Source organism: Rousettus aegyptiacus, unplaced genomic scaffold, assembly GCF_014176215.1.
Source record: "Rousettus aegyptiacus isolate mRouAeg1 unplaced genomic scaffold, mRouAeg1.p scaffold_m13_p_2, whole genome shotgun sequence".
In the NCBI taxonomy this organism is placed as follows: Eukaryota; Metazoa; Chordata; class Mammalia; order Chiroptera; family Pteropodidae; genus Rousettus; species Rousettus aegyptiacus.
In genome coordinates this window covers 157,920,815-158,056,856 of record NW_023416295.1, presented here as the reverse complement: position 1 = coordinate 158,056,856, position 136,042 = coordinate 157,920,815, and the positions used below count along the sequence as shown (strand labels likewise).

Genomic DNA, 136,042 nt, shown 5'->3' with positions numbered 1-136,042 from the left:
ACTCTATCATGAACTAATCCTTGACAGTATAGTGGTATTGATCAGAATCTCACTTGTTTTTCTCCTGCATAGACTTTCAGCTCACTCAGATCTGAAATGCTAAACACAGTTCTTGGAGAATACGCACTTTGAATAGTGCTATTCTTTGGTTCTATTTTTGCAGCCCTTCGGAGATAAATTTGGAATTTCGGTTTAAATGTTGCATACTGTGGCACTATGGAATAGAGGGTAAAACTTAGGAGGCAGCCTGGTTTCATCGTATGGAGGTGGTGTTGGGCAGTTTCTTTACCCACTCAGGCCTCTGTTTTTCAGCTGTAAGTAGATTTAAAAACAGTATTATCCACAGGGTTGTTAGGATTAAATAATTAATGCGAAAGAGGTTAGGACTGTGCTTGGTCATGTAAGGGCCCAGTAGATGTTCACTATTATTTTAAGGCCTGTGTAAATGTTGGAGAATGTTGGCAAAATACAGTAATTTTTTTTTTAATGCAGTGTGTGCCAAACAGTTGGAATCATTTACCCCAAAGTTAGGTGGGCTTTCCTCTTAGTTCCACCATCACTTACTTGATGTATATTTAGCCTTTGTACAGACTTTGAGTTCCACCTATGTGCCAGGCTACTTCACTTTGTTATAATGGAAATCGTACCACAAAGACTGCGATTAAGTGGCTATAGCTCCATTTTAGAGATGAGAAATAGGCTCAGCAGGTAACTTGCGCAGGGACACGCAGCTGGGCTTCAACTTAAAAAACTCTGCTATTTCTGCTGCTTGAAGCTAACTTTCAAAAGCTTAGTATATACTTTAGAAGTCTGACTTTTATTTTAGCTGTTAGTGAAGGGAAACAAAACATTACTGTAATCTCTATATAGTTGTGTTTAAAGTTCGTTTTTCTCGCGTTAAATAGTAATCTTACCGTATGTGGGTCCTAGAGCAAATTAAGTCTGAAACATCGCTGGAGGCAAAAATGACAAAACTGGAGCTGTCCTACTTTAGGCACATAATGAAAGGCAGGGTTTTTGGAAAAGACAATAATGCTGGGGAAAATAGAAGGCAGCAGGAAAAGAGAAACACCAAATATGAAATGGATTAACTCCCTAAAAGAAACACTAGGCATGAGTCAACAGTTGTTCAGCTGGGCTGTTGAGGAGAAAACAGTGTGGACATCACTTATTCGTAGGGTCAGGTTTACTCCATACTAAATTAGTTCTAGCAGCTGTCAGGCTATGTTATTTATAGTTGGGGAAATGCTGAAAACAAAAATATTTAAAATACTGCACTTGGTACCATCAATATTTGGTTAAGTTCCTGAACTTCTCTCTCCAGGCCTTAGTTTTGCATTAGTCAAAGGATTGAAATAGATTATCTTAAGGGCATTTTCAGCTTTAATATGCTATTAATTTATTAATAATATAAATATATTATTTAACATAGTCTTTGATATTTTAAATTTATAATGAAGAAATGAAGATCGAAATAAAGAATATCTCTTACATTGTAATTATGCTTTCAATTATGAAATTAATTATAATTTATTAATAATAAACATTAATTATAATCATCTCCCAAATAAAAGACAGAATAGTTATTCAATTTAGGTAACAATAAGTTTCTTGTAGATTTAAACTTTGAGTTTTCCATTTATGTTGAGAATACTATCCAGTAAAATTATTTTAAAACCATACACTGTAAAATGAGGTTTTTCAGTGATATGGTTAATACTTTTATCTTGATTCTCAAAGTACAGTAGAACAATTATAAATATAGTAAATTAAGGGAAACTAAAACTGGTCTGTTTCTGTCTGATTATAGATAACAGGTTAGATTATATTATTGACAGTGAAAAAGAAAATTTATCAGCAGAAAATATTTTTATTCATTATATAATTAATTTAGCCATAATTACTTAGACTCAATAAAAGTTTTCTTCTCCCTGTAGGTGCAATATTCTGTTTGGGGAAAAGTCTAGATCTATATAACAATATGTAAAAAGTCTAGATCTATAAGACAATAATATGTAAGCCAGCAACACCATTATGGCTGCCATTTATTGAGCGCTTATGTACTAATACTTTATGTAAATTATCTCATTTAATCCTCATAGCAATTCTGTGAAGTAGGTATTATGAACTAGAATTGCTAAGTAACTTGCTCAAAGTTCCATAAGAAATAAGCCAGGATCTGTCTTTTCCCAGACTTTGCTCCTTAGCTCTTCTATTACAAACTGAAAGAACCTCAGGGAAAACAAATGAAGCAACTGAATTTAATCCCACACATAGTTCATAGCCTCAGTAAGACAGTGAAATTCTTATACTGAAGACTGAGTGTGAATTATTTTGAAATATGTCACTGTCAACTTAATTACCCATACACACAACCTTCTGTATAGCATCAGATTCATGTTAGTTTCTGAATCAGGTTTTGGTGAGTGGTCAAAGTTAAGATCATTCATAGCAGAATGTCTGCTATGCTTTATTTCATTCTCTACCTATAAGCAGACAGAAGGCCCATGGAAAGCTTCTGGGAATTAAAGTTAGAGGAAGACTTTCTTAGCTTCTTATAAACCTACTCCCTCTTTTGAATGGTAGTCGTTCATAGGCTTGCTTAAATAGACATTTCCCACAGTCCCCTGCTGATTCTGAATGAACAGATTCTCAGCCCCCTGCTGACTGGTGAATATATTGCTTATCCTCAATTCTACTCTTTACTGACAGCCTTCATAATAACTTGCATAGAAAACAAATGACATGATAGACTCTGACAACTCATTAAGCAAGAATACAGTAGATTCTTGCCGAATATCCCTACTGATTTAATGTGAACTCACAGCAGTTTTTGTCATGATAAAAGAAAGGATGATATTAAGAATTATTGCCTTAAAAAAGTTGTGATTCATATATACAATGGAATATTACTCAACCATTAAAAAATATGAAATACTGCCATTTGCAATGACCTAGAGGTTATTATACTGAGTGAAATAAGTCAGAGAAAGATAAATACCATATGATTTCACTTATATGCAGAATCTAAGGAACAAAAAAAAAAAAAAAACGAACTAATCAAAAACAGACTCACAAATACAGAGGACAATCTGGTGACAACCAAAGGGGTGGGGGGTGGGGGAGTTGGGAGAAGAGGGTGAAGGGTTAAAGAAGTACAAATTAGTAGTTGATAGATGGTCATGGGTTTGGGGAGCATGGCATAGGGGATGCAGTCAGCAGTAATGTGATGGCTAGGTGGAGACCCAGAGGAGAGAAAGCGCAATCAGGGGGATCATTTTATAAACTATATAAATGTCTAACCAATGTACTGTATACTTGAAACTAATAATAAAACAACATTTAAAAAAAAGAATTATTTCCTTGTCAAAAGTAGCATAATGTCTCTCTGAATTGTTTTTAAAGAGGATTTAATGAAGAAGTCACCATATAGATTATAACATATTGCCTTTGCACAGGCTGTTCCCTCTGCATGGAAGGCCTGTCTCTGCCTTTCCGCCTACCTTTCCAGATGGTACATTCAGTGAGAGCCCTTCCCAGACTCCCATGGCATCACTCCTTCCTCTGGGCTCTGAAAATATCTTTTTTCTACCTCTGTTTTACCAGTTTACATGTTGGAGTGTAATCTGTATAATTATTCGTCTGTCTTTACTCAACTAGAAGCTTCTTGGACACAGGGACCATAGCATGATTATGCATCTTTGCATCCCCTGCACCCAGAACAGTGCCTACCACCCAGAGTAGGTGCTCGGTTACTGATTGTTAAATGACTGCCCTACCATAGTATTAGATTTTTCTTGTTGGGGTCCAGACTTACTTAGAGTATGGTGATTTCGATCCTAGAAACTATTAGCATGGCCCAGATCTGCTAATTCCTTGATGTGTAGCCTTTCAAGTTTTCCCATTTTATAAAATGGGGATTGTAATGATACCTGCCTCATGGAAAGTAAGTTTCTGCAAATGTTTTCAGTTTTATTCATAGCTATAGATCTGTTCAGGTTTTCCAATGTTTATTCTTGAGTCGATTAATGTAATTTATATATTTTTCTAAGAATCATTCATATCTTGTTTTAATTTATTTTCACAAACTAGTAATAAGTATTCTATTTGTAAATTTCCTCTATACATCTGGCTATATTCCATTCCTAATCTGTGTATGTATGTGTGTCTGTTTATGGACACTCACTCTCCTATCTTTTCCTCTTTCTAGAGAGAAATATGTTAACATGTTAATAGTGGCTCTCTCTTCTGGGTGATAACATTATGCATTTTTTTAATATTTTTCTGTTTTTTTCCAAATGTTCAGAAATTAATGTATATATTACTTAACATATTCACAAAAAAATGCTTAAAGAAAAATCCCTTCCAATTTCTTTATTTCCAAGAGAGGAAGCTGAGGCCCGGAGCATTACATATGGGGATAATGGCCTTAGATTGGAATGAGGACCCCTGTACTGGCTCAGCCCTTTTTGCTGAGAGCCATGAAACCACAATGCTTTCTCAAGTTCTCATCTGATGAAAGGAAACTGAGCTGCTAAACCATCTCATTTCTTCTTGTTCTCATATAAAGGTGAAGACTGTTAGAGTTGGGTAAAAGATCACTAAGAATTCATCATTGGGGCCTAACTCATCTTCTGTGGTAAACTGATTTTTTTTTTTTGGTAACTCAGCATATAATTGATGATGAAAGATAATTACTATAGTGATAATGCATAACTTAGTTAATATGTGAGGGTAATAAATCTGGCAATGAGTGAAACATTTGAATGTGTAATTGGAAAGTAAATGCTCTGTATTTGTTGTTTTAAAGTTTCCTGTGACTCTATAGTAGGATTTTTAAAGGAAAATGATTTTTTAAAAAACTGGGAGAAGGCTTCTTGTGGTTTTCCAACTTACGGCAAATTAGAAAGATAAGATATACAGTCCAATTTGATTCAACAAATAATTTTGGATTACTTACTTTGAATCTTATACTAGATCACCATTATAAATGCTTTAATGACCTTGTTAAGGACAACTTTCAAAGAGACTTTCTACAATTAGATTTTAACTATTAGATAACTAGTTTAGTGTACTGTAAATCACTCAAGGGCAGGCAAAGCATCTTAATTCATCTTTAAACTCTAAGTGATATGACTGGTGCTCACCACATAATAAATACAATAATTGTATCCTTTTCTACTAACGTATAAGCTTTATACAAGCAAAACCTTTTCCATATTTCATTGTTCTAAGGTTGTTAACAAACTTTAGAACACTGTAGTGCTCAGTGGAGGTGTTTAACAGATTTTTAAATTAATAATGATGATAGCAGATTACATTTATTAATGTGCCAAACACTGTGCTATCCCTTAAATTAATTATTACATTTAATCCCCACAGTAACTGTATAAGACACTGTTAACATCTCTATTTTACTGAGGTTTGGAGAGATTCGGTATCTTATTTGAAGTCATGTAGCTTAAATGTGCTTTGGCCAGAATTTGACCCAGGTCTGTCTTAATTCCAGAGTTGAATCTCTTTACTCCTTTCATCACCAAGCTCAATAAATATTTGGTCATTAAGTGAATGAGTGGATTTTCATTGAAATTGGTATTTATTTCATCACTTTTCTTAAAAAAGAGGATTTCTGATTTTACAAACACCTCTATGAGAAGGAACGACTACAGGTGCCTATGAGGTTTGATTCTGTGTCAAAGATGCACCATTGTTTTATGTACCAGTTATAATTGCAGATATCACTTATGTATCAATTTGTGTGTCAATTGTACTTGCAGACCACACTAAGTCTTAGTAATACCCCAATTTTAGAGACATTAAAATATGTGCTTCAGAATAGGTAATATATGTAGTATGTGCATACATGTTTTCTATATTACAACATGAGTTTCTTTTTCTTTAAGTTCTGAGGCAATACAATTTAGTGGTTAAGCACACAGACTTTGAAGCCAGTCTGCCTGGTTTCACAAACCAGTCTGCTTCTTATTTGCTTGTAGCTCTGGGAAAATTACTGAATTTCTCTGATTTTAGATACTTTATTTACTAAATGGAGAGAACAGTAATATTTTCCTCCGGGTCACTCATTAGACCTAGATAGGCATTTTTAGTTTGATTTCTAAAGCCTTTTGCAAAAGATAGATCTGATTCTTTGCTTAAAATATCTACCAACTTTCAGAAAAACTCAGCCTGTATTTTATTTTCAAAGACTATCTTTTAGTTTGAAGACTTTTGTCTTCAGGGGGTCTCCAGTCCTATATCCCCTAAGAACAGCCATCTTATCAGGTTATTGACACTGACTGACTCATAGTAAGAGCATGACCTTACTGAGACCCTTTTACATGCATCCATTTCCCATTATAAGCCAGTTAATTTTGCACAAAGAAAATGTCCAATCAAGCCATAAATATAGCCTTTACTTCTCATTCCAGCCATCTAGACAAGTGCTTGTTTCACAATCTCTTTGCAATTGGAAGATATATGTTCATTAATATTTTCTTGATTTCTTGCTCTTCTTCCACCTCGTTAGTCTTTGCACAAATAAGCCTCTTAGCTCTATTTAGGTAGCAAGTGAACTAAATTCATTTTTGTCAGATCAAGCCCATGGGTCCGGTGAATCTATTTGGAATGCGTTAAGCTGTTTGTTACTAATGTGAGCTAATGAATATTTGGAGGTTAAAAAAAAAAAAAAGATGTCTTTTGTTTTAAGATTAGGAAATGTTTTCTGAAAGTACATTTAGAAACTATTAAGATGTGCATTTTTTGGTTTGATTTTGTTGTATGCAATTCTGATGGCTAAGAAAGAATAAAGATGTTAACAAAGGCTAACTTTAAACAGATGTAAGAATGACCATCTTCTTTTTGTATTCTTCTACATTTAAAGCATTTCCCCCAGAAAAAAGAAGCCTAACTTTCTCTATGAAAAGGTCAGGAACTACTTACTTAAAACATTATTTTACCTTAGTACAGTTGTCCTCAACCCTGGTTATTCATTAAAGCATCTGAGAACTTTATTTTAAATGCCATACAGAAGCCAAATACAGAGATTCAAATTTAATTGGCCTGAGGTGGGACCTGGACATTATTGTTTAAAAGTGTCCCCCAGTGATTCTAATTTGCAGCCAGGCGTTAAATTAATGAGATAATGTGCTGTCTTATCTGAATGCCTCTCCATTCTCTTAGTAAGCACCTTGAGAACCTTATGGGACATTTGATTAGTATTTGTTGTTTGAATGAGGGTAATAAGATGTGATCTGTGATCTGCACTTTGCAAAGCAATGATGTAATTGTGATCGATCTGAAACTCAGTGGTTTATTTTCCGTATTTCAGTGCCACAGATTTACTACCAACCTGAAGATAAATTTCAATGCCTATCTTTGCCACAGCAGCAAGAAATTTTACATAATAGAACGTGTTCCAAGACGCTGGTCAGTCTGTTCAAAGAATAGGTGATTGGCCATATGCCACGAGGATCTGCTGCCCTCTGGAGGGTATTGTGCTATTACAGGCGAAAACAGCATTTCCCTTCCTATATTCTAAAGCACATGAGAAGTTATGAACCAAACAAACAAAAACAAACAAAACAAAAAAGTTTCATGGTCAAATCAAATCATTTGGAAAATGTTACACTATCTCTGTGTAGGAAAGTCACAATGCAAATTAGTAAAATAAAGACTGAGAAGTTCTATAATAAATCTGTTTCCCAAACTAATTACACCATTTTCTCCCCAAACTAAGTCCTGTTAATACTTGGGAAACTAATATGAAACAATATTTTGTGTTGAAAATATCCAAATAACATTTTGGATATGGAGAAAATAAAGGAGAAAAATAATGAAAGATCATCAATAAGCTAGGAAAAGGGAAAGATTTATAAAGTTAGATGCATTAAAATGAAAAGATCCCACATCCGTGCAGTGACATTTTGACTGGAGACATACAACTGGATGTGGCAGTGTGATGTGCCATGCAATAATATTTGTGTTTATCTTCCTTCTTAGTTTTTATCCTAATAAAACATTTGAGATGTTTGTACTGTTGCATAACAAATGGAAATATGACTTATGCTTTATAACATATTAACTTTATGTGCTGTCAAATGTACCAAGAATCATATTAGACAAAAAAGGAAGGATAGTGAGAGGCTAGGCATAATGAGTATCTACCTGGAAGTTCAGTTAGTACAGGTGTAGAGCCCTTGTATGCAATTTACTCCTGTGTTTTCCTCAGGCTAGGAAGATAGCAACTGTAGTAGAAATAAAATATTTTCAGTCAAGAGTCTTTTGTGTCATTCTTTTGTGACACTAATTTTGTGATCCCTGCCAATTAAATATAATTCTCATGTGTAAAAGGAAGACATACAGAGCAGTTGTAACTGTTCAATGAGATACTATATGTGAAAATGCTTCACACAGCCTCTGACATATAGTAGGTTCTCAACAAATGTAAGTTCAATGTAAAGATGATTGCTGAGCACAGAGATAAGGCCAAGCTAAAGAGTCACAGGGTCAACATGAGAGGAAGCTAAAATTGGAAGTAAGAACTGGAGATACCAACAATCCTGTCCCCATATGCCAGGGACTGTCCTAGTTTTAGCACTTAAAAGTCCTACGTTGGGGAAACTCCTCAGTCCTTGGCAAACTGGGATAGTTAGTCACTCTAACTCAGAACCCAGAATACCCCAAGAAGAAACTAGTGGTGAGAACACAGACACAGAATCTGAGAACATTAGGAAGAATGGTCCTGAGATGGACCAATACTTCTCAGGCAGATGGCACCAGTCTCAGAGTGTGAGTCAGGGTAAGCCCACAGGTGGAGGTCAGTAGACATACTTGACTCAGCTGAGGGAAACTCAAGGTGCTACACATGTAGAGCTATACAATAGAAATTTTACAACTAATTTCTTGAGTGACTTAGTGATAAGACTAAAGTAAACAATGGGGAAGGGATGGTTTCTTCAATAAATAATGCCAGGACAATTATTAACCACAGGAAAAAAGAAAACATTCCACGCCTCACACATTACACGAAAATTAGCAACATAGAAAACTAAATATGGAAATCAAACCTTTAAAAATTTTAGAAGGAAATAAAGAAGAAAAGCTTAATGAAGGATTTCTTAAATAAGCTATAAAAAGGAAAAGATTAATAAAGTTGATTGCATTAAAATGAAAAAGAAAGACCCCACGATCATGGTGAAGAGCCAGGCTATAAACTGAGGAACAATATTTGCAATGTATCAAACCTACAAAGTACTTGTATCAAAAATATGTAAAAAAAAAATTAAGGAAAATGTCATCAATCCAATAGACACATGAAAGAAACAAGCAATTCACAGAAGAAACTTGAGCAGTAAAAATATTTTTTAAGAAGCTCAGTTGTACCGATCACAAAAATCCAAATGATATAACATTTTACACCAAGCAGATTGTCAGAAATTTAAAAGCCTGGCAATACCAAATGTCGATGAGCATGTGAAGCAACAGAAATTCTCTCACACTGCTGGCAAAGTTGTAAATTGGTACAATCACTTTGGACAGCAAATTCTCATTATAGATGTTTTAAAGATACATACTTGAGCACTATTTTCTAGGCGTATAGCCTCTAGAAACACTCGAACATGTGCACAAGGGGTCATGTGCTACAGTGTTCACCGTATACTGTTTATAAGAGCAAGAAACTGGGGAAAAAAAACAAATGTCCATCAGCTGTAAGATAAATAAATTGTGGCATAATCCAGTGAATGGATTACTGTCACATTGCAGTTAAAATAAATGATGAGTTAATGACTAATATGAATAAACCTGAAAAGCATAATATTGAACTAGAAAAAGCAATTTTCAGAAGGATTTATACAGTATAGTCTCATCTATATCAAGTATAAAAATTCAATGTTATGAATTTTATGGGTATGCAAATAGGTAAAATATAAAAACACTCGCAGAGATAATAAACCAGATTATGGTTACTTCTGAGGAGAAAAAGATGAAAACAAAATCAGGAAAGAGTCCACAAGGCATCAAATGTGTCTATTATGTTTCACTTTTAAATTATCTAAAGAAAATATAGCAAAATGTTAAGATTTGCAAAAATTGGGTGACAGATAAATGAGCGTTATTTTGTTCTCTGTACTTCTATGCTCTGAGCATTTTATTTTCTAAAGAAAGTAAAAACCGTGCTAGTTACATTTAAATTCAGATTATTTCAAAATTACTCTAAAATACTAAAATATAATGAAGCAAAACTATGACCTTAAGAGTTGGTCAAGCCAAGTTTAACATTATTTCAAAGAATAAATAAGCTACCTAGTGTCCTAACACATATTTCACTGTCACTTAACTAACACTAGATGTCACTTTACTTCATGCATTTAGTTTAATTTGAGCGTTTTCTAGTTAAAATTAGATGGACTTGAGTATGTTTTATAAGTTTTTCCTTCAGTTGATATAAAAGATGAGGAAAATGAGAGTGCTCTTTGCTATATATCCATCCAAGAAGGCATGGAACACGTCTATTGTGGCTTTGCTCAGTAGAGACTATGGTAATGCCATGAGAATGGTAGCTAATGGTACCCAAATGGGTACCATTTGGGTACCATTCTGCAACTAGGCCATAGTAAAGTAAACCAAGCATATTTTAGAGTCCTGATTTGGTGCAGTGACTGTGGATAGACCTAGCCAGTTATGGCTCACACTGTGAAATTACGTGTGAAAAACAGAAACTGTTGTAAGAGAATCTTGGGTTCTAAATATTTGTCCAGCAAAAATGTTCACGACTCTTTCAAACAAATACAAAAGAACATATGGCCTTTATCAGAGGTATAAAGAACTCCATGCAGCTGTTTTATTGGGGCAATTAAAAAAAATTCAGTTCTGCTTCCTTAAAGCAAAGAGCCTAACTACTGATCCTTTTTTTTTTTTTTTTTTTGGCAATTGACAATGTCCCTAGGATCTTTTCTTAAACAAAATGATCAGTATACACATTTTAACTATATGAAGAAAAACATATTTTCACAACTAAATATTTACCCACTTATCCAATAAAATATAAATTTTTAGTTATTGACTTAACTATTTCTCTTTGGCCTTAAAATGTAGAAACATCTGACTTCTCATTATAAAAAGCTATTATCATAAGTGCTTAATTGAATGACCAACTTTTTCCTTGGAGGAAATCATCGTATTTGAATAATGGTAGACTTAAGCAATAGACTTGTATTTCTAGTTCTATAGCTAAAATCTTGCAGTAATATTTGATCATTCTGTCAATTTATGGTTCTGTGATAAAATAGTTTATTTTTATATGCTAATAGCATATTCTGAATTTAAGTGGTTATTTTACCTTAGGGTTAATGTTTTTTAAATTATTAGCCTTTTTTTTAGTGTGTAGAATTGCTCAGCTTGCGGAGAATTTTGGTGAGGATTGCTGGGAGTTAGCATTAGACCTAGGTGTTCCTGAAAGTTGGCTTCACCCCTTATGCTGTTCCTTGGAAAAATAGACTTTCTCGCTCAAGTTATACCTTCTTTTTATTGTGTTCTAAGCACATTTCAAGGTCTTTCAGTCTTTTCTCTTTCTTAGTAATGCAATAGAAGTAATTGGGGGCACATGGGAATCCAACATAGTATAATTTTGGAAAAATAGAAACTATGTTAAACCTCTAATTAAATCCCACCTGCACCCCTCACCCTCAAAGGATGTTAAGTGTCATGAGAGCAGGAACCTGCCTGTTTTATAACCCATGGAATCCCTTGTGCCCAAAACAATGCCTGGCACATAGAAGGAAACTCGGTCAATATTGGCTGCATGAATGAGTGAGCAAATCCAATATTTAGGATTATGTGAATCTGGCTTTGGGATAAGAAGCCTATTTCAATTCTTGCAGTCTCTACTCTGCAAGTAGTGTCATGATTTTGAAAGATTATCAAGAAAAAATTTTAATTATAAACATTCTCCAAATTCACGAACAAGTTCTCTCTCTAATCCTTGGTCTTTAGTATTTAATATACTTTAATATTTTATAGTATCCTGAGACACTAGGTTGTTTAAAGACCTTCACATGTGTATAGATCAACTACATTTATTTTTACATAGACAAATCTAAATTTGTCAAATTAGATTCACTTTATATTAAGAGAACTTTTTAAATCCCATGGACAGCATTGATTTTAGTATTAAACGAGTACTAGGTAACTACACTTAGTGATTGTTTTAACTCACTCAAATTTTTAGAGTTTTACAGTGTTCTTTGCTTGAAATCTGAATTTTTATGAGGCAAATCTACATCACAAATAATGCTGACATGTAAGAAAAATTTCAGGAACTTATCAACCTTATATTTAATCATTTGAGCTGGCCAACAGTAGAAGGGCCATCCGCCCTGGGAAAGGGTGAACACCTGGTCAGAGCATGGACTTAGCGGCCAGACTGTGTGTGAGAGGATCCTGGGTCAGCCACTCATCAGCTCTATGTCCTGAGATATATATTTATCCTCTCCTTGCCTCACTTCTTCGTATGTGAAGTGGGGAGGATGATAATACCTCTGTCACAGACTTCTTATGAGACCTCTCAGTTAATATCTGTAAAGTCTTTAGAAGAGTATCTGGAGCATAAGAAGTGTTTGCTAGACAAACAAGCAAGAAACGTACACTAGCAGATGTTAAATGGCTATCATCCAAAGATATTAAAAAAGATTTTTATTCTTTCAGAAAGATGACCTCTAAGCTCCCTTACAGTGCTAAATTCTATTATTCTACTCACCTCTGTGTACCCTATTCCTATAGACACATCAATTCAACGTATCCCAAACATTTCTTATTCAGTTTAAACCTTCACTCAAGGGCTTTGGAGAATGTCTCCCCTAGCCCTCTTTAGGTTATCCAAATCTTATCACCATCTCTATCCAGATTTCTTCCCCTCCTCCTCTTTCTCTTCCTCCTTCTTCTTGGCATCCCAGTCTCTATTGTGTTTTATTGCTTTATATTATTCTCTCATTGTTTTATGTGTAATTATTGTATTCCAGATCAGATTGTAAGTCTCTTAAGAACACTCCTATGCTTCGCTCATGTCTCCCAGCACATACGTAAACACTTATTGAATGAATAATTGGTAGGAGGGAAGTGGATTATATATTCAATGTTTAGATTATTAATGAGCAGTTCGTATTTCTAAAAAAGTTTTGGTTCGTAACTACTCCCCCTCACTTTTTTTTGTCTGATCTACTGTTGGTAAAATATTTCTAGATTAGCTGGTTCCCCTTCATTCCTTCTCTTCTGAAATGTGTGGTAAAGTAAAAATGCCTAGAGCAATAATTTGTGGATAAAAAACAGCTGCACATGAAAAATAAGTGATGTGGTTTTAAAATTACTCTGAGGTAGAAATTAAAATGCCTTTTCAACCTACGCTCTAAAAAGAGTATTAAAGCTAATTCTTTATAAATCATGAAATGGAAATAGAGGAAGATACAAATTTTTAAATAGTCATTTGATTTTAAGTAAGTAGAATTTTGAAATTTTATATAGTATTCAAAAATATTCATTTTGCTGAGAAGACAGCTTTAGTTAAATAAAGTCTTATCTATACCCTTAGTAATGTGAGTATAATGTTTTTCATAAATATAAATAAGAAAGGTGATGCCTTTGAGTTCTTTATACATTAATTTGAATGCCTTTGTAGTTTTAATTCTTTTATTCTGTTATGCTTCTGACATTTTTCAAGGACCCAAATGGTATAAACGTTTATTCATCATGTTTCCCAAGGGGAGTTTATCACAGCTGTGCTGACCTGATGCCACCTACGTGGTGTACAAGTATGTAAATGATGCCAGACATTGGAACAAGATTGGAAGATTCCCAAAATAGTATTCTAACAACATGACACAGACAATATTTGATTGATTGAATTTTTAAATCTGGATCTACATAGACTCATTCCTTCTAAACTTATAAAAACTTTTATTCACTTGTTTCTTCATCTGAAATTCTTAGCTCTAAAAGGTATGCTTTTTAAGAGAATTCTAATTCCCTGGTTTTCTTTACATAGAGAATGTCAGAGTAATATTTAAAAACCAATATTTTCCTTTAGAAGGAGATTAAGCAGGAAATAGAAAAGGTTTTAGTCATTATTTTTTAACTTATGGTATTTCTTAGCTAATTCACACAGGAAGCCAAAAAATTAAGCAGCATTAAAGCATTAAAATGTAATGAGTCACTGACATATTTCTCTACTTGATTTGAGCCTGTTCTTAATTTCAATACTTCATAAACAGTAGTTAAGCATAAAGATGAAAAATACGTACATGACTTTTTTTAATCTTTGAGCCCCAAGATTTATGATGTTTAGCAGTGTCTGTATAAAAGATAAAATATTCTAAGTATTTATCATATTTATTATATTCTAACTATTTGCTTTGCCAGGGAATTTGCTGTAATATCATATAAACATTGTAGTTTAAACCTATGCATGGGTTTTGGGAAAAGCAACAGGCTCAGATGACAAAAGTCAACTAAGTATCTGAGGATTAAAATAGAATTGAAGCAATAAATACAATATACTAAAATTAGGAAGATAGTTATAAAGGCTTGAATTTCAACCACATATTAAATATATCTCAGGCATTTAGAGTAGGGAAATTTGAATGTTTCCTTATGAATTTTGCTGATAAAAATTTAAAATTAATTGGCAAAATACATTTTTCAATTATATAGAAAAGGTATCAAAGAAATAATAACTCACATAAGTGCATACTATGTACAAGACACTATTCCTAGGACTTTACAGGTAATGACTGTCCCAATTTACAGATGAGAAAACTGAGGCATAGAGTCTAGATAATTCGCTCTAAGTCACAGTGCTAGTGAGTAAAAGATCTAGGATTTGAAACTAGAGTTAGAATGCCAGGGTCTGGGCTCTTAACCATTTCATCATTCTGCCCTTGCAACTTGATCAATAAATAATCTTTTAACTCATTTTTTCCTAAAATATGAATGTCTGGTTAAAATAGTAAGTTATGGTATATTGTATTTCACTGCAAGAGGAAATAACCAAATAGTTGTATAGAGTTTTTGAAAACAGTACATGCTAGAAACCATATTCTTGAGCTACAGAAACTGAAGACACATAGTGCTGTTGAAATTTTCTTTAAGCTAATTAGAAAAAAGAATTCCACTCCACATAATAACGAAAAAATAAATAAGTTACTTTATTAAATGTATGTGCTAAGCATTATTCGAAGTACTTTAACTCATTTAATCCTATCGAAACCTACAAGATACATTAAGTTATTATTATTCCCACTTTATGAATGAGGTTAATTGGGAGGTAACATGCTCACTGTGTCCTCTCTTACCTTTATTCTTTATTCCTGGATATTTACGGATCTCTGATACTTTGTTTGTTTGTTTTATATGGGTGGGAAATTTAGAAACTTTTAGGTGGCTTTTTCTGGCAGAAAGGTTAGAATCTTTGATTCAGTTGCTGCCTAACAATAGAATAGTGGGGAAAAAACTTTGAGGCATTTTGCTTTCTTCCTGCCATATAACTACTTCACAACCTAGTTTAGTGGAATGGTAATGGCCAGGAGCTCTGGAGTCCAATTTCTTAAATCCTGAGTCCGTCTATTCTCAGGTGATCTGGGGCAAGTTATTTAACCTCCAAAGACAGTGCTCTTGAATGGATTGTAGGGAAACATCCCTGGCTTGTGAAAGGAAATGAAAGAGGCAGAAGGTTATAATAAAGGTATCTAAAAATGTTTCTTTTTCAACATTTTCCATTACCCATTTGATGTTTTCTATTTGTTTCATGGTAAAATCTGTTCAATTTCTGTCAGCTTTGTCTTAGTCATGAGAGAACTTTCTAGAATGAATGCGCTTGTAAGAGAACTGACCTCCCAGGCCCACCCATGCTGTTATAATGAGATCACTTTTTGCAGCACTTGTTTTCAGTCTGTTTGCCATCTTTCCCGATGTGTCACCAATGCTGCCTGTGAACCACACCCTCGGACACAGCTCAGAAACAGATTTTCTTTAACCACATGTGACGTGGATGAATTGGGATATTTTAACTAGGTCACTTCGCTATCTAATTGATCATTCTCCCTCTATTGTCAATAAATATTTATTGAGAGCTTATTCTGTGTCCAGCACTGGTGATATGGAGATGAATAAATCACAGTTCCTGTCCCTGGCCACCTCATAGTAGCTGTCCCTGGCCACCTCATAGTAGCTACACGTCTAATATGCTTATACACAGCCAGTGCAGACTGCTTTTGCTTTTTCACTGTTTTGCTTCTTGACTATTCATAACGTTTTCTTATAACCTGTGATTTCTATTTTCGCCTTCTGTTTAGCCCTTATGCTACCATCATTATTTGCAAATATATCAGACCATTTCAACTTTATCCTTTTCTATCAAGGCTGTGATTGATTTTCACTCCTCTTTGGCTCCTTCCAGTGCTTTTTTTCTGATGGTGCGAGAGAGTTGCATGTGCTTACTTTGCACCTAGAACATATCATTTCCTTTGTGGTACTACCCCTGTGAGGTCATACTGAGTGAGTGACTGAGCAAAATATTTCCACAAATGTATGTGCATTAAATTTGTGGATTAAATGAATAAATGTATATTTAAAAGTCCTAGATGTGAAGCTACAAAGATGAGTTGGCTATATAGTCTTTGTCCTCTTTAGTCTATAACGAAAGATCTGCCTTTCTAAAGAGAACCTTATGGTTCCAATCATATAAAATATACTTTGACCTTGCTTGGACATGAGATGAGAGTCGAAAAAGTTATAATTGAAAATCTGGTGTCACTATACATTTGGCATTCATCATTAACACTGACTTCTTAGTGAGAAAGTGCAGCTATGCTATATAATCCGCTTTCCCACTCTTCTTTTTTAAAGAATATTTTTATTGCAGAAACTAAGCAACAATGTGGCTTAAATTTGGAACTAAGCCAAACAACTAGGATTCATTATTATCATTACCACCTTACCATTATCATTATCTCATCACAAATATTATTATTACGACTAATGAAATTTGTAACTATATTAGTTTTATGTTGATTCTTTCCCCCAGGAATTCCTCCCCACTCTTCCTATTTTTTTAACCTCATTCTAATGTGTTTATATAAACAAAAGTGACAATTTACTTAATTACATAATACCAAAGTAAAAAACACTGAATCAATACTAATTTGGGGTGGAAGAAAGAGATTACCCTACTAAAGCTATATTATAGTAACATATCTCTCAGATATAATATTTTCCTGCTTGCCGTCAAAGAGTGGTTTTGAAACACATCTAGGTTTATTTTTGGAGTCAGACATTTGCAGATTATCACTGCTTGCTTGAGAGAGACCGTAAAGTCCTAATGGGACCGAAAAGTGAAATACATAGGCAAGCAAATTGAACACTGCACAATTCCAGGGCATGGCATTCACAGAGACAGTGCTATGAATGGAGCTTCTGATTTGTGTAACGAAGCAATCCGCATGTTTGGAAGTACTGGAAATATTGTAGAAAAAAAATAAAGGACCCTTCATTGAAATGTTAGGTAGACCCATAGTCATCTTATTGTCTTTGAAAGTAATTTCATTTTTTAATTCAGTTTTTTTTCTGGAAGCCATGAGTATTAAAAAGTAATCTGAATGAAAAAAGAAAGACAAATTTTCAGTAGGAAATTGATTTCACAATCAGTATTCAATTTCACAAAAATACACCATTGAAAATCAGAAAAGTGAATTTAAAATATGGACTTAGAAAGTGTATCAAGAGTAATTAAACTAGCAGGAAACATAAAGATATGAGATATGATTAAAGACAGGATATGACCCTTGCGATAGCTCACATTGACTAGCTTGAATTCTATCTGTACAAAACACTTAGTGTTGGGTAAAAAAAAAAATTTAAAGTCTTCTTGAATACAGTGCTTACTTTATAAGGTAATAAGGGAAATCACCAGTCTTTCATTATTGTGACTATTCAAAATGTACTAAATGTTCTAGCCAGTACAATTAGCAAAGAAAAACAAATACGAGTTATAAGGATTAGAAAAGAAGAAACTGTATGTACATACATATGATATGGTTGTTTATACAGAAAAATCCAAAAGACTATATATTATTAAAATTAAGAATTTAGTAAGGTTGCTAGATATAAGATCAATGTACGAAAAAACCAATCACATTCCAATATACCAACAACGAAGATTTAAAAAATATTATTTTGCAAAGAAATCATTTATAAAAATAACAAACTAGTGTCTAGGAATAAGTCTAATAAAAGGCTGGCAAGATTTTTATAAAGAAAATTATAAAACACTATTGAAATGTCTTAAAGAGGATCTAAATACATGTGGAGTTATACCATATGCATTAAAATGTACACTCAATTCCCCGAAGATGTAAACACTCCTAAAATCAGCGATAAATGTAACATGATTCCAATTCACCCAACCCAACAGATGTGTGTAGTGGAATAGAATTGAGTTGCTGGTTTTTGAGGTAAATTTGGAGCTTTGGGGGGACCTAATATAATTAATGGTACTCTTGATTTAAAAATATCCGTGTAAAATCTGTTATCAAAAGGATGAATGCTCGGATATATCCTGCAAATAGAAAAACTATCTTATTTACCAAGAACTGGAATATTTATGTCAACATTAGGAAATTAAGAATGGGATTTCTTGGCAAAGGAATTGCTGTCTTGGTTGCAGTATGGCATTTTTTTATCTATGACTCAGAAGGGAAGTCTGGAATATCTGCCCAATGCCTAAGATACAGACTCTAGATTTCCATATCTAGAGAAGAGAATGTTTTAGCCAGTGCACCCTGCCACACATGAGAGCACCCAAAGCATCCAGGGATATCTGAATGACTATACCTCACCCAAAGGCCACTTGTTAAACGATAACAGACACGCCACCTGTTCCTTTAGAGGCCAATAAATGATCTTTGAACAGGGTTGGAGTTAAAAAGTAAACCTATGCTTCACGTTTTTGCATTGTTGTAACTAAAATACAACAACTGGCGCGATATAAGTATGCAGTCAATGTTTGCTTCTAAGATTGGGTCAGTGTTTACCTTTTAAAGGAAGAACACATTTGTTAAAAAAGGATTTCCAAATAGTCTGATTGCTTTTGAAGCAGCTCTTAAAACTATAACACCATGTAATCAGCCAAACTTTCTGTACTACAGTTACCTTTACAAGTCTGTAACTGTGAGGTTATGGTATTTTACAGCAAAAGCAGGGTCAGTTGAAAACACAAGATTATAAATACTCTTCTGAAGAGTATCATAACATTGCTTTTTATTAAAAATTATGAATTCTCAAGAAGACAAAGCTAAAATCTTTGGTCAATAAACTCTTTTTTTTAGGTGTGAAAGCATCACTTAGAATATGGAAAAATCTCAGGCCATTGATGTGATCGGTGTTTCCTTTCAACATTTTCTTCTGTGTTTCTGGCTCACCCTCTCACCCAGCTTTTCCTCTCATACATCTTTCCATTGTTAGAAAGAGGGACTAGAAGAAAACCAGAAACTTCATAAAGAGCATGCATGGAAATCTGTTTCCTACAATATAAGCTTTAAGGGTAATTAAGTTTTTTATTTACTTTCCTCTTCTGTTGGCTTGTTCACTAGTTGCTAAAAGTGAATGTAATTTTAAAAGAGTGAAAAAAGTAAATGTATAGATGGCTTGCATGATCAATTAATTCAATCAAGTTGACATTTATAGAATATTCTATCCAACAACGGCAGAACACACATCCTTCTAAAAATCACATGAAATATAAACTAAGATAGACCATATTCTGGGCCATTAAATACACCTTAACAAACTTAAAAGAATAGCAATCATACAAAGTATATTCTCAGACCACGATGAATTAAACTACAAATAAATAACAGAAGGATAGTTGAAAACCTCCAAATATCTAGAAATTAAATAACATACTTCTGAGTAACCCGTGGGCCAAAGAAGAAGTCGCAAGAGAAATTTTAGAATATTTTGAATTAAAGAAAAATAAAAGAATAAAATAAAAATTTATGGGACACAGTAAAATAACTTGCTGAGAGAGAAATTTATAGTGTTAAATGCATATGTTAGAAAAGAACAAAGGTCTAAAAACAATAACCTAAGCTTCCACTTTAGGAAACTAGTGAAAAGAAACTGATTTACAGGCATAGAAAAAAGGTTCAATTTTACATACAATCCAGTAAAAGAAATGTAAATAGAAAATAATCACTTTTCACATACCAAAATAGGAACTTTGTATTTCTGAGGTATAATATCCAGTGCCGGTATGAGTAAAGTGAAATAGATACCATCTATCAGTGGTAGTAGAAGAAATTTGGCAATATAGCCTTAAATCTACCTTTCCTTTGACCTGGTTTCGATTTTAATGGTTATAAAGAACTAATTACAAATTAAGAAAATATTTAATTCACATAGAGAGATATGAAAGTGTTGTTTTTAAAGAAAAATTCTGAAAATGGCCAAAGTGTCCAGATAAGTTTGGCATTAAGTAGAACAGTTACTGGCCATAAAAATTGCTATTTGAAGAGAATTTCTAATAACTTAATAATAGTAAGTGAAAAAAGTATGGAACAAAACTTGTATAGGTAGAAATAAAACCAGAAAGAAATATACCAAAAGGAAAAATGATTTCTTGGGATGATAAGTTTGCATTTCTTGTGGCTTTTTTGTATTTCCCAAAGATCTATGAGGATATAATGGTTTTGCTCATGGCTTCGGAGAACAGTGGCTTGGGGTACAGTCTCAGCTCTGCCTAGTGAGTCTCTGTTCTCATTCGTCAAGATGAGGATGATGATCGAAATTTCTCCCTAGGGTAACTGTGAGGACTGAAGGTGATAATGCATGTAGAGCATTTAGCACAGGGCCCGCCATAGATTAAGTCCTCAATAAACTCCAGTTATTTTTATGGTTATAACAGGCAGAAAAAGTCTTATCAAGAGTAAGCACATTAGGACAGTTTCATTTAGATTTACAAAGGGGTGTTTTTATTTCTGTATAGGACTCTATTTATCCCTTTGGATTATATGCATATTCAAGATTTTTTTTTTACTGATGGCAGAATATTTTCAGTCTATAAAGGGACAAATATCCTTTTGTATCCTCCTCCCACCCCCCAAAAAAGGAGGAGGGGCATATATAGGAAGCTATAGTATATTTTACTCTCTCGAAGTATTTAAAAGTACTACATTCAGAACCACACCACTGAGGCTAAGAAAAGAATTCAAAGCTACTAGCTCTAGCTACTTATTACCCCGAGTCTGTAGGTTTTGATTTTTTTCAGAGTAAGAGATAGTAATCTATATCTCTGCTTTTGCCTGTTGAGTGGGTGGAAAGACAGAGAATATGATAGTTACACAGAGCAAACTTCCTTTAGGGTCATTCGTAGACGGAGAAATCTGCTGCTGCTTCAGAATTCTCTTCAATATAAATTTTAGTATTGCTTTAAAGTGTTAATATAGTTCTATATGCTTTCATTACCGAAAAAGTTCTGTCCATAATAGGAATATTATGTATTCTAACAATAATTAATAATTTTTAAAGGTCTCTTCTCTGTTTGCAATAAAGCTTGCATTCATTCAAACTTTCCTGAAAGAAGGAGGAAAGTGGCAAAATGATGTTCTATAATTATGTTCAAGAGACTAATCGCATGTATAAAAAGTGCTTAGACTTCACTAGAGCAATACATTTTTTCAAATTAATTTATTTTATTAATTTTGGCTTTAAGGTTTTTGTTCTTTAAGTTTTATAAGGAATATTTCTGTGAATAAAGAGCATTTATAAGTAGAGAAGGGTTAAGGTAGAGCACATTGGAGGTGTTATTTTGAATTTTGCAGAAAAATAAATGAACTTATTTTTATTGTAACCTTTTGTGGCATGGCCTTCCAATTTCTTCTACCACTCACTTACAGGTTTTCAAAATGTATTAATACTCTGAAGCTGTTAACCTTGAGCTCTGAGGATGGCGTTATGGTTCGACATTGCTTAATGAAGTTCTGATGCTCCTGGTAACTGAATCTCTTCTATAATAAGGTCCCTTATACTGAATTTAGGGTTAAAGCAAACCATGTCATAGATTTGCCCTCTAAATTGTGTTGTAATCTTTTGAAATTTGGAATAAAAATGTCCAGAAAAGTGCTTGTGTTTGAAATTGTGGCACAATTTTAGGATTAGAAAGTATCCAGTGAAATTAAGACCTAGTGGTAAAATCAAATAGAAGCATATCTGGCTTAATTAGCAGCTCAGATACATTGTCCTATATTTTTTTATCTTGAAATCCCACTTAATAGACAAAGGTTTTTCTTTTTTTTAATCAAATTAGAAATTTGATTTAGAAGATTATGGGCTTTTAAATTTTGGTTTTCTAATTTTTCGACAATAGGTTCTTTGATTTTAAGCTAAAGAAAGAGGAAAATTTAGTAGAACTTTTGTGCTCTCAGTGGATGACATAAGAGTACTGGACACAGAGAAGGCTCAGTCACAACTCAGTCACTTAACCTAACTCAATGGAGCTCGGTTTTCTCATGTCCAAAAAAGAAGTTGGCCTAAATAACTTCCAAAGTCTTCTTCTATGCATGATAAAAATGTTTTATCATCACAATTACTAATTAGGTAAAGTTATAATATTGACAGCAAATGTTCTTAAAATAGTTCATTTCTCTTGGACGTATCATTTCTGCTTATTGTTTCAACTGTATCTTTATGTAAGTGATTCTTAAACCTGTGTCTGGATACTTGACTGCTCTGCTAAACTCTAACGCCAGGCTAACTGTCTGCTGGACAGGGCTGGCCTGCCATTCTCTCTAAATCAACCTGTTTAAAATGCAGTCGGCCATCTCCGATCGTCCCACCTCCCAAACCAACTAAATTTCTGGATTCTCCTATTCCTGAAAAAAGAAACTATCATTTTTTTCAGCTAACTAGGTTCAGAGCCATGAGCTCCTTCTTGACTGCTTCCCATCTTCTGTCAATTCTCATGATTGACAGAACTTGGTAGTCCTGTCGATTCCTTGTTTTTTGATTTTTCTTTCAATTCCTCTCTCTCTTTCCGTTTTCCTATCAGCACCTTGGTTTAGACCCATATTTTTTTTTATAGAGTAGCTCTTAACCCTCCTTCTAGGTCCTCTCTTTTCGAATCCATTTTATGCCATTTCTAGATAACGATGGCTGTAATCATGTAATTTTCTGACACAAATCAGCCAGACTGGCCAAAGCCTTTAACTGTTTGGCACTAATATACTTTTTCTTTCCAATCTCCCCCTGACTCTTATGAATTTCCTCTCCTAATAGATTCTACTCACTCTGCCAGAGGCACTTTGTATATTCACACCTGAGTGCTATGTGACAGTTACCAGCAAAGCTCGTCCACGCTGGCCACCACATTCATCCACACCAATCCACTGTTAAGGTCAAGGTAAGTCCACATCCTCCATGTAGCTCTTCTAGCTTCCTGAGCCCATAGTGTCGCACTTTGCTGCATGTAGCCTATAATGTATCACTTTTCGGGTACTGCTTTTTCATAGTCTGCCTTAAGTTGTTATATTTTCAAAATAAAAATGTAATAAAAATTACACGGTATTGCTGAAAGTTTAGAAAACAGAGAAATAATCATCTTTAGTATTTTTATATAGTCAATGCCTTTTTTATATGTCTATTTCCTATCATTATAATTAAAATATAAATATAATTTTGCTTCCTATTTTTCCCCCACTCAGTATATAAGAAAAAAAATTATCATTGACAATAATGAAGTAATCTTTGGGAAGATAGAGGGGAACTAACCCTGTTAGAAGAGAGAGTAAGAAAGAAACTTGTCATAGTGTTACTGTCTGAACTAAATTTCTGAGGACCTGCGAGAACTAGCTAGAAAGAGAAGAGAAGAGGAGGCCAAGGGCGAGTGTGTGCAGAAGCAAGAGCACGAAGCACTGTTGTCCATCTCAGAGACTGCCGATAGTTCACTGCAGTCTAGGGAGCACATGGGAGGAACTGGTACATCATAGAATTTGGGTGCCAAGGCAAACAGAATGTCTTCCATGTGTCAATGATGGGAAGCTGCAGCATATGTTAACAGGTGCTTGGGCCAAGTACATTGGTGAAATTGCTGACTCTTGATGACGTATATAGCTAGTTGTCTACCTGACATTTTAACCTCCTTTTCTTTCTAATATAAGCCTGATTTTGTTAAAGGTGGCAATGTGCCCAGTCAAAATAATCACCTCCGCAGACTTCTTCATGGTCTGGAGAGGACCATAATCCAGTTCTGGAAAATTAGATACGAGTATGTGGGCGAGGTTGCTGGGAAAGCCTTTTAAGACAGCTGGCATATATCCTCTTTCCTTTCCTTCTTTTTCCACTTCTCTTGCCTAGAATGGGGACACCAGTCCCGGGGGTGGAGCAGGCAGGCATCTTGTGACCATGAGGAAGAAAACCACACAAGTCATGATGACTTCACTCAGCAGCTGCACTTGTCTTGGACAGTCTACCTCCTGGCTTCTTGTCATGTGAAAACAAAAATCAGTCTTGATTTGGTTAAGTTACTGAGTTGGGTGAACCCAACCTAATTGCAGCTGAATGCAATCGTATCTAATATAATATTATGTCCATTTCTTAGATATTTGCAATGAACTCAGCATATTAAAAATTCTGAGAAATCCTGTTTAACTTTATTTAACCTAATGCTAAAGTTATTTGACCACAGAACCCCTTTTCCTCAAAATACTTAGTATATCTCATTAAACACAAGCATTTTGCAGTTTAGAAAATGTTACCCTTTTTGTATTGAACCAATAGATGGATAGTTGTGTCATTCTACGGGAGAGAGGATACAGGAGGGGTAACATGTTAGGGGAGAAAGATAATGAGCTTAGTTTTGAATTTGAGGCATCTAAATACAGCTGTCCATTGACCATTGGATATGCAGCTCTGACGTTCATGAGTGAGATTTGGAGGTAAGCAAGGTAGGTGGTGGTTAAACCCATGGCTCCATGGGTTAAATTGTAATTGTTAAGGTAGAATACATTTTGGAGTGTTTTTACCAATAAGAACAGTGGCAGAATCCTTCCTTTAACTGCCTTGTTACACTACCTCCCTCAAAAGAGGAAATGGGTAGACTACTCCACTCAAAGTCAGATATGCCTCAAATCCTGACTTGCTGCATTTACTTAGCTGTGTGAGCTTGGCTCAGATCTTTAACTTCTCTGATCTTCAGTTTCCACATCAAGGAGTTGACAGCCTAGCCTTAAATAGTTGTGAGAATTTTACTCAACATTGTGCCCAGTAAATTATAGCTGTTCCATCAGTGCCAGTTCCCCTCTCCCTCTAGCTAGGGAAGATTTGTTGCTTCTTCCTTTCATCTCCCAGGTAGTGCCTTTTATAGATGTACAGCAGCATTTAAAATTAAGCCAGGACAACGATTTAGCTTCTGACTATTAAATATCTATGTACAACTGAAGCTGAAATTCCAGGGAAGACAAATACTATATGATTTTACTTACATGCGGAATCTAAAAAATAAAACAAATGAACAAACAAAACAAAACAGAAATAGACTCAGACATAGAGAAAAAATTGATGGATGCCAAAGGGGAGGAGTTGGGAGGATGGTAAAAATAGTTAAAGCAGATTAAGATGTACAAATTTTCACTTAAAAAAATAAATTTTGGTCTGTGGCCATGCCACCCTGAATGTGCCTAATCTCATCTGATCTCGGAAGCTAAGCAGGGTCGGGCCTGGTTAGTACTTGGATAGGAGACCACCTAGGAAGACCAGGTGCTGTAGGCATTAATAAAAAAAATTAAAAATTAAAAATAATAAGAAAGAAAGAAAGGTGGCTAAGAATGCATCAATGTAATAAAACCAATTTTAAAAAAATAAATCATAGGGATATACTATACAAGATAGGGAATATAGTCAATAATAAAATAATAACTTCATATGATAGCAGATGGGTATATAAATATCAAATCACTATTTTGTACACCTTAAACTAATATTGTATGTTATCTCTAATTTAAAAATAAATAAAAATGTTAAAAGGTAAAATAGAAATGGAAAGAATCACACATATACAAAATGATCCCCCAGCAGACCAAAACAGATTTTATGTACATGATGGATTTGTATTTCACTATTTTATATATTTAATAAAACTTAAAGTGCTTCATGTGTGTCTCGCTCTTTTCTACCACTTTATAAATATTAACTCATTTAATATTCATAATAACCTTGTTAATTGGGTACCATTATTATTCCTATATGGCAGATAAGGAAATAACTGCACCAAGAGGCTAAATAACTTTCCCACAGTCACACAGCTAGTAGCTGGCAGAGACAGGATTCAAACCTGGGGAGTCAGACCTCATAGTCCATGATCCTAACCTCAACACCACTATATAAAAGACATCGATAAATAAAACCAATCATTCATATTGTTTACTGTTCTTCTGTCCTTATGAGGCCTTTAGTAATTGTTCCTTTATCTATTTTCCTACATTTAAGAAAAGTGGTCATTTGATTCCAAGCATCTTTTCATCAATGTCAGAAATAGCAATATACATACAAAGTTTTAACAAAGAGCTGTACCGAAGAGAAAGTGTTTAAAATTTGCGTCAATACATTGCCACCTCGAATAGCTATCTCTGTAAAAACAACAAAATTGTTTCTTGTTTATTTAAACTTCCTGGGTTCCATATAATTAATTTAAACATGAGAGAGCATGTGTAGTTTTTTGTTTTTTTTTTTTAAAGGAAAGTACTGCTTACCTTCTTGGAAGAGCACATGTATTTTTCAATAGCTTTCACTCCCTTCCTAGGAATGAGCAGCTGTAGCCAGGAAGCACATGAAATGAGAAACAGTGCCAGTGGCAGAAGGCTTAGATTAAAGCTTAAGGAAATTCCCAAGATGATGTTTTTAAAGGGCATTTAACGGACATAGACCAGGTAGAAAACTAAATATAGGGTTATTTCAAAGGAAACAATTCTCCATTTCTTTCTCTCCCAATAGTTTTCTAGTTCGAAGAGAGATAAGATAGTATTTGTAGAAAATTGATAAATAAGCAATGATTTTTCAAAAATAAATAAATAAATAAATCTAGAAACCTGTGTTCTATCTCCAGTGTGTAGTTATTGAATGATTTAAGTTTGGCACTTACATCTTTCACATCACTTTCTTTCTCTTTAAGTGAGCTCTATTCCTGTTCCTTCCCACACATTGATGCTTTGAGGATAAATGAGATATTATTTATAGTTCCATGGAGGAAAGATTCTAGGTATATTAAAAAAAATTGCTATCAAAGTTCTTCCTTTCCTTGGAAATATATAGTAAACAATGCGTATACAGTGTTGTTGAAGAGTCAAAATTTCCATAGAAGTTTTTTTTTTTTTCAGAAAATACTTAGTCCCATTCAGAACTAATAATTTTTTAAATTTTAATCACTTTTTGAATTTTACAATTTGACTTTGTTGATTTTTGTCCTGTAAATTTAATATTTATTGAATGCTTACTACCTGCAATGTGTTTTAATGGAACTCTTTCCTTTTGGTTGAACAAAATATATTTTACTTTTCATTAATGACTCTTTAAGACATTAATATATGAAAAGGGGATTTTAGTTTGCTTCAAACATTCTATCAGCCAACATCACAAAGCTGCTAATACATTTTTAGGCTATGGAAAACTAATCGTAGGCCTAAGTTAAGGGAATACTAGTTCTGTTTTATTCCACACCAATCCAGACAAACCTGGAGTTGAGTTCTAGACACACAGTAAGAAAGCAACATTGACAAACTGTAGTGTATCTGAAAAGGAGTGGTTAAGATGGTGAAAGGTTTGGAAATCATGCCATGTAGGTGATTAAACAAACACTTGGAGAAGAGAATGGTTAAGAGAAGCAATAAAACATGACTTCAAATCTTTGCATACCTATAGCATTATACATGGTAACCAAGACATGGAAACATCACAAGTGTCTTCCAATGGATGACTGGATAAAGCAGATGCGGTATATATATATATATATATATATATATATATATATATATATATATACACACAATGGAATACTATTCAGCCATGCGAAATAATGAAATACTGTCATTTGTGACACGTGGATGGATCTTGAAAGTATCATGCTAAATGAAATAAGTCAGACAGAAAAAAAACAAGAATCATATGATCTCACTCATATGTGGAATCTAAACCAGAAAGCAACAAATGAGAAAACAAAACAAACAAACACATAAACACAGAAAATAGAAGGTTGGTTACCAGAGGGGAAGAGGGTAGGAGAGGATGAAGAGGGCTAGGGGGTCAAATATATGGTGACGGAAGGAGACTAGACTTCTGGGTGGTGAGTATACAATGCAATATATAGATTACATATAGAATTATACACTTGAAACTTATCTAATGTTATTAACCAACGTCACCCTGATAAATTTAACTTTTAAAAATCTTTGAAAGAAAGAAATTGGACCTATTCTGTTTAGTTGCAGATGACTAAACTGCAAACATAGGTAGAATTTTAAGAAGAGGAATGTCACAATTGAAAAAAAAAAAAAAAAGGGCACCAAAAATGACAAGGGCTGCTTTTGAGGCTTTCATTTACTGAGATTTCTAGAACAGAAACTAGATGACCATTGAACAGAGATTTTGTGGAAAAGGCTCCTGACAGGGTGAGAAGTTGGGCTCAAGGATCCCTAATGTCCCTTCTGATGGTGAATATCCTATGACCCATTAGGAACTTCACTTATCATAGTAAGTTATAATAGAGTGACAGCTTTATAGCCTTTTGGTGCTTTGCCTCTGCACTAAAAGGCCTCGGCCTGCTGTGAGTTTTTGTCCTTATAGCTATTTTTTATAGTTCTCTCATCTTTCTTATTATCAGGTTGCCTCAACTCATTCCTTGTTTCAAAGATATCCCACTCCATTCTAATTTGCTAATTATAATGTGCTGTGGCCCAAGGAGACAGCTTAACCAAACTTATTAACATTTCATGAATTATTTAAGTGAAGACCTAAAGAGCTCTCCCATGAATAAGGTTTTTGGTACATCAACTTTTTTTCCATCTATTTTAGTTCTTAAAGGCCCTTTTAGTTTTCTTCCAAGTTCTCAGGAGTATTCTAGATTTAATTTGTCAATTATGTCCTTCTAGAAGCTTGGTTTTGAAATTCCACAGGTTTGTTAAGCTTCCTACTAATTCATAAAGTTAAAAAAATAATTATAAACCCATTACTGAAATTTTCAAAAACAATCATAGGCAATGACATATGCACCACTGAGCAAGATCTTCCTTATATAGGTAAACTTTTCCTGGACAGATTCTTCAAAATGAAAATAGAATTCATAACTAAAGTAGAATTAAGTTAAATTAGAATTTAGAACTAAATTAGACTATATAACTAAATGAAATCGATTAGAAACTGATTAGAATCTAATTACTTTTCTCTCCTGAGGTGCTTCATACATAAAGTATTGGTAGGAAGGTACAGATTTGTTTAGAATATGGGGAATCATTCTAATTTCACTTTTTTTTTTTTTTGTAATCCCTGTTCTTAGTACATAGCAATAGTTTTAACATAACTCGGTCAAAAAGGTAAAAATTTACTGTATACCTCGTAGGTGTTCTCAGTTAAGAATTACGAATAGTCTAAGTACTATGTAGTACACCTGAAACTAATATAATATTGTATGCCAACTATAACTGAAAAATAAAAATAACTTTTAAAAAATCATAAACCAGTCTAGTCAAGCCAAACATAAATTTAAAAGTTTTTAAAAATTGGGGGTGGGGAGAGGAATAATAGAGAACATAAGAAAACTATAATAACATTTTATATAAACTAAGTATAAAAGACTGCTTTACCATTAAGGAAATGATTTCCTATCATTTGTTTGGTAAAAAGAATAATCTAGAGAGGTGTTTCAGTGACTCCATTGGGAGCATATCTATAAGATATGAAGAAAGACCTAACATTGCCAACATTTGAAAACTCAAAGGTTTTATTTTCTAGAGTGTTATACAAATTTCTGTCCCCTATCATTTGCCACTTCCCAGTGTTGATTAGAAGAATAATTTTAATGTCTCTTAAATGGATGATGCTGACCTCACCCTAGTTCCTCCTGGAGATACAAACTTCCTATTTAACCCCAGATGAGTCATGATGAATAATATCTACATGTGCCCCAAAGCTTTGAATTGTCCTCATCGCTAACACACACAACTGAATGATACCTGTAAAGTAGTTAATTTTTTGGAAAATATTCAAAGGCACAAAGTGAACACTGCAATACAAAATTGCTTGCTACTTAATTTTGCCAATTTACCTGGATATGTACATAGAACTATTTTTTCATGGAGCTTGCAAAAGTCCCGGGCTCAGGTGCTATTTAATCTCCCTCCATAAACAGCAGCCTTGAGCACTTCGATCCACAATTCGTTGCTGGTGGTTGCTATTAAACTATTCCCCATAACTATTTCACAACAACATCGTTTCACAGCACAGCGCAACTCTGTAGAGTGAGAGTGCTTGGAGGGGCCGAGGACGTGCTCTTTGTCATGGCCCTCCCTGTCTTTAGACAACGATGTTCTTAAACTGCCCACTAGCTAATCCTGTGACCCTTTTCTTTTAGCACCTTGAGTTTGAAGTAGGGAATACCTTTTACATCACAATGGATAAAGTTAAGTATTGATCAAGTTTTGATAAAGTATCGGATAAAGTTAAGTATTGATTGTTTAGCCGATATATCCTCCCGCAGCCCCCCAAAGGCGGCAGAGAAGCAGCGAGCGCCACTTAGCAATCAGTGCACTCTCGGATACCCGTGACCCCGGGCTGGGTTGGTGGGGGGTTCCTTTCCCGGGTCGCGAGACTCCTGGAGTAAGGGTGGCGGGGGTGCTGAGAGACGGAGGGCTATTTTGCTGGGAGATGCGAGAAGTAGGCGCTGGCCTGTTTCGCGGTTTTTTAAGCCCCTTGGCATGCCCTGACCTGATCAAGAGGGAGTCAACTGCTCTCTGGAATGTTCCGGGAGAAGGTGGGAGACTGCTTCCCCGAGGAGGCCTGTGGGTGCTGGAGGGCACCAGGGGGGTCACGCTGGGAGATGCAGGGCAAGCGCCGGGAGGGCGGCGAGGGAAGCTGGGGGCCGAGGTGACGGTCGCGCGCGGGGCGTGCTGCGGGCGGCAGCCGCTGGCAGTGGGGCAGCGGGGGCGGCGGGCGGGTGAGGGGATCCCTCCCAGGGCGGCGGTGGCGATCCGGCGGCGCGGGCTGCACCGCCCGGACTGTCAAGCGAGCGCGGGGGGCGGGCGGGAGGAAGGGGTGGAGGTGCGAGGGGAGGAGGGCTGGCACCGGAGCGCCGCGGTGTCGGTGCAATAAAAATGCATCCCATGGAACTGCCCATGGAGAAGGACGGGACCGAGACGCGGCAGCCAGAGGAGGTGGAAAAAGCCGAGGAGGACGCCCAGGAGGCGGCGGCGGCGGCAGCGGCCGGGAAGTGAAAGGTCTCGCAAAGTTCAGCAGCTGCTGCGGGCGCCGAGCCCCAGGCTAGCGGCGCAGGAGCCCGCCGGAGCGCTCTCGCGGGCAGCGCGGCCAGGCCGGCTATGGTCCTGGGGCTCCCGCCGCCCCCGCGGTGCCCGGGCCCCTCCAGGCCGGTGCGCGAGGGTCACCCCACCGCCCCGCGCGACCCCTGCCCGCGGCTCCCGGCCGCTGGCGCCCACTGACTGTGCCTGGCGCCCCAGGAGGAGAAGAAATAAAGAGCCCGGGTTCCTACCAAGGACTGTTGGCGCTTCAGCCCACAGCCGAGAGGGCTCGGCTCCCTCCCGCACCCGCCCGGCCCGGGTCCTCCCGGCTCCTCCCGGCCATGGGGAGCTGCGCGCGGCTGCTGCTGTTCTGGGGCTGCTCCGCGGTGGCCGCAGGTGGGTGGTGACTCGGCCTGGCCCCCACCCGCCTTCCCTCTCTCCTTCTGCTCTCCGGCTAGGGACTCGGGGGTGCAGGGGGTTGCGGGCTGGGAGCGCCGAGCTCAGCTCGGGAGGATGAAATGAGTGGCCATGTTCCGCCTCCTTTCCCTGGTCTCCTCAATTTAAAATGCTATTGATTTTTTTTTTTTTTTTTTTTGCAACTGCGATACATATGCCCTTGGATAACCTGATATCCTGGGTGCGCCCTGCCGGAGATACCGCGACCTTGGTTTCTTGCTCGGTTTGGGCTAGTATAAAACTGCCTTTCCACTTTGTGAGGGAACAAAGGACCAAGCTCGCCATCCCCCGGCACTTCATGGCCTGAGGAATGATGGGGAGGGGTGGCCCAGCGACCCTGGGCGCGCGTGGGCCAGGGCCGGTCTCTCGTTGAGCGCGATTGCCGTCGTCCTCGACCTCATGTTGGGGACTAGGGAGCCAGGTAGGGACACCTGGGGGCGGAGTGATGCCCTCTCATCGGGGCAGTGGCCGGAACGCAGTGAGACCGGGGGCTGAGACGGTAGGTGGTGAACAACCTGGGTCGCACAGAGCTGGCTGGCCGCCCCTGGGGAATTGGTACCCTGGCCGAGGCTCCGCGGGAGGTCGGAGGCGGGTCTGTGCCCTGTCTCGGTAACTGGGCTACCGACCGAGGCGTCGTCGGCTGCGCTCTCGCTCCCGCTTTCATCTCGGTTTTCTTGGGCTGCCCTTGGCCACTCGCTCCTAGCTCGCCTTTTCTAAATTCGGGGGCGCCTTCTACTCCTCTCCCGCACTCTCGAGGGTCACCTGGTTTCAGCTGGCTGTAAAGCACCTCAGTTTGTGAGGGGGAAAGAGAGGGACCCTCCGGCCATCCGGTCTCTCGAACCTCTCGCTTGCTTCAGAAAGGGGAGTGTGAGCTGGGGAGACAGACTCGTGGATAGAGAGCATCGCTTCTTCCTTCCCTTCGGCTTCTTCCACTCTGTCCCCAGAGACGCTGGCATGCGGCAAAAGCCAGGCTTTAGAGTCTGCATCCCAAACCAATCAGACTCAGAAGCATCCTCGCCACACTTGGCGATCGCTTCTTTAAGAATCTCCAAGTGTTTTGCCCACCCTTTATATTTATCTGGCTCCAAGCTTTTCTGGACGTCTTATTAGTTTAGGGGCATTTGAAATTATTCAGAACTTTCCCCAGTGAGCTGTTAAAGGTCTAAGATTTTACTTTAGTTCTTCCTACTTAATGCATCCCTGTGTGGACTTATGCATGCTCCCCCAATCATAAAGTGAACTTTACTAAACCTTTCCCTTTTCGAACCATGTTGTGGCAAAAACATGCAAGCAATCAAGAGGTTGTAAATAAATATCACAAGCCAAATGTTTCAAGTCAAAAATACTTGTACGGGCAGTATATGATTTTCCCTGAAATACTTTACAGGTGAGTCATAGCACATTGTGTGTTTGGGTGATCCTGGCCACAAGCAATTGTTGCGCCAACTAATCAGAACAGTGGAAAATAGAGTCCAGGCATAATGCACACTTGAATGTGACATTTAAAACATATGCCTAAGGAATCCCTTTCTTTTGGTTGCAAAGGCTGTGTGGAGCTGATGATCAGCAGTGTATGAAATGTCTCTGTTTTAGTCTAAGCTGTCATTTGGCTTCTCCAACAGTACAATGATCACAGTTCATAGGTGCTCCCTCTCAAGAAGCAGAAACATTCAATTATGTAGAATTTGGGGTTTGACTTCCTTTTCTTTCCCTATCTGTTTTAACTTCTAAAATAGATGATTTTGCTTCAGGTATCCAAGAAACCCAAATTAAAGGATTGTATTATATAGCCAGGATGTTAATAAGTGGATAATGTTTATCATTTTAAGTAATTTTGAAACATTAAGGTCTGTTGGCTGGACCTTTGTTTGGCTGGAAGCACATGTTTCTTTAAGAGGTGTGTTAGTTCACAGATTATGTTTAAAGGTGCTATTAGCGGCAACCAGACTGTAAACATTCTCTTGTTAAGCAAACAGGTAGCTACTATATAACCTGTCATAGGTAGAAGCACTCAAGAGGCAAAGAGCATATCAAATAAGCTTTTCTGCCATTTGGCAATTTAAAGGATTTTTTTCTTAGTTACATTTACTTAATATTAAAAATAGATGTTGTACATCTCAGCTCCCACGGTCTCTAGCTTTTCCTCCCTAAACGAGATCCCATCGAACATTTATTGAATACCTCATATTGCTTTTCTTAGGGAATGTGTCCCTTCATATTTTGCTTTAAAATATAGTAAATTCTACATTTCCTTCTTAATATATTCTTATAAATATGTTACATAAAGCTAATGACTCAAAATATATTTGAAAGATTAAGTTGGGTGATCTCAAAAACATTGTGCTTTGGTATTATGACATCCAAAAAAAATGTATATTTCAAATTTAGAAAGCAAAGCACTAGAAAAGGTTTAGGCCCATTATCTTAACTCCGATGTTACCATTTTCCTTCCTCTTGCCCTTTGCTGGAAGTGATTTCATTTTCTTTCATGTGAATTTTCATCTAAACATGAAATGTGTGCACACACATGTGAACATGAAATGTGTGCACACACATGTGAACACTCACGCTAGCATACACACACGCAGTGTAAGTGCAGAATATTATTCAGCTCAAATTTGGTAGAATTTTCTCTTTACTGAAAGTCTCAAGCCCTTTTGGGGATAAGTCGATGTTGAAGGTGGACTAGGTGGACAGAAGAGATTACCAGATAGGTACGTCTTGAATAACATATGCTCTCCCTTCCCTAGGACTGAGTGGAGTAGCTGGAGCGAGTTCCCGCTGTGAAAAAGCCTGTAACCCTCAGATGGGAAATTTGGCTTTAGGGAGAAAACTCTGGGCAGACACCACCTGTGGTCAGAACACCACTGAACTGTACTGCTTCTACAGTGAAAACACCGATCTGACTTGTCGGCAGCCCAAATGTGATAAATGCAATGCTGCCCAGCCTCACCTGGCTCACCTGCCAGCTGCCATGGCAGACTCGTCCTTCAGGTTTCCTCGCACATGGTGGCAGTCTGCTGAGGATGTACACAGAGAAAAGATCCAGTTAGATCTGGAAGCTGAATTCTACTTCACTCATCTAATTATGGTGTTCAAGTCCCCCAGGCCAGCAGCCATGGTGCTGGACCGGTCCCAGGACTTTGGGAAGACATGGAAGCCTTACAAGTACTTTGCAACTAACTGCTCAGCTACTTTTGGCCTCGAAGATGATGTTATCAAGAAGGGAGCTATTTGCACATCTAGATACTCCAATCCTTTCCCATGCACTGGAGGAGAGGTAAGGGCTCACGTTTAACTCTACACTGTAAGTAAGGTAGAAAAATGTTACCAGCCCGCATTTTTTTTTTAAAGCATGAAGGTATACTTGTAGCAACATGAATGAAATTAGAATTTTTCATGAGCTTTATTTGTCATAAATTATTTCTCGCCCTTAGACATGGACATGGAGTCATTTTCAAGCAGGTTGCCCACTGGCTAGTTTTAAATTGGACTTCTAAGATTTTCATTTTTTCAACATCCATCACTTTATCTTAGAGGTTTGAAAGGCTAATGATTTCATTAGTTAGTGGGACTACTTACTGTGCTTCTGAAGGGGCAAGAGTTACTGAGACAGCCTGTTCCCGGAGCCCATGCTGATATCTTCCTGAAACTGTTAACATAAATAGGAAGTAAATAAAAATAAAGCCAAGGGAGAAAACAATATGTCAGAAGGGTACTTTGTATAACGGTGGCATTTTATTGTTAAGATTGCAAGAATGCAGAGCAAACAAATGAAGGTACTTTCTTTTAAGATTAAAAAGTTTTGTTTTGTTTTGTTTTGTTTGTACTCATAGACACATCAACCAGTTTAGTTAGGGTCTTGAATCTATCCCGGGCCCAAGACCATCTCAATTTTATTATGCAAAACAGCCTCCTTAGCTCCTTAGTTCATTTTCTGTGTGGAATTGTTTTATATTTCCCCTCCTCTAAGGTAGATACAGGTCTTTTAAACTTATATGGATGTACCTAGATGTACTTTCAGATATATGAAAACATTCAGAGAAAATTGGGTGAAAGCAGATTACGAGAATAAAATACTTTAAAAATGTAGATCAAGAAATAATGATTCAGAGAAAGAGAAGACACGTCATAAACACACAGACTAAATAAATGATTCTCAACTAGCAGTGATTTTGCTTCCATCCCCCCTCCCAGAGGTGATTGGGCAATGCCTGGAGGCAGTTTTGTTGGGGGGAGGGAGACTACTGGCATCTGGCAAGTGGGAGCTAAGGATGCTGCTGATCTCTCTCACAGTGCATAAGACAGCACCCCTCCCTTCCCCAGCAAAGAATTATTAGCCCAAAATGTCAACAGCACTAAGGTTCTGAATGCTAAGACTAGTTATTAGGCTCGTAGCTAATGCATGTGGCATCGCGGCTACAGAGACTAAGATAAGCACTCTTCTAGCATTCATTCATAATACAAATTTTATGTTACTGTTTATAGACTTTTCAGATGATAGTGTTTAGTAAACACTTACTGAGCCCCTACTACATGTCAGGCACCGTACTCAGTGCCACTAATTCTGCCTTTGGTTTGGTGGGGAAGGGTGCTGGCTAGGGGCCTGATAAAAGGTTGGTTTGGGAATTTCTTCCCTCTACTACTATAGCTGTATGTGGACTTCTGCCATATGATCCAGCTACTTCTTCTGTGTGCACTCTGCCGACCAGGAACAGTGCTGCTGGCACCAGAACCAAAGGATGTGGCACAGACAGCCCACAGACTGTTTTCCATTCTTCTAAGTGGTCCCTACAGTTGGCCGAATACTGTAAACCTGTACGCACCCTGTCACGGTGGACATTTTAAAGATATCAGGACAGGAAAGAGACAGATAGGTTAGACTCATTGTTTTCTTATGTGGAGAACACTTTGTGTTGCAAACAAATGAATGGCTCGAACTCTCAAATTGCTTTGGAATCGATCCACAGGCTCATATCAGCTCCCTACATCTCAGTGCTACTGGGCCATGTGTATCTATGAAGCAGCAAAAATAAAGTTTCAGTAACCAGATGGCAGGCATGATTGCTTAGCAAATACCACGTTGAATGTGTTACAATGGCCCGGCAATTGCTTAAAGATAACTAAGGTAAGAGTTAGTTAACCTATGGTGGAAGCGAAAACATGTCTTCTTTAAACCCAAACGACTTACTGTCATCAACGCTTACATCAAATTTCAAGCAGATAGAGACTAAAATTTGTTAGATAGTTATTGCAATGTAAAGTCACCCTTTCTATCCAGTTTCGAAAATTTTCATTGCAGTTGTTATTTCAGCAGACTGATATTTCAATGGCAAGAAAAACATCAAGTGCCACCTAGTTCCCTCCAGAGCAGTATTTGCGATTGTACATTAAACCACTGTGGAATTTCTTCCCTTTAGAGGACAAGTTTAGGAATGAATCTTTCCCTCCTGAGTTAGAGAGTAGAAGAAAGTCTTCTGCAAAGGTAAAGATGAGAGCAAGCCTCCCTGGAAATGATTATTACCTACCTCTCCAATGTTGCTTTGGAACACAAATTAATTCTGAGTTATGAATTAATTTTGCAGTACGCCTCTATATCATCAATCTTCATCTTTGGAAACTAAGCGATCATAAAAATAAGCCAATTAATATCAAATAAGCAGTCAGTCTCAAATTTCATTTATTGCTTATTCGTAATATTATAGACCTGTATTTTCTTCCATTCTGTATAAGACTTCTTAGGGCTTCATTAGGTAGTATCCTACTACTCAGGCTAATATACATATATCCCAGACTTAATTTGTTTCCATCATTCATTCTAACATACTTCTTTGGCCTTTTAAGGCTTTAGAGAGCCTGAAGCTTCATGTCAAGGGAATCAGATACCTACAACTTCAGAGTTGAAGGCACCAGTCATCTGAAAGAGAACTTTAAAAAGACAGGCCTAGAACTCCACCCAGAAGAACACTTTTTAAATCGAAGTCAGCTGCATAGAAACTTCCTAAAGTGGCCAGCAGTTCCAAAGAAAGGGATAGGGTGTCCTATAATGTGAAAGCAGGAGAGTAGATTGAGGCTCAGAGGTAAAAGTGATTTGCCTAAAAACATACCATTAGTTATGTGACAGAGCTAGGACTAACTCACTGATCTTCTGACCTTAAGTCTAGTACTTGTTCCATAAAACTACGTTCTCTCTCTGTTATCGACCCCCGAGAACTGCCAGCAGAGAGAGGGGTGCATCTCTCTCTCAGCTCACTCTCACAACCATTTTCGTTTGGCTATAACATGAAGGTAAAAAAGAGTTTGCCAAACAGCTTTCTCCTGAGCAGGAACGTCCTCTGAGATGTCAGTGTTGTTCTTGGAATAAAAGATTCCATGGCCAAACCAGGTTGGGAAACACTGACTGGGTGTAACGAAATTAAACATTTATAAATATACATAAGTAGTCTCAATATGTGTCCTGTTTCTCCAAGTGGGAAATATAGGATTCGACATTCTCAAATTTATTTGTCCATGGAACCCTCTTTTTGTAGAAGTCTGGATGCTATCTCTCAGAACTCCAGAGACCCCCAGAACACAACTTCAGAAATGCTGGGGTGGAGGTGTGAAGTGTTCCCAAAATCCTAGTAAAAGCACACTTGGGGGTGATATTGTTTAAGGCATGCAAAGTTTCAGATATACAAGATGAGTAAGTTCTGGAGATCTAATGTACAGCAGTGTGACTGTTGTGAACAGGATACTAGAATTTGCTAAGAGGGTACGTCTTAGGGTTCTCATCACACACACGTAAAAAGTGGCAGCCATGCGAGGCGATGGGTATGTTAATTAGCTTGAAGGTGGTGATTTCACAGTGTATCTGTATGATCAGATGATCAAATTGTACACCTTAAATAAATGCAATTCTTAATTTTCAAATATATCTCCACAATTTTTTTAAAGGTACAGACAGGGCTGGTGCTTGGCACGGTTAGACATCAAGGCTCTCTGTCAACTAGGGACTTTATCTCCTATTTATTTAGAGCAATAGATAATAACCTTAAAACTAAAGATGATAGGTTAATTAGGCTTTTTCAGGATGCAGAGAAGCACCTCAGATCACCTCTGGGTACAGAAAATAGAGGGAAATGGGGGAGATGTAACAAGCCATTTTAGGTCCCACACAGTCAAGCCTCATGGAACTGAAATTTCAATTATTACTATTTAGGAAAAAGCATTGTTTTTAGTGAACCCAAAGCAACTCTAAAATGATGTGGTTAGCATCTCCTTAGAAGTGTACGTGGTTTGCTCCCTGCTCTATTAACTCATTCTTAAAAGAACTCTATTTGGAATTGGATAGCAACCAATCAAACTGCATAGATTTTTTTTCCCCTCCGGGGCATTATGAATATATAACATTCAAAAGGAGGAGCAGTACAGAGAAGCCAAATATTGAGAGAGGCTGGGTCTCAAATGAAGCACTAGGCAAGGAATGTTAAAGCGAGTAAGGATTGCAGTATGATTTGATTTACCTCTGTATCCCCAGTGTTTGGTACATTGCTTGGATCACAGTAGTCAATTAATGAATCTGTATCCGAATGAATGAACAAGTGAATGATATGACAGGCACGGGTAGGGTAGGAGAATATCCTTAAATGACACAGAGGGAGGAATGAATAGAAGGCTTAGGTAGGGTAAAGATTCCGAAATCTTGGTTAACATGGAGAAGCTGAGTTGGTAATAATATGGGATAAGCTGTGGTTGGGGAAAGGCAATTAATGAAGGATCTTAAATAATGTTTATTCATCTATTTATTCATCAAATAATTTTTGAGTTACTATGTGTTGGATCCTGTTCCAGATGCTGGGGATATAGCAGTGAACCAAAGAGATAAAAACTCCTGTCCCCATGAAATTTAGGTTCTAGTGGAGGGAAGGGGGAGATAGAAAACAGATCGATTAAAATATACAGTATGTCAGAGTATAATAGGAAGTACTAAAGAGAAAATAAAACTGGGTAAGGGATGGGGAATGGTGGCAGAGAAGGGCTTGATGTCTTTAAAAGACTGAAGGATTTGTATTTGATGGAATAGACAATGACAAGATTTCTGAGTTTCTGGCATGTTTTCAAGAGTGAGCAAAATCTGTAATTAAGGGTCTCATTCCTTTCAATCTGCAGATATGGAAAATTAAATTGTGTATTTATGACAAACATTGGTTTAAAAAAAAATCCTTCTTGCTAGTGTTTCTTAGAATGAGAGCATTTGAAAAAACAACGTCATTGATGGAAAAGCACATGACTGATGAGTAATCTGAAGCCTAAAGGGATTTAAGTGACTTGTCTACAATTACTCAGCTGAAATCTGTATTTCCTGACTTTTAGCCTAGTGCTATTTCCACTATACTAGGTTAAAACTCCTTTGTGTCATGCCAGGTAGTGTGAAAAATACAAAAACTGTTTGTATTCCTTTCCTTGGCACTCCTTACAATCCACAGGGCAAGAGATTAAATGTGGTCATTTATGGTCTAACTTATCAAATAATATAAGCTACTGCATGATTAATTCCCTCAATATGTTGTACAGATAATATATATACCTTTCAAAATTTGAGTACTTGTTTGTCTCTTTAGGCCATTGGAAGGATTATGTTGCAATATCTCATTGATAAAGTCAATACGGCACAAGTTTGAAGAAAATGGTAAATTACTTAATCAAGTTTTTACAGGTATTTGCATTGATAATGTGCTAAGCGCTACTTAGGATTTTTAAACTTAAAAGATAAAACAAAGCAATACACGAGTAGGACTGCTTTCTAAGCATTATCCTCTGATTAGCTGCTTGTTTCTTTAATCATTGAAATCTGCGTGTGGCTATTTCTGCAGCAGCAACAGTCAGGAGTCATGGTGGCAGCTAGTATCTATTGAAGTATTCCCGTGTGCCAGGCACTCTGTAAAGTGCATGCACTGCATCCCTTATTCTCACAAGAACCCTATTAGTGTGGTACCAGTATTAACCCCATTTTACAGACAAAGAAACTGAGACTTAGTCAAAATAACTTGATGAGAGTCAAATAAGTAATGAGCTAGCTTTCCCTCAGGTCATTGATTCAAATGTCTCAATGAGGCTTTTCCTGTCTAAAAATGTTTAGACAGAGCTGGGATTATTAGTTTGCATTGAAATTTTTTATGTGATTAAGCTTAATATACTCCAAAATTTCACAAAAAAAAAATCACTAAAAAACAAAATCCTAAATTAAACTAAATTTTTGTGGTAATTATGTATTGTATACAAATTACTGTTTAACTGATAATTTATAATATGGTTGCATGAACTTTCCACAAAAAAGTTGATAGTTTTTTTACATTAGACAGGAAAATTTTCAATAACAAGTAAAGATTGTTTGCACTTAATATTATTCAAGATCATTTAAAATGAGCAATGTGGGAATGAATATCACAGTTCTTTTTTGTTTTGGAGGAGAGGAGTACTTTTTATCTAGCTGCTTTAAGTAAGTTTTCTAAGTTACCCAATGTATTAATGTTTTGCTTTGAAGCATATTCTCTGCTACAATTTTGTCAAACTTACTTGAAAATAAAATGTATAGATGTGTTTAGAGTGCTTCGATTATCCACACCATGGGGCTATGCCCTTCTTGTAGGGGTGCGGCTGGAGATTTATAACAACACACTTTTGAAAAATGCCTTTAGTTTAAAAAAAAAAAAACCCACAGAGTGGTTATCAATTAAAATTACTTATCGAAGCGACATAAAAATTAGAACCCAAAGAGTAAATCAATAAGCTTTGATTTATTGATTTCGAAAGTTGCATTTTTCCTTCAAAAATACCTTCTTTTCTAGCTACTTTAAAAAAATCTGTTTACAATCTATTTGTTTTGTATTTGTTCCATTTGATAGTTTAACTTTGCCAATGTTTGGCAAAAATATTCTGGAAATTTTGAGACATCAGATTGTAAATGCCAAGTTAGTAATGAATGATTCACATTGAAAAATTAAGGCTGGACAATGAGGAGCAGGCACCTGGAGGTCAGGCATATCTGGGCATATGAGGCAGCTTCCTCCCAAGGAGTGGAGAACCCCACAGATTAGAATGGGGGATTGAGGATTGGGGGCTCTGGAAGATGAGGAAAATAAATCATGCCAGAGAACATAGAAGTTATTATTTCTGATCAGTAATCAGAAGTGTCTTAACCAAGTAATCAAAAAACTCGGTGAGTATAATCGCTCCACACTCTGCACTCTGTGCCACTCCCATACAACTATAACATCATGTCCCCATCTCTTCTACTCCTACTGGGTTTGCTTCTGGAAGAACTTTGGCCCTTCTGTCATTGTATATGCTTTGTGGCTCCTCGCCCCTCAACCTCGGCACCTAGCACACATTCCTGCAAGGCGTAAATATCTAAAATACATTTGTTGATTTGAATTATATGAAAATAACTATAAAATAATATTATTGCTTAACTACATTGGATGTTATACATCTACTAAGTACCGACCCTTTCGAAGTAGTAATGATTCATTCATTCTTCCTACAAATATTTAAAGTGTCTCTTATGTGCCAGACACTTTTTCAGGAGTTGGGGATACAGAACAAAAAGTCAAAAATTCCTGCCTGTGAGCTTATGTTCTAAATATAAGGTGCTGAGCATGGTAAAATATACAGAATGTTAGTTAGTGATAAGTGTTAAGGGGAAAAAATAATAATAAAGCAAGGAAGGGGGCTAGGAAATGGGGAGAGTTTTTTTAAAAAATGTTTAGACAGAGCTCCCAGGAAAAGCGTCATTGAGACTTTTGAATAATGGCCTGAGGGAAAGCAAATGCATCTTCACCAAGTAATCAGAAAACTGGGCGCATATCATCTCTCCGTCCTCTGCACCGCCATGCACCCTGTGTCACTTCCACGTGAGCGGTACGGGTGGGAATATCTGGGGAAAGAGTAAAGGCCCTGAGGAAGTCTGCCTGGTGCCATCAGGAAAGTGAGGAGGCTGGTGCTGAGCAGAGGGGCTGAGATGCAGTGCAGTAGGGGACATCAGAGGTCAGGGATAATGGGAAGGTGTGGGGAAAAATGTGGGTTCTTGTAAGTAGGTACCCAGGATGACCCAAATTTACACTTAGGTCAGTTAAAGCCTGTTCAGTATTTCAGCACCGCCTTCACTCCCAAAGGGGTCCCGATTTAGACCATAAGTTATTATTATAATGTCATTGATTTTTACTGTGAATGATATTGAAAGCCATTGAGGTTTTAAGCAGAGGGATGATATGATGAATTTATTTTGAATAGGAGTGCTCTGGCTTGTGTGTTAAGAAAAGACCAAAGTCAGAAGGACAGGGACCAGCTAGAATGCTACTGAAATAATTCAGGCTAGATTTAATGGTGCATGGACAGAGCGTAGCAGCGGAAATGGTGAAAAGTAGTTGAGTTCTGGATCTATTTTACGGAATGAACCAAAAGCATTTGCTGAAAGGTTGGATGTAGAGTGTGAGAAAAGAGAGTAGTAAGGATATTGTTAGCCTGAGTGCCTGGAAGAATAGAAGAGCCACTCACTGAGATGGAGAAAACTCTAAGGAGAGCAGATTTAGAAAGCAGCACCAGGAGCTCAGTTTTGGACACATTAAGTATGAGTTGCCTGTGAGACATCCAAGTGGAGATACTGAACAGTGGGATCTGTGTGTTTAGAGTTCAGAGGAGAGATGCGAACTAAATATATAAATTTGAGAGTCATCAGTTCGGAGATGATATTTAAAGCTGTGAAACTGGATGAGATCATCAAAGGAGTGGGTGTGGATAGAAAAGGGGACAGTCCAAGAACTGAGCCCGAGACAGGAACAAACTATTATCAAAAACACTTTTGCAACTGCCAAGGCTTATAGGAAATCCAGTCTCACCATTCTGTAGGTCCAACAATTGTTTAATTAAGCAGCTGCATGAACCAGATTACATTGACTTACCACAGTCAGAACAGTGGGTGCAAATTCTAAAATGATGACTGAGAAGGAAGGCATGAGAGCTGCAGCTTTCGGTTTTCAAAGGATGAACCAAAACAAATAGGGGGGAGGCAAAGTACTGATTGTATAATGAACGAGGTTGGAAAAGAGACAGAGAACGAGACAGAAGGAGAAAGATGTGTTTGAAAATACCATGCTGAAAGAGACATGTTGACTTTAGGGACTTTCAGGTTTGAAGGGCCTTGTATTTATTTCATTTTGACTCATCCATCTTTTTATCCTTTTTAGTTTCAGAATTCCAGCAATAGGAGCATTTTTTTTTTTCCAGAATGCCCCAGTGCCATCACAGTATTGGAAATGAAATTAAAATATGGCACCATACACATTTTTCCTGTTTAGTATGTTGTGAAATTTGATTTGCAGGAGTAGATGGGGAGTATCTACGTAAGGTGTAAGAGCTACACAATTAATCCCATTTAACTAAGTGTTTACATTTTCATAGTTTCAGGAAATCTCTTGGCCATGTTTTAATTAATATTTACTGTATTAATGTTTAATTGTTCTGTTAACGGGAGAAGAGAAAACTAACATTTAAAGATCACAGGAGAACGTGCAGTTACTGTGCTGGGCACTTTGCACGCATCTCACTTTATCTCTAAGGAACGCACGCTTTCCCTGGGTGGTTTGTCTTGTTAAGGAACAAGCAAAAACAAAACACCAACCCTCTCTCTGTCACATTTCTCTTTTCTTCCTAACCTTCCTGCAACTGACAGAGGAGCGGAAATCTTTCCAGGTGGCAGCTATGTTTGCTGATGTTACTTTATAATCACAGTTCCTAAAACAAACAAACAAAAATTATGGAAAATATTCAAATGCTTTCTGCATGACATCATGTTTATATGCGCTAACACCACATCTTTGGGCTGCTACTGAAAAAGCCTTCTTCATTTTAAAATTGAAGAGAAAATGTAATCACTCTTTCGTACTGTAATCCCCATTAAGAATTATTGTTTCAACTTAGTTCAGCCAATCTGACTCTTCTGAGGTCTTTGTTGTTTTCCATAAATTCCTTTTGTAATTGATGTCTACATTTCTCTCATATTCTATGTTCTAATAAAGAACCTCTGTCCCCATTCCACCTTCAAATAAAAAGTGAAGGTCAATGGAGGACACATCAAACCAAGATCTCTTAGAAGAACCAGGCACCTGACTGTCCAGGGATCCTTATCCTTGTTTCCCGTCTCAGTACACACAAAGGAATGCAACACTCACCCTTTTGTAACGATAGCCCTCTCTCTCTGATGATTATCAAAGTTCAGAAGAAAGTAAGCCCACTGGTGGATACTTCCTGTGGGAGGGGTGTAGTGAGGAGGTATTGTTTGCAAAAACGAAAAACAAAAATAAGATGATTGTCAAGTCCTGCTCCCCAACTCTGCAACTCCCTTCCTTTTCATGGGCCCTATCGGTTCCTATTTGTTACTTCTAGCCATTTTTCTTTCTGATTTTCATTCATTTCCTTCAAGCACTTGCCTAGTTAGGTCACATTAGACCACTTCTTTTATCTCTTCTCTGGCCCCAAAATATTTATTTGTCTGCAAAAACGGATATGATAGCCTGCCTCTAGGATTTTTTCCTCTGGAATCTTCTCAACTCCACTGCCCCCTTGTATCTTTGCATCACATCCCAATTCTAGATCAATCTTACTGTTTACCTTCTCGCTCCCACAACCAGACAGCTGAACTCTAATGCGAAAAGTAATAACACACTTGTACTGAGAGATGTGTCTACAAATTTGTTTTCCAGTCTCAAACTTCCCTGGAAATTCTTTTTTCTTCAGTTCTCTTTAATTCCTTCAGTGACTCATTCAAAGAATCTCTCCTCTCCCTAAGGCCTCTCCTTGCATGCATTGCTCGCTCTCAGCTAAAGTGGTTGCCTCATACCTCATTGAGAAAACAAAAACCTGTATAAATGGCTGTCTAGCCCAGAAAGACCCATCAAGGCAAAAAGCTGAGATCCATTCTCAGTTCTTCTCTTTCCTCAGCCAGCTTCAATCACTCACCAAATCCTATCCCATTATGCTGCTGGAGTCTCTCTTGAGTGGGTAAACTTCTCTATTCCTTTAGCTGCTATCCTGGTACAAACCACCATTACTTGTCATTTATAATACATTATTGCACTAGCCTCCTGGATGTTCTCTCTAGTCTGTCCTGCTTGCTCCTCAATCGATTCTCTATGCGACACTCTGAAGGATCTTTTTAAAATCCAAAAAGTCACTTCCCTTCTTAAAACTCCTCCATGACTCCCCAGTTCACTCATAACCATACTCCACATCCTTTAAAGTAGCTTGCTAGGCTCTTTCTGAATGCCACTTGGTCTTCTCTCTCATCATGGCCTCTTACACCGTAGCCTCCAGCTGTAACTGTTGAGCTATGTGTATTACTCCAAGGTGCCATGTTTCTTCTTATTCTCTGAATGACTTCCTTTGCCTCATACTCTTCTGCTTTCTTCCCTCAGTCCTGTCTTTTATTCACACAGCTAAGCTGTCACTCAAATACTTTCTGGATAGATGGTTTGATGGATAGATACTTCCTACTTATTCTTAAGGACTTTGCTTGAACTTCACCTCTTCTCAAAATTCTGGGTCGGACGCACGACTCATGTGTATCACACATGTGCGCCACAGCCCATGTTCGCCTCTGTCATAACATTTACCACGTTTTTTTGTGAGCTCTTTAAGGTATTCCAGACCACACTTTAAGAAATACTACCTTTGCATCTAACATGCTGCCTGGCATATTAAATAACTATTCATCAAAGAGATGAACTCTGAGGCATCATTTGTTAATCTTATTGATAATAGCTGTTTATTGCTTTTTGTGGTTTAAAGTATTTTTTGACAGAGTACCTGGTATGCAGATACACTAAACAGTCTTTTTGAAAGATGACTTGCTAACTGTCTCATAAGTTAGCCATTTAGGATGGCAGGTCTTAAGACAGACAGTTGATTGGTATAATTTCTCAATAAGCAGAATGCCATAGGTTCAGTCCCTTTGCAAATCCAAACCACAGACTCTATTCCTAATCTGCAAAGGCCTGACACAAAGGGTTCCTGTTTAGATGGAAAGGTATAAATCTGTCACCACCTCTTGGAAAATAGTGGAAAGTGCATATAAAGGTTAACTTGGGGATTTTATTTTTCATCAATATCATTGGATAGAGGGCCTCATGCTTCCGCTTCTGCAATGTTTCCAGCTGGGCTTCTTTTCACAATGTGATGTTGGGTGCAAAGGTCGTTATTTCGTGATTCTGGAAAACAATTGTCTTGTGATGCTTCCTCTGGACAAACTCGTGCGGCTATTTGGCTCACGTGGATAAACTGCCAAGCTTGTTACTCTCTCTCGCTAAGTAGGAATTGCTATTTCAAGTAAGCCAAATCTAACTTCACTGCATTTATGGACTTTGGAGGAGAAACTAGCTTTGAAGAAAGAGATTTAAATATTATTATTTTCTTTGACAAAACAAATGATAAAAACTTAAAAAAACGAAAACTTGTAAGCTGTGTCTCTTTCCCGTTACCTGAACTTCATTGCAGTACATTCTTGCCATCGAGTTCACAGTATGATTGGGACTTTTAAATCACTGTCTCTTAAAGAATGAATAATAATTGAAAGGTAGGGCGAGGGGATTCCATGGAAAAGTGCACATGCATAAGGGAAGTCAGCTCTCAGAATGGCTGGAGAGTGCGGCATGGTAGGGAGTGGGGAAAAGAGAGGGATGGGGGAAAGAGTCTCACCCTGGAGGCTCGGGTCAGATTATACAAGGTCTAGTGAGCTAAGTATTTTGGACTTGATCCTGTGGTAGCGGACGGAGATCCATCAACAGTTCTTCTGGGAAGGGATAACGTAATCATAACTGTTTAAGAAAGATAACTCAGGGAGCAGTATGAAAGATTTATGAGCAAAACTTGTGAGATGAAATTTAATAGTGTTAAACATAAATTCCTCTTTTCAAAAATCAGCTGTACTACCACCAGAGAGGTGTGACTTATCGAGCCGTTCATGTGAAAGACCTGAGGGTTTCAGTTGACTATAATTTCAGTGCGAGTAAACAATATATCATGACTGCCAAAAAAGCTAATGCAATCTTAGCCTACATTAATAGAAGAGTAATGTTCCAAACAAAGGAGAGAATAATCCCTCTGTTGTGTTCTCTAGTCAAAGCGCAGCTAGAATATTAGGTTCAGGTTAAGGTATTCCTATTTAGACAAAGCTGAGCAGAAGTGGTGCAATCAATTAGAAACCTCATTATATAATGAACAATTAACTTGGGATATGTTGCCTATGAGAGAGGATTTATGGATGTCCAGGCATTGCTAACATTCTTCAGATGTTTGAAGAGGGATTAAATGGACTCTGATGCTTTCAGAAGGCAAGAGTATGACCAAAGAAAAACTCTCGAAAACTGGATGTATCCAAAAGACCAAATAATAATTGAAGTGTCTTGAGTCCCGTGAAATGTTTTAGCAAAGGCTGAACGATCCCCAGAGAGAGATGTTATGGAGAGGACTCATGTACAGATTTGGAGGTTTGTCTCTGATGTCTTATCTACTCTGAAAACACAGATTATATCACAGAGTGAGTAAATGACTGAAGAAAATCCCTTATACCCCAACTACTCCAATAGCAAAGGTCATGGGTTGGGTACTGGGCAGGCACAAGCCCTCAATTTTGGTGTAAGCTTTTTGGGGAAATATCATTTCTTGCAGGATGAATGGTCCTACTGACCATAGGAAGTAACTTAACTGATAAAGAAAGGGGAAGCAGGGGATAAAGAAATGAGCCTCTACTTTCTGAGTCTCTATTTTATATTAACAGATGATACGTTGTCTATGGTTTTTAATATTACTAGATACAATGTAGTAGCCTAATATTGGAGACGGAGCCCCACGACTAGTCCATCACCAGGTTCGGGGTGGTTCTCGCTCTAAGTTGGTTCCCACCTCCACTGCCATCAGTCCAGTTCAGGCTCCCTCATCTAACACTCGAAACTCGCAAGTAGCTTAAATGGCTCTCTCTTTAATTTAGGTGAATTAGGTCTTCATTTGTGAATTTAATCAATGCGAGAAATAATAAGATAAGGCATATATAAATGGGTTTTATAAATAGTTAAGTACTATATTAATGCTAATTAGTAATAATATAATTTAATTACATTATTAGTGAAGTGAACTTTTGAGTATCCACTATGTGTCTAGCTATCTCAGGCTCTGGGGATACAGTACTAAACAAAAGCAGACATAAAATGCATTCGAAAGCCCAAGCAACTGACTTACAAATAAATTTGCAGAACACAAATCGTTTGTGAGTTTGGGACTTCCTGTGCTGACATTGGTTAGCTGTTAATGTTTCCGAGAGTATCAAAGGTCTACAATTTTGCCCAGTGCTTTTGGACATATAGTCAGAAAAGAACATCAGTCTTGGTCATTTAATAGTTGATAAAATTAATATAAAGAATTATATACTTTTCATTAAAGCAGTAGCCCAGTAATCTTCATAGAGGGGCAAAAATAGACTGGAAGGAGTTAGATTTAGAGAAAAATGAACAAATGAGATATATAAAGGACAATTCATGTCCTTTTGTTCCATATTTAGTTCTACATATCTATTGCGACTCTACAAATTCTTTTTAAACTATACTATGAATGTCAAGTACAAGATAAGGAACTAAGATTTTTAAAGATATTTTTAGATGACAATGTTTTGGTACGACACAAGTATGAGCTTAAAGTAAAATTTCTTATCGAAACTTAAAAAGAATGTATCCACCTACACCTTGTTGGTATTTGAGACTCGGGGAGGAATTTCCAAGTGATTCTAGTAAGAGGTTGCTCTGTAGTGAGCTTTTAGTGAGTGAGCAGTTCCTGCTACTCATCTGAATTCTGTATTTGGACTTGATTTATTCTTTTCCTAAGATTAGATGCTCTTCGTGATTGTGTATGACAGGTTTGTTGTTAAGATTAATGGTCTTTTAAAATAATATGCTTGAAAAAATCTCTCTTGAGGTTCTATTCAAGTTAGTTAGGGAATTATAACATATTTTTAACAATTACCAATTTGTAATACTGTCACCAGAACTCACAAGCACCTGTGTACCAAGAACTTACACCAGGCACACATGGAAATTCATGGCCAGGAGTTCAGTGATATATTATTTCTGCTCCTGTTTGACTCTTCTTTAAAAGCCCGCTTGATCAAGCATTTAGCTACTTCTGGATGGTCCAGGAGGTACTGTGAGTATAACTAGGAGGATATATTATCTATGGAGCTGGCCCCTGGTACTGTCATCCTCAAAGGCCATTTTAATCTGCTGGTCAGTTTTCAGCCAGTCAGCTTCATTGCTTCATTGCACAGGAAGACAGGGGAAACTGATTTCTGTTTTACACATAGCTACCAAATATTTAGACTACTGCCGCCTCTCCCACACCCTACCCCTGTGTTTCCTCAGCCATTCTTGTCAGTTTGCCTGTCAGTTTAGTTGGCATATAACCAGAATATTATTTTCTTATGAACTAGATAATACAATGGCAGATGTTATGGAAATATGCAGATAATATCACAACATTCTATTCAGGTGCAGAAGTAACTCTTTCATCCTCTTGCCCACCTCACAAAATAGTAACATTGGAACTGCAATCTCTCCTCCCTGTTCTACCACGATTAGAGGTGAGTCCTCAAGAGGCTACATAAATGATAATATCACAGAGAACTACTTTTCCCCGCTCATTCCCCTGTCTCTACTCATCAATCTATTTCTTTCCAAACTGCTGTACTGAAAATACTGTAGGTCTTTTAAAATCTGAATATCCCTTACGTTACAGAAGAACCTTAAAATAAAAGACATAAAATGAAATTGAGAAAAGGAATGTTCAGAAATAGAGGTTAGAGTTTGTTTGCTATCTTAGAGGGTAAAATATCTGGAAAATATTGTCATCAGTAGCTTATGCATATAAATTAAAAGAAAAAAAAAAGCAGATGTCATCTGCTATTCAGCCAGAGAGGTAAATGGTCTAGAAACTACGTGAAATGAGACACCGTAGGTATTTTACCTGGAGAATGAAAGCGGATGGCTGCCTTTAAATATTTGAAGGCCTTTTTTTTTTTTTTTGAAAATAAAATAACGAGATACCACCTCACACCTATTAGAATAGCTATTATCAACAGACAAGTAATAACAAGTGTTGGAGAGATTATGGGGGGAAAGGAACCCTCCTACACTGCTGTTGGGAATGTAAATTGGTACAGCCACTATGGAAAACAGTATGGAGGTTCCTCAAAAAACTAAAAACAGAATTACCGTATGACCCAGCAAAACATCTTCTGGGTATCTACCCCCAAAATTTGAAAACATTTATCCATAAACATGTATGCACCACTATGTTTACTGCAGCATGATTCACGGTGGCCAAGGCATGGAAATAACCAAAGTGCCCTTCGATAGATGATGAGATAAAGAACACGTGGTACATATACACAAGGAATATTACTCGGCCATAAGAAAACATGAAATAGTGCCATTTTTGACAATCTTGAGATTATCATTCTAAGTGAAATAAGTCAGACAGAAAACGTTGAGAACCATATGATTTCACTCATATGTGGGATATAAAACCGAAAGCAACTAATGAACAAGACAACTAAACAAACAGAAACTCATAGACACAGACAACGATTTAGTGGTTACCAGAGGGTAAGGGGGGGTGGGAGGAGGGAAGGTAAAGTGGGTCAAATATATGGTGACAGAAGGAGATTTGACTTGGGTGATGAACACACAATGCAATATACAGATGATAGGTTATTGGATTGTACACTTGAAACCTATATAATTTATTAACCAATGTCATCCCAATCAATTTTATTTTTAAAAAACTATAAAAAAATTTTAAAAGAGAGACTTATTTTTTATAGGTCCAAGACTAGTATTAGAAGTTGCAGAGGACAGATCCTAGCTTAACACAGAGAACTTTTTGATAATTAGGACCATCATGAAATAAAACATGCTGCCTGCTGAAGGTGTGGAATCTAGTAGAGAATGGATGGATATCAGCGATTCTCGTGGAACTTCCTGCATTGAGAAATTTGGGTTGAGTGGCATATGTTCTCTTCTGATTTTTGAGCTGTTTTCTAACACTACTTTTGGCAGGGCTTAATTTTCAAGAATTAGGGGACAACCGAAATCTATACATTATTAATTTCCTTATTCCACTGCCTGATACAAAGTATTTCCTCAATAAGTAATGACTGAATTAATAAACAATATAGTAAACAAATGATAATAATTCCTATATTAAAAAGCTTGCTGTCACATAGACCTGGGATTTTGTCTTACTTATTCACAGCCTAGTCATCATTTAGAATAAAAAATGGCACTGATGATAAGAGATACAATTAGAATTAATATTAGCCAAGCTTGCAACCTATCCAAGTTGGAAATGTCTTTTTCTCATTTAATGTATAAGAAAGAAACACTTGTAGAAACTGAAATAAAGTTTAATCTGTTTCTTCTTGGAGAATTTCTATTATGAGCTTTCTTGCTCTGTAAGCCCAATGGCTTAAGCACCCTAAAAAATTTTGTACTTCTAGCTCTCTTTATATAACCTCTACTCTGGAACAGAAGGAAATATAAACTGATTTTATAATATGTACTGTTTTCTGTCTTTGTGATTCCTATAAACTAGTCTACCAACCTTTCAGATTAGCTGATTGTAATTTACTAAATGTAGGTCAAAGTAGCAAAAGTAATATCTATTTTTTACTTTTTAAGCAGGTTACTGGCTTTTATTACTGCAAATCTTTCCTTCTAATTCAGCATTCAGTTCTCTCCCCTAATCATCTCTTGCAACTAATACTTAAATGTCAGACTAGAACTTAATGGGAAGAGGTAAATGAGATTAATCTCTACTGGGATAACTTTTCATGGGGTGATTAGTACCTATCTTCAAGGTCTTCTATAAATGAAGGACAAAGTGGCCCAATGCTACCTAGTACAACAGTCATAGCAAATATTTATCTGTGGTTTAGGGAAAGTTGAGAGGTCTCTTTGAGGTCTATTTGTTTGGTAGCCAGGATCTCTTCACCAGGGAAACAGTGTTTAAAGTTTGTTATTTTTTAAACCTTGATCAGGACATTTTGGTTGCTTCTGATTAAGTCTCCTAAATGAAAAGATGAAAGCACATTCTAATATAGGTTTGCACTATGGAAATCCTCCAATAGGCATATACATGTTCAACAAGAAAGCTAGTAGTCCCCCCTTATCTGCAGGGGATATGTGTTCCAAGACCTCCAGTGGATGCCTGAAACTGTGGGTGGTACCAACCCCACCCCCCCTATTATTTATAAATATGTTTTTTTCCTACACATCCATTCCTGATAAAGTTTAAACTACTCTTGAACTTTAGGGCCATTATTAAGTGAAATAAGGGTTATTTCAACACAAGTACTGTGATAGTGAGATAGTCCATCTGATACCTGGATGGCTACTAAGTGACTAACTGGTGGGGAAAATATACAGCATGGATGATGGACTCCTGGGCAGGACCCATTGGGATGGCATGAGATTTCATCATCTTACTCAGAATGGCGTGCAATTTAAAACTTATTGTTTATTTCTGGAATATTCCACTTAATATTTTCAGACCACAATTGACCATGAATAACTGAAACCAAGGAAAGAGAAACCACAGATAAAAGGGGATTACAGTAACTGCCAACTATGTTTTCTGTGGCATCCAGTCAGGGAAAGTGTTGTATACATATGCATTTTTATAAGGAAGATTAATTAAAGGGATAAACAGAAGCAAATCAAACCATTTTTCAACTTTTAATGTGAAAAATGGCTGAAAAAATTTGCCACAATGGATAGTTTTACTGGCATTTGGTCTTGTTAGTATTTAAACGTTGTTTTACTCTTAAAGAGGGGGATAAAATAAAAGAACTATGTGTTCAGAGAAATGTAGATATAGTTAGGTCAACCGAGAGAATTCTTCTGGATGTTAACAATTGAGTGTTCATAGTTTATCTTTTTCTAATATGACTAGGTTTTGTAAGTCAATTGGAGATGCAAGGGTGGCTCTTTTTAGTGTGCTTCATTTAAAGCAATATCTCTATCGCCCTGCCACAGGAAAAATTCACTTTTACTATATGCACAATTTTACAATCTGCATTAAATAGCTTGATATTATAATTAAGTGACTGAGGCATAGAAGAGTATAAATAGCTTTGTTCTGATTATGTTGAATGATAGCAGGGCCAAAGTGAAATTCTAGGAACTTAATTCAGTTAGTGAAACAGGCACCTAGAGGTGTTGTAATTTCATCTACTTTGGAAAAAAAAAAAGATATCTGAAACACTATAGTTTCTGCTACTTAAATACTGAATATACCTCTAAACACAACAAATTATATGGAAAGCAATTTTATTTGCAAGTTTTATTAACAAGGGAAAAATCTCCAGTAGAATCCTCTATCCTTTTGGGAGGAAGGGGAGATGAGTAGGGAAAGAATAAAAAAGGAATAATTATATTTCATATTCAAACCAATCTTAAAATCAGATAGGTTTTTCTTTTTGTCTCATTTCTGACACTCCATAAGTTACAGCGTGTTAATAGTTATCAATTCGAAATGAGATTTCTGTTTCTGTTTGTGAAGGATTCACTTATAGTAATTACTTTCCCACACTAAAAAACTAGAAAACCAGAAAAAATATGTGATGCAGTTGTTTCAGACATTGGACAACAGACAGCACAAGACCGATCTCTGAGAGAGGGAAAACACTCAGTGAGCCCTGTGATCGCGTAGCTTACTGATGGGGCTCGCCCTTTCCTTTTTCCTTTTTCCTTTTTCCTTTTTCCTTTTTCCTCTTTTCTTTTTCCTTTCCTTTCCTTTCCTTTCCTTTCCTTTCCTTTCCTTTCCTTTCCTTTCCTTTCCTTTCCTTTCCTTTCCTTTCCTTTCCTTCCTTTTGTCTTTTGTAAATAAGATAGGTTTATTTTATTTTTAAATTTATTTTTAATTTATTTTTGGGGGGTAACATTGGTTAACAAAATCCAGTAGGTTTCAGATGTACAATTTAACAGTAAGGCATATATATATTGCATTTTGTGTTTCCCTCACGTAGTTAGATTTCTTTCTGTCACCACATATTTATCCCATCTACCTACCCCTGTACTCTCTGGTAACTGCTAGTCTATTGTCCATGTTCATGAGCCTCCGTTTGTCCTGTTCATTTGTCATTTTTAGGTTTATATTCCACATGTAAGTGATAATATGTGCTTTTCAACATTTTCGGTCCGGCTTAGCATGATTACCTCGAGGTCCATGCATGTTGTCACAAATGGCAGTATTTTATCTCTTCTTATGGCTGAGTAATATTCCATTGTGTATATGTACCACAGCTTCTTTAGCTAGTCATCTATCATAGGACACTTTGGTTGCTTCCATGTCCTGGCCACCATGAATAATGCTGCTATGAACATCTGTGTACAAATATCTTTTGGGATATGGGTTTTCGAGTGTTTAGTGTAAATACCCAGCAGAGAGATTTCTGGATTATATGGTAGATCAATTCTTAGTTTTTTAAGGAAGCTCCATACTGTTTTCCATAGTGGCTGTACCAATTTGCAGTCTCACCAGCAGTGTATGAGGGTTCCTTTTTCTCCGCATCTTCTCCAACACAGCATGGAAAGGAAAACCCAGAGCCCAGTACAGTCATGACTTGAAAAAACAATATGTGGACTCTTGTGTTGGCTTTTTTCCATTTAGCATAATGTTTTCAAGTTTCATTCATGTTATAGCATGTATCAGTATTTCATTCCTTTTCATGGTTGTATAATATTCCATTGTATAGATGTAACGCGTTTTGTTCATTCATCAGTTGACAGATATTGGGTTGTTTCCACTTTGGGGCTACTATGAATAATGCTGCTGTGAACATTAATATACAAGATTTTATGTAGATATATGTTTCCAATTCACTTGGATATATACTGAAGAGTAGAACTGCTGGTCATATGGTAACTCTATATTAAATTTTTTGAGGAACTGACAGACTGTTTTCCATAGCAGTGGCAATGATTTACATTTCCACCAGCAGTGTATGAGGCTTCCAATTTCTCCACTTGTTATGTCTTTTTGATTACAGTCATCCTAGTAGATGTGAAGTGATATCTCCCTATGGTTTTGATTTGTATTTCCCTAATGACTAAAGATGTCAAGCATCTTTCAATGTGCTTATTGGCCATTTGCATACCTTCTTTGGAGAAATGTCCATTCAAACCTTTGCTCATTTTTAAATTGGGTTCTTTTCTTCACATTATGTGGATAAACGTGACATAAAGAGAATAAATTTTGGAATTAGATACATGGGGTTTCTAATTCCTACTCTCAATAATCTTGGATAAATTCCTTAATAACAAGATATATGAAAAATGTCTACCTATAAATGAAGATAATAATACTGGCCTCATCTGTTCGAGGATTAAAAGAGAATATTATGTAAATGTGTGATACAGTCAATCAAGAACAATCATTAGTATTAGTTTCGGGTGTGTAACATAGCAATTAGACATCTGTATAATTTACAAAGGGATCACCTCAATATGTCTAGTACCCCTGTGACACCATACATAGTTATTATATCATCGACTGTATTCCCTATGCTAAACTTTATATCCACGTGATTATTCTGTAATACTTCGTACTACTTAATTCATGCCCCAAACCTCCCCCCATCCTGCAGCCATCAATTTGTTGTCTGTATCTATGAGTTTGTTTTGTTTGCTTATTCATTTTATTTTCTAGATTCCACATATGAGTGAAATCATATGGTATTTATCTTTCTTTGTCTGACTTATTTTATTTAGCATAAAACCCTCTAGGTTTACCTACTTTTTTTTGCAAATGGTAAGATTTCATTCTTTTTATGGTCAAGGAATATTCCATTGTATATATGTACCACATCTTTATCCATTCATCTATAAACAGATACTTAGGTTGCCCCCATATCTTGGCTCTTGTAAATAATTCTGCAAGGAACATAGGAGTGCACATGTCTTTTCAAATTAGTGTTTTGAATTTCTTTGGACAAATACCCAGAATTACTGGGTCTTATGATAGTTCTATTTTTAATCTTTTGAGGAATCTTCATACGATTTTCCATAGTGGCCACACCAGTTTACAATCTCACCAACAGTGCACTTGGGTGCCCTTTTCTCCATGACTTCACCAGCAATTTTTTGTTGATTTATTCATGATAGCCATTCTGACAGATGTGAAGTGATATCTAATTGTGGTTTTAATTTATATTTCTATGATAATTAGTGATGTTTAGCATCTTTTCATATGTCTATTGGCCATCTGTATATCTTCTTTTGAGAAATGTCTATTTGGGTCCTCCCTCCATTATTAAATCATATTGTTTGTTTTTTTGGTATTAAGTTGTATGCGTTTCCTATATATTTTGGATGTTAATCCCCTATCAAATGTATCATTGGCAAATATCTTCTCCCATTCAGTAGGTTATCTTGTTTTTTTTTTTGATAGTTTCCTTCACTGTGCAAAAACTTAGTTCGATGAACAGACACTTCAGCAAAGAAGATGTATGTTGAATAAACAGGAAAAGATGCTAAACACCATTAGTCAACAGAGAAATGCACACTAAAACCACAGTGATATACTATTCACATTCCACTTTCAAGGCTGAAAGTAAGAAGACTGATGATACCAAGTGTTGGTTAGGGTGTATAGCAGCTAAAACTTTCGTCATACATTGCTAGTAGAAATGCAAAATAGTACAATCACCTTTGAAAACAGTCCTGCAGTTCCTTATTAAGTTAAACATGCTCTTACCATACCACCTAGCAATTCCTCTCCTAAGTACACATGAAAAATAACTTATGCTCTCACAATGAATTCTATTTAATGTTCATAGCACTTTAATTCATAATAGCCAAAATCTGTAAACAACCCAAATGCCTATCAGCTGATGAATGAATAAACAAATGGCCAAAATTCTTCAATCACTTCTTTCTTGCTTTTATTTCCTTGTCCTCTATTCTTTCTTGAAACCTTTATAAATTGTCCCTTATTCCATCTAGGCTCTCAAAAGTCTTCTGTGAGTCAGCCAAACCCCCCAATATTTTCTTTTTTTCTTGCTTCCTGAATTGCATTTGTCATTACTATTTACATTTTCTTTCTTTGCATTCTCATTTCTTTTGGCTTCCATGACAATGAATTTTTATTATTTTCTTAAGTTGCTCACTGATCCTCATTTTGTACTATTTCTGGCTCATCTCCTTTCTTCTGCTCTATCAGTGGCTCTTAAAACTTAGCCCTTAGTTTTTAGTTTTTGTCCTGATATTCATTTCTTTGCCTGTCACACATGGCTCTTCTGTCCACCCTGCCCCCACTGCCTACACCATGGTTCAGGCTCTTCTCTTTGCCAGATTTATCCTTCTAAAAAGAAGTTCTGGTCATTTCACTCCCCTGAAGACTTGCCTAACATCTATAAGCAAACAAAGTTACTCGTGATGTAATAGTAAGAACACTGAACTTGGTCTTTAATAACATGAATTTAAATACTAGCTCTGCTGTATACTAGCTAGGTAACTTTGGACAAGTCAATTAATGTCTTCTCCGAGTTTTTGTATTTTAAAAAAGGGAATAATTAATAACATACCACAAGTTTATAGTAAGAATGAAATGAGATAAATAAAATGAAAGTAGTTTATAAAATGTAAATCATTATTAAGCATGAGTATGATCTTTCAACAAATGTGTTTACTCTTATATGTACCAAGCACTGGCTATACACCAGTGGCCAAGCAGACAAGGCCTTTTGAATACATGGGTCTCACAGTCAAGAGAGGAATATAAGCAGTTAATGTAGTTCTACATCTGGAAGAAATAACAGGTGCTTGAAGCAGCACATAGGAAGAACATCTCATCTAGGGAAACAGTGGAGAGGAGTGGTGAAGAATGCTTTCTAAATAAAGTGACATCTAAGCTGACACCTAAAATATAGATTGAGTTGACCAAATCAGGGTGGAGCAGTCAGTGGCAATGGCAAAGAAATGTGAAAAGCAGGGGGAATGATAGCACGAGGCCAGGAAGGGAGAGAGACCATGGAGCTTTCTAGGAAATGAAAGGAGTTCAGTACGACTGGTATATAGAGTTGAGTACAAAGAGAAGGAACAAGAGAGTGAAGGGATGAGCAAGTGATAGCAGAGAGATAATGCGTGCAATTTCCAGCATAGATCAGGTAAACAGAAGGTACTGATGATCTTAGATGAAGTAGAGGATACTCCCAACTGCACCAAGTGTGGTGGTAAGAAACAAAGGTAATCAACACTGGGAAGTTACCTAGGTAGACAGACAATCAACATCTCGCTCCTGGCCACTAGGCTGCATTCCCTGATAGGACTCATTCCCAAAGGTGGGACTGAGTGAAAACCAGACAGGTCCCCAGTAATAAGGCTATTCACCAACCGATTTTATTTATAAACAGCATTAATTTTTCAAGGTATTTCTACATCTGATACCTTTCTTAAAATCTTTACCACATCCCTGTGAGCCATGCAGGAGCAGGTATCATCACTTTTATCAAGGGTATCTTTAGTCACATCCATTAACATAATAAAGGTAACACAGTTAGTCCTAGCCATTATTAGGATGACAAGTGGAACAGGGATAAATCATATGTAGTATTTTCTTTAATCCTACATTTTAAATGTAACTTTAATCCAGGAATAGCTGCCAAATAAGTATAAAGTGGGACATAGTGAAACATTTTTTGGATTGAAGATCAGGAAACTGGATTCTAATGTTAGCTCAGTCAAAAACCTATTGGTTGACCTTTAGCAGGTCATTTTAAGCACTCTGTGCCTCAATTTTTCAAGCTGGACTAGATTATTGATTGCTAAGTACTCTTCTAACACTCAGATTCTATGATTCCAAGTACAGAGAGCAAAGGGAAGCTAGGATTCCTCATGTATTAGGAGATTTTTAAAATTTATTTTCAGCCCCAATCTTAATTTTTATTTTGGTCTTCTGTCTTATTTCTTGTTCTTCATTGCAGTTCTGTCATTTCCCTTCCCCATGAAGATATTTAAGAAGCTGCCTTTTCATCACTTTAAAACTGTAAATATGCCCTTGAAACATGCAAAGAGGCTTTTGTGTACTTACAAATCGAGGTTATTATCGTACAAGTAAGTTACTTGAGTGCACTGCATTCCTCAGCTTGTTTCATTGAGAGCTTTATTAGGTTATATTGTCCTATCTTAGAAGGACTATTGAGTAGATAAGACTCTCCCACTTTAAAAGGTGGGCTATCTGATGAAACAGCGTACCTAATGCTCTAGAGTGTAAGCAAAAGGATTTGGTACTGCCCAAGAGACAGACACACTTTTCTAAGACAAGTAGGTGCTCCACTTAAAGTGGTATAGTCAAGGACAAATGTTCTAAAATTAAACCAACCAGCTGCTCTGCACAGACGCCCACCCATCAATTACGCTATCTTCTCCTTGTCCAGCCTTCTCTCTTTGTTAAACCAGAGCTCCTACTCATTTAAACTCTTTAAAAGCCTGAAACTTCACATGCTTTCCAAAAGGTTACCTAAACAGGAAAGCAGAAAGCCTGTTTCAAGCACATATTAACATTAGGGTACCTGTACTCATTTAAGGAACCTATGCTCTTTAAACTTTTCATATCGAATACCTAAAACTTCAATATAAATGATGCCATAATCTGGCTTCAGAAGTCAATTAACATAAAACTTTCCTTGTTAGTGATGTGGCATTACAAAACTAGAGTGTGTGAATCTCACTAAGTTTTAGGAGCTTAAAAATATGAGAGTTTTCAGTTTGGGGGATAGCTTGATAAACAGTAGAAATGGAGACAAGTATATCAGTTCCTATGTTTAGGTCTTAGGTGTGTCATCAACCTAACAATAAACAGAGCAGCTGTCAATGTGTAACCAGATGCTATTTGTAATTAATTGGTAAACGGACACATTAAACTAATGATGAGTTTATAATACAATTGGAAAATGTTTCTCAATATAGATGTTATTCTAACCAGGCTTAAATAGAGTAGGGAAGAAATGTAGTTATTTTTCTTATATAGAAGTAGTTTTTACTGTGGGGGTGCTTTGTCTTTTTATGAGATCATGTTAGGCAAAAATTCCAGAGATTCCTCTCTAAATGTGTTGTCATTCTTGTAGTTGGTATAAATTTATTACTTAAAATACATTATTCAAAGTTGGCACTCAAAAACTATTTTAATATTGATTAATATTAAGTCCATTCTTTTTCTATAAATTAAAATTTTATTGTTCATGTTGGGTGTGGTATAGATTAGCATACAACTAATATTTTGTAAGCTTATAAAGTATTATGAAGTACTGTATATGTAGTATATTCTCTTATGAATAAAATGCACATTATATAAATAAAATTTTACTATATTTATATTATATCATAAAAATTAAAATAAACCTGTTTACCATGATTCTGTATTGACTCACTCCTTCAATATGTGTTATTGAGAATCTATAAGATACAAGAGTAAATGAGAATTCAAAGATGCATAAAAATATAAGATAAACATAGAAAATGTAAAGTATAAAATTATAATAGGTATCATAAATTATAAAGATAGTTATAGTGAGGGCTTACCTATCTATTAAAAGATGCAAATTAATCAAAAAGAATTATTGAATAAACTTATAAAGTTCAGATGCTTATATTTTAAATTATTTTTCACATTTCTTAGTTTGACATGCCCAATAAGAAAACTCATTTGTTTTTCAAGCTTTTTTATCTACTTAATGTAACCACACTTCTAACTTGATTCTAGAACTTCCATTATGTCATTTCTATGATATTTTTATACAAAAATAAGGGCTTAGTTCAGTTATAGTTTTATAAATTGTTTTTCATAAAAGTGAAGCTGCCTTTGTTTTTTAGACTTCAGCTTTGAGCCAAGATGCAATAAGAAAAACCAGGCTAACCCTACTGCCTGAAACAACTAAAAAACTGCACAAAATATATGGAACAATTATTTTTCAGGTATTAGCTATCAGGCAACAGAAGACAGTGATCCCTGAGAGAATAGAAGCATAGGTGAGCCATACTTCCTAAAGAGAATTTCAAGCCTGGGGTGCAGGGAGTAGAAAGCAAGGAGAAGCCAAATGGATTTCCTGAATTAAGATGCTGAGAATCTCAGAAGGCCAAGGTAGCTGGAGTTTGGTAGGGCAGAGTACCAGTTTGGAGAGAAATGTACTGAGAGAGATTTCCAGAGATCTCCAGATGGTACTCCTCAAGTCTTCAGCTGAATAATGATCAACAGTTGCATGTAAGAAAACTTGAGGCCAGAGAATGAACCACCTTGAAGGAGAGAGGGAGAAAATCTTCAGAGGTCATTTAGGACCAGGAATAGTCAGCCATAGTGGAAAACTTTATAATTCAACTTTGTAATGCATCAATAGCATAATTAGAAATGTACTGCCTCAGTAGGACAGAATTAGCCCTATAATAAAGGATACATTGGTCCTACCTAGAAAAACTTGAAAGCAAGCCTGAAAAGAATGAAACTACTTCTAAGTAACTTAACTGCATCTCAGAATAAAGCTCAAGAATACAATAATATCCAGCACTCAACCAGGTAAAATTCACAATGTCTTGCAGCTAATCAAGCCATACAAAAAGCAGGAAAACACAATCCATAATGAGTAGAAAAATAAACCAATAGAAATGACAAAAATGATAGAATTAGTATTCAAGGACTCAAAAAAGTTATTATAACTATATTTCTTATGTTCAAGAATTTAAAGATTGACCACATTACACAGAACAAGCAAAATATGACAAAAAAATCCAAAATGAACTTGCGTTGTTGAAAAATACAATGTCTGAGATGAAAAATACATTGAATGAAATTAGTAGATTGGACAATACTGAATAGAAGATTTTTGGAGTTCAATACATAGCAATTTTTCCAATATAAAACCGAGGAGGGAGGGAGAGAGAGAGAGAGAGAGAGAGAGAGAGAGAGATCCGTTATGTAAATAAATCAGTGAGCTGTGGAATGACTTCAAGCAATCTGTGTAGTTGGAGTCCATGAAGGAAAGAAATGAGAAGGGAATAAAAACAATTTAAGAAATAATTGCTGAAAATTTTCTAAACTTGATCATAACTATAAATCTACAGATCCAAGAAATACAACAAACTTTTTAAATATAAGAAACAAGAAAACTACCCCCAGGCACATAATAATCAGATTGTTTAACAAGCAGTAATAAAGAGAAAACCTAAAAAGCAGCCAGAGGGGGAGAAAATAACACATTGTGTATAGAAAAACAAATATAAAAATGACATCTCTTTTTCAGAAACAATCCAAGCTAGAAGACAGTGGGGCAGAATCCTGAAAATACTAACAGAAAAAAAATTGTCAACCTAGAATTCTATACCCAAAGAAAATATCTTTTAAAAATGAAGATGACATACTTTTTTCAGTCATAGAAAAAAAAAAGTTAATCAGCTGCAGACCTGCATTACAGGAAAAGAAGTAATTAGGCAGAAAAAAAAAATGATACCAGGTAAATATCTGGACCTATACAAAGGAATAAAGATCATCAAAAAGGGAAAATATGTGCAAAATTGTAAATAACGCTTTTTCTTATTTTAAAAATGTCTTTAAAAGATAATTGGGTTTTCAGTACAAAAATATTAACAACAAATTGTGGAGTTTATAATATATGTAGAAGTCAAATGTATGACAATAGCAATGTAAAGGTTGGGAAGAGAAATTGGGAGTATACTTTTGTTCCTTATACTATTTGTGAAGTGGTAAATATTACTTAAAGATAGAATGTGTTAAGTTAAAGATAAACACTATCAATCCTAAAGCGACCACTATTTTTGTAAAAAAAGAGGTACAACTAATAAACTAAAAAAGGAATTAAAAGGGACTCTAAAATAGTCAATCCAACAGAAGACAGAAAAAGAAGAGCAATAGAGTATTAAACAAAAAGCAAGATGGTAGATTTAAACACAACCATATCAACAATCACATTAAATGTAAAAGGTCTAAATACTCAAATGGAAGGCATAGATTATCAGGTTGCATAAAATCTTTTAAAAGACACAACCATGCTGCCTATAAAAAAAATCCACTTTAAATATAAAGACATAACTAAGTTAAAGGTAAAAGAATGGAAAAAGGTATACCATGCTAACACTAATCAAAAGAAAGCTTCGATAGTGGTTATATTATTATCAGACAACGTAGATTTCAGATCAAAGAATATTACTATAAATAGAGACATTTTATACTGATAAAAGAGAAAATTCATCAAGAGGATATAACAGTCCTAAGTGTTTATGCATCTAATAACAAGATTTCAAAATCCATGAAGCAAAAACTACAAGAAGAAATAGGTAAGCTGATAATTATAGTTGGAGATTTCAGTGCCTTTCTCTGTATAATGGATAGAACAAGTAGAGAAAATCAGTAAGGATAAAGATTTGAATAACATTGTCAAACAAATTGACCTAATTAACATTTATCTAACAGTCTACCAACAACAGTAGAATACACAATCTTTTCAAAGGCGCAGAAGCATTTATCAAGATAGTTCCTATACTGGACCATAAAACTAGTATCGATAAATGTAAAAAGATACAGATTCATTCAAAGTATGTTCTCTACCCACAAAGGAATTAAATTAGAAATCAAAACAGGGAGGTATCTGGGATGTCCCCAAATATTTAAAAACTAAATAATATACTTTTGAATAACCCATGAGTCAAAGAAGAAATCAAAAGGGAGATTAGAAATCATTTTTAACTGAATTGGAAATGAAAGCGCAATGTATCAAAATTTATGGGATGCAACTAAAAAAGTACTTAGGAGGAAAAAGTTCTCAGATCAATGATCTACTATTCCATTTTTACGAAATTAGCAAAAAAAAAAGAAAATTAAACCCAAAGTAAACAGAAATTAAATAATAGAGATAAAAGCAAAAATGAAATTGAAAAACAATAAAGTCCTTGAAGCCAAGAGCTGCTTTTTTGAGAACACAAGGATACCCAGGGTTTAAAACCATTAAAAAACTAGGTTAGAAACCATAGAAAAGACCTAATATTTGTGTGTGTTTGGATGCTTACTCATGCCTGCCTGACTTGTTTTCTTAAGATAATGAAAAGATCTTGTGTGCCACTAAAGAGAAGGAATCAACAAAGCCATTTGAAATCACATATTTTTACATAGGTATTTATACATAGGGGTGTGTGTTCACTACTCATCAAGAGTGCAGAGCGTCTGGTAAGAACATCTTGCTTTCTTTATTCTTCTAAACCCTATTTGACTTCTCCTTTCTTAAAATGCTATTTTGAGAAATAGTTCATTTATTCATTCATTCAACATAATTATGAAGTGCTACAACGTACCAGAGATGGTAGGGCGTTCTCAGGGACACGGCTGTTAATCAGACATACAAGATCCCTACTTTCTTAATCTGTTCACACCATGTTAATACTCTATTGAAATTTTCATTTCAGAGTATAAATAAGTTATTATAAAATGCTATTTTTTTTTTTACTAATTTGGGGGATTATTGAGAATTTTTATAAGTATTCTAGAAAAGAACATACAAGTGATCTTGACCTGTTCATAACTTTTTAAAGATTTCTTTGTTATACTAGGACATAAGACATGGCAGAACCTAAGCCAAGAATCCAGATCTTTAGGCAAAATTTCAGGGATTCCAGGCTTAGAGAAGTGAGGCATGACCAGAGAAATATGAAGTTTCCAAAGATTAGGTAGAAAAGGTCCGTGATTCATTCACAAGATCAAATATATTTTAAAATTATGCATTTTCTTTAATTCATTGATCTCACATTTGGACATGTATCTTCAAGATATTATAAACTTCCACATTTTAGCTACAAAATTGGTTATACTGAGATATAACCAACGACTTCAATGCCTAACAGCAGCCTGGCTAAATAAATTATGTTGTATCCACACAGTGGAATTTAACTTGGTTTTAAAATTATGTAGCAGTGTTTCTCAGACTTCAATGGGCATCAGAATCACCTAGAAGGCTCGTAGAAACAGATTGCTGAGCCCCACCTCCAAAGTTTCTGATTCTGTCATCCCAGTATAGGGCCCACGAATTTGCATTTCTTACAAGTTCCTGGGCAATACTGATGCTGTCATTTTTTATTGAATAGGAAAAATATTCACAAAGTATTGTTAAGTTAAAACAAAGCTGTTTAAATTATATCCTATATGTATGCATATAGAAGTTTACATGAAAAAATATTATCAAGTTGGTATTCCTGGTCATCTTTGGATGGATAGCCTTGGAGATTCTTATTGACGAGTGACAGATTTTTCTTTAACGAGCACAGCATTAATCGGTGAAACATATGTAATCAAATTTCTTAATTTAAATAACAAGACCATGAAGTCCTGGCTAATGTTTAGCACTAACAAGCTGGAAACATCAAAGTGGGTTGAATCTTAGTCCACCTCTGGCTTTTTAACTATGTCTTGTTAAGAGTATATCTTCAAAAGCAATCACAGAAAGAAGAAAATTGATGGGAACAAAAATAGAAGAGGCTGACATTATATGGAGTGTTACTACACTTTTTCTTATTTCATTTCAGTAGTGCCATACAGGCTTCTTCTGGGGATATTTGAAGAAAAACTGGGTGGGAACCAAAGGGCGATGGGCCAGAAGTTTGAAGCATCTTTGTTTCCTGATGCAGGGGAGATCCATTTCCCAGGGTATCAGATTAAGGCGTCTCCTTTCTGGAAAGAAGATTTCATGGCTTAAATTCCCGTTCACTTTTGTGCCTGTGGCATTCTGCTGTCTCCTTTCCAGTATGCAGCCTCAGGGGTCACGATGTCCCTTCCCTGCTGATATCAGCGTGCCAACTGTGGTGTCATGCACACCAAGCACAGAGCTGCCATTCAGTTTCCACAATCTGGGTTCCGGAAGCAAAAGAGCTTCTAGCTTCCTACAAACCTTGACAGATCTTCCCCTAGCCTTGCATCTGAACAGTTCTCAGGGGAAGGCGGGGGAGGGGAAGGGAGGGAGAGGGAACAGGGTAAATGTCAAGGGTGAACAGAGAGAGCACACAGTTGCCACCAATGTTCAGGAAAAGGAAGGGTGGGCAACAACACAGAGAAGGATGCCATAGACTTTTCAGTGGAATATTTATTGGGTTGGCGTTGGTTGCCCTTTTCCATGTCATTGCATTGTGGTGGTTGATAAACTAAGAGATAGTCACATCATTTATCTTATTTAGAGTTAGTGTACTTCACAAATGTCTAACAGAATGCCAGTGTTTGGGGTGTCATATCGAAAACAAATTCCCATGTAAAACTTACAATGGATTCAATGTTTTTAATTTTTTTAATGATTCAAAATATATAATCACGTCCTGATTTTAGCTATTGTTGAAAGAAAAAGACATTGCTTCTATACTGACTTTCAAGTAGGTGACATTATCTGCTGGAAATTTTATTCCATAATATGTTGCCTTTCACCACTTTACATGTGAATAAATGGGGCAGAATATTGTTTGAGTTTAAGATACAACTTCTAAGTTTTGCAAGTTCAAAAATAGTTAGAAATGTAGATACTGGTTAATAATGTAATTATTTATAACTGCTGTTATAATACAAGTTCTTACTTATTACCTACTTGTGCTATAATATGAATTCACTACATGAATCTGTTTTGGACCCTATTAAAGGGAGTTAAGTTATTTGAAATTCTCACCTATTACTTGAATGCCAAGAACAATGTTATAATTAATTAGTTAATTTATCAAAATGTATTGAATACCTGCTCTGTGCCAGGCACTGCCTTGGGATACCTCAGTGACTCCTCTCTAGAAGTTTATATTCCAGACTTGGAAGACAGTAAATCATTGAACAATAACAAATCTAACGTGTCAGGTACTAATAAGCACTAAGAACAAAAACAAGGCAGGGCCATTGCAAGGACTTTGCGTTTTATTGAGAGATTTGGGGTGGGAATGAATTTAAACAAGAGTACAACATGATCGAACTTCTGTTTATAGAGAATTGCTCTGGCTGCTAGATGAATTGGCTGTAGAAGGCCAGGTGCCCACTGAATTATCGCCCCTCCCCCACAGTTATATTTCATTGAGGACAGTTCCGTAGACCTGAAGATGTGATCCTACGCATTGCCACCTTTTAAATACTCTTGGTGTAAGATGGGTTTCTCAAGTGAAATTTTATATCCAAAGTATTCCTTAAAGAAATTTTTTTTCTGGAAAGTTACTTTTGTATATATTCTCTCTGAATGGGGATTTATCTAAAGCCTAGTTTTTTAATAACTTCCTTACTTTCATACTACATTTGATGAAAAACATGGGTTTGAACTGTGCAGGTCCGCTAATATGTAGATTTTTTCGATAAATCCTATAAATGTGTTTTCCTTTCCTTGTGATTTTTTAAAACATTTTCCTTTCTTTCACTTACTTTGTTATAAGAATATAGTACATCACACATACAACATACAAAGTATGTGTTAATTCACTGTTTTATGTTATTGGAATGCTTCTGATCAACAGTAGGCCATTGGTAATTGAGTTTGGGGAATGTCAAAGTTATACTTGGAATTCTTGACTGTGGGGTGGAGGGTGGGGGTGGAGGGTTCAGCACTGCTAACCCCTATATTGTTCACAGGTCAACTGTACTTGATTTTCAAAATATTTCTGTATATGTCAACTATACTTCAATTAAAAAGATAAAACTATTTCTGTTCATGTGTGTGTGTGCGTGTGTGTGTGTGTGAATCGAGCTTTAACCTATCTTTAAAAAGCCAAAAGATACTTAAGAATCTTTCAGGAGAGCTTTGTGTCTTGTATATAAATTAATGAGATTGTTTGAGATTTTGTTTTGTAGGGTTTTTTTAAAATTTGCATAATTAGATGTAACCTAGTGTTAGCCTCCTTATAATAATACCATTTCATGCTATGTTATATTTTGGAATTCCTTTCTTATATTCCTTGGTTTTTACTGGCAGTGAGTTCCTCTTCCACCAACCTCTTCTCCCCCATACTAAGTAACAGGTCTGCTAGAGAATTTCGCACCACCTTGCTCTGGGCTCCCTTTTCTTTCCCCCATATGATGTACTTCACACACATGCCCAAAGTCTATCTCTTCTGAGCCTTCCTCCCTCTGGTTCCTCCCCAGGACGAAAGTTTTAAATTGCCTTTATAGTGTATCTATAATCTACACAATAAAAACAGTTTTATTACTTAATTATACTTTGCATTTAACCAAAAGTGCTATTAACTAGCTTGATCAGCCACTTTCCTCAATATCTTTGGGCTTAAGTGACTTTCGACTGATTTCAGAAATCAAATCTACCCTCAAGGGGTTGTAACTAGCAGTAAGGGTATTCCAAACGCATACTACAAGCTTGGAAGGCAGATACAGAAAAGGAGAACCAAAAATATTCATAGCGACAGGGACCTCAATTAACAACTGATTAGTCTCTGAAAAGGTCACACCTCTTTTAGAAATATAAGTGCCTGTATCTCAGTTTCGCAACCGCTTCCTAACTGGTCTGCATGCTTCTATTTTTCACCCTTTCGAATCCGTTCTCCTCACAAAAGCAAAAGTTATCTTTTTAAAAAATGTAATTCATATCATATCACTTCTCTGCCTACAGGCTTCTAGTGGCTTCCACTAGAAAAACTCTACCATGGCCCTTACAGGGATGCCTTCGGATCTGTCATGCACAAGCTCTGTCCTCCTCCCCAAACGCTGTTCTCCTGTCCCCTGGACTCCAGTCACATTGGCCTTGTTGTTCCTCCTTGAATATGCCAAGTGTGATTCCACTCAAGGCCTTTAACTATGTTGTTTCTTCTGCCCAGAATGCTCTTCCCCAGGATCTTTTTCTTTTTTAATTAAGTTTATTGGGGTGATATTGGTTAATATAATTACCAAATTTTCAGGTATACATTATAATTTGACATCTGTATATTCTACTGTGTGTTTCCCACGCAAAGTCGTTTCCTTCAGCTACCATATATTTGATCCCCTTTACCGACTTCACCCTCTCCCCACCCCCTCTATATTTGACCCCCTTTACCCTGTCTACCTTCTCTCTTCTCCCCCACCCCCTGCCCTGGTAACCAGTAGTCTACAGTCCATGTCCATGAGTCCCTGTTTGTTCTGTTCATTTATTGCTTTTAGGTTTATATCCCACATATAAGTGATATCATGTGGTTTTCAACTTTTTTGCATGGCTGCCTTCACCTCAAGAATCTCTACTGGTTACTCAACTTATGCTTCTGCATCCAAACGGGTAGCACATCCATTCCTTGGAACAATAGGGCAATTCTTCCCCGGGTGTGATCAAGGTCTAAAAACCTCTTGTGATCTTATCACTTACAGATGACAAAAGGTATAAATCAAACCAAGACTATATGGGTAAAGCAACTTGAGAAATGCCCACAGTTCTATACATTCATGGTATTCCTTTTTCTTTACAGGTTATCTTCAGAGCTTTGTCACCACCATACGATGTGGAGAACCCTTACAGTGCCAAAGTACAGGAGCAGCTAAAGATTACTAACCTTCGCGTACAGCTGCTAAAACGACAGTCTTGTCCCTGTCAGAGAAATGATCTGAACATGAAGCCTCAACATTTTACACACTATGCAATCTATGATTTCATCGTCAAGGGCAGCTGCTTCTGTAATGGCCATGCAGATCATTGCGTACCTGTTGATGGTTTCAGACCTGTCAAGGCCCCAGGAGCATTCCATGTGGTATGTAAAACAAGTCCTTGCCAATGAAAAACAAATCATAAGTTACCTTCGGCTTTGGGCACTGGCAGTGTAAGTTCTAACAGAGTTGGTCTATGCTTGCATAGTGCTTCTTGTTTCTTCCTCTGATGATTCAGTCCTCTGATCCCATACCAGTCCTATAAAGTACCTATTAACTTGTTTTTTAATCTTCAATTTTAGAATTATAAATAGTCAAGCATGATAACAAGATTTCTTGGAAAATATCCATGCCAGTTTTTAGTACCATGACCTTCAGATATAAAGTGTAAGATGAGCAGTTGGAGAAGTTGGCGTAATCATATTAGTGGCATTATCACACAGAAGCCAGCTTGACAATAAATGGGGACCATTGTTGAGTAGATTTGAAAGTGGAAAGAATAAGAACCCCAGTTTAATGTCTGGTATCTTTTGCTGCCCAGCCAATGGAATGAATAATAATTCTCCTCTGGGAGGAATGGCCTGAAAATCTCTTACCTGAGGCAGAGTTAAGCTTTCTTTCCTCTACATTTACACACCTCCTCCTACTTTCTTCTAAACTTTTACTTGTCTGCATCTCCCAGGAGATCATGAACTCCCTGAGGACAGAGCCTGTGTCATCTTTGTATCCTCAGGGCCTAGTGTATTACTTGAGCCAGAGCTACTTCCTTGGTAGGTGTTTGAATGATTAGCAACATAGGAATAGGGAGATGATGAAAAATTACTGTCATTTTTGTTCTCACCTCACCTTCTTCCAAAAAACATGCAAAGTGGCACAGACAGCAAGTACCTTGTTGGCATCTGGGATGGGGATTAGGTGAAGAGATGGCAAGCAGAAGGGCACTAAAAGTCTTCGTTTTATATTCTTCTGATACTTCTGATAAAAGCAAAACAAACAAACAAACAAACAAAACCGTAAAAATTTAAAAGGCCTCCTAATATTGTAAAAGGTTGATTTCTCTATTTTTCTTTTTTTTCCCCAGTCCTGATATAGGATAGGGCTTTGAGGGACCATGAGCCAGTTAGCCAGCAGGACATTTAATGTTGACTGGGCTGAGTCACTGGGGTACAGAGCAACAATGGGGTGACTAGGAGAGCAGCCAGAGAGTAACAAAAATAGAAACAATGTTATGAAATCTAGAAGTGAGCTGGAGCTCCCAAGGTGAAGACAATATAGCATCATTCAACAATCACCAACTAGTTTCTAGACACTAATGGGTCTTTGAACTAGTATTGCTTCAATATAAAGGATGGAATAAATTGTAATGTGTAAGTTGATTGAATTTGGGTATAATTCAAGTAGAAAATAACCCAGATATTCTAGAGACACGTCAACCTACTGGTGTGTAGTTTGGGTGAGGTAGAGTGCTAGTATATTTCTACCATAATATTTAAGTGAATTGGTGAAAGGAGAGCCTAGGCTACTGGATGTTTGTATCCCCACAAAATTCATATGTTGAAACCCTAATCCCAGTGTGATGGTATGTGGAGGCGGGGTCTTTGGGAGGTAATTAGTTCATGAGAGTGGAGTCCTCATGACTAGGGTTAGTGTCTTATAAGAAGAGGCCAGCTAGCTAGCTAGCTCTCTTTCTGCCATGTGAGAACACCAGGAAAAGTTGGCAGTCTGCAACCTGGATGAGAGCCTCCCCAGAACCTGACCATGCTGGCACCTGATTTTAGGCTTCCAGCCCCCAGAACCGTAAGATATAAATTTCTATTGTTTACAAGCCACCCAGTTTATACTTTTTGTCATAGCAGCCTATAATGCAAGCCTTGTAGGATCACTTCAGAGTAGAGTCCTGACCAAAGGGATAGACAACTACAAATATAGGCCAGAGCTTTAGAAATTAAAACTGGCTTTCTGACTTAAAAAGAAAATTCTATTCTGCTAAATTCGACAAGTGGTAATTATGTAGTTATCAGAGACTTGCAAAAGCATTCAAATATAACTATTCCATACAGTCTTCTGCCAGCGAGAAAACTGTCAACCACGAGCCCACGGCCCTGTGTCTGTGCCTGTTGGCCCCGGGCTCCATCCTGCCAGCACTCCCTGACCTTGCTGCCCAGCAGGGCTCTGCTGCACTCTGGCTGCATCCTGTCTAGGGTCATTGCCACCTTCCTCCCAGGCCTTGCTTCCTCAGCCTCTGCCACAGCCAGCTCCTGGTGGGCCCATGTGGAAATGGGAGCCCCAGATCCCATCTTAGGAGTCACGGAAGCTTATGAGAGAGACACACCAACAGCAAAAAAGTGATTCTAGGAGATGGTGCCTACTGGAATGATAATGGAAAGCTTTACAGGCTTCCTAGTGTTTCGTGGCAGAGGCCCAGATTGCTGCAAAAAAACAAAAACAAAAAACAAAAAAACTGGATAAAGAGTACCTTCCTATTGCTGAAATGGCTGAATTTTGCAAGGCATCTGAAGAACTGGTCTTAGATGAGAACTGCAAAGTGTTGAAAAGTGGCTAGTATATCACTATGCAGATAATTTTTGGAACTGGAGCCTTAAGGATCAGAGCCAGTTATCCGCAAAGATTTTTAAGTTCAGCTAAGATGTCTTTCTGCCCAAACCATCCTGGGGAAATTACACACTCATCTTCAGGGATGCTGGCATGTGGCTACAGTTATCTATGCTATGAACCCAAGATTTTTGGCTTTGACTTCACAGACACTAAGAAGGGCATTTAAGAAATGCCAGAGCAGAGCATTCTGCACACCTGTGCCCACAGTCTTAAAGGAGTGGACCTTGTCTTGATCAATGGAAGGAAATAGCAACAGCAGTGAGGAAAAAGAATTTCTCTGCATGTTTTGACATAACCTACTGAGATTTTGCCAGTGGTGATGGTAACAAAGATGTCTGGGCTATGTGTCACGTCATCAATCCTATGCCAAGAACATGGGCTTCCATGGTGAGCGTGTGGGAGCCTTCACTGCAGTCTGCAAAGATGTTGAGCCAAAGAGTGGAATCACAGTTGAAGATCTCAATCAGTCCAGGTCATTCCAATCCTCCTCTCAGTGGGACCCACATTACTTCAACTATTCTGACCAGCCTAGATTTTCAAAAACAGTGGTTGCAAGAAGTTAAAGTCACGGCCGACCTCATCGTTAGCATGCAGGCTCAGCGGGTCTTCTCCCACGCTGGCAGTACATCCCTGAACACATTGTCATGTTTCGTTTCACAAGGCTAAAGCCTGAACAGATGGAGCGGCTGACCAAGGACTTCTCCATCCATATGACAAAGGTTGCCTACATCTCTGTGGCAGGGTCACCTTGGTCAACTGGGCTACCTTGTTTATGCTATTCACTGGGACACCAAGTGATTTCTCTGGTGAGAGGGAACAGAGACCACCTTCTTATCTTCAGCCTTTGCTGTTGTGAGATTCACACAGAGGATGAGAGACGGTAGATGGTGGTAGGCAGATCATTTTTTCCATCACAGTGCTTAACACTCAATGACTGAATCTGTTTCTCAGAAAAGAACATATAGGGAAACTGGGCAGAGGCATCCGTAGCTGGTGTCTGGAACTTTTTGGCCCTAAACAAAACTCTTGCCCACCTCTTTATCCCCAGCTTTTCCAAAAGAGTTTACATGTGGAAGAAAATTAATAGTCCCCCCAAATCTGTCAATCACGCCATTGCAATACTGAGGAGCTTTAACTGAGGCACCTTGTGCTGTTGGGGTTGAGGGGTTCCTCTGTGGAACCAGCATGAGAAATAGCCTATATAAGAGGCGAAGACCTAGTTCAAACATTAACAGTTAACCTGTTTGTCCTCTCATGGTTGAGCACTCTTATCAACAAACCACATTATAGAAGTTGTGTTTTATGAAAACTAGCAAATCTGCTTGCTACTGCAGCAGGGAAAATATAAGTTGCTGTTCCCTGTCCTATTTGAAAATAAAAGAAAGAAGATTCTCTTTTTTTAATTAATAATTGCAGTCATTTTAATGTTCCTCTCTTCTCCCTTATCACTGTTTTCCTTAGACATAAAGGTTTATAACTAGCCTAAATTTTCATTCTATTTTACTAGTTGATTGATCATCGACTTCATCTTTAAGAATTTACCTACTTGAAAAATAAAGAATATAATTTACTGTTAATCTCATACCCTCACTTTTCTTGGCAAAGAATAGCAGAGAGTAAGCACCTGCATTTTCTCTAAGCATCCTCTTCAGTGATTGTTTAATTGTTTCTTGTTGTTGTTGCCTCTGCCCAGCTGGACCTCATACTTTTTTTTGTTCAATGCTGTTGTGCAGTCACTTATTTCACATCATGAGTTAGGCAGTGCAGGATAGAACCAAGAAAGAGATTATTCTGGGCATTGTTTTTTAACCTTTGTGTGCTGCCTGCTGGGCTCAGGCTTTACCCTTTGGGAAGATAACCACCATCTGCTTTAATCATGTAGACTTATTGCAGTCTGGTTTCTCAGTTCCAATAAGTTTACTATAGACTCTCTTCTGTAAAAAAGAAAAGAAAAGAAGAAAAGGAAAGGAAAGGGAAGGGAAGGGAAGGGAAGGGAAGGGAAAGGAAGGGAAGGGAAGGGAAGGGAAGGGAAGGGAAGAGAAGGGAAGGGAAGGGAAGGGAAGAAAGAAAAGTAGGGGGAGACTGTCAACCTGTAAAGAGGATAACCAACCAAGTAAAGAAGATTATATAGTAAGTGTTTTTCCATTTCAAAAGGATGTTAGAACGAGCATTCTCCATTCCAGAAGACCCTATAGGATGGAAACCTCATTTCCTTACTTATCTAAGGCTGCTTTGAAATCAGGAGCAATTTCCTTTTAAAATGATGCTAGTTTTGTGGCTTCCTGCTGTCCAGCTTCCATACTGATTTTGACTTCCGCCAGCAGTTGTGGTAGCCTCTACTGCTGTAACTACGGCATATGCCGAAACCAAAGCATGACCAAGTCGGACCTGGAGCTAGAGTTTGGAAGAGGTAAAAAACAGGTTATGTGGCCAAGGCTATGCTGGCTTCTGGGGATTCCGTTCCATGAGAATCCTTGCTGTCTCAATGCTTGCTAAAGTTTGAAAGCTGTTGCTTTACAGATAACTACAACTAATATTGTTGTGAGAATTACTAATTAATTAATAAAGTCTGATTTTATGGGGTAGAATTTTGACGGCTGATGATAGAGAATTAAGGCAGTTAATTGAAATGATACCTTGTCTATTGATTAAGATATGTAAGGTTTTAGGGTTATTCTCTTTCTTTGGGAGAAGGAACTAAAAAAAGGTACAAAGTAGGATACAAGTCAGCTTCAGTTACCTTAAAAAGCTCCTCTTGTAGCTTTTAAAGTAGTACCACTTCTTTCATGTGTCCTCTTCTTCCTAGATCTGTTCCATTCATCCTTCACCATTTAAGTTTTTCCTCGTCTGTTCATTTTACTGGAAGGCAGAACAACATAGTGATTGAGACCCTAATGATGGAGTCAAACAGATTGGATTCGACTCACCACACCATTTACTAAGTAACCTCACTGAACCTCAGTTTCCTAAGAAAATGAGGATAATATCTATCTTATATTCTTGCGAGGTTGAAAATATGATAGCTAATACCTAGGATATGATAGACACTACTTACTGTTTGCTGCTATTATAATATTGTATTATCTCAGCCACCTCCACTACTTCTCCAACAAACTCTTCTTCCTCAGTATCGTCAAAAATAAATCATAGCTTATGTGTAGTTTGACATATTTATAAAGCTAGAGGTTTTGTGGCAAGAAAACTGTACTTTGATTTAAGCCTGCTGAAATCAGAAATTATGTGAAGAGATCTTAAGCTTTTTTTCTTTGCAGCTGGAGAGGACTAATTTAGTTCTTTTTCCTAGCAGCTGGTGACTTTATAGCTATTGGTTGATGGATGGTAATAGGAAGGAACATGGAAAGTTTCATTGTTTTACTAAAATATCATCCATTGGATAAGCAAGGAAACCTTAGAATACCATGAAGAATTATTTACATATCTTCAGTTATACTTGTTAAGGTGTTTTTTTTCCTTTTGTAATCAGAAACTCATTATAAAAAAGTATTGGTATTTTGACCGATGTGTTCAAATCTAAGATTAAACATTGAGACCTGTGGGGTTCGAGGAAAATGTTAGTTAGCTACCCAACTGTATGAAGCAAGTTTTAAAATTATTCATACAGTTTTATTATTAGAGTTTTCCCCATCTAAACCTGAATACATTTATTCACATATTTATGTTTACATATGTCATGTTTTATAAATTCAGGACAGATTTAAGATCGTAGTTTTTATCTTCTTTTTCAAAATTCTTTACCATGCTGTGAATAAGCCAGAATTAATAATTTGAAAGGTCTTGACTCTTCAAGGTATTAAGGAAAAGAACAGAGGGCTTAAAAACAATCAATAAAGTTATTAAATAAGAACATTAAATCAGAGTTTTAAAATATTTTTACATAGTAAAATCTATATTCATGTTTGGAAGTGAACATCTGCAAATTAGTTCTAGATCTTCTCAGCAGAGGAAAAAAATATTGTCATGGATTATAAATACTACTACTAATAGTTACTACCAATTGAATGCTTACTATATAGCAGGCCTCGTGCTGCCCATGGTACAAATGTTATTGAATTTGATCTTCTCAACAACTAAATGATGCATTATTGCCATTTTCTTTCATGGATAAGGAAGTGAGCCTTGGAAATGTTAACTGGTTTCCCAAAAGTGAAGAACGGGTAGAGTCATGGTTTAAATTCGCCTGTCAGACACTGAAGCCCATTCTCTTTTTGCTATCATTGTGCTGTTAAAGATTTGGATCTAACCAGAGTTGACATTATGCCAAGAACAGAGAAAAAGGAGAGGCAAAGGAAAGGAGGGGCGAGAGAGATGAGGATGGACTCAAGGGATCAATGATCATGATGGGCCGTAGAGTCCAAACGGAGCAAGCAGGGAAGTGAGGACACGAGAGAGCTGAGACTATTCTCCTCACTACAGGTTTGCTGTTTTACGTTTTATAAAGCCCTTTCCCATGCATTGTTTCACTTGATTCTTACTAAAACTATGGAAGGTAGATATTTTTATTTCAACTCTTCAGATAAGAGAAATAGATACAGAGAGATTAATTTACTTGCTCGAAGTCACAGTGATAGAGCAATAACTCATTCAGAATCCCTACTGCTGCACCCCATCTCTACCCTCAATAAGGTACCAAAGAAAAAGCTCTTATTAAAAAGACCCTTTTTATAGGGATAGGTAATCTATCCAAGTCATCTATATTTGAATATTGAATTAGAAATTAACATTGATTCTCTCTTCTCTTCCATTCACTAATTAATGAAATGGCTCAAAAAGAAGAGAGAGAGACAGAGAGAGAGAGAGAGAGAGAGAGAGAGAGAGAGAGAGAGAGAAGAAAGAAAGAAAGAAAGAAAGAAAGAAAGAAAGAAAGAAAGAAAGAAAGAAAGAAAGAAAGAAAAAGAAAAAGAAAGAAGAAAGTAAAAGCAATGAATTTGGATAATTACTACAAAGTAAATAATTTAGAAATGTCTATCTTTTAGGGGAACATATCACCTTTGATGGGTATTTTTGGTTATATAAAGAAAAGGGATTTCCGGACTTACAATCCTTTACTTTCACATCTAGCCCTACATAATTTTCACTGTGAATGAAAAGCAGCAGCAATCCCAGTTATTTCGTTTTGTCACATGAGATCCAGAGGAATGGGTAATCCTATCATGAAAGGGAGTGCAATGTTGTATTCCTAATATTAACAAAATATAAAGCCTGCCAACTCGATACTGTTAGTGTGAGACTATTCTCAATCCATTTCAAGGTCTTAACCTTCTTATTTCAATGTTTCTGTGTTAGTAATGGTATAGTTTTGCCAGTAGTTTCTTGGCAATGAGTAACTACAGATATCATAGAAGGTGAACAGAATGTTCTTATACTTCATTTACTACCTTGTGTTTCCTAGTAGAAGGGCAACCCAGTAAAATAAGTTCATGGCTGGAAATTATTCGTGTTTTGACTGCAAAACTTCCAATAAGTCTAGCCTTATTTTCTCTTTCAGCAGTAAGACATGCTCTCTTTTAATAGCAAAGTTTCCCTGAGATTTTGCTTTTTATTGGATGATCAGGAAACCAGAGTACTTCAGAACTGGAGTCATTACAAAATAATTTTTGTACTCATGAATGAATTCCCGGTGGGGTTCCTTTTCAGAGTTCCCCCAGAACATTTAAATGTTTATTTATAGTCCTTTGACTGTACACTGAGAGGCTAAAGGATAAAAACTCCTGACAGCTAAAATGTTGGTATCAGAGCTGACATCTCTGAACGTGAAATAAAAGCCAATAGGAAAGTAAGGTTGAGTCTCCAAATATAATATTTGTACAATCAACTTTTCATGAACATGCTTTGCAGAATGTGAAACACATGTATATTTAGGTCAAAACTGGGGCGTTGTAAAGGTACCAAAATGAGTTTAACAGGACTAAGCTGCTAGTTCTCTAAATTAGGGAAATAAAAAATTAAATTTGACTCTTTTTTTTTTTTTTACTATAAAGTGCTCCTCAGATATCTCATTTTGCAAATTTCCTTATAAATATTTCCTTTTTAGTGTAGCATTTTGGGGTCTACTCTGTGGGTAGTTGGGAGCCTAGAGTCAGAGCTCTGGATCCAGAAAGCCTAGTCTCCCTATTTAACTGCTAATATAATGGGGTGAAAGAGCTAATATAATGGAGTGAGGGAGAAACTTTATGGAAAGAGAAAAGCCTAGGTCATAGATACCTGACTTCTGGTTCACAGCCCCAGGTCTCATATCACTATGGTATTTCAGTTGTGTCTTGCCAATTTTGTAAGAGCTGGAAGTGTACTTCAATTTGTCCTAAAACAATTATATCCAGTAGAAGATAAGTTGTAATTTAAGTTCTTATTCCTCTTACGAAGAGTTTTTAGTGACCAGATACTTAAGGTTAAAATACACACACACACACACACACACACACACACACACACACACACAATTATTCCATTAGACAGAGAAAATTCACAGCCATTTCAAATAGTGAGGAAAATAAGGTCTGTTTATCTTGGCATTCAGAACCTTAATACTATAATTGGAACTACAGTTTGTATTACATCTTAGCAATGTCATTCTAATGGGATAAAATAATACATGTGTGGGAATATAGAAGGACTATAATTTGTTACCTCATCATAAGATTTTTTAGTCATAAGGAATTTTGATATCTTTTTAACTTTTCTCTCTAGCCCTTTCGATAGAAAGAAAAAAACAGAAAATCACGGTTTCAAAAACTACAATGCATTTAGCTTTAAGAGAGCTTACACATTAGAAATGCAAAAAAGCCACTACATTTGTTCTACTACTAAATATTTTATATATAATACAAACGATTATGAAATTTGTTAAGAGTGAACTCTGATCCAGTGAGCTTTGCCTTTTATTTTTGCATCTCTAAGGGCACCACTGACTTGGCTGGCTAGGTCAGCTCTCGGAATTCCTGAAAGGCTGTAGTTTCATGTCTTCCCAGATAAGGCCCTGATAGACATTAAAATTAAAGAGAAGACAGGATCCTAGTAGTTTCATAATCTGAATAGAGGCTTAAGGTGGTAGCTGTAGCCTATTTATCTTCTAATTCTCATTTGTAATTTAATTCAATTCTCAAATGTAATAAAAAGGAAGCTTAACTGTGAGATTAGACTTTGCTGCCTAATTTCACTTACATGCAAAGCAAGAAATTATAGCCTATTTCGTCAAACATTTAGGTCATTAGTGGCCTTGACACAAACCCCTTGACACAATTATTCTTCTGTCCTTCCAGAGTCCCCTGTACTTCTCTTAATTAAAACATTTACCTTACTATATTATAATTATTTGCTTACATATCCAACTTTCCCTATCTGCTAAATTGTCGCATCCTTTAATGGCAAATATTGGGCCATTCACAATGTCTAACATAAAATAGGTTAAAAAAAATCTTGGGTCAATATATAAATGAATTAATCTGGCATTTTAAAAATAAGATTCATTTCAGATAATAATGTTAATAATATTAATAATAATGATTATTCTTGATTATTGTCACATATCTATCAATCTATATATATATATATACACTTTTTTTTAATCCTTAAACAAACACATGGGGCCAGTTTATTATCTTTATTTTATAGGCAGATATTTTCTAAAAGTCTTATTATTAAGGAATTTATCCAAGATTATTGACAGCAGAGATTAGAAACCCCATGTATCTAATTCCAAAATTTACTCTCTTGATGTCACATTTATCCACATAATGCAAAGAAAAGAACCCAGTTAAAAAAAAGATGATATGCAAATGGCCAATAAGCACATGAAAGGATGTTTGACATCCTTAGTCATTAGAGAAATGCAAATCAAAACCACAATGAGATAACCACTTCATATCCACTAGAATGACTATAATCAAAAAGACAGAAGTGTTGATTAGCATGTGGAGAAATTGGAAGCCTCATACATTGCTGGTGGAAATGTAAATCGTTGCTGCTGCTGTGGAACAGTCTGTCAGTTCCTTAAAAAGTTTAATATAGAGTTACCACCATATGACCAGCAATTCTATTTTTCAGTATATACCCAAGTGAATTGAAAACCCATGTCTACACAAAATCTCGTATATTAACGTTCATAGCAGCGTTATTCATAGTAGCCCCCAAATGGAAATAACCTAATGTTCATCAGTTGATGATGAATGAACAAAAAGTGGTATGTCCATACAATGGAATATTATACAACCATAAAAAGGAATGAAGTACTGATGCATGCTACAACATAAATAAACCTTGAAAACATTATGCTAAGTGAAAAAGGCCAAACACAAAAGGCCACATATTATATTATTCGCCATCTATGAAATATTTACAGTAGGGAAATTCATAAAGACAAAATACGTTACTGGTTTCTGGAAGTTGGAATTCAGGGAAGAATAAGAAGTGACTGCTTAACAGGTACAAAGTTTCTTTGGGGGCAAGAAAAATGCTGTAAAATTAGATGGTGGTACTGACTGCACAGTTTTTTTGAATATACTAAAAACCACTGTATTATACATTTTGAAATGGTTGCAATGATGAATTTTATGTTACGTAAATATAACCTCAATAAGAAAAAATCAATAACTGAAAAACAAAACAACAAACATGGCTACTTATATAGGAATTTACAGTATAAACATATTTCAAGCCCCAGTCATTAATCTTTTTTAAAAAGCAATAGCTTTGGATGGAAAAATATTGAAGAAAACTAATTCTTTTAATAGCTGTGGCTGTTGTTTCTGGCCATATACAAATGATCACAGATTTGTTAATGACTCTGCATTCTTATAGAGTTGCCAAACAAGCATAAATTTTTAATAAATCAGTATTTCCACCTTGATCTTTCATATGAGCACACTCAGTAATGAAGACTATGTTTTATAAGGTTCACCTAGAAACAAGCAATTTTTCAATACTAAAAGAAGTGTGTGAATGAATTAATTCAACAACAAAAGACTATGGAAGAAAACATGCCCTAGCAACTGGCTTCTTGTACTACAATCAGGGGCTCATTTATCTTAAACAAGTCAACTTTTGTAACACCCTCTGCACTGTATAGAATACTGAGTGACAGTCAAACAGAGCTGTCAAGAAAAAAGGAAAACAGTGGGAAATGTGAATTAGAATGAATTTAAAAAAAAACACTTTGTAAGAGAATGCAAAATAGTCTGTGACAAGGAATTTTTCTTTAACATAATCAGAAGCTATGTGAGCACATTGAGCAAGTGAATGTCATTAGGGTGAAAAGTACTTAATAATCCCCCACAGCATTTCTAATAGCATTTACCTGGCCTCCAAGTAATTATAAAAACCCATCTAAATCCTAAAAGACATTGAACAAAACCCCACAAAACCTTCCTTCATTCTCAAATCAAATGCTGCTTGACAGATAAGTTGCTTACAAAATAAGTTCTACTAGTTCTTGCCTTCACTCAAGTTTCCCAGGTTCTTGCCCCATAGTTGTTAATAGTTCAACAGCATATTAGAAGTTCTGTATTGTCAATTCCACTTTGGCTACTTTTTCTAAAATTATTTAAATTAAATAGGTATTAAGAAATTGAGATTTCCCCCTCAAAGTGACTTTATCATAAGAAGTTATTTTAGGTGTTTGTGGAAAGGAAAAATTTACTCATGATGACATCACTGTTCTAAGATAGAGCCTCTAATATTTTAAGACTCTCTTGGGAGTTCTGAGCCCTGTTCTGCCACTGATTTGCTTTGTAACTTGAAAAGTTTATGTATAAAAAGACAAGTGCAAATGAAATTATGTAGAGACTTAAGTGAGGCCAAACAAATGAAGAGCAGAGATTGAGTGGGTTGAATGGCTGGCTATTAGTAACTAATAACACAGTAACCAGTTAGCAATTTTATTTGAAAGAAATTTCAAATTACTTAGCTGTATACTGAGACAGTTTTCATATAGTATTACAGGAAACTCAACATCTATCTATGGACAAGAATTGCAGCAGGAATCTAATGATTTTTGTTAATCTTCTGCTCTATATCTTGCAGCTGAAGAAACTGTGGCTTTTAAAGAGGAAAAAAGAAACTAATTTGATATTTTAAGCCAAGGAAGTCTTAGATATATGGAAATAAATGTCTTAAAACCTCTGTGCCTTGCTTTATTGCCATAATAACAAGCACATCTGAAACCCAATTATGCAGGTAACCTAGGATAACTTATAGGATTTAGTCAACTAAATATATTTATTGGATAGACATCATTTTTAAAAGCCCAGCATCAAAAATAATTCTTAAAATCCATTGGAAACAAAGAACAAATGAAAAATAGTCTATGCGATAAAGTAAAGGTAGAAAAAAATCTCGTAAGTTGGTAATAGTATGATCTTATCTAAATGTAATCTTCATAAGCCTCCTGGGCATTACAGTTTTCAGTTCAATGCTATTTGCATTGTTATGGCAGAAATATTTACTACAGTCACCAGAGGAAAGATAAAGTGATTGTGCCTGAAAAGAGGAAGCTAGTAGAATTAAATCTTGTGGAAAGTATAAGACATTCAAAACCCATTGAGTTCCATAAAGTATGGCACTAAAGTTAAAAAAAAAAAAGTTGAAATTCTACTTTTAGAAGTACATCCTCAAGTCGTTTTAATAGAAGAACTTTAGTGGAGGACGAGAAATGGCAGTGATAAAATAAAGGAAGCATTTTTAAAGATTAAAAATCATGATTCACACAGATATAAAATAAACGTGTCAACAATTTTATTTACCTTATTAATGAGGAAAGATTCAAAGGAAAATTCAAAGAACCACACATACGTAGGTAAATAAAGAATGCTGAAATATATTTACAAATTGATGCAAAATATGACAATGTTAAGGGCAACGGTCAATTGCATTCTACCAGACACAAGCAATTTACATTTCTATGGACAAGAATTATTTGTGTTACTATTAGTTTTATACAACTTTAAGAGCTGTAAAACTAGTTCAGTAATAATAAAAGGCAGAGATAACCCAGAAGGGTGTGCTAGACAGACTATTCGGTCATCTTTTTTGGGGAGGAGAGGGACATTCCAAAGTCTTTCACAATTTTTCCTAACAGAGAGAATATTTTTTGTTAATTAGGGAAATATGCAAAGAGAAGATGTTCTGATAATGTGGTTTCCCAAAAGATGCTACATTTGGACTTCTTACATCCATCGTTATTAATAAAAATTGTTTCCTTCCCTGAACTCACAAAAAGAGTCTTGCTTTGTTTTAAAAAATCATTACTATGAATGATAATAGAATCCTACCAAAAATTAAGAATCCAAATGTAAACAAAAAGTGCTCACTAACAAAAAGCATACTGTTGAACCAATAGTAAATTTTAAAACAATGGGAATATTTTAAAACTTTCTTTACTTAGCTTTCTAAGTGAAGTTATTTAATTAACATTGTTAACTCAAAAAGTGATTTTACAATTTATTTGAAAGACCCAAGTGATGCTTTTCTCTGCCCTAGAGCAGTTTCTGCCTTACTTTCTGCTAATGGGTGGGTTTGGGGGCAGGAAGGGGTTAGTTTTTCCTTTCTTTTATTTTGATTTTTGACTAATTATCTAATTTTCACAAAAGGGGCTATGACATATATTGAAAGATAAACCACAAAACTTGATCTCAGTTCTTAGTTCTAGCTGTCCTACTACAAAACAAAGGTCTGCTGAACCACATCTTTATGCAATCTTGGAATTAATGCTCACAATTTGGAGTATGAGAATTTGATATCATTTGAAAATTTTCTATGTGTGTATGAATGTTTCTGAAACTCCTTTTATTCCCGATTTCTTATGGTAAATAGCATGCGCCATAGCACAGATAAACTGTCATTCAGATATGTAAATCAAAGCTTTGGGGCACACAAAATTTTGATGAAAATAAGCCAGCAACCTGAATCTAAAAATGTACCTAAATTATTAGGTTATGCACAGTGTTCTCATCATTCTTCATAACCTAAATTAAAACTGACTGTAAAACCCATCACACTATGCAATATTACTGTCCTTATCAGATCATATCTAATAGGGAGAGTAAATAATATAAAGGAGGTGCTATCTACAAGAAACAAATCTCTAATTAGAGTTTATTTACATTCTTGTTATCACTTCCTTTTGTAAATTTCTTCCCTGGAGTTTCTGATAAGTGGGTTTGTAAATGCTTGCTTGCAGTGGCCCAGACACACCCCTAAGAGGCATCAGAATAATCAGCGCACAGATAGGTTTTGTACTGAACCAGTGAGGATCTAAAAGGATTCTCTATATTCCTATATATGCCCTGAACTTGTTCATGCCAATCGTGGGAAATGGGGGGGGGGGCGGCGGCGTCAATTTTACTGTATTTTCCTATCCCCAAAGTTTCTATGCTTCTGCCAGAGGAACAAGACTAATAATCTACTAAGGAACAGAATACCCATAAATGAAATGGTTCACTTTTATAAACTAGCCTTTGTCTTAAACAGCTTTCCAAGGACAAATTGGTTTGGAATGCACTAATTTTTATTTAGGTAACACCCTGAAGAGACTTGGCCAAAGTGCATCCCTCAAAAATCCCATTCCACATGGTCTTACAATAGTGTAGTTTAGAGTTTTAGGTGGTGACTGGAATCAGATTGTTAGAATTAGCTCCACCACTTATTGGCTTTGTGACCTTAGGCAAATTGCTTAAACTCTTTGAACTTCAATTTTCTCCTTTGTGAAATGGCAGTGTTAATTATACCTACCTTATCTTGTGTAAATCCATTGAGTTATTTTTTATACAATGCCTGGAACTGAGCCCAGTACATACTGCTACCTAATCTTAGCTACTACTACTATTATTGTTATTATTTATCATCATTATCATTATTATTACTCCCATTTCCTTCCATGACTGACCCACATTCCTTGGGCTTACAGTAGATCTCCCAAAGCAAATATGATGACCACCAACATAAAACATATCAACATGCCTTGCCCAAATGTGACCTAATAAACCCATTATAGGAAGCACCCTGGACCAAGCTGAATGTCTTTAAATCCTACTCTACCCCAAATCCTGCTTTGTGACCATTGAAATTATCGCATTCCCACTTCAAATGCATAATTAGCAACCTGCGTTTTTGGAAAGTTTCGAAAATGGAACTAAAATCCATACCTAAGGTTCTCAATAGTCCATGAAATATATATTGGATGAATTAAAAATAGTAACATATATTTGTTGAAAACCTATATTATGATTCAGAGAAATTTAAGCCACTGTTTCTTTTATACAAGGGCTTAGTGGAGAAAGGCAGATAAACACATGATTACCATACAGCGTACTAAAGGTTTCTTGTGAAATTTGCATTGGCTCCATTCATGCTTATTTTCCAGCTCTGTCAGCCAGAGCAAGGTTCTTGGCAACATAGTGAAGTAGGTACAGTTTTTCTTTGGCTCGTTCCCTCTCCCCTTCAGACATTTCTTTTTTCTCCATCAGGAAGTCACTTCCTCTTCTAGGCAACTCTGAGTCCAGTTCTATGGTTAAGAACAGATGGCAATAATATCTGTTGATATATTTGTTCCTGATATGAAATTGAAGGATTTTCCCATTCTGAATGTAAGTGCATTCTTGCAGAGAGCTCCTGGACCTAAAACACCGTCGAGGAGCCAAAGGAATGAATCTCTACAGGAAGAATTTCAGGCAACTGACTAGCTGAGAAGGGAGAAGTCTCAAAGTACTGCCAAATTTTCATTCTTTAATCATAATTGCTTCTGCTCCATATTTATCTTTATTATATTTCCCATGCTTTCTGACAAGAGCTGTTTTCTGTAGTATTCAAGTACAGACCCATGAATAGATTGTAGAGCTTTTCAATTGCTTGCATTCTTGCTATATATGCTATTGGGCAAGGGTTTGGAATACTCAGACTTCAACCTATTTTGCCCCATTCTGACAGTATGTTTCAAGCCCCCTTTTCCATCAAACTCAATTATTATGCTTCATATTCACAATAGAACTCCCTCTTCTTCTGTTAAATTGAAACATGCAAACCTTCACTGGAGAAAAGGAATATTTTATCCATTAATGAAAAGACATGTTTTCCTCACAATGCTTTCTATTCAAAGGTTTGTGCTGTAGTATTGTGCATGTTTTTGTCCCGTATAAGAGGAGCAGGTTCTAACAGGCTAGCCTGTTATTAGAATTTATCTCTTTTCATGCATAAGAAGCTCATTCTTTTAAAAGTTAATCCTTTTCTCTAAAAGGGATATACTATCTCTTTAGAAATTAATCAGCTCTTGCCCTCAAATTTTGTCTTAAATTGCTGCATAGCTTTGTTCCACTTCTAAATCATTTGTCATAGCTAAATGGAGGTCTGTGAATTGCTGCAGCTGCCTTTAAGTGACCATTTTTCTTTGGTTCGTAGAACAGGCACTGTTTGCATCCTCTCTTCACAAACATTTTTTAAAGTTCCAATGACAGAATGAAAGAAGATTCATTTTCCATGGAAATCCAAAGTCGAATGGTAAATAATGAAAATAAAATCACGTATATATAAATAATAATGGCACAGTAGCACAAGGAAATTAATTTATGAAATTCAAGACTTTCTGAATACTTAGCTGTTAAAACTCCACTAACTTTCATTATAATTTTTAGTCAGACATGAATAACAGTTGTTTCTTTCTTGGAAAGCAGTTGGGAAGCAAATTTTATCACATATTCCTAAAAGAATTCAATTAATGTGCCTCTTCCAAAGCATTAACCAGACTGATTTTTTGCTTTGGGAATTCCATTATGGTAAATGTCTGTAATACAACATCACTAGTTGATTAAAAATACCTTTATTTGTGAAGGCAGAAGCTAGAATGATACTTAATCTATGATTTCTTTAGTCACAAACAATGGGGAAAAATGCAGTATAGGAGGAGGAAAACTGTAGGAGAAAAACCAGAGAGAGCAGAACTCAGTTTAGGTATAGTCAGTATTGACAAATGAAAGTCTATCTTCAGAGACTATCAATATTTACTTTTTTCATTTGTGTCAAAAATAGTACCTGGAAGAAAGACAAGATATTCTCCTAGCTCTTTCTTGTTTAATATTTAAATAATCTGGAAATGTTCTGCATTGGTGAAATGGTGATAGGACCCAGACATATTTAAGTCTTCTCTGGCAGCTCAGAGAAAACCTTAAAATAATAGAGCCTTGAGACTAGAAGTTGTCTAAGCCAATCTTCCATCTAATGTTTGAATATTCTACATCTTGGTAAATGATTGTCCAACCCATATACCTGACGTTGCCCAGATTCTCACAACCTCTTGCCATAGCCAATTTCCTCAGCTCCATGACTGCTAACTACTAGAAGTCCTTCTACCCTTCAAAAGGAAAAATTAACAAGCAGTTTTTCTAGGTGAGACTTACATATCTTCCAATGATGGATCCAAAAAATGATAATTTCCTCACTTTGTCCCCCACCTAGATTTCTACATCAGTTACCTCATATATAAAGAAATGGTATTTTCTGTGTCTATTTGGTTCTAATATATATTTGTCACCAAACTGTGCAGCTATTAACGAGTTTCAATAATTCCTTAAATTACTGGCTCAGTTTGTATGAATCCATCCTTGTAAAATAAATGTGCTAAAAATGACTTACAGTTAGGTTAATATTAGTAACAAATAAATAATATCAGATATAGGTAGGAAAATTTTTAACACCAACGGAATAAAGTACTCTTGTTATAATAGAAGAGGTTATGAAACTCATCAAATATCCAAAATGACAAGGTGTACCTTTCAGATAATTAGGAGTTATAAACTTGTTAAAGTAGATTTCTCATTTTTCAGTTAGACAGCCAGACACCACTCTTCTTTGACTAAGCTTTAAGTACATAATCCCATTTTCCTGTTCTTTATCTAGTTCATGTTTGTGTACCAAATAAGAACTATGTTTAACTTGTTACTCTTTCTTTTTTCTGTTTGTTTTTTTTTTCAACGAAGACCTAGTTTTACTTGCACATTTTTTACGAGCATCAAATAGTGGGTGACCTTTCAAGCTTGAACAGTAACAGTTGTATCGCTGAGGAAGGATTTCTTGTTTCAAATGATTTAGGTAATGATTTACAGCTATTTTTGGTAATACTCAAAATGACAGCCCCTTGAATTTTTCTGTGTGCAGAAAAATTTACTGGGCTGGCATCTTTCAGACCCTGGGAGGTTCGTCTCAATTCTCGGCATGTGGGAACAAGGGAATACTCTGAAATCCTTACTCCAGAGGGAATTGACCTATCCACATTATCTCGTGATACATGTGAATGTTTCATGAGGTTTCCCTAAATGTCTGTGGCCTCTTGAGGCCTGAGATTTGTGGGACTGGGCTACCCTGTGAATTGGGTGAAATTACCTATAAACCTTGGGCATTCCAAGACCACGCCTGATAAACTGACCTATAATGATAGTTTAGTTCCTCTAAAGAAAACTACTCTACTTTGCAGCATTTATCTTTATATAGTACTCTATAAATGGTTGTTAAAAAGTAAAAAGGAAGAAAAAAGGTGATAAATAAGAATTAACAACCTTTTAAAATTCTGAACATCATCAGAAGATATATGTGGGTACTGTTGGCTGTTGGAAAGCATAAACCATGGTAAAAAATAAAAAGTATATATATGTATGAATGATAGTAAAGGAGGAAGAAGAAGAAAGAGCATAACAGACAAGATAGGAGTAAGGTAGAAAGAAATTTTTTTAAAGAGAAGAAAAGTATTAAATATACCTTTTGATCATTTCCTTACTCAAAAATCTTCAGTAGGTCTTTGGTAGTTACAGGATAAATCACAGCATCTTTAAACTGATATTTTATGTGTTCCATGATCTAGATAGAACCTACCTCTCTAACACATGTCCTCTTATTTATTGACTATTCCCAGAATATTCCTTTCGGGTTCTTATCTTCTTGTCTTTGCTTCCTAAGGAAAAATCCCATGTATTCTTCAAGACATAGCCCTCAGGGACTAGAGACTTAGAAGTTTTAGACAGAATATATTGACCTTGATCTCTACCTTATTTGCCTTATACTTCTTAACACTTTTTCAAATATCCTCCTCAGATAGTACTCTATACAATCCCCTTAACAGCAGTGACGGATTAGGGATAGTTTATTCTAAGAACTCTGAATATAATTTCATCAAATATTCATATCCTGGTGTTTTGCATATGTTTTATTTTTATAGGGTAAAAAATTTAGACAATTACAAAACTGCTTTCCCTACTACTCTTCATTATGCTACCAAGCTCTGTCAGCTATACAAGTATAACTTCACCTCACTAAACTCTTCAACTTTGGAAGATTTTACTTAATCGGTTTTTCCAAAGACTCCATTTTGTTTGAAATCAGCATCTAGTACAAGCAAACAAAGTTTATACTGGGAACCTTTTTAAAGAAAGTTATCATGCAGAAGTTATTTGATAAAGAGTTTCTATTTTTCTCATGATGATAAGGAATGTTGAATTTAAAATATTTAATAAAAGCAGTAGCACTGGAGCATTTCTATAGAAATACATGAAAAATCAGATATCCAGGAATTAAGATAAAAAGACCTCACTCTTAAAGAGCAGTAGAAATTGAATTTCTGCAGATCTCCAAATTTAAGTGCAAACTTGTCTTTAGAGCTTGCTTGGATGTGTGAATGAACATGTATAGTACACACAACTTTATATATAAAGAGCTCCTAACAAAGATAGTCACAAAGAGAAGCCCAAGAAAATATGTAACTATAACTCAGCTCACACTTACATACTCTAAGACCTAAACCAATAAAATGAATGTATAACAACTGAATTTCTACAAGGAGAATCAACAAAACTTTCTGCATCATCATGGTACTCTAAGAAGCTAATTCGACCCTCTTAAAAAAAAAAAAAAAAAAGCTGCATCCTTACTAATTCCTAAAAGCTAAAAGGACAGCAACAACTAACTTTCATTACGCACAAAAACTTCACCATACACAGAAATGAAATTTAAAAGCAAGATGGACACCAAAATCATCATTTATTAAATTTTCCAGATTATAACTCTTAGGCCTCATGTGGTTTACTCACAAATAGCCTGTAATACCCAAGCCCTATATAATTTTTGCACTTGAATGTGTGTGAGTCTAAGGTCCATAGTCATTATATAACACACTTGGATAATGCATATACTATATCCAGAGTGCCTCCACAAGTGGAACCAAAGACATGTATACTAAGAGAATTAAAAGAGAAAGGGGCTCTTGGGTAAAACAGCACAACTCCTGGAGTGTCAAGCAATAGTACATCAGTATATTAGTGTAACTATTTCCAGATTCATTGAACTCTCGGGACTCATTTTAATTTTGGCCAAAATAGCTTAGATTTTCCCTATCCTCCTAGCACCACATCTTGGTTGGTTTTATTTCCTCTTCCTGGAAACTTTCTTCCCTTCTGTTTGTCAGAAATATTGTGCATCTTCAAGGATGAGCTCAAAACATAACCCTTCTCATAAAGCCCTCCAGAACCACCAACCTATGGTGGTTTCTGTATCTTTTAAATTCCAGCATTATTTTGTTTTCTAGGTATTTATTTATTGTCTAGCTTATCTGTAATCTTTTTCTATGTAAATCTTTTCTTTCAGCTACATTATACGTTTCTTAAAGACAGAAATTATATTTTGTAATGCTCTGTGTACCAAATAATGCCTAACATAGAGACTCTCCCTTGTAGATATTCGTTAAATATTTGTTGACTGGTTGATATAATTTATAACCCTTATGCTGACTTACCTTTTATTTTTCTCAAGTGAAAAAAAACCACCTCGTACATACAAATTTGGGGACCTAGATAATTTGAGAAGTCTGAGCTACTGTTCAAAACTTTATTTGTCTAATCATGACATTATGTATCAATAAATGCATCTTGGTACTAGAATTCATGGCTATGCTTAGTTACTAGGAAGTATTCAAGATGATTCAAAATATTAATTTTTAGAAATTCAGTGAGTTAACAAAAAAAATTAAAATTCTCATAAACTTCAGATCCCAGAGAATTCTACCCAAGGATTCTTCCCTTGAGAAATACTGTTTTAATGAACCCTTAACTACTCCAAACTGTGGAATTAAAAGAAAATTCCCAGTCATTATGAAAAAATAAATTCAAAGCCTTAAACATATATGTATTTTGACTTTAATTTTACTTCCAAAAAACACATTCCAAATAAATAATTAAAGACATATACAAATAGTTAGCTATAAAGATATTGATTATACAATTTAAATATATAAAAAATATTTTAAAGCCTAAATAAAAATAGGTGAACGGGTGTCATATGGCTAAACCCAACCAGTGAGAGGAGATTGTGGGAAGAATGTTCTTTCCTAGCATCGTTTGTTCTCACAGTTCTTACTTATTTTTGTTTGCAGGTCCATGGGAAGTGCATGTGTAAACACAACACAGCAGGCACCCACTGCCAACATTGTGCACCGTTATACAATGACCGCCCCTGGGAGGCAGCTGATGGCAAAACGGGATCTCCTAAAGAGTGCAGAAGTAAGTACCAAGTCCACAAGACTCAAAGCTGTCTTTGTAAACTAAGCTGTGGACTCCTTGTCATCTCTGGAAACATGAAGTAGTGGGTGACAGATGCTGTAACCTACACAAACAGTGCCCATATCTCTGCCCACTATGACCTCAATCATGGGAAACATTTAACTGCTTGCAAATTTGCCAATATGTCTGTTTTGCCAAGAACGCGTTGCCTATTTGCTTGGCCACTTTGCAGGACCTAAGCACCTTCCTTGAAAATTTGACTTCATAAAAATATGGCGAGACACAAGAACAACTGAGGATTGTGGTGTACAATTACTCTCATGGCTGAGATAATAAATCAGAATCATGAAAGTAGCTATGTTGAGCTCATTTCTCAAAACAACCCTATAAAGCAGATGGTGTTAATCCCATTTTAGAGCTCAGGAAACTAAGGCTTAGCGGGGTTAAGTAAATTGCCAAAATTAATAAATAATAGTCAGGACTTGATCCCAAATCCTCAGACTCCAAATTAAATGTTTTATTTTTTCTATAATACCATCGTACCTTTCTTTTTGCTTTACTTAAAATGACAAATTAGATTTGAAATTAATCCAGTTAGTCAAGAAGGAGACTGCATTACCAGGGCTAACTTCAGGTTTGAGGTTTGAGATGATGAAACAGGAAAGTAAAAATATGGGAATATGAACCTTTCTTTTTTTTTTTTCGATTCAAAATGTTCAGAGAAACACACATGCCCATAACAATGTTAACACTCAAAGACTTCAATTTTACCAGGTTTTAAAGGCAGGTACTGTGGGTAAAGTTGTGAGAAGTCTCTTCTCATACATAATTTGAAATCATAACTGATTTCTTTTAGTTTCTAGGAAATGTAAAGGATTTCCTCCAAGCATAAATCTTAAATTATCTTGTATTTTTTAAAGATTATGAATCATCAAATTATCATAACATATCAAGGAAACAATGAAAAACAATAGCACAAACATTTTTAAATACAGTTTACCTCCAGGAAAAAGTCTGGGTTCTTATTCTAAATCACTCATCAAGAGAATCTAAAGAATTTCTCCTAAATTCCTAGAATGCCATTCTGGCCCTTTCCAAAGAAACCATGTGCCTATCTAATACATATAGAACACAGAGATTTGTCACCTGGCCCTATTGACTGATCATCTTAGAAATGCCTTTGAGAAATTATTACATAAGAAACACTGCTGGCTTCTTCTACAAGAAATTTGAGGCTTCTGTAGGAGACGACCTGGTACAAGAGCTGATAAATAGAAAGGTAAGTCAATCTACCTGCCAACTTACTCATTCCTCCCGGGTTCACTGGTGAGCATGAATTCAGGCCTGTATCTGCAATATGAATTGTCATTTTTAGATAATGCCTGACAATCTAGCTTTTTAAAGCAAGGTCATGGGACCCACAGTGATGACAGTGGTTCTTGGGAAGGAGCAGGAATGGACATGATGATATATTACCATTAAAGAGAGAAAAAAAATGATGACCACTCAAATAGGCTTTCCAAAATAAATTTCAACTCTATTTGCTAAGGTAACTGTACTATCGCTGCCTAAGACAAAACTATACTTTGTTGGCTTTTAGGCATATCCCAAAACTTTTTAAATTAAAACTATAATATATCAATTACATCTAAAAAAAAAAATCTAAAAAAAACACTAGAAGAATACAGATACCAAAAAAAAAAAAAAAACTTAAAAAAAAGAGATGGGAGTCTAGAGTTCTCGGTGTATACTTTTAAATTGTTCTGATTCTTGTGTACTGTGAAAATGTGCATTATTCAAAAAAACTAAAAATTTAAAACATTACCGACAACTTACCCTCTTTTTAACAGTTTGAATGTTAGAAAACCTGCCACTTTATTTTCGATTATTTCTTTTCCTTTCATGCTTCTTTTCTTCCAGCCTGCAAGTGCAATGGGCATGCCGATGCCTGTCACTTCGACATTAATGTGTGGGAGGCCTCAGGGAATCGCACTGGTGGTGTCTGCAATGACTGTCAGCACAACACGGAAGGTCCGCATTGCCAGCGATGTAAGCCAGGCTTCTATCGGGACCTCCGGAGACCCTTCTCTGCTCCAGATGCTTGCAAAAGTAAGTAAACTTATGCTTCCTGGGAGAAAGGAGGATTTGTACAAAAGAGGTGAATCTTTCCATCCTCCATTTCCTGGCCCAAGGGAGAGGGGTAGTGAAATTTCAGACGATAAATCTCACACATCAGTCAATTTCTTCACTGACAACAGGCAAGAATTTTCTGCTTGTTAGGTGAAAACAGTGCAATACTAATAAAAGTAATTTCCCTTTCTCACTCTTCATGAAATAAAATTATTTCCCGTAGCACCACATTTTGGAAAACAAGATGACTAATAGAAGAAAGAATGATGAAAAGGGAGATATATTTAAAATTATCTGAAGACTAAATATATCAATAAAACGTAGACAATAAATGGACTCAAACTGATGAAATTGAGAGTGGTTACCTACACTTGGATCATTCTAGCTTTCATCTCTAGAGTGAACTTGAACACCTGTTTTGGTTTCAGTATGAATGCAGTTTGGTTGACACCGCTCTAATATATCCCTGTATCATAAACATAGTTAGAACATAACAATAATTCCCTACTCTCCTTCAAAATACTATTCACATAGAATAGATTATGCTTTTTGGCATAACTTCAAGAAGTTTATTTGGAAAAAGAACAGAATTTTTAAGCATCCGTCCAATTATCTGAAACACGTGACTATGAAGGTTTCATGTAGAGCCTAAATATCCAATGTGGCTAAATAGCTCATCTAATTACATGAGTATTTACATGTCCATCAACTCAGAAATTATTAGAGGACAAAAACCACTCAAGACTGTTAATGGAGATTGATGATCATGCCCTTCCTATCCCTATCAAGTATCCCATGTTCTAGCTCAAAACAGTGACAGGAAAGGAGCAATACAACAGGAAACAATCATTTAAAATCTTGTGTTTTTTAATTTAAAAGAAAAATTCTATTGCTCTTGAAAGATACATATTTTTTTAACAATGGGCAGGAAATAGCTACATTAAAATTTGAATGGGCTTATTTGTTACAAGCTTTCTCTCTTAAATTATGGCACAGCTCACTTTCAACAGTGAGCCCAAAATTTAGATTTGTCATAATATTTCTCAGAGAGTTTTATTTTACTCCTACTCCTGTGTGTACTCAGACTTGAAGTTAGAAACTACTAATAATCAGTCATGTTGCTAATCTCCTCTAGTTAACAAATACATGCACCAAGTAGGGGATTATAAAAATAACTGATGCCAATTTAGTCCTTTTACCATAACTTGTAGGAGGCAGTTGGCTTGGTAGGGAAGATGTATATTTTCTTCTTTCTTTCTACAGACAGCCCCCTGACCCACTGGGTAGACCACCCGAGGAGGAGCTATCTCCATTCACTTTATGACTATTCCAGCATATGTCTGAGACAAAGACGCCTGTGTCCATTCACTTCCCTAGCATGGTTTTCCTTACTGACAGCTTCTGGTCCTTCTCTTTCCTTTTCTGAGCCAGGGGTAGATCCCAACACTTATTAGCACATCTAATTCTTCTTTCTACCTAACTACTCTCTATAATACATTATTTAATTGGCAACATTTTCACTATTTAGTAATATTTTCATATCATTAACTCTCTCCTTGGAAGACATGTCCCTATATCACCTCTAAAGTCATTAATTCTGATAATAAAATTTATGACAAGTAGGTTAATATACTTAACATTTATCAAGTACCCATAGTGAACCAGATTTCGTACTAGGTGCTGATAGAGATGTTGCTATAGCCATAACTTTTCTCCTCATTAGTTCCCACTTTACTTTTATGAGGAAGGTAGTATCAAGTAAACAAGTTGATATTTTAAAAAATTTAAAGTATCCCAGTATGTGGTTCCATCAACAACATGTACAATGTTATTCAAAATAACAATTTTATTATATTTATTCTACTGTGCTCACCAAGGCAGAAAAGTAACCTGTTACTCAGTGTGTGGTCCAGAGACCAATTCCATCATTTGATTAGAAAATGCTGAACTTCTAATCTCACCAAAACCTACTGAATCAAATATGCACTTTAACAAAATTCCCAGGTAATTGTATCATATTAAAGTTTGAACACTTTTCAGCAAGAATTAAGTGCTTTTTACCATTTACTCTAAGGTTAGTTTTTAAAAATTAGCCCAACATTCTACTATTCCCTGAGCATCCCAATTAACTAAGATTTGCATCTCTACCTGTGTGCATACAGACTTAAAATTTTTTAGATTAATTACATAAAGATTTAATGAGAAAAAAATGGAAATCTGGACAAATGTGTTTCTACAGTACAACACTTTCCAAGGTTTGATCCATGGAATACTAATTTCATGGGCTGTTTAATAGGTATTAGGATAAAAGGAAATTTTTCTATGGCCTGAAAATTTAGGAAGTGGTGACTTAATCAAAGGTTTCTTTGCTTCAGGATTTCTCAGAGACTTTCGTACGCTAATGTTCATTATAAGCCTCCTATAGAGCTTTGACGTATGTCTCTCAAATGTAGCCAGAAAATGCTTTTCTTACATAGCATCTTGTGGGATCAGTGTTCTATAGAACACACTGGAAAATGCTGCTATGTGAAGACTTCACTTGGGAGTACATATCCTAAAGGATTCCTTCCGTTTATTTGTTCCTCATTTCCAAGACCTAGAGCCTAAAACTGTATATCAAGGAAATGATAAACATTTTGAAATAAATACAAACATAATGTTAACTAAGCCCAGGCAACCTACAGTCTGTTGGACTGCCAGTGGTGATATACGAAAGCACTTATCTTCTTTCTTTCCTAGTTAATGTCTTCTCAGGAGATGGAATCATTGAACACCTGAAGCAGCAGCCCAGACAGAATTTACTTGAAGTGTATAAATGATAGCTCAGTTTAGCTCAGGAGGCATTTATTGAGTGACTTTTCTGAGCCAGGAACTTCAGTAAGGACTAGTCTGTAAAGATAAAAAGGTCTTCCCTGCAAGATCTTATGCTCTAAGAGAAATGTGCAATAGCAGGTCATTTTAATACATCGTGGTGATGGTAATGATATAATAGTAATCGCTGGCATTTTTTGAGTGCCTACTCTTCTCTGTTCACTGATCAAAGGGCTAATATATATATTAATTCATTTAACTTTCACAAAAGCACTTCCATATAGGTACTATTATCATCGTCACTATAAGAGGCAAGTGTAATGAAAGAGATATGCTGAGTGCCTTAGGGAGAGTGTGGGGGTGGAGTGAAGGAATCTCCTTGATGAGATGCCTCTGATACTTTTTTGGTGCATGTTTTTATTTTTTTCCTCTAAAAGTGCTAAAACAGAAAGTGTGTTTTGATTTTTAATCAATGGTTGCCTTTGTTGCCTTTGAATTCATCTATAAAATGGAATGAATCGATGTTATTCAATCTACTACACATTTAATAGAACATTAATCTGAGCATATTAATTCATTCAATAAATATTGGTGACACTAATCTTGGGACTCTTCCCCATTAGATAGCTAGCTCCTGGCCAAATAAGCCAAAGATTTGTTGACCCCTTTCATGGTCCAAGCTATATTTTCCCTCCCACTTTCCTGATAAGCACTATGCTAAATGCTATGGTACTTATGTGTACACTTAATTGATGGTCACGAATTCATCAAACATGAATAAAAAGGGCCATAAACCAAATCTACTAGCCAACAGATATATTCCTGTGAGCAATTAAATCATCTCTCAGTTCTCACTTCCTCTTTATTTCAAATGTAAACAGAGTCAGCTGTGGGACCCAAACAATCAACTACACATGTCCATTGCCAAGAAATCACTTGAGGTTTCCAAAGATGTTGTTTGTTTTTTTAAGACTACTGGAGATCATTGTAACTGAATTTATTTCTACAGCTCAGAAAAAGAATTATAAAAGGACAGTGTGTTTAAGGTCTGCGAACACGAGGGACAATGTGAAATCTCTCCAGCTGAATCTAGGGTTGAGAGCAGAAATGGAAGCTCGAAGTTGCTAGTCACAAAGGTATAGAAATAATGGAAAATATAATTATCACTGTGTACTGAGATACTTTGAGGAATACTGTCTCTGTTCTAAAAGAAGAGTCTCTTTTAGAGTAACTCATTTGAAATCTCTAAAGTCACTAACGTGTCTTTGGTATCCCGTAACCTAAGTAGATTTTCCTATGGCAGGCATATTATAAATGTAAGAATAACCCTACTATGCAGTGGCATGCTGGCTTTCTAGGGTGAAAACAAAGCTCTGATTTGTGTAGCATTCTGCGGTTTCAATACTTCCACCATGGCCAGCTTCAAGCTACCAGATCATTGTTTTTAATCAGAAAGTCAGTGACTCAGAAAAGACTCTAAACCAAAAGTGCAATGGTTTCTCTTTTTTGAACAGTCTTGCCTCCACCTTCACGACCCCCGTGTCTGATACAAGCACTTCTCCTTTTAGTCAAACCTATATGTGGATTAGAATCAGCTAGGAACACTTACTGAAAATGTGAAATCTCAGAGCCCTGCTCCTGAGCTTCTGAATCAGAATCTCCAACAGGGATGGGGACAGAAATCCGTGTTTTGTTAAAGCACCATTGGTGATCCTGATTCAGCCTGTTGGTCTCCTAGCCAGCACTTAAGAACGACTACGTATGCATTCCCTTTCATCTTCGGATGAAAGATTCTGAGCTAATAATCATCTATAACTTAATCTGCTCTGTGAATTAGCCGTTATCTCTGACAGAAAATCCTAAAGGATTACTAAAACTCTGGCTAGACATGTTTTTCCTGACACGATGATAGATACGAATGCTGGTAAGCATTCATGTCAATTATCTTCTCCCACTTATTAATGTCTAACTTAGAACTTCTGCTTTTCTCCAAAATAGTTCTGGCAGAATTCTATGATGTATGTTTTTCACCTATCAGTTTCAAAATAAATACCTAGCAATTCTATGGGTAGAATGCCCTTTTAGTCATAGTATATAAATTTATTTACTATAAACATCTCATTCTTTGAAGTCAATTATTATAATGTGACTGGACTTTATAATAAAATTAGTTTACTATTACATTGACAATTGACTTACATATTTCAGAACATAACATTACAATACTATAAGTATGTCATTGTGTTTGATTTAAATAATTATTGAATCCTGTTCTTCATGAAGTCCCCCTTCCCTTCCCCACTCCTTTTAGCACCAAAGGATACATTAAATGTTAGACGATGGAAAATTGGCATGGAATTGGTATGGAGTATTAACAGCTATTCTATGACATGAAATTTTCTGTACAAAATTTCCCTTACTTTAGTAAAACATATGGTTTGAAACAGATTTTTAAAGAAAATGCTTTGTAGAGCAGAATTAGCTGTTTTAAGGAAATAGCCACCAGGTAGTAAGTTTACTGACTTTATGTCAAGACATATTTTTAACTATTGCATAGTCTCTCCATATTAAAAAAAAAAAATGAGCAAATGGAAAAAAAAAAAAGCAGAATTCATTCCCTGTCAAAGTAAACAACCTCTTGAAAAAAACTGACATGCCCTTCCTTCCTCCCTGGTGGGCCAAAATAAATGTAGTCAATTGCCTTTTAGCAGAGAATGAATAAAAATAAACTTGGTCCCTCTGCTCTAAAACCCAAACCAAGTGTTTACCCAGAATATTATCTGGTTACTTGGTTACTGTTACCCTAACTAGCCAGCTATCTCTGTAAAGAAAGAGTTCTATTATCCATCCAAATCTTTTTTCTTCTTGTTGTTGCCTTTTTTCTTCCTGCTGGCTTAGGTGAGAACTATTCAACTGATGGAAATTCAAGTGCTTTGAGTGGGTGACTATCTTGAGGCAGACTACCTTTCCATCCATCACAGTCTGCTCAAATATCACTTTCTCATGATGCTGTTTGTCTGTTTGCTTGCACCTCTCTTTAACAATTTTTTCATTCTACCTCTGGAATGGTTATTCTTTCCCTTCAAATTGTATTAGAAGTAAAAATTTTAAATTAATTAAATCCAGAATACCTTACCACAGTGACACATTTAGGAACCCATAAGCATCTTCCATTTTTCATTCTGTATCTGTGTTCTGGTCTATCTCAGAAAAGTATTTGTTCCCAAAAGTCATTGACAATTCTTTCAGCAGTAGCTTAGTGGGCTTTTTCTTTCAAATTGTAGTTTTAGAAGAGCCTCATGAGGTCATTTTATGTTATATAAACAACATAGACATCTTTGTTTTATATTGAAAGTAACTGTGAATGATTCCAGCATAGAATCAATATGAAGTAACTGTTTTTGAAAAGCAAACTTTTAAATAGAACCAGTAACTTGGCAATAATAGTTGGGAAACTTTAATCTCAGTTTTTAAAAAAATCTAGTGTATAAAACCAGAGGGTTAAGAAGTAAAAAAAAAAAAAAAAAAATAGAGAAAACACATATGTCATAATATATCATAGTAGGACTATCCTTTAGATAGATTAATAATGTATATTAAAATTCATCCAAAAAGGAGAAATATTATGAGTTTATGAATAATAAAAGTCGATCAAACTGGAGAAGAGAAGTAGGAGAGGTCATGAAATTCTCTAAAATGTTTCCCAAACAGAAAGTGCAATTTGCTGAATAAATAAACAATATGTCATTCTGCATTTGGTGAGGACAAGCATTAAATAATCAAGCAAATCATTATAAAATATTGAAATCCTCAGAAAGTCTGTACAAAATTAGATGGGATATAAAAAAGAGAATAGTGTTTGTTGAGTGGTTACTATGGGCCAGACATTGTACTCGGCAATTTACATAAGTTTTCCCACTTAGCAATTTTTATGAGTTAGGTATTAACTCATTAATGAGGACACTAAGGCTTAAATTATACTTAATTATGTATTTTGTCCAAGTTTATGCAGCTGGTCAGAGGCAGGGCTGAGATTAAAATCCAGGTTTGTTTGACCCCAAAGACTTTGATCCAAAGATCCTAAGAACTTGATTCCACATTGTGACCTAGTTGATGAAATAAAATGAATTAACAAAAGTGGAAATAAACAGACATGTAGAGCCAAAAATGATTTCTAAAGAACTTAGATTTTTAAAAAAATGTATCACTTTGGGTTTTAAGTTAGACTCTCCTTACCGATAAATTGCCATGTAAAATTTGAATATAAAGAACTGCATTTATCCTAAGGGATCTTAGTACAAGAAAGATGGAGATAACTGGAGAGTGTTCCAGATAGACCAACAAAACAAGAAAGATACTAATGAATAAATATAAGAAAGGATAAATATTCTCAGGTCAACAAGGAAACTTCCTAGAGAGAACATAACTTTCTACACATACTCAAAAGGTGTAAGAGGATATAGGAGTGGCAAAAATAATTTACTTCCCTAGAACAAAGAATTATAATTAGATATAAGTGGATGAAAGTGAGAAAAGGAATTTCCGATTGATTGATGTGACAAAAAAAAAATTTTCTTCCAGTGAGGGGCATTTATAGGTGAGAAATGTTTCCTACAGAGTTGGAATAAAGAATTTCTATTACAAACAATAAATAATAAAATCTGACTGAGTGAATGTAGGAAATAGTCTTGCACTCATGTAAGGAACAGTCTTGCACTGACAAGATTAAGAATAATCTCTTCTACTTGACCATTTCAGTTTTCTATGGATTTGTTGTTTTGCTATGTTTTTTGTTCGTTTGTTTCTAGTATCTTAGTATTGCAAATGCTATGGTGTTAAGATAATACAAACCTATAAAAGAAATGATATGAGCCTTTTAGGAGGTTTATTAAAACATAAAATCATTTCTGGTTGTTGCTTATTGAGAGGCACCATTCATTCATTCATTCATTCAAGATTGAATAAGTCCCTAAAATGGGTCAGTTATGGTCCTAGGTTTTGAGGATACAGAGATGAAAAGATGTGGCTCCTACCTTCTAGGACTTCACAGTGTGCTATAGAGAGAGCGATAGGACAAAAAAAAAAAAAAATCATAAAGAGGTCACATTGGAGGCTAGAAGGCCAGTCATTAAGAAATATTTATTAAGTTACTATAACTCATTCCTTTTTAAAAACGCAACGTAGATTTACTCAGTGCCAACCATATGGCAGGCCTATCATAATCATTGTATATGCAATAAGAGTCTCTAATCCCATAGAAACAGACTATAAATAAATTTACCCAAGTAGATATGTAATTAAAAACTGCAATCGGTGTTGTGAAGAAAAGGACACAATGACAGGTTATGGTATCCTGTCATGCAGAGACTAGTGACATTAGTTCAAAGCAGAGATCTAAGATAGATGGAATAAGTAAGAATTATTTCTCCAAAGAAAAAAGAAGTTAAAGATGATCCCAATTCCTCCTTTGGTTCCTGGATGGCTAGTGCCTGAGAAGATTGGGAAAATAGGAGGCTTTCTTCATCAAAAAAAATAATGGTGTGTGATATAATCAAATTCTTCAAAGCAAAATACAGTCTCCAAAATTATACCAAAAAGTCTTCTCATAATAAAGTTTGTCTGTACACCCAAAAGTACTTTCTTAAGTTTTAACTGAAGTAGCAACCCAGGAATATAAAACTGGCTATTTGGCTAAGATCTCTGAGATATACCCAGGAATACATTGTAACTGAATCAGTTACAACTAGTAAACAGAAAAGGAATGATACAGAAATCAAATTGAGAGTCTGAGTAGTGGTCACATAGTGAAGCATTAAAATTAATGGGTGTGACTTTTACATTTATTTGCATTACTCGTTTAAAAGTTTATAGAAAACAGATAGTAAATATACTTAGAAAATTTACATTTATTTTTTAAAGCATTAAATAGAGGCAAGAATGGCTGGATTTCATTCATAAATGGATCTCCTTTTGTGTGGAATATACAATAACTCGAGACATTGCATTTCAGTAAGTGAAAGGCAAGTCTTAATATAGATTATTCTCTTATTAGACTTATTCTGTAATAAATTTATTTGAAATTAACATGGACCTTGAATATTGTGGAACTAGCTATCTTTGAGCACGATGCAGATAACATTTAAAGGATGAATAGAAAACTATTCTCTAGGATAGCAAAGGGATAAACCATATTGCCTTTGATGGAGTAAAGTTCATTTACAGTTTTTATTATTTTATAGTCCTTCATCCACTAGCAAAAATAGTTGATAGTAAAAGAAAAAGAGAAAACAGTACCAAAAAAAGAGAGAAGACTTTGTTTTATCTAACATTCAACTTCACACTTAATATAGTAATAACAGTTCATATTGTCTCCTTTCTGTTTGGAGCTGCAGCTCCATGTCTCAGTCTGTCTAAGAACCATCACAGGCAACTGGGCAGCTTTTGAAATGGCTCTGACAATAAAAATCCTCTATCAGAAATTCCGTAGGGCCTTGGCCTTTTCAGGAGAAAACAGCGTTGGGAGCCTGGGCAGCACACTGAAGGAGTGGCCACCGGGCAGTGGTGAAAGGGCTTGACGAGCAGCTTCTTTCCCAGATGAGGGCCTTGAACTTTGAGTTCTGTTTTTAGAAAAGCTAAATCAGGAGCAAATACTTTCAGGGTATTTTGCTCCCAGTGTAGCTTTTACTAACAGAATAGCAAAAGCTAGAGCCAGCATAAGGTAATGCTAAGGAGTCCTGGCAATTTAAAAGAGGTTGTTTCTACAGCAAGCTTGGCATCATGGATTACTCTCTTGAGAGAAAGATGTCCACACAGACTCCAAGAATTCTAGTGAAGCTGGAAATAAAGATAAAAAGGCAGCAATGGTTTCCTATGACTCCGCCACCAAAGACTTTAGCAATCCCATCAGAATAAAGGAAGCCATAACTCTCCCATTATGTTCCTGGCCATTTTGTACCCATAGTTACATACTTATTATGTTCACATAGGTTGACAGCTGTTACTATTGTCCTATATTACATTCTAGGGTATTTTATCTCAGCATACTCTGATCCACAAGAGGAAAGTAATAGAAGATTGATTTTTTTTTTTTTTAACTAAAGAAAGGACTATGTAACAGGAGAGTTACCTAAGTCAAGAAAGCTATATGCCACCAAATTCCTCCCAGGTGCAAAGCAAGGAATCTCAGCCTATTATGAAGGCCAATTAGATCATCTGTTTTCTTTAAAAACAACCCATAACTGCAATGGGCCAGTAATTGCTCTTTTCTCTGTGTACCCATGCATCCTGGACTACATCTTTATAATATTTACTGCCATGTAATTATTTGCATATCTACCTTCCCTCAGTGAAGAGTTAGTGACTGTATTTATCTTTGTATCTTCAGCCCCTAGCATAGTTCTTGTTAACATTAAAGTTCAAGAACTCTTTGATGAAGGTGTGAATGAATGAAAGATGGGCATTTTAAAACTAATATGTTACATCGAGATAATAATAATAATTATTCTTTGAGCCCTTGGTACCACTAAATGTCTGATATTATGCCACACTATCTCATTTAATTCTCACATAACCCTATGGCATAGGAATTATTTCTTACTTCATCGGTGAGAAAATTGAGAATTGAGGTGATTAATTTTATGAAGTCTTGTAAGGGATAAACCTCATAACCAGAATTTGAACTCACCTAGTTAGCTTGTGCCCTTACCAATTCTATTATACTGCCCTTGTTTATTTTCTGTCTTCCTAAGAGGTATTACAGGTAATTTTAAAACGGCTGTATTTATTGTCAGCCTTTGTGGTTAAAACAAATATTAGTTTTAGAGCCTTACAGATATACAAGGTTATTTTTAAAATGTGTTCACCCATTGTTTCATTAACAGTTATGTTTCCTAGTAGAAGATACTCCAGGGCAGGATAATGTCCTCTTTTCTATAAATGCATTATAGAGGGACAGTGCTTCACATAATAGACATATTGCTGCAACCATATATTTTTAATTAAAAATTTATAGCGTTTAGCAATTACCTAAATTCATTATTTGAAGGGAACCTATCATGAAATCGTTTGTAAAAATACCCATTTCCTCTATCTCATCTGTTTTGAATGTTTTGTATTATTATTTCAGATTTTCTTAAAACAGGACTAATCAGTACAGAATATCCTACTTTAAATTAGTCATTTGCACTATTTAAAAAAACTTGTGACAATATTTAGATATTAAAAATGACATTTTAAATAATTTTGCTTTATTAATTGGTTGTAAGAACAGCTTAGGGCAAATGTTTACTATTGGATTTTATGTCTAACAAGAAAAAGACAAAGCTGAAGTCAAGGATTTATGTCACCCCAATTGACTTGTAACTTTGACATTCATCATAATGAATATGCAAAAAGTAAGTGCTTGGTTTACATTTTAGAATCAATAAGAAATATATGTCAGGGAATCAGAACCTGAACCAGAATCTAAGCAGAACCATCTATATTTTCCTCAAGCCACTAGAAAATATATTTGGATTTTGGAAGAAAATAAGAAATGTAGATTAAGTGTGTCAGATACTGTCTGTTACACAAACTTCAGAAGATAGGTATGCAAGGCAAGTCTCAGTGTGCAGTCTGAAAAAGTAAGCCATGAAAGGTGTCAAGGCCTTCTGCCTGGAGCTAGTTCTGCATAGTCTCCAAATGGTATTTTTATCTTTTAATTATGTAAAAAATCACATTGACAGAAATCCACTAGCACAGGTAATGGAATCACATTCTTTTCTGGCCATTCCTGAAATGTGTGTAGGTTTTAAAATCTATGGTAGTACTGAGGGGTCAAATCCTAAAAAGGCTTGACTTTTCTATTAGAGGAAAATATAAATGTGGTGGAAGAATATCATATATTACATTAGATATGGGTCCTATATCTTTCTTCTAGTCCCCCTATCTGCTGTCAATAACCAAATTGACTTAACTGAGTGATAAAGTAACTATAGGTTTACTCATCTCAAAATGATGACATTTATATTGGATTATATGATTTCCTTTAAAATCTTCACATAGCACTTCGATAGATTCATGTTACATATTATACATTCTCCTCAAATGTAATAAACTTCAATCTTCAATTGTTTTCTACTCAATGTCTACTCCAGACACTCTAAACCAGCGATCCCAAAGCCCCAGGCCATGGACCAATACCGGTCTGTGGCCTGTTAGGAACCAGGCTGCACAGCAGGAGGTGAACGGTGGGCGAGAGAGCGAAGCTCATCTGTATTTGCAGCTATTCCCCGGCACTAGCATCACCGCCTCAGCTCCACCTCAGATCATCAGGCATTAGATTCTCATAGGAGCACTGGTCCCTGATGCCAAAAAGGTTGGGGACTGCTGCTCTAAACTTCTCACAGTCCCCAAATGGCCATGCCCTTTCACATGATTTCCACAGCCTAAAATGTCCTTCAGGTCAATTCCACAAATGCTTATTTGGGCATCTACTATGTACCAGATACTGTTCTGGGACCTAGAAAACAAAAAGAAGAAGATAAATATCCTTCTGTCAATGAGTTCAGAGTTTAGTAGTAAGGGAGACAGGCATATAAACACATAATAACGATGTACTACGATATACACAAAATAGAAATACATACAAAAAACAGAGGCAGCATAAAGGAGGGAGTGGGACAAGAAAGCGTGTCAGGGGCCAGATGGACAGGTGGGGAAAAGCAATGCAGGCACGGCCAGGGGCACCGAGGCATGAAAGGGCTTCATGTTTTCAGGAAGCAGTAAGAGCTTCCACGTATAATGCAATGGGGATGAACTGTACACTTAAAAAATGATTAAGATGGTACATCTTATGGTATGTCTTTTTACCACAATTAAACTTTAAAAAATTATTTAAAAGAAATGTATTAGGGAGAGTATCTAAAGACCAGGTTGGAATAAGCGACTGCCCATTTTTTTCTCCTCTTCATCTTGTAAACTCCTACTCATCAGATGTCTACAAGCCCTCCTTTATGGGCCCTAAGTGATTCCCTCAGCCTCTATTCCATTCCTCTTGGATCCCATAGCATAGAAGTCCCATAAAGACCTCTACTGGAAATTTTTTTGTTTACTCCTTTGTTTTCCCAACAAGACTGTGAGTTTCTCGGGGGCTGGATTCATTAATTATGCAAGCAGAGATCCTACATGTATACAAGATTTATTAAAGTAATCAGTTAATTCACAATTAATTAACCATGTACCAGATACTACACTGTTTACATACATAGTCCCCTTCCATCCTTACAACTACTGTTATGAGGTTAGATATTGTTCTCCTTCCATTTTACAGAAAAGAAAACAGAAAATGAGAGGCTAGGTCTCTTGCCAAAAGTTATACAGTTAGTCGGTGGTTGAGCTTTGAAGCCAGATTGAAGCCAGCTAAGATTTTAGTGACAAAGAAAGTAATCAATGAAAGTAGTTTCTAAGGGGATAAAGGAGGGAATGGGATCTAGAATATTAGTTGAGAAGACTTAGACTTAGAAGGAAGAGTTAGTTGGTCTAGTAGATGTCAGCCTCTGTGCTATGCACCTTGCCGAAGTAATTTCACTTAAAGAAATTTCATCCTCATGAAATCTCTATGAGATATATACCTCATTGAAGAAACTAAGGTTCAAGAAAGTTAAATTTCTTGCCTAAGATTAGACAGCTAGCGAGTGGCTAGGCTATAAACTGAGATCTCTCACAGTATTTTTCATGTGACTCTTAAAGAAGATTGTGAAGATAAAGATGAAGATAATTTGAGGTGAAGAAATGATTATCCAGAGGAAATTATTAATTAGAATTTTTAAACCAAGTAGTTAGGGTAAATTAAAAAGTAGGGATATTTTGGGACAGCCACTGTAAGGAATCTTTTTTTTTTTTTTTTGAAGGTGAGGTGAAATTGAATAAATCGGGCTAATAAGCATCAGTTCAGGGATCCAACTGAGGTTAGGGTACACAAATTCGTGAAACACCCATAGCACATTTTAAAAAAACTTTGTTCCACTATTTTTGCTATCTCAGGAACAAAGAAAGTATTAGGGATTGTCAAACTATGAGCAGTGGGCAACTGTGGGAATCGGGTGAGAGCTGAAGGGAAAGACACTTGATTAATAGCAAGGACTTGCAGAAATGACTGATCATAGATTCTAGTTTGAGGACCTAGATGTAACCCCTTATGTCTTAGTCCATACAGGCTACTATAACAAAATACCATGGACTGGGTGGCTTAAACAATAAACATTTATTTCTCACAGTTCTGGAAGCTGGAAGTCTGAGATCATGGTACCAGCATGGTTGGATTCTGGTGAGACCTGTCTTTGGGGTCGCAGACTGCTGACTTCTGTTGTAGCCTCACATCCTTCACAGAAAAAATTGCTTTTCCCTTTTCATCCCCTTATAAGGGCACCAGTTTCATCAGGCCCAAGACCATTCCAAACCTCCCAAAGGCCCTACCTCCAAATACTATCACATTGAGGATTAGACCTCAATATATGAATTTGGGTTGGGGGACACAAACATTCAGTCTATAGCACATACTAATTAAATCCATATTTCTTCCTCTATCAAACCTGAACCCTCTCAGATGAAGTCCTTAGTACCAGACTAGAGAAATAACCAATCATTTTATCTGATGTTGCTATAAATTCACGAATCTAACTTCAAATGTGGCCTTTATGCTGCCTGGCAACTATACTTCACTCCCTAAGTTTCTCATTCACTGTTCCACTCCCACTCTTCATGATCTCTCTTACCTGATGACCTTGCTTCCTATTTCATCCAGAAAATACAAGCAATCAGAAAAACTCCCACCAGTTCCCACCACTGCATGTGTCACTCACCTGTATTCACGTCCATATGCCCTGCCTTTCTTCCTGTTTCTATGAATTGATCCTGCTTCTATCCAAGGCCAACACCTCTTCTTCTACGCCAGGTCCCATACTTTTTTCCTCACTCAAGTACGTGCAAGTATTCCTCTAACAATTCTCCCATTTCTCTTTTGGTCCTCAAGTTCTCCTTTTCCACTGAACCATTTCTATCAACACCAAACATCTTAAAACAAACAAAACTCAAACGTTCACTTGAGTTCATATCCCCATTCAGTTTTAGCTGCTACCATATTTCTATGCCCTTAAAAAAAAAAAAAACAACTCAGAAGAGCTATCTGTTCTCATGTTCAACTTCTATTCCCATTCTCTCCCAAGTCCTCTTCAATTAGGTTTGCCATTCGCTGTTACACTGAAACTGTTTCTATCAAGGATACCAATGGCCTTCATGTTGTCAAATGCAGTAATTCCCATTCCTCATCTTCTTGGACCTACCAGCATTTGACTGATGTTGCCTACCTCTTTGAATCTCTCTTTCTTTGGCTTACAGAACATCATACTCTTTTTTTCCCCTTTCTCATGAATTGCTCCTTCTTTGTCTTTTTTGTTGATTTGTTCTCATCACCCCAACCAAAATCCATTCATATTTAATGCCTTTAATTTTAGAATAAATTATGTAGTTAATTTCGCAGCAGACATGCTTTTCTGATTTTATCTTCTTACCTATAATTTAATTAACTTATTCTTTGGGCATATACTAACTGGCTAAGGGAGAAGCTGCAGAGATATGCTATGTGGTGAAGGGGAGCCATTTTGGAATTGCCAAGCTTAATCTCCAGAGATAATCTAGTCACTCATTCGTCCTTCCTTGTGTGTCCTCTCTGTTGTAGTGTGTTCCTGCCATCCAGTTGGATCAGTTGTCCTTCCTTTCAGCTCAGTGACCTTCTGTGATCCCAGCAATGGTGACTGCCCTTGCAAGCCTGGGGTGGCAGGGCCACAATGCGACAGGTGTATGGTGGGATACTGGGGCTTCGGAGACTATGGCTGCAGGCCCTGTGACTGCGCAGGGAGCTGTGACCCTCTCACAGGAGACTGCATCAGCAGGTGAATGAGCATGGATCTTGTTCTCAACTATGTGTCCTTCATATTCTTTTAAAGTTCTAATAGTGATTTGGAAAATCTCTTATGCTGTTAATGGAGCAAAGATGTCTTTGCACATCTATTTAAAGAATTTTTTTAAACGGCAGAGTCAAATCATTTGTTCTTACAAAGTCCTCGAGATGGTCTAGTTCATTTTGCAAAGTAAATTGTTCCTCTTAACAGTAGGCCCTTAAAACACTATTTCTGAAAAGTGAAAGAATGAGAAGGTAGCTGATAAGGTTTGAATTTCTGTAAATGTATTCATTTCAATCACATTCTCAGACATTCCTTAAAAAGTTCTTCATCATTTTCTATTTTATGAGCAGCACAGACATAGACTGGTATCATGAAATTCCTGACTTCCATTCCATGCACAATAAGAGTGAACCAACCTGGGAGTGGGAGGATGAGCAAGGATTTTCTGCACTTCGACATTCAGGTGAGACGGTAGATATAAGCGGATATTGTATTTCCAGGTCTGGTCTTCACTAACAGTGATTCATAACAAACCAGAGAACAGCTTTTGGATCCTATAAAGGGAACTCTTTAGTTCTGAGATTTAATAAAGTAGTGACCCCCATAAGTATAAAACTATTAAATATAAGAGGTATTTCAATAAGCTTTTGTTTATTATTTGATTATTAGAGTAACATAAGTAATTAGCATAGAAAATTTGAAAAATGCAAAACATCACAGTAAAAAAACAAATGTCACCCAAATCTTATTACCCCACTGTTAATACTTTGGTGTGTCTTCTTCAATCTAAAACATAGTGTTTTACACAATTGAGAGTTAATTGAATTTATCAGGTTAGGAAATAATACACAGATCCATTTAAAGGAAGAATATTCTTACCAAATATAACTTAATATGTACAAAGCAAAAACCAGTTGTGAATGCATTGTGTTTATAGCTTTTTTACAACTAGGAAACAAAAATAACTTTACAAACTAAATATAAGCCAAATGATAAAACTAATAAAATTCAAATTAACAACATTAGTTGAATATGAAAAATGATTTTTACAGAAACCAAAACACATAAAATGGTTCTTTGAATTTACCAAGTCTGTACTAGCATCCTCTGATTCAATTTTCCTATGATGTTTATCTGTTTTTTCATTTGAAGAACATGCTATGAAATTGGTGGGAATACATAATTTCTGTGTTCATCCTGCCTCTGTTCTTTTCTCATAGAAAATCTAGTGGTTCTATTTAGCACCAACTTGCTCCTTATAACACAAACATAAATGTGGGCATGGAATCTTGCGTCAGCATTTAGTTGTAAAGTGCTCACCAAATAATCCAAATTAGACTCAAAAAAATAAGTTTAAAATATTTATTGTTAAAAACAACAAATGCCAAAAATGTTATATGTAAACCCATAACATATCTTCTAGTGTTACCAAATCTTATACTTTGCCATAATCGTTTCATTTAATTTCTATTTTCATTTAAATTTTAAAGTGTTACAGATACATTTGAAGCCCCTGGTAGACCAATCTACAAGCTCACTAGCCTATAAGATTCTTGCTCTAAGGTTTAAGTGGTTACACTTTAAATGGTTATATAGGTACCTACAATCTTTAATTTTGCCTCTTGGCCCACAAAGCCTAAAATATTTATCATCTTGCCAGTTACTGTAAATATAGAAATTGAGCAAGACAAACAAAAATCCCAGCCTTCAAGGAGTCTATATTCTTGCAGAGGAAGACAGCTAATAAATTTTTAAGAAAAAACATTTTTTATATAATGATATTTAGTGTAATCAAGAAATAAAGCAAGGATGGGGATAAGAAGTGCTTGGGAGAGACATACTTTTAATTAGGGTGATCAGGGAAAGTCCTAGGAAAGGTGCCATTTGAGAAGAAAAACCTGAAGGAGGTAAGAGGGTGAGCTATACAGATAACAGAAGGAAGAGAGTTTAGGCAGAAGACATACCAAGTGCAAAAGCCCTGAGTTGGGAGTAGGCCTGACTTATTCAGGAAACAGCGGGAGGCCAGTGTGCTAGAGCAGATTAAGAAACCACAATTTTAATATATCTTCATAAAGAACTTATGGACCCTTCAAGAATCGAGAACCCAAATTTGAGAAACACTGATATATATGTAATTCCATATCAGGGTTTTTTCACTTAACCATAATCTTATTGTCATTTTCCTAATGGTTTAATTTTAATTCACAATAGAAAAGAAGGTGAGAAATATAAGGTAGTATGACATTGTCATAATTATCGTTTCTGTATTTAAAAAAGGAAAAATCTTTCCCATTATTTTTTTGCCTTAATCGTCTATAGTTATTAATTCTATGATATTAATAACCATTTTTGAAAGTTTCCTTCTATTTCTATAACAATGATTTTCATAATTCTTCAATCTTGTCTGCTAAACTAATCTGTAAAAGTCAAGTTTTAGGACATTCATTAAGCCAGTTATCATGTTACTAGTTATCACGTTATCATGTTACTAGGGAGCTAGCAGCACACTAATTAAGCACATAACGTGCTGGCATCAGAATGACTCCAGACTCTCACGTCCACAACAGCTGTTAGGTCTATCATGTCCCCGGAGAGCCTCTGAAATTAATCTGGATGAACTCCAGATTGAGGAAGATATTGTTCAGTTTCCGGCTACATAGTATTATTCCCACTGGGTATAGATTAGTACTCCTGGACACCTTTTTTCAACTAAAAAGTGATAATCAGTTTCCTAAGCATTGTGATTCATTCTCAAATGCTTGTGCCTATCTACCTATTTACCTACCATAAGTTTCCATAAGTAGGTATGTACTGCCCCATACCAACAAGATACTCTTAATTCGTACCACTTGTTGTGAGGCAGAGAAACATCAAATGCAAAATTTACTTTCTGTACAACAAAACTGGCTCTAACTAATATCAAAAAACTGTAAACAATGTGCTCTCTTGAAAGCGCGTGCTCTCGTGCTCTCTCTCTCTAAATACTTTAATACCTAGTATATCTAAACAGATTTTACTCCCCTTTCAGGTTTCTTTTAAGAAAACACATCTTAGCTGAAGCCTATCAACAAAAAGTCATGCGAAAGCAAATTTTAATATCTGATTTCTTAACATATGAAAAAGGGGTATTGGAAGGCAGCCAAAGAAGGATCTTCAAATAACAGACCTATGTATGTTCTTGTAGGTTGAAGGGCTAAAGAGAAGAACATTACACTGAGGAATAATGTATGCCATTTGGAATTCCACTAGGTTTCATAGCATGGTAGTTAACCATACTCTCCTGCTTTGGTGAAGATATCAAAGGTCATGTGCTAGCCACTTAAGTTACTACAATTTCTGAACAAGTAATCTTCCCTGCTATGTTTAGACTATAAGCAACATTACTTAATAAATCACAACAGTTCATTTTAAGCACCTTTGATTTCTCCTTCTCACTATTTATTTAATTCTACTGTGATTTCTCTTTCTCACTATTTAATTCCACTTGCAAATCTCATTCTCTGATCTCTAGACAAGCTTCAGTTAGAGCCAATATGTCACTGTTTTCCACATTGCTATGTCTACCTATCCAGTCTCACTAGAATCATACTCTCATTTCCACCTAGATGTTCTGTTAGCATCTCTAATTTATTATATTCTCCTCGTACTAGACCTCTGTTCTGTTTTGCCTTACCAGACCCATTTCCTCTTCTTTCCTGCTATTTCTATGGTAACTCAATCCAATTTTTCTTTGAGGAACCATTCTTCCCCCATTTAATACGGTCTTGGAGAGACCAGTAAAATGTTCTCTCCCTGGAATTTAAATCTTGAGCCAAAAGTGTCAAAGTCTGAAAATGATTAGAATTCATGATTCCAATGGTGAAGGCATAAAAGAGACTACCCAACACTTCCTAGATATCTGGCACTCTCCCGATCCTTGTCCTTTCAGAGTTCCAGTTCCTCGGCTTTTTCTCCTTTCTGTGAGCTCCTCCATATCCTTTCAATGATCAAGTTAGGCAATTGATTGCTACCAAAAAAAAAAAAAAAAAAAAAAACCTTAAATTTTATACCCCTGAATACTCTCTTTCTCCTAACTTCTCTATTTCTGTTAGTGACACTACAATTCTCTCTGTCACCTTGGCCGAAAACTTCAAGTTCATTTTCATGTTTCCGTTTCCCTTGACCTCATCCAATCCATTGACAAGATTTGTAGACCCTAACTTTTCCATAAGTAATCCATTCTGTTATTCCTTTCCATTAGCATAGACTATTAATATTGGACTATATTGATCACAACACCAATTACAAGAATTAAAATATATCACTGTTTCTACATTTCTGTATTTCTGTTAGGTCAATAGTTTATTGGATATTAACTAATTCAATTCTGAGAATGACTATTTCTTTTGAATGACTTTTAATGTTTTCTTAGTATTTACAGATTATGTTATATGAATCACTCAAGCCTTAAAGTGTTATGCTACCTGGATTAACTTGCTGGTTTCTTTTGTTGTTGTTTCTAAATAACGAACACCATTTTTCATTTAATTTGTATAGGGAAATGTGAATGTAAGGAACAAGTGTTAGGAAACTCCAAGGCCTTCTGTGGAATGAAATATTCATACGGTAAGTTTGAAGTCCTTGAGTGCTTCGAAGAATTTATTCAAACTAAGTACAAAGAGTTTTCTAGGAAATGGGAGGCCTGGTGTATGACATTCTCAATAAATCAAAGCATTAGTCTTATATAATAACACTAAACACAGTATCCTGGTGCTGGCCTAGATTTTTCTAGTGGAGATGGTATTGGATGTCCTGGTGAGGACAGGAGGCTTATAGAGAGCAAAGGCAAGGTTATCCTACTATAAGGAAAAGAAACAGAGAACAAAAAGGGGGGGGGGACGACACATAATCCTTTCTTATGGATGGTTCTTGCCTTAGTAATCTAAAAGAGAAGTCTCTAGCCACTTGAATAATTCCTGTGGCAGTTTATCAGATAATACTAAGCAGAAATTAGTTAAAAGCAGTATTTCATGGAGATTAAGAGCACGGGTTTTGGGCTCAGACCTGTATGGGTTTGATTTCTGATTTATTGGTGGGTAACTTAATCAGACTATCTCATCTATAAAATAGCAATGATGTCACCTTCTCCATGAAATGAGATTTTTGAAAAGCACATAGCACATTACCTTGCACATACTAAATGCTCAGTAAGTGGTTGGGAGGAGGAAGAGGATATGTATTTGTGAGGTACAGAGATGGACTGTCTGCCTGAGTTTCTTCCCTGCCCTCTCTGTATACTCTATACTCTTCTATCTTTCAAATACCAGGAAAATTAGCATATAGACAAAAAAAGTCACTTCCTTAAATACTGTTACTATCTTCAAATTCTAAATGGCTTTATGTTTGCTATTAAATATATTAAAGATACTCTATCTTACCAACATAATCTTGACTTGTGTCTAGGCTTTTTATTGTTACATAATTTATAAGGCCTGAAATATGCATTACAATGAAGAGAAAATTTTAAGTCATGATTTCTGAAACCAAGTGTTTAGGTTCTTGATAACATTGTATTTAATCCCATAAGAGATAAAAAGGTAAATGTTAAAAACCTCATAAATTTTATCTAACATTACATGGGTATTCCCCCTCCTTTAACCTGCCAACTTGACTAAATAATAGATTAAAACTTTTAAACATATAGTGCCTCATAAAGAAAAGTCAGTTTAGAGGGAATGTTATTTACTATTGAAAGAAAAAAAAAAAAAAAGATCATTTAGTTCAAAGTCAGTCAGTTCAGTGGAAATATGAACTGGTTTTCATTATCACAGTTCAATAGTTCTCTGACTGAATTTGCAACCATATTGGCATCTTTTAATGCAACTGTATTATTTTCTGCTTAACAGAATTTGAATACTCTTAATGATGTAATGAAATACCTTGGTCTTACTAGTGCAATATACCTACAGACTTGGGAAAAAACGTTTCTATTCCCTTGACCCCCAACCCTGTTCTCTGCCTTAATGGGGGGGGGACACTTGATTTATTTGCTTATCCCTTTACCAAATATTTGAGCTATCATAGTGAATATACACAAGCCTTGCTCTCTTTGAGCTTACAGTCTAGTGAAAAAAATTACATTTATTGAGCATTGGCCAAGTGTGAGGCATTATGCTATGTACCTTCACGCAATTATCTCATCAGGATTCTTGTCCAAACTCTACCTCTAACCAACTAGTCATGCAAACTTGAGCAGTTCACTTAATTTCTTAAAACTTTGCTCTTCAAACATAAAACAAAACTGGATGAGCTCTTAAGACCCCTTAGCAGTCTAAAATTTGGTGACTCTATAAAGACAGCTGTTTGACAGCTGTATTCTCAGGATATGGGACCAGCCAGGATAGGGTTCTCTCATTACACACAATCTTCCATCAAGATATATATGAGCCAGTAAGAACTCTCCTAATAATACCGAATGTTACACACGATGTTCCTTAGGTCTATCTCCTTCCTCACCCCAATTTACTCCATTGCTTAATCCTCCTCCAACATCTATTTCATAAATGTTAGAGTATAACAGAATCATTAGTTATATAGAACATTGGAGCTCTGCCATCATGTAGAAGGACAGCCTCCCTAACCCCAGTCGGCTTTCATTTTATACCTGGAGAAGAAAATTAAGTAATCAATAACATTACATAATCTCTTTAGAATATTTAAAATATATCCAGGCAGCAGCATTTACACTTTGTCTTAACATTTTACACAGCCATCCAGCAGAATATAATATAGTTAGAATCTAAATTTAAAATAAAAAAAAAAAAAAAAACAGGATAACAATTCTACTTCCTATGTATCTTCTTTCTATTTAGATTTGATAGCTGAATGTATTTAAGATTACATTTGCAGTTAGCAAATAGCTGATATTCTCTTAGCATAGTGATACAGGGATGAGTAGCAGTTGAAAATGTCTAAGAAGAAAGAATATAGTTCATATAAATGAGATGAAGCCAATGCAAAATCAATGAGCTCAAAGATTTTTAAAGTAAATTTCCATATTCTCATCACTATTAATTCACTTTTCCATTATACTCTGAAATGCAAATTTAAATTGTTCAAACCTCAAAAGATAATATGAAATTCTATGCATTGACTTTTGGAATTGTGTTGTTACAGTGCTAAAAATAAAGATTTTATCAGCTCATGATAAAGGATCTCATGCTGAGGTCAATGTGAAGATAAAAAAAGTCTTAAAATCTACCAAACTGAAAATTTTACGAGGAAAGCGAACTTTATATCCAGAATCATGGACCAACAGAGGCTGCACTTGTCCTATCCTCAATCCCGGTGAGCATTAGACTCTTCTAGCTTAATAACTACCTTGTTTCTGCTGATTTGCTGTTTGTCTTACATTCTCTGAACCACAAACTAAACAAACTCAGCAAGAGCTTCTCTCCTTGTCACATCTGAATTCCGGGGGAGACCCAAACGGAATTCTTTGAAATGATATCAAAAAATGAATTCCTCCCAGGTGCTCTATTAAAAGTATAATATTTTAAAACACAGCAATATAATATTTTCTGTCCTAAAAGAGAAGTCTTAGATTGGTTCCAGGTGTCAGTAGCATAGAAAGCACTTTCATGAATTTATCTGCCACTAACACTTTATCTGAAAGCTAGGTCCTATTACAGTGCCCTGGGTAGAACTTGCTCCCAGAGGAAGTTCAAATGCAAAATTCCACCTGCGCAAATAATATTAAATTCATTTTTACTATTGCATGAGAAGCATCTGTTTCTCCTGGAAAGAAAACAACTCTCAAGTTCTCATCACGTTGTTTTTCATTAAATGACCATTCTGGTTTCAAACTAGAAACAGGAGAAATAAACAAACAAGCAAACAAACAAAACTCTGTAGAATCTTAGAGAACTTGGATTGGAACCAAATTTGCACTTTAAAATGTTATAGCAGAGGTAGATACAAGCAAATAAACATGGGATTTGTACCTTTACACTCTACAAGTACATTTTTCATACTGTATCATAAACTGCTTATTTCTCTGTCTTCCTCATTAACTTTAAGGACGGGATTTAGATTTTTGCTTATGGTGTCCCCAGTGCTTACTATTAGTACCTAAATAATAGTAACATGGTTCCCAGATAGTAAGTTCTAGCAAAATAAATTATTATTTTTTTAAATCCTCTGTATAGTTGCCATCTGTGTCTTAAAGGCACTGTTGAAAACAGGTGCATAATTTCTCTTCTGGATATAATTCCTTCCAAATACAAGTCCAGGAAACCATAATTATATGAATAAGTCATTTGTGATCTTTGATAAATAAGTTTGGGAGAAACAAATGGATAAATGAGAGAAAAAGGGAAAAACTATTAATAAAATGTTCCCCCCAACCTAAACCATCTAAACAATAATATACTACTCTTGACTTTATTTCTGTTAATTTCTCCCACACTTTTATACCCCTTCAGTATTTTTTAAATTAATTTAAATGTTAATAAAAGAAAAAAATACATTTAAAATAAATAGATATAGTTTCAAAGAATAAATGAAGTGATCAGATTCCTAGATTTCGAATACAGGAAACAAAGAGTCATTAATCTGCGTTCTAGCTCCCCACGATCTGTGCACCGGGGCTCTTCCCATAAGCACTTTCTACTATCTTGGCAAAAGAAAAAAAAAATCCGCCCAGTTCTTTAGCAAGACATTAAAAACAAAAGCTTTGACCATCTGAGCCACCCTCCAGGAAGTGAACTATACTTCCTAATCAGGTTCCTGCCAAACAGTCAAAGAATCAACTGAGTTCATCACAATTGAAAACATAAGTGCAATTATTCAAAGAATTCTTGAAAACATGTTTACTTGCTTTGAAGCAAAAACTGGAACCTGCCAAATCAAAATCAAACGCTGTTTCATTTCACTTTGTTTTTCCATTTTTATAAGTTCAATAGCTAAGGCCAAATAAAGCTGATAAGAAAATTCTGAAACCTTACATGCCAGTTTGTTTCCTTTGCTACTTTTCAAAAGTAGCAATCTAATTGGGCATCCCTGCAAATTCATTCATTCCTACATTCATACATACTTTTACTCACTCATTAATCATATATTTTAGAATGTCAAGACTAGCACTGAAGTATTAATTTTTTATGGGTACAAAATAAACTTTGTGCCCTCAAACATGTACCAAAGTAGATGTCAAAAGCATAGAGATAGGAAAATCACATGTAACTGCTAATAAGCACTGCAACAGAAAACATTGCTTTCTGTGCTAATTTTTGACATAGGCTGCTCCATACTTTATGAATTTATTTAGTATTATTTTTAATTTATATTTATATTTTAAATTAATGGCAAATTCCTATAGTGTTTGTTCTATTTATAGTTTCAAAGTAAATTCATTTAAAATACTAGATATAACATTGAAGTTTCCTAAAAATTATTGTATTTTTAATGAAGATTTTATTATTTTAGAGACGATACAAACAATATTAAGAACATTATTTTGTAACGAGTCTATTAATTAAATATTGGGACTCTTTTTCATGCAGAAGCTAGTCATTCTTTAAAGGATTTAAATACATTATAATCTATCTTACATTTGTGCTCTCCAGTGTTTAAACCTCTCTATGTCATTATTTTCCTTTTATTTCTCCTCTTTTGGAAAACATTTATTATCTTTAAATTTAAGATCAATTTATTTTCATAATCTTTTAAATAACCCTTTTATTATTATAGAAGCAATGTATGTATATTATAGAGATTTAGAAAAAATTTTAAATTTCACATTTCCATCCCCCAGATGTTAACATGTTAGTGCAAATCCTTCCAGATCTTTCTCTGTGCAGATACATATTGTATTTTTCAACCAAAACAAAATCATAGTATATGGTCCATTTTATAGCCTGATTTATGCAGTTAATGATCTTTACCTTCAATTTTAGTTTATTGTCATATAATCTGATACTCAGACCATAATCCAATTTCCCAACTGATTTCAAAATGTTCATTAGAGCTGGTTTATCCTTGCCAATATTCAGTCCAGGATCACACATTGTATCTGGTTTTTAATTCCCTCAAGTCTTATTCAAGCATAGTTCTCTTTTTATTGTTGTTGAAAAAACCAGACCATCTGTCCTATAGATTATCCTACCCTTCCTTCTGTATTTGTCTGCTAGGTTCCTTGTGGTGTCCTATATTTCCTGTAATCTCTAAAGAAAAGCTTGCTAAGTTCGAGATAAACATTTTGACTAGCATTCATTACATTTATGTTATATACTTCGTGTTGTATACTTCATGTTAAATCACATCAGAAGATTTATAGTACCTGGATAACCCACTTTCAGTGTTGCTAAACTTGACCTTTGGGTTAGTTACAGTAATAATGATGTGGTCTCTCCATTGGGTAGTTTTGTTTTCCCTTTTGAGACTAGAAAATAATGAGTGTGGTGTTACTTTAGTCACTATACAAACATTAGGTTTTCTATTAACCCATTCACTTAACGATTTTATCACCAATTGATAATCTCTTCCTGAACCAATAATTAGTTTGAGAAATGATATTTTTCTAATTCTGATTCCCTTCATTTATTAGTTGACATTCTTCTCTCCTAAACTGGACTATTATGTTACCATGCAATACAGTTCTATTGTAAAGGCAAGATAAACGCTAAATTCTTTCCCTTTAATTTCTAATTTTCAAAGTAAAAACTGGTTTTAAAAACCTGCCTCAAAAATGACAAATTAATTTTTCTCTTAATTTTTCTCTTTTGAGTATCATTTTGGAATTATAGATTTTTGTTGATTTGGTATGTTTCAATATACACCATTATATTTCTTGGTGCTCAAATTATTCCAACTTCAATAAGTTATAACTCCTTCTTGCTAGCTCTTATATCCTTTTAAAATCATCCCCTTTTAAAATCATCCCCTTTTAAAATCATCCCCATTAATCTTTGAAAGCTTCCCTGCATTTTAGCACAATAAGATGTCTCATGCTTACCTTGTATCTTTCTGCCCTGAACCTGGAATAAGCCATTCTTCAAGAAGCCTTGTTTTATTTTTTGTTTTGTTTTGTTTTTAGTGAGACCTGTTATTAGAGACCACAGTATGTCTCTTATGGAAGTTTATTACAAGTGGGATGATATTTTTTCTAGGTCATTTCAGTGAATAAATAAGAATGTGTGTGTGTGTGTGTGTGTGTGTGTGTATGTACAAACATCAGGTTTTCTATTATTTATATTTAAGCTGTGAGTATAAGTTGATATTTTTCAATGGAATTTTAACACCTAGTGTTTTCCTTTGAATTTTAAAGTATATGTCTCTTTATCTTATATTGGAAATTTTTACTTTATAAACATAATTACTTATTTGCTCTATGCTATAATATTTAAAAAATTGTTTCAAAACACCAGTATTGATATTATATAAACAGCTACTGAGGGACATTATTATATTTCTTTTTATTACTATATAGATAATGAGAATGTCTTCTCATTTTGTGCATGTGTTTGTGAGCTAGAATATTTTATTTGAAGCCTAAGAAGAATTTTGAATTTCAAAGTCAGCTCTAGGTTTGGTCAATTCTCACCATTTTTTTAAATGCACGACAAACATCCTAAAACTCATCGACTTTATATTGGAAATATATGTTATGTGTTATGTATAATACACAGCTGTCTTCCATTATGTTTTCTTAAATGGTTCTTAAACTTTTATGAAATTCTTCTTAATATGCACTACCATACATAGTGAGTCCCCAAGAAATACTGATTTACAGTAGCATGTTAAGTACTCATGCAATTCTCACTTTTTTATCCCAGAGTGGTACAGAATAGAGTAAAAGTTCTAAAATCAGACAGACCTGATCTACCTCAAAGTGCTGCTACTACATACTGAGAGATACTGAACAAGTTCTCAATCTTGCCAAGCCTTAGTTTCCTTATTTGTAAAACAAGAAGTAAAATAATACCTACTTCATAAGGTTATTTTCAAGATTAAAGAGATAATACATATAAAACACTTAGTAAATGCTTATTAAATGTCAGCCATTATTATTTATTACTCCCTGTTTCAACTATGAATATATAAAACCATGAACCATGCATATATAAAACTGCTGAAGTCATATCTCCGCCGTTCAGTAAATCATGATACTATATAGCCCTTTTGTTCTCTTTTAGGTTTGGAGTACCTTGTAGCAGGACATGAGGATGTAAGAACAGGCAAATTAGTTGTGAATATGAAAAGTTTTGTACAGCACTGGAAACCATCTCTTGGAAGAAAAGTCATGGATATTTTAAAAAGAGAGTGCAAGTAGCAGTAAAGGTGTATAGCACACAATGGCACTTCTCTACGTATAAACCACAAACTTAATGGAAAGGAGACCTCGAAAATGAAACTGGAATTTTTTAAAGTGCCAAAATGTATAGAAATGTTCCAATGCATGGGCCTTGTCTAACTGATCTCTTTCGGGCCCATGTTTAAATACAGTTTATTTCATAAAGAGGAATAAAAAATCCTATGCTGATACGTGTTTTCTATGGAAGTGATTCTGCAATTCATAACTATTAAGAATATTTTAATAGAATGATATTAAGGGCAATACATAAAACAAGGACTTCTTCAGCTTCAGATATGTTACTTACATTTGTGCTACTTAAAGTAATTAAGATTTTAAGGACTTCCCAACCCTACTATCAGAAAAGGTGTTTCTTAAAAAGAGCCTTCTCTCGCGTGATGTGTGTGAACTTCAGTCTGTGGGGTGTTAAATGGAACCCCTCCACATGTATATAGTATTTCTTTGTATAAAGCACTTTACTACCTACTACATGTGTTGTGAAAGTTTGGAGACTGCTGTTGACAGAAAGGTGTGTAAAAAAACCTACTGAAACAAGCACTGCCACTATATGTGGACAAAAGTGACCATAAAAAGGAAGTTTATAAAGGAAGTAATATTTAACTCTGAATACTTGGAGAAACTATGTGAAGATACAGCCTTAAAGGAGAATATGTTTGCATGAAGTCTCAGCTTCAGGCTAGAGCTTAGAGTCTACATGTACCAGTCATGATGAAACTTTTAAAAAAGTAAATAAATAAATAAATAAATAAATAAATAAATAAAGACTTTAAAATAAGAGAAAAAATAATAATTGTAGAAACATGCTTCGGTAAAGAGAAAATGAACTTTAAATTTTAAAAAACTCACTTATTTGCAATGCACTTGTATACACTTCAAAAATTATTGTAGACACAGAATTTGTTTTATTTTTGTGTTTAGTATTTAAACCTGAATATTGATACAGTTTCTTCCCTTTCTTTATTAACATTATATGGTCATTTATATTTACTCATTTTTTGGACACAATGTATGTGATAGTTCAGCAAATTACAGTTTTTCATTATTATTCAACTTCTGTACCCATGCATAATCACTCTACATACATTTTTTTTGTACTTGAATATACAAAACATGAACCACAGTGCCATAAGATTAACTTCACATACAGAACATATTTTTTTCCTGAGGTCCTGTGGACTTGCAAAAATATATATATATTGCTTTGTTAATTTTTTATATGTAATAAAGAAATATTATCTCCTAATTTTTGTGTCATTTCCTGATCAACTCTTTCAATGATGCTAAATGTTACCTTCTCTTATAAGGGCACTCAAATCTAATTTCTTAAATTAAAATCAGGCAAGGACCTAATGTTTCTACACTGTTACTCTCAGTGTTGATGGAGTAGATGCTAATTCAGATGAGTTTAGCCTCTGTAGCCTTTAGACAAACCTTTTTCATACATGAATTGCATTGTTTCATCACATTTACTTTTTAACTAGTTTTAAAAGTAATAAAAGTTCATTGTTGAAAATACAGAAAACCATAATGGAAAAAAACATCTACATTCCAACCATGCAATGGTAACAGCGGTTAGCATTTTAGTGTCTATGTTGCTAGACCATTTTCTATGCATATATACACCTTTTATAGCATTGGAATTATGCTGTACATTTTCTTACAAAATCTATATTTATCACCTGTAGTATGTCTGTCAGCTTATTACCTATTTCTATCTTTTCCTAGTAGGTGGAACACTAATACAGTATCATTTACAAGCAACTTATAAAACATGTTGGTAAGTAAATCATACCAAAAAAAATATTTTTAAAACATTAAATATAGGATTTTCTTAAGTTTCAGAATTGCCAAGTTGCTTTCTTTTCCAATTTATTTAAAATAACTATTGCCATTAGAAATATAAGTAATGCCTATTTTTAAAAAGAGTAGAAAGATATCCATAATATATAATTAAGTGAAAAAAAATTGCAGAATAATACATATAGCATTAGCCCCCACTCCAAAAACACATTATGCTATATGTGTTATAAAACACATTTGCCCTTGTAGGGGAAAGAGGAGGGCGATTTCCCCTTTTTATTTTGCATATATCTGTATTGCTTGACTTTCTTTTGTCATGTACTACATTTATTTCTTTTTTTAAGAAAATTAAAATGCAATCAATTGTTTTAAAAGTATGTTCAAGAAAAAAAATCATAACTAAAAGTTTAATTTTGTCTATAATACTAAACCAAGTTGTTGAGCCTCAATATGTCTTCCCAGCCCTACTAGACTGAAATCTTCTTTCAGGTACCTTTTCTGGCAACATTCCAAAAAACAGGTTACTTGCATAATCATTTCTTAAGGTCTTGAATCTCCAATCATTTGCAGCCCTTCCACTGTAGTTTTAATTTTTTATGGGTATCATTTGGCTTCCAGAGTGAAAAAAAGGAAAGAAAAAAGAAAACGCCTGTGTTCCCCATTTGTAAAAGTAAACAACGAACTGGAGTGCAAGCTAGCTGGCCCATGACCCTATTCCCATTCCATCATTCCATCATTCTGCCACACTTCTCTATACACTTTCTCCTCCTTGGCATCTTTCAAAATAACTATGTTTGTACCAAGGCAACAGAGTCAAATAAAACTTCCATCTATGGCTTCATATGAACCTGAACACTTCCTTCAAGAACTACTGGGAAAGTCCCTGGCCCCAGAGCTTTACTCCCTATACTGTGGGGCTTTATTAGGCAGTAGATTAGTTACATAATCTCCACATACCTCTCTGTATAATTTGCCTGAGGTCAACTTGGTCTATGCCCTTTCGTTACATCACTTTCCCCGTAGAGAAATGTTACTAATATTTAGTATTTGATGCAATGGAAATTCTCAATAATAGGATAATCTTTTAATAGTGTCTGCTAAATGAGGTCAAATCTGTGGGGATGTGACCACAAGTCCAGAAAGCAGTGTCCATCTGGCTATATTAAACAGAGAGCCAGGCCTGTTATGGGTAAACATAGTTCTTTGGGATACTTTGGATTCCTGCAAAACAAATCCTTTTCTGAATGATCAGAGACTTATCAACTCTAAAGGGTGGGAAAAAGAACCTTGAAAATTCCTTGTGCTGGCCTTCCCTTTGCCACTCACTCCCCTGGAATGCCTGAGAACAAGCCGCAAGAGCAGCAAGAGCACCGCCTGGGCTGCTGAGGAGTTTTCCAGAGGCCCCCTGGACTGAATTGCTTTTGAGTTCATTGTTGCAATGATAAGCAGTCTTCTAACCTCACTTTATCAAAGAGCCAGAGTTACTCAAGACTTATTTCCCATAGATTGGAAAGAAAATATTTATGAACAACCTCAATTTTGCAAGGGAGATTGCTATGATAAAAATGGAATAGAAGCAAGGGGGTGTGTCTTGCATGATGGATGATTTTTAAAGTCTCTCAGAATGATTTATCTAAGAATACTTTTTTTAAAAAATGATGCCCTTGTCCCTGCTTTCCTATACTTTCCGCCAAAGAGATTTAATCATTTCTCTACTTTCTGAGCATTACTGACTATATTTGAGAACTGAAATTTTTAATGAAATATTCTCAGCTTTATTATCAATCAGCTCATACATACTGAATGATGAAAAAAAGTAGACTGTTAGTCATGAGAAAGAAATATGCACTAGGTCAACTAGATATTTTCAAAACATGAGATGCATGTTCTGTAGAAGAGGGTGTTAGTAAGTGTTGACTAACATGTTCTCACAGGTGAGTGACCAGGTTCCAAAGTGTGATCATTAGTAGTGAATCATTTTGTAAATCCAAGAATATCTAAGATTTATTAGGAATGATCAAATCATAGTCACTTATTTGAATAAAGAAGAATGGCAGCCAGACATGGAACCTTGCTTTCCTGAAAGAAAAATAACCACTGTCAGCAAATTTTCACAGTATAAGCAAAAATGGTCTGCCCCAAAACTTCCTGGACACATCCTTCTCAGCCAGGACATCACCAAGGATTTCAAACTTGGTGAATAAAAAATAATAAAGATAATAATATCAATAGCAATCAATAATTTTTACCACAAGCCAGGCATTTTTCTAAGAGCTTTACATGTGTTATTCTCAGTTGATCCTCCTAAACACCCTTGAAATGCATGTTATTATTATCTCCACCTTCCAGATGAGGAAACTGAGGCACAGAGAGACTTGTAAGTCCAAGAACTAACTAGTTAGTTCAAGAACACTCAGCTAATACTAATTGTGAAAGTTGGATTTGAATCTAAGTATTCTAACTCTCAGAGTTCATATTTCAACTATTAAAAGGGGATTCTGGCATTGAGAAAGGATCCATGTGAGATGATGCCAACTGCCTCATTTTCATCATTAGCTGTTTCTTTTAGATTATAGTTGGGGGAAGAGCACTGAAGGTCAGCTTTTCTCCCATTTTTCTGCTCCATACTCTATATTGTAATGTATTCTAATATTCCATTCTGTGATTACATCATTTTCTGCTATATTTCTCATTGTTACATTGCCATTAGCGTAATACTGCTTACCATAATTTATACTAAGATAAAATAGTAAGAATCCATTTCTTACCTTTGCTCTTTTCCTCTCGGTCTGGTTTTCTGAGCTCTAATTAGGCATAAGGTCCCCTTTAGCATTTATCAATAATGGCCCTGAATAAACTACTGTGAAATTCAGCAGCACTTCATAACAATTCTCTCAGCTCTGAATTTTGCTATGTAGAGTAATTCTCCTTGCAAGATGAATGAGAAGGCATTACACCAGAGAGACAAGGAAACAGAAAAAAAGAAAAGAAAGAAAGAACATGTAGACACTTTGTTAACCAAGAAGAGAGAGCAAGAGGCAGAAAACAAGGGATAAAGATATAACAGAATAAAGGAAAGCAACAGCTGGAAAAGGAACCAGGTGGTTTGTTGTAGTAAAAATAAGCAGAATATTCAAAAATAGAACACAGTCAATCAATTCTCCCATTACTAGATACCACAATTTATGTGAATTTACTACCAGTAGCATCGCCTAAGAGTCTTTTTCAATATATATACTCATCATAACAGTTATCACTTTTGTTCTTATTTTGTGCCAAGTGGCGTGCTAAACTTTACATGACATATCTCCTCAGACCTCATATAATAACCTTGCCAAGTTGGTACTATTAGTAGGTTGAAACTGAAGGCCAGAGGTTAAATAACTTGTCCAAGGTCACAAAGCAAGTAAACAGCAAAGCTAGTATTTGAATTCGGATTTAGCTGCCTTTAGAACTAATACTTTTAACTTCTATTATCTACTGAAACCTCTAAACCAATTCTTCTCAAAAAATGTGCATAAAATCAGCAGACATATTTGTTAAAACACTAAGTCCAAGCTCCTGCCTTAGAACATCTATTTCGGAAGGTCTGGATGAGGATGAGAGATGAACATTTTAATAAGCAGTGGTGGCTCAGATATAGGTGGTACACAGACAAGACTCTGAGAAACACTGCTCTAGACACTCCTATAGAATACTCTCAACAATATCATAGAATTATTCATTAGTTCTGTTTCTGCAAATGTATCTCTCCCTGGTCATAAATATACTTGGCCTTCATCACAAATGTTATTTTATGATAACAGAATAATTAAACATGTTATGGTTATCCAACAACCTAGCCAGTGAAACAGGGGAATTAAAAGGAGATCCCTCTAGCTTGTTTGTACCCTGCTTCCTAATCTGGCCTTAAACAGAATTATGAAATACCTAAATTTGTCTTTGATATCTTAGTTCCTCAGTCCTCTTTGGGCAATCTCCTCCCAGGTGCTCATTGGCTTCATACTGCTCGGAGTCTACATGAAGACACTACACAAAACTCTAAACTCCCAACTTTCCCTGCAGCCTTAAACAGTATACCTACTTGTCAAGATGCTACTCTTCACCAAGAGACTGATAGATTGATAAAATAAATCATTCTAATGAGACATTTTCTCAGTTTCCCATTTCCTTCTTTCTCCCTAACACAATGCTTTATTGACCCAAATAAGCCATGCGTGTCTGCGGAAAACTTTTAATGAGTGATTCTTATTATGGGAATTTCAGGCACTGATGACAGGCCAGTGATGGAAATATTTTTGGTCATCTGAGCCTTTCAATGCCTCATAAAATAGGCTGCTTAGGCGGCTTCCTAATTTCCTTTCAGGTGGTGCCAGTCGTGCTCACACACTCAATTGTACCCCGCTCAGAAGCTTAAGAAGTAAGGAGACAGGTGAAAGAGCAGTGACGTCGGGAAAGGAAAATGCGGAGGGGACTGCCTAACTCGGCATCTCTCAGAAATAAAGATTCGAGCCACGAATATGATAATAATCCTCACGGACGTCACATCTTTCTTTCCCATTCCTATAAATGAGAATTAAAATCCAAGATAACATTTTCTTTGATCGGAATGGGGAGAAAAATCAAGGAAATGTACACAACTCGCATCACAGCGAATGGAATTCCTTAACCTCGGAAACACTCATGTTACATACACTCACGTGCTCCGACCTCTTAAACAAGGAGACTTGGCCAGCAATGACCTTCAGCAACCTAGAAAGCTTTTTATAACAACTGAGAATGCACAACTGGATATTTTTATCAGTGTGTTTTCTGTCTTTGATAAATGTTATACTAAGCAGTTTGAAACAAAAACACAGTGAATACATTTTTTAAATGCGTTATGTAAAAGTACACTTATTCAGCTTGCTCCAAAATTTTACAGGTTTCACCAAATGTCTCAGGAAAGATTAACTTTAGGAAAGTACCCCCTTCCAAGTTTGCACTTGCTCCCCAATGTTTTCCTACTAGGATTAGGTAAAAGCTATTTGAGAAGTGGTGTTTAAAGACTCATTTTGGCCAGTGCTGATTTTTCAGGCCCCCAACTTAATATCTTTATGAAATATGTTATTCTTTCTTAAGCAGAAATAAAATAACACGTGTAGAAACAAAACAATAAGTACCCTACAACATGAAGAGTTCTTTATAATCTATTTTTATGACAATAAATAGATGTTTGCCTTTTCTTACTCTCTCACTGAGTAGGTAGCCCATTATGTAAATTACATACTGAAGCAACGTGATTTACGGAAGGGAAAGGGGTAGGACCAGCATTTTCAAAGTGCCAAACACTATTCCAATCATTATCTCAATTAATCCTCAGAACGATCTTTTGAAGGAAGTGTTATTTTCTCATTTTACAGATGTGGAATGTGAGATTAAGAGGAGTGAAGTAACTTTCCCAGGGCCAGTAACTAGCTGGTAACTAGCTGAGCCAAATATTCAAAATAAGGAGCTGTCTTATTCCAAATCCTATGTTCCTTCAATGGAATAATGCTGTTTTAAAGCCTGAGCTCTTTTCTCAACAGCATTTGTTGGACTGTAGATATTCATTCATAAATTTAACAGATATTTCTTATGACCCTCCTATCTGATGGGCACTGTTCTGGGCCCTGGGGATACAGCAGTGAACAAAACAAAATCCATACTCTCATAGAGCTTACATTCTAATGGAGAAGGACCTTCACAAGACAGCTATAATAATCCTTGCTCTGCGTCCAGATTATAAGGCTTCTTTATCGAGCACTCAATGCCCTAAATGATTTAAGAGAAATATTCTTTTTCCATCACTAAATGGAAAATTCAATGCAATAGACTCCATCATCTTGATTATATTGAACACTGTTTTCCTCCCAATGAACTGAAAGCAATAAATGACTAAATTCTTCAGAGTAGAAAGCTGTTATAATTAGTTAATGACCACAAAGCAGGCGTTTTTTGAGTTACACTAAATGCCTGGAGGAAAACAGTAGAATTCTTCCTCCCACTGCCCATTATGGAGTTGACAAGGTCCTGCTCTGTGTAGAGCTCATTAATTTTCCTGTTGGCTTTAAAGATTTACAACAGCTCTGTCTGACACCCATGCGTGAGAAACACAGGGATCCCCCCATGGCCAACTTTCCCTACAAGCCTGCTGGGGACTCATCTACTCCAGTCACAGTGGCTCGGGAAGATTCACTTGCCTCTGTGAGAAATAACAGTGACCATAATAGAAAAAGAAATTCTAGGCATTCTTTCAAGCCGTTGGGAAGTTCCAGCACATTCCAGCTATGAAAGAATCCGAGTCCCTCTACTCATGTCAAAGCTCTAGTGCCATCCGTGTGAGCTTTGTACATTTAATAGACCAAGGCCCAGTAATTAACTATTCAAATTCTCTCCCTGCCTCTTTTTTTCTTTATATCATAAACTGTAAGCCGATTCTCTAGGGAGGTCAATCTGGAATTCGGTAAATTATCCTCGGGTTTTGGGCAATGACAAATTTCAGAGATTTGCAGATTCTCATCATAAAATTCCGGAGCACTCAGCCAGTCATTTGTGACCTGGAGATTTTTGCATCCATGACTACTTATGGCTGTTGTAAGAAGTCTTCACTCCTTTCAAGGTCCAGAAAGTCAAGTGTTCAAATGTTCTTGTGTCATTTTCTAGGCCCAACTGCTTCTTCCAAATCAACCTCGTTTGAACCTCCTCTGAAAATTTTATTCTCACCTGTGATTCTATTTACAAATACTCACTTCCACTTAGCTCCTTTTTTTTTTTTTTTTTTTTTTTTTTTTTTTTTGCCTATTTCTTCTTCTATGAAGGAAGGGAGAGAAATAAACAGAAAAACAAAAGAAGTTGCTCCGATTTTTCTTGAGGCCAAAAAAAAAAAAAAAAACCTTCCATCATTAAGGAGTGTCCCCAGGCAGCTTCAACTGGTACAAATTTAAACTACTGTTACCAGGAGTGAAAAACACTGACCTTGATGACATTGCGGAGATAATTATTACACTCAGAAAAGAAACCATTTCTTCTCTGTCCCACAGACTCAGCATGTTTATTTCTTCAATACAGAATGCACGTGACCTCATTCTGATACTGGAGAGGTGGTAGAGGGAGAAGACTAACACAATTCAAACACTAGCAAATAAAGGTCTAACTGGGGAGATAATGCAAACAAGCAACAATAGTATATCACACCTAGAGAAGTGTTATTAATGAACTATAAATTAGTAGTGCTGAGGATGCCCAGAATGAGAGATTGTGGGAAATATTATAAAGAAAGTGATTTGAATTGGGCCTATCAGCAGCTTCTCAGCTTTTGAATTCCACTAGTCAAAGGAGACAGATTCTAATTGTGGTTTATAATAACTGAGATGACTTTGATGCTCACACTCCCCTGAAATCCAAATACTATTGTCAATTAGGTCTGCTTTATATGCATTATCTTCACCACAACTTGATGCTAACTTCTAAGGCAGCTGCTGTTATTATTCTTGTTTTACACATGAGAAAAAGGAAGCTCAAGTGATCAAGTAGGTCCTCGTATTACAGGCAGTAAGTGACAGAGCGAGAGTACAAGCCCAGGTTGAGTCTGTGCTCCTTGTCATCATACTATGGCGCTTCCTCCTTAACATGTGCTTTCTCAGTCTGCAGAGGCAGTCAGCTGCTCTGGTTCTCCCTGAATCTTTCTCTTCCTTCTGATCCTCTGGACCATTTGCCAGAAAGACTCAGGAATTGAGTCTCAAGACAATGAACCAAGTAACTCTTCATACGGCTAGGCACCATCGTGAATAAGAGCTTTAGCATCTCCATTCTCTTCTCCCTGGTAAGGTTGAGAGATGATGACTGCTCTACAACCTTTGAAAAAAATAAATCACTGAGCATAGGAAATGTTGTCATCACAGCCCCATATAGTACACCTTATAGTCCCCAAACTTTTTGGTACCAGGGACTAGTTGCTCCTATGAGAATCCGATGCCTGACAATCTGAGGTGGAGCAGAGGTGGCGATGCTAACGCTGGGGAGTAACTGAAAATACAGATGAAGCTTCGCTCTCTTGCCCACCACTCACCTTTTACTATGTGGCCCGGTACCTGATCTGTAGCCCAGAGGTTGGGGACCTTTGCCCTATAGAACAGGTAGGGGTGATACTCAGATTGGCTGAAAAGGAAACCAAACATCTGATTGAAAAAGAAACCAAACATCATGGATAGCAATAATAGTGGTCCTACCTCTAGACCATTAACTTAGCAAAGTGATAATTCATAGATTGTACAAACTTTTGAAGACAGGCATCACATTTTTGTTTTCACATCATATCCCTTATGCGTACCCAAGTGTCTGGCATATAGTACTCAGAAAATATTTATCAAATATTTATCAAATGAATATTTATCAAATGAATAAATAGGTGATACCCCCAAATTAGAAAAGCATATTTAGCTACTCCTTTTTCTTTATTCTATTATTTAACATTTATTGAACAACTGCTACCAAAACAAACAAACAAACAAATAAACAAACCAGCATAATGGAGTGGTTTAGTACATAAAATCTAGACCCTAACTGCCTGGATTCAAATATTGGCTCTTCTCACTTACCAGCTGTATGACCTGAACTAGCCAAACTTTCTGTATTTTAGTTTCTCAGTCTATGAAATGGGGGAAATAATAGCACCTATCTTAGAGTTGTTGTGAGGATGAAGTGAATTAATATAAGTGAAGTATTTAGGACAGCACCTGCCATATAATAAATATTAGGTGTTTGTTATGATAATGATGATATACCAGGTTTCAGAACACTGGGAAAACAATGGTGAAGAAGTCAGGTCTTTGTGTGCAGGTAATTTATATCCTAACAGAAGAAACAAACCATAGACTTACAAACAAGTCAGTAAAATAATTTCAAATATTTTTAAATGCTAAAAAGGGCATAACACTTCTCTGGTATAGAGAAACTGACACAGAGGCAGAATTTAGCATGCAGAATGTTTCCTAAGGTGGGTCCTGGGGATCAACATTCATAGATAGAAGGAGAAGCAACCAGCAGTGGGCGGAGGGAGAAGTCATCCTGCAAAGCAGGCCCAGTGACAGCCTCAGCCCACCCCAGAAGGAACACTGGAGCGGAATGACTCTTCAGGGTCGTCTGGAGCTGGACTAAGGTGGCCAGACCTTTATATACTCCACCTGATGTGGGTCGCCCTATGAAGGAGTGCTGCCTTGCTCTCTGCACTGAAGCACTCAGAGCAGCAGAGACAGGGCAGCACAGAACAGTATGCATTCCCCCTGGCATATATGACAGTGGGGTGGGTCACCATCTAAAATCAAGTGGTCACGGAAGGCCTTTCTGAGGAGGTAACATTTAGACTGATAACCAAACTGTGAGGAGGCAGCAGAAACGTAGACGGGAGAACACCTTCTTATTAAAGGAAATAGCCAGAAGTGTACCCCAGGTCAGACGGAGTTGGGAGTGTTTGAAGTGCAAGAAGACCAGCAAGGCCGGAGAGTGGTATAAAATGAGATCCAAAGAGGCAGACAGTGGGGCCAGAACACAAGCACCTTGCAGGAGCCTGGATTTTATTCTAGGTAGTGATAAGTAGCAATTGGAGAGAAGTGGCAAGATCCGATTTACTCTTTTAAAAGATCTCTCTGGCTCATGTGTGGGGAATGAATTAAAGGAAGGACATAAGTGAAAGCAGAGAGACCAATTAAAAGGTTATTGAAGTTTTTCAAACAAGAGACGGTATGTTGATGAAGATTAAGAAAAGTGGCTGCGCTTAAATGCAGTACTCTGTAGGAAACCCCACAGGGCTTGCTAATGAATTAAGTGTGGAAGGTGAAGGAAAGGAGACTCAAAAATGACTCCTAGATTTTTGTTTGAACAACTAGCAGCATGGGAACCACAGCCCAGCCCATTAGGCCATGTTCGCCATTCCAGGCTGCTGCTCAGACTTGTCTCCTAATCCCTGCTGCTCTCCTTCCCTCAGCCCATCCCTGTCCATTCTCCCAGGGTACTCACAGCACACTGTTCATGGAGTTCGGAACATGGTGATAGCCCCTAATTCGCTGGCATAGGCTCTAGTCTTCCTTCTCTAGTCCTCATCACCTCAGGCTTGACATCTTAGAGATTTCCACCCTGTGCAAATGCTGTTACTACTTAAAGTCCCACTTGGCCCCTCTAGTGACTCTTAGCAGGGGATTGAGAGGGGAAGAAGATGTGACCAAGCAATGCTGCTGAAAAGTGGTCACTCTGTCCACTATGTGGCTCAATCTGCACCATTTTTCAAAGAGGTTAAAAGACAAATATACCAATTGTCTCATATAGTGAAATATTACTATTAGTATTACGTAGTAGTTTGGCCTGGAGAATTTTTCCAACATTCTTACAGCTGGGCTTCCAGCAGATCTATAGAAAGGTGAAAAGGTGTTGTTTCTAGGATTATTTGAAATGAGTTACAGTTAAAAATGAGAAGTCATTATTGAATATGTTCTAGGGTTTTCCTTGTTGATTTATAGGACCATCGTGGTTTTTTTCATAATACAAACATCTTCAGTTGCTATGCATGATATTTTTCCTGTTGTCTGCTAGCCAAATATTCTTTAGATGACTGATCCTAGTAGAGAATGCAGAGAATCATAAAACTGGAAATCAAGAAGTAATGACATCACAAAAAGGCAAGGCAAAAACAAATATTCTTCTTTAACCCTTGTTTACACTATTAACAAAGGATTGAATCTGGAAAAATTGGAGAAGTCTAAGTCTTCCTGGTCACTACCATTTAGTAATAATTTGTTTCTCTGAACTCGTTTGTACTTCATTTGGCTATGGTGCTCACTGGGAAATATCCAGTGACAAATGAATTCTAGGATTCTACCATTACTGGGTTCTAGTTATATATCCTTTCCATAGAGTCCTTTTGTGGTCTTTGCCTCTTCTTTCATTCTTTGCTCTGCAAATAAGGCAAAGAGAAACTATGCTATCCACATGATAGCAAAACCACTCAGAGCTTCCTTGTTCTCACCTTACATTAGATATCTTCATAAACAGTTTGAACTGTGGTCTCTGCTTCAGACTATTTCATTATTTGATTTACTTCAGATTTTGCGATGCCCAGACTGAATTAATCTTGTTTGGTAGGGA

General features: G+C 36.0%; 1 protein-coding gene and 2 pseudogenes across 1 annotated transcript; all 3 read left to right on the top strand.

Moving 5' to 3' along the window:
* The first annotated feature begins 25,687 nt into the window (after positions 1-25,687).
* LOC118614147 lies at positions 25,688-25,806 on the top strand (annotated as a pseudogene).
* Positions 25,807-31,442: 5,636 nt separating this feature from the next.
* Positions 31,443-124,328, top strand: NTN4 (netrin 4). Its single transcript, XM_036237250.1, has 10 exons — positions 31,443-31,931; positions 34,742-35,271; positions 70,523-70,801; positions 92,728-92,854; positions 94,775-94,963; positions 110,511-110,724; positions 111,087-111,199; positions 115,273-115,341; positions 117,892-118,062; positions 122,907-124,328. Exons 1-10 carry the CDS (start codon positions 31,877-31,879, stop codon positions 123,041-123,043), a joined length of 1,884 nt encoding a protein of 627 aa, XP_036093143.1. The 5' UTR covers positions 31,443-31,876; the 3' UTR covers positions 123,044-124,328.
* Positions 70,812-75,290, top strand: LOC107519821 (annotated as a pseudogene).
* Positions 124,329-136,042: the final 11,714 nt, after the last annotated feature.

Excerpts from the sequence above, each read along its gene's own strand:
- NTN4 (XM_036237250.1), top strand. The coding sequence starts at position 31,877 with ATGGGGAGCTGCGCGCGGCTGCTGCTGTTCTGGGGCTGCTCCGCGGTG. Across the intron at positions 31,932-34,741 it reads CTGCTCCGCGGTGGCCGCAG|GACTGAGTGGAGTAGCTGGA; the intron begins GTGGGTGGTGAC and ends TCCCTTCCCTAG. Across the intron at positions 115,342-117,891 it reads TGGAATGAAATATTCATACG|TGCTAAAAATAAAGATTTTA; the intron begins GTAAGTTTGAAG and ends GTGTTGTTACAG.